The 144179-nt window shown below is 33.4% G+C and overlaps 1 protein-coding gene across 1 annotated transcript; it reads left to right on the forward strand.

The window, feature by feature from the left end:
• Positions 1-9511: 9511 nt before the first annotated feature.
• On the forward strand, positions 9512-10309 carry LOC130445291 (craniofacial development protein 2-like). Its single transcript, XM_056780854.1, has one exon. The coding sequence runs from the start codon at positions 9512-9514 to the stop codon at positions 10307-10309; it is 798 nt and encodes a 265-aa protein (XP_056636832.1).
• The last annotated feature ends 133870 nt before the right edge of the window (positions 10310-144179 follow it).

A 144179-nucleotide genomic window follows, 5' to 3' on the forward strand; every position in this document is an offset into this window, starting at 1 on the left:
TGAAATAATAAGAAAATTCTTGAAATCTCTGGTATTCTGTTTTTTCTTATCTTTTTTATTCATTTTTTTTTCTATGTACTATAAGGATTACTAAAATTATAGTTACAAATACTATAATGTATAATAAAATTTTGTAGGAACTAATTTTTGTGAAATGAACTAGAGCCAAGTTTAATTTTGATAATTTTGATTTGTCTTTCTGAAGAACTCGTTGAATATTAGTTAGTTCGTCTGATTTTACTGAGTCTATCTGCAATTTTCAATCTCCAAAAGATTAAAAATTATGATTCTTCTTTTCGTTTTTTATCTTTGAATCCGTTTGCTTAAGCTGTGAACACGCTTTTCCAATTTCAGAATGGTCGTTGCACGGCTATCCACTTAGGAACGCGAAAGGGCTCAATATTTTACAACGCAAAAAGATGCACAATCACTTGCCTGTAGTCTTATGTAGTCTAGAAGACGTGGTACACCAGGTGTACTGCTCTGGAGTTTCGTAGTCTTCGCAGGAGAGGTTGAGTTTCGTTATCCACGTAACATAATCTACACGTTGCATTTTCTGCTAAATTGTTCTTATAAAGAGAATATTTTCTTTTGGCTTATCTCAAATCCTGTAGATTTTTCCTATCTATTTTTCTTTTCTTGTGTTTTCTCCATAGTTCTATATCTGATTCCATACAAAGTTTCAGGTCCTACGAAGATCATTCAACTTATCCATATATTCCTAAATATTATATTCAATTTTATCAATAAATCTATAAAATTAATTAATTTCCATACTTATATCTAATAACATGGTTTTCAAGATAAAATAACATTCAAATTTTGAGTGAAATATAACGATCCCTGTTTTATTTTCCCTATTTCTGATATTTACCTTCCATCAAATCGCGAATCAGACCTATAATTTTCCAAATATGCCTCTAGTTGTTTACACACCGTTTCAAAAACCATCCCAGTGCAAATAGCAATTTTAACCCTTTGATCAGCAGCGCGTTGTAGGGTACTAACTCAATCTATCGCATTTCTTAATAATATAACATATTTCACAGTTCTTGTATTTGAAGGTTTTACAAAAATCATAGTTTCCTAACACGATACCGAGCAGTATCATGATTACTAAGATTTATGTTGTCACGCGAGAGTTGCTACTTAAATTTTTAGATAAACCAATGAAAAGAAATATTTATGATTGAATTTTAACAGAAAAATGTACAAGAAAACTCTAATATTCCCAAAAACGATCAACAGTAAGCAACTCACCTTTACTAAAATCAGATATGACATGGGTTCATTTAAACTTAGAAAAAACTACAGTTTTTGCAGAAGACCTTGGATATGTACCCTCAGATCCAAATAGTGATAACGAAGAAATTATTCAGTATGCAGCATGACCCTCATTATTAGAATAAAACTCGTTTACAGAGTAGAAGGCACTACCAGTAAATATACCCTCAAATAATAATAATGTTTTCATTTGATTTGATTTCAATTAGCAAATGTTTGTGCATTTTTTCCATTGTAAAGTTTTGAGCCCTTAACTAATTCTGAACGTGGAGTAGGTAGGAGGTGCAAGGACCTTTCTGAAATTGAAGAAGCGTGCTTTTGAAAATTTTTAATCTTTAAAAGAAGTCCTCGCAGTAAGCCCTGCTATAGTTTAAAGATTAGCTCAAATTGCACCACACGTGGGAAAATCATATCGAAGATGCGACTCAATAAGGGCATAATAAATTCTGAAAATTTCATTGTGAAATGGATGAGAAAGCTATCAACTCTAAAATTTCAAATGGAGACTGATGATTTAGGACAGAAGGATATTTCATTGGATTAGCTTTCTGATTTTTTGAAGGAAAACATACACAGGAGTTTCCAAAAGTGATTCTAGCTCCTTCAAAGAGGTCCATATCAAATTATAATCTATTACATTGAACTTATAATTTTAGTAGTATAATTATATCTTTATTAATAGTAAGGTTTTAGCTCTAATAAATCTACTTGATCATTTTGAATGATTACCAAAATATCTTGAAATATAAATAATACCACTCAGGATTCGTGAATGACAGTTTTAGAATCAACAATTATACCACAAACTAATTGATTCTTCAGGTAAGTTAGTATTTAATAACGGAGCCTAATAAATAATTAGATTGATGCCTTTAAAAAAAGCGAGTTTTTAGGGTGCAAGTTTCTATACAAATTTCATCATTCATTCAAAATTCAAGTCAAAAATACAGGAAAATTTGACTAAAATTATTCCTTCATCTCAAGAAATTTAATTTATTGCATTACATCTCTCTTCCTACTGACATTGTAGTCATAAATTTTGAAATTGTTAATGTATGTACTCAGAACGTGTTGTCATACTTTAATTGAAGCATTTTTCTTGGTCAAAAAGCGGAATTGAATCGCGATGAGTTTCTATGAGCTTCGACGAGGACTAAGCCATCAGCAATGTGCGGATCAAGTTGCTTCGACCGATGAAGCCTGAAATTTGACTGTCAAAAAGATCTATTCGCTTTGGATACCGTGTTAAAAAAACAGGGAAACCAATCACAAAAGAGGAATCATTCTCAACCATATTAGTTTAAATAAAAATGTTTTTGAACAGTGGAAACATCAAAATGAAGGGTCATCTGCCGTACAGTCCTTCTTCAGCACCAAATCTTCGTTTTATATGTTTGAAGGTCAAAAGTTTTTCTTCATCTGAAGAAACTGTTGGTGCAGATTGAACTAAAGTTTCGATAATTGGTTCAAAAGCATGGAAAATGGAAAAACATAGATTGACCGTAACGGAAAAACTTGAGTAGCAGCTCTCGTAGGTAATACATAAATTATATCATCACTTGTCTCGTGAATTTGTCACTATATGTTGGAATGAGTTGGAATTTTTGGTACGTATAAAAAAAGTGAATATTCAATAATTGGAGAAGTTCACCAGCTCAGAACAATTCGTCAGAAGTACAACCTACACGACATGTCACAAACATTCCGTAAGAATCCCTTTGAAACTTTGGACAATACACCAAGTATATTCCAAGTAGAAATAAATGGAAATGCGTTCCGTTCAATTTGTGAAGGAATTACCAATCCGCTTAGCTCCAAAGTACTAAGATTTAAGTTGAACCTAAACAAAAAGAATAATACCTAATATATAGAGAGAATAATTCCTAAATAATAAGAATAAAATCTAATGAATACTGTTAAATAGCGGGATGAACTGATGTGTATAATATAGAAATAAACGTTGTCAACAAAATTACGATTACGATACAATACAAAATTAAAAAGTTATATGATCATGATTCAGACAAATATGATGAAAATTACACCTTCAATATGAATATTTCTACTTTGATCGATAAAACCAGATGAAATTTGTAGTTTTTATCGTTATGCAAACCCTCTTTCACGCTACGCCGCTGCTCTATGAGTTTTTCTGGCTGCTCTGCGAATCATATATAAATATTTTCATTAGATTTCCATGTGGTATCTCTAGTGCCTCTTTAGAAGAGTTATTTTTGTCACCAACCCTTCTGTTTTCATACTTTAGTTATAAAATCGTTGACTGGGTAAGCGGAGAAGTGTTTTTATTGTACGTATACATTTGCTCTCGAATTTAAATCTTCTGTCGTGGTTATAGGTAAATAAAATGAAAATCGTTTAAATAGAAATCACGAAAATGAAATGGATCAAGAGAACACAAGAGAGAATCTCCTCATCGGTATTAACAACATTGTTTTGTGAAATAAGTCTAAATACTCTTAATATTTACATTCGGTCGGCGTCCAATGCAGGTATCGTGTCAATCACTTCCAGCGTTGGTCATAGTTTCCTACCCTCGTCAAAGGATTACCCGATATTGGAACGAACCAATACTGGTAGTACAACTACACATACTTCTTGTGAATGCTACGTGTATTGTATGAAAAACTACAGTTGCCCGTATCATCTAATTTATATCTATTGTATGCCATTCATCACTTTTTACCACGTTTTCATTTCTTTGAGTGAGTAAAGGTAAGACTCCAGCCTTTGTCCAATCTTCAGCAAACGTTGGACGCATCGTGTAGTATCGGCTTTAGTCGTTTGACGGCTGAACGAGCGAAGATCGCATACCATTATTTCCATTGTGATAATGGATAATGAACAATTGAGCACAATTTTCTTAGAGTTCAAACTGCAGATAGCTTGTGGTATTTTTATTCAGAAGCGTATTGTAGAAAGTTGGAAAGAGGAAGGTCTTATTTCAAGCAAGTAATATAGGAAATAACGAAACTAATAATGAGACAGGAACAAGTTATGGAAATAATGCAATCAAATAAGATCTGAAATTTTGAAAGCTATGAGGAGAGATTTTGATTTAGAATCATTAAGAACATATGTTATATAGCTTAAAATAGGGCAAAGATATCAAAAGGCAGTTAAAAATCTTTGTTACCACCCATTTTGAAGTAACAATTACAGAGAAATAACTTTTCTGTGTAAATCCAAGGAAATGTATGACAAAAACTTGGATAACAAAAGTAGGAAATACACTAAATGTGCATGAAACGGAATCTGCAGAAGTAGTGGATTTACCATCAAATAACTTACAGATAAAGATGCCTGCCGAGATACATAAGCATTATATTGATTTATTGATATAGAGGAAACTTTTGAGAGAGTTATGATGACAAATTATGGGAAAATTTAGAAATAAGATAGATATTTGTTAACGAAATGCAATTATGAGTCTATATAAATGAAACGTCAATTATGTAATTAGTAAAAATCTAATTTCAGTGGCTTTTCTAGCTACAGATGAAATATCCCAGAGTTCATTTCTCTTTAGCATACTTAAACATGATATAATAACAAATATCTACTGAACCAAATCAAGTGTACGTTGTAGTTAAAATCTGTAGTAGTAGAAATATCTGAGAGACGATATGCTGATGATATTGAACATCCTAGATATACAGAATAACTTTGACATCAGGGACAATATACTGAAGCAGTTAGTAGGACAATAAATGTAGAAAAGACTGAAGTTATGGTATTCAACGATAAACACATTCATATACCTTAAAACATAAATAGAATAGGCACTGAAGCCGCAGAGAATTTATTATAAAGCATAAGAAATTGTTTGAATTGAAATACGAAACTAATTGCTTACAAAGCATTAACTTATGGCTGTGAAACATTACATGAACTTTCAATGATACAAAAAAGCATTGCTAGCGGAGATATTAGATAACTTCGTTATGTGGAAGGTGTTAATTGAAAGAGTACATTAACAAATGACTAAATATGAGATCTGGCTACTCATGAAATTTACTAAGCGAAGACAGTTAAGTTTGAGGGGTCATTTACAAGGATTAGAAGATTTACGACCAGTGTAAACAATGTCAGAAGTAAAATTAGGCAAGAACATGAAGAGAAAGACGTAAATCTACAAGAATCAAAGTGTTAGTAGTGAGAATGTGGCAGAATCGCAGACCAAAGTGTATTCGAATACTGGAAAAAGTATAATAAAAAAATTGTAAAAGATTATAATAATAATTAAGAAAGTACTAACATTAATTGATTGAGGATTGTGGTATGTTGAAATTTATTCTCTTTCAACAAAACTATTAAATACGCTTCAGAAATCAATATTCAAATTGATTCGTGACACAAATATGAAATTACCAAACCTATTAAATTCAACTTCACGCGTTGAACCGCATTATATTTCTGAAAATTCTCGTCAAACCTGTTAACAATTTGCAGCCATTATCAAGAGAGGGGTAGGGGTGAGGTGGTTGATTATTCATTGATCAACAGCATCAACGCAAAACAAAAATATTGTTTTTCAGACGACGCCATCTAAAAGTTGTTCATTCTATATTCATTTACATACCGAAAGTTTCACATTGAGTGTTCCATGTAGTGAAAGTGACTGCAAAACACTGATCTCACCGAAGAAAGCAATGCGGCCGGTCTTAATTCGTTGCCGGATAAATCTCGTGCAAGGTACGAGCACTTTATGAAGTGGTGTCCCCAGAAAAAGGCGAAAAACCCAACGGAAAACGTAGTGCTCGCTTCTTTTTCAGAAAAATCTAAAATCTGGATGATCTCGATGATCAAAAGTGCTTTCGCAATAAAACAAAATGTTCACATCAACAAATGTTTTGTCACAAATTAAATTTCGCAACCATAATATTTGACATTTAATAACCAACTGATATGTCGATCCATCCTCTATGTCGATCTATACTTCAAAAAAAGACTGCATCCTTCTATCTTTTCCTATTTTGTTTTCGTCTATGGACGTGTTCGCGTGTCGGAAAACCATCATCTTTGTGTATTTACTCACCACAAAGTAAAACGAAGAATATAGTTTTGATAGATAATTATCCGTAAGTTCTTGAGATGGTTTGTAAGTATCCCATATTTGTACAGGGTCCTTGAGGACGAGCTTAATCGATAAGCATATGGGAAAGTACTGGGACTAGTGTTCTGAAAATTTGCTTGCATGGGTTTTCCGAAATGCTCATTTCAGCTAAAATAATTTCAGTTTTCTGAAACTTCCGGTTATACCAAATTTCGTTATTTTGAACGGAATGCTATGGTTTTTGTTAAATTTTTAGAATCTACATCAAATTTAAATACAACTTTATATGAGGCATGGTATGCCTAAAGTCTACAATTTTTTCACATTTTCGAAATTTTTTGAAATATGCAGCCCTCCACTAAAAAAGTTATATTAAGTTAGTCAAGTCTAATATTTTTGGGATTTGGACAGATAACACTTACAGCTTTCAAATCCTTGACAAAAATTTATATTGGGTGTTCAGAACATTGTGCCGAATTTCGCTATCTTATAACTTAATTTTGCAAATGGCAACCCCCATTTTTCTCTTTACCATTGGATTCTACGCTTCATAGCTTTTAATTGTCACCTGCCGATGACGAACAACGAATAACGTGTCAAAAATTAAAATACTTTGGTCAATTCAAAAATATTTAAAAACACTACACTAAGAGGGGAAGAACAAAACTAAAAATTAAACTCAAGTAAATGTTCGAAATGGTTGCCGCCAACTTCCAAACATTTATGGATTCTTCTTAAAAACCCGTGCTGAGTGGCGTTTCAAATTTCTTGCGGTGAAAGTGTTCGAAATGCATTCAGAAATCTTTCCTGACAGTATTCTTTTGTAATTAGCGGCGAAGCATACACGATATCTTCTATACGACCCCAAAGAAAAAAATCTAATGGGGTGATATTCGGTGAACAAGGAGGCCATTGATGCGGTCCATCGTGTGCTATTCGTCGGTCCTCAAAATTAGTCTGTAAAAAGTTATTTACAAGCGCACAACCGTGTGGTGGGGCTCCGTCGTGCTGATACCACAGCTGATTCCAATTCAGATTTAGTGGGTGTAAATAATCTTCTGGATATATGTTACCTGAAATAAACAAAAATTTTAAGTAAAATTCACTCTCAAACTTAAATAGTAAGATTACCATTCAAATTTTCGTCATAAAAAGGTCTGACCAGCATACTGTCATTTTTTATCGCAGCAAAATCATTGAAATTCCAGTACCCTTGAAACTGTCTTTCACACAACATTTGAGGATTAGTTTCACTCCAATAATGGGAGTTACGCCAATTAAATATTCCATTCTTCTGAATTTTACACTCTTCTGTCTAAATTGAGTTTTACACAAAATTTTCGTCTTCCTGAGTTTTAATTAATAAAAATTCACAAAAATCAATTCTTTGATCGTCACCTGGCTTTAAATTTTGTACCAACGAGATTGAATACGGATGGTTAGGTTAGGTTAGGTTTTGTTTTTTAAGAATCCTGTGAATACTTATCTGTCATATTCCCAAATCTCTGTGTCTCAAGTATCCCAAGACTGTAATTTCATTGGCTTCATTGTCTACGACAGGCTTCAATTTGCTGCACGGTGCAATAAACTGACCGTGGGTTTTACAAATATGAATGAGCCGCTTAAGTGTATCAGGGGTGGGTCGTGGTCTACAGGTATACGGATATCGTAAACGGAAAGTATCGCAGGCTCCTTTAATAACCCTATCACATTCCTCGTATAATTACCAGCAAATTGGAATAATATTCATCAATAAATTCTAAACGAGACATGATGAAGACTTTTGAAACGCTTAAACGTCAAGCTGCTTCCATTCTTTGTTTGTTTATTGATGTGTTAGCTTTTTTGGTCGCTCTAGACAACCGACAATTAAAAACCATGTAGATTTCAGTTTTTCCAGTTTCTAAAAAAAAACGTTAATTTGAGATATACGTATTTACTAACGAAGTCCCCTTAATTTAAATCACAATCAATGATAAAGACAAAAATGGAGTTGCCATTTGAAAAAATGATGTTTTCGAAGTTTCTAGATAGCGAGATTCGGCACCATTTTCTGATCACCCTATACAAATTTTGGTCAAGGTTTTCACAAATTTTTAAAACTATAAGACCAAATCCCAAAAATATTAAACCTGACTCACTTAATATAATTTTTTTAGTGGAGGGCTGCATGTGCCGAAAAATTTCGAAAATGTGAAATAATTGGAAAATGGTGGACTTTAGGCATACTATGCCTCATATGAAGTTGTATTGAAATTTGACGTATTTTCCAAAAATTTTATGAAAACCATATCATTCTGTTCAAAATAACGAAATTTGGGCTACTTCCTGTATAGGAAAAATTATGATCAATTAGCTGTTAAAAATCATTGTCCAAAATAGAAATGAAAATAGCGAAAGAATATAACATAAGATGCTTCCTATCTCAATGTCGGAAAAATAACATTTTCCTCGCGTTTCCACATAATAATATGAATCATATAGAAAAAATACTTTACGTCAAGAATAGGGCACCAGCAATAGTTATTGTATCGATAATAGGTTGGTACATTAGCTTTTAAATGATGAAATTATTTGTAAAATCTGTCAAAACCTAACCAAATAATTGAATTCACTTCTAATTATTTCTAATAATTTTTTCTATAAAATTGAGAACAAACAGAAGAGTAAACTTGCCGGCTAGTATATGAGCGTTTTCGTAGTGGGATTGTGGCAAAAAATACACCAAAGTGTATTATTTCTAATATATTCCCAATATTTTAAATAACAATTTCATTCATTAACTCGTCCTGCATGATCGCTGGGTGGATTGAGTAGCTAAGCGATTGTGTTGCCGGTCCCAAGCCCGGGAAAAGGAGGAGGGTTGGTGGAACGGGTTAGCAGCCTATCCACCGTAAAACCGAATATAGCTCATAGACCCATAAATTTGCCTCGGAATAGGACTGATTTAAAGACGACGACCCATGCGAGAAAAAGGCTAACGAATTGGAGAAGGAGAGATGTTCTGCGATTTGCTACCTGGAATATAAAAACTTTTAACAACAAAGAGCAAGAAGTTATGATAGAACTAAAAGAGCACCGCATCGATATCTGCGCCCTTCAAGAAGCCAAAAAAAAAACAAGTGAAATGGACAACGAATATACCACGATTACATGGTAATATACAGTGGAGTCGGTAAGGACGAACATGCGAAAGAAGGAGTAGCACTGGCAATACACAAGAAATATACAAACAGCATAGAAGAATGTCAATATACATCATCTCGCATACTAATCGTTAAACTGCGAACAGAAACTCAATTATTAAATATAATATCGATATATGCACCCGAAGATAATAAGCCAAAACAAGAGCGAGAAAGTTCCTATGAACAGCTTCAAAATATTACAGAATCATTACCACAGAATAAATCGATAATAATCCTTCTAGATTTTAACGCACGTATTGGTAACGAAGTGATACCAGGCGTAAAACAACGCTTTAACGAAAATATATTGAACGACAATGGGGAATTGCTGATGAACCTATGTTCGCTATGTGATCTAAGAATCAACAACACCTTCTTTGATCTCAAACCACAGTACAAATCCACCTTCCGTAACTCCCGGGGACAACAATCAACAACAGACTACATCGTAACCAATAGACATATACACCCCGCACAGATACAAGAAGTAAGGACATTAAACTCCGCGATTGCAGGAAGTGACCACAGTTTGCATCTGGGAAAAATCAAAATGAAACTTAACCTGGGAAGGAATAGAGAACCAAGAGCACACACAGAAAAAATAAACATCGAATCCATGTGGGACACAACCATAAAAGAACTATATCAAAACCGTTTAAAAGGGAAAATCGATAAAAACCCGATAGAAGAAAATGATGATATTAACAACAGTTGGATTGAAGAACAAGAGATTAAAAGAAAATATCATAGAAGCAGCAAGTGAATCGCTTGGAACTCGGGCTATAAGACCGCAAAAACAAGGAACGAACAAAACATCGTGGTTCTCCAACAAGGTCAAAGAATAGTGCAAAAAGAAAAAGAGAGCGTACTTAAACTACATGTCGTCACAAACGGCAGAAGCATATGAAGAATACAAGAGAATCCGTAACGATACAAAAACACTAGTGAGACAAATGAAAGACAACTACTGGGAAACCTCCAAAAGAATGTAAAGCGACTTCTATGGGTTACAGAAACAAATCTGGCGATTAATAAGAAATCAGAGAACAGAAGCAAATCAACTCATCAGAACCAGAAACGTAGAAAGAGATACCTTGGCAAAATATTTAGAGGAACTATACAAGGAAGAAGAGACCGAAACCGAGCCAAATACACCAGAGATAGTAATAAGTGATGAGACTAATATAAAAAAGGAAGATATAGAAAGAGCACACCAAAAACTAAAAAACAGAAAGAGACCAGGTCCGGATAACATCGCCAACGAATTACTTGAATATGGAGGAGAGAAGCTAAACCAACAACTAACAACCCTAATCAAAAACATATTTGCCCAACACAGAATACCAGATGAGTGGAGAAATAGCATTACGATTCCACTATTTAAAAAGGGAGATAAAAAAATGCCCGAGAACTATAGAGGAATAAATCTACTATGCACAACGTTGAAATTAACCACAAAGATAATAACAAATAAAATAAATGAATGTATCTCACTAGCAGGTGAACAACAGGGTTTCAGATCGGGAAGATCCTGCACGGACGCAATATTTGTCATAAGAGAAATAACGGAAAAATCGATCGAATATAATCGACCGGCCTTTATGTGTTTCATTGACTTGCAGAAGGCCTTCGATCGAATACAATTAAAAGACATAATACACCTTCTCTATGATAGACAGATACCATATAATGTCATTAAAATAATCGAAAATATATAATCAAAAAATACGATCCAACTACTAACCAAAAATAAATGACCTAACTGAACAGATACCTGCAAATAGGGGCATTAGGCAAGGGGAGTCTCTCAGCCCGCTCCTATTTAATATAGTGATGGATGAAATCATAAAACAAGTACGCAAACTAAGAGGATACAAAATGGGAAATAAAGAAGTCAAAATCCTGTGCTATGCAGACGATGCGGTACTGTTGTCGGAGAACGAGGACGATCTTCAAAGGCTACTGTACCAATTTAACAAAGCAGCAAGAAAAGTTCAATATGATAATATCAGATGCAAAGACAAAATCAATGATTACTTCCAAGACACCGATCAGATGTAAGCTTGTGGTAGATAACAAAATAATACTCCAGGAAATAAAATTCAAATATCTGGGAATCAAAATATCTCGACACGGGGACGTTGAGACAGAAATAAGGAACCAAGCTACAAGAGCCTCAAGAGCATACCTAAATGACACAATCTGGCGAAATAAATACATTCGAACTGAAGCAAAAGCCCGCATATACAAGACCGCAATCAGACCTATATTATCCTATGCAGCAGAGATCCGACCTGAGACCTCTGAAACGAAACGGATATTGGAGACTACAGAAATGAAAATAGTTCGAAGAATAGCGGGAAGAACACTAATGGATAGAGAAAGAAGTGAAAACATAAGACGAACATGCGGGATAGATAACATCAATAACTGGATACTGGATAGAAAGACAAAATGGAATAAGCACATTGACCGCATGACGGAAGAACGAATTGTGAAAATATCAAGGGACAAATCACCAGCAGGACAAAGAAGCCTTGGAAGACCTACGAAAAGATGGAGTGACAACCTCCCAGGTGACTGAGCAGAGACAATGATGTGAAGAAAAACAGGCAATGATGCCTATACACAGCAGGAAGAAGAAGAAGAAGAATTTCATTCATTGGTTAAGAATAACGGCGTTTTAAATTTTGGTGTTTCTTTTAAAAATCATTCACTTCATCGAATTCAGAAATAAATATTCAAATTAACGCTAGATAGATAAATCAAGATTATTGATTCTGGTCGCTATAGAAATCGTTGTTGATTTTCATTTGTTTGATTGTATATAACTTTAATATTATGTTGTTTGAAGCTTCCGGATATTTGGTACTAACTCATTTTGAATAGGTAAGACAGCACTGTCAAAACTAGTATTGTTTCATCGCCTAATGTCAAAGTTAGAAAATTATATAGAATTCATTTTAAAGCATATGAGTTTTCATATGAATTTTCATTAAATACTTTACAAAATATTTATATCAAAATGAATCATTTATTGAGATCTCTCTGTGGTAGAGCGTTGTCGATCGAATAGAGAAACACCTTGAAATAGTGCTAGTTAGTAAGTTTCTGTAAACATGTTTTCTTATTATTTGACTCATGAAATGAGCACATTACTTTATATAAAGTAAGTAATTTGAAAAAATCCTGTATATAATACTATCTTGGTGGAAATTGAATTTACGTAATTAATTTTGATGTAAAATTGTAGCAATTCGCACCTGCTTTGGAGACTTGCTGGATATATATGAAAATAAACATAGCTTAGGAGTTATTAGAAGAAATTTCCGACTTTTACGGTTTTTAGAATAGTGTGAACTAGGCATTAGCCTATATGTTTGGAGTGAATTCAATTTTAGCGTTATTATATACTAAGCGGAGAAACCCTGAAATAGATCGATTTTCATACTCAACTTGACAATTTTCAATATGAAAATATCATCCCCCTCCAGCACCCCCTCTGAATTATAAGCACCCCCTCGAAAATTTTAAACGAGGAAGGGGATCGTGTGAAGTCTTGTTGGAAAGGGATTTCAGTCTTCTGTTCAGCATTATGAAGTTTTTTCAAATTTGGTGCATTCATAACGGAGAAAATTGATTTTTAAGATGTCAAATTCACAAAACTAGTACTTTGCAATTAAATAAAATTAGCAAAATGACCACTATTCACTTTCGACAATAAACGAGGCGATTTCAAAATTCTCGCACAACATTTTGTATTATCTCATGGGCTACTTTGTTATTTTTTTCCGTTATGCTAATTTTTAAATCACCCATATTATCTGGTCTATTTAAAAATCCTCCAGATCTGAATAAACCTATAAAAAGTAATCGATATGTGTCAAATCGGGGATCTACATGGCAATTCAATCGTACCACGTCTTTTAATCACCCTATTGGGAAAAATATCATTCAAGACAGCCTATATGTGCTTAATCGATCTCACCCAAGCATTTGATAGGGTAGATTTGAGGGATGTAACAACTCTACTGAAGAGAAGGAAGGTTCGCCCCATAATGAAAGTAATCTAAGACCTAAACACCGATAATTACACATGTCAGATTGAAAAATAAATACCTGTGATGCCGTTGTCAGACAAGGAGACAGCCACAGCATGATCTTGATCAGCATCATATTGGATCAGATTATAAACGAGGTAAAGCAAGCTCGAAGAGGATATCAAATGAGAAACAGAGAAATAAAAATGGTATTTTATGCTGATGACGCAGTGATCATCTCAGAAGACGAAGATAACTTCCAAAGGCTACTGTATAGGTTTGAATAAATAGAGAAAGCTTTTAGCTGGAATATATCCCTGGAAAAGACCATATCTCTTACAGTATCCAGAGAATCGAGAAGATGTAAACCGAATATATCCCGACCACCAGGATCACCTCCTACAAGATGGTATGAAAGCTGGTCTTCATCACCCCAGCTGCAGCTGGGCAACCATTGATGCAAACATAGGACTAAGTCATAACGTACGATGATGAAGAAGAAGAAAAAGTCTTGTAATAATAATCAAAAAATCTACACAAACTTTACCATTAAATGTGCCTTCAAAAAAATAATATAAGGGCCAATAATGGGCCAATAATTTAGTGTTGCTGTAACGATTTTCTCTGGTCTAATATCTGCAGCGTTGATTATTAACCGTTCTTTTCAAATGAAACAGAAAAACTATTTTGTTTATGAACTGCATCATCAATTCACAGAATGCTTGCCTTCTATCAAAATCATTTTAATTTAATTCCTGAACCAAATTGGTGTTTTTTTTTCTTTACGCAAAACCCTGAAAATAGATGATTTACTTACATCATTGGCGCCGGCAAGTTCTCGAAGGTATATCCAGCTTTTGACTAATATTTTAGTATCTTCAAAGATTTTCTCCTGATATTTAGAAGAACAGACACGAAAATTCTGATTATTTCTAAGCCACATTTCAATAAACAGGACCATATTGGTGATTTGAAACTTAACGCTAACATTGAAGAAATATTATATTGAATAAATTCCATTTCTATATAGATCCAATACAATCCAAAACCCAATATTGTATTTCTATAATTTCACTTAAAAAAAGTTAATATCTCAAGTTGGGACATAAAGAAAATCTGCAAAAATCTGCCTCACTCAAACTTCACTTTCTCGCAGGTAATACCTGAATAGTTTAATTAACAAAATTAGATAATTTCAATCATGATGATCAAGTCAGGCTGTGGCAAAGCGAGAAAAGGGCGTACGAATGCCAAAGGGAAGGATACTAATTACAGATGGCGGCTTTACGAGTTGGGAGGGTAACTCTCTTTTGGCTCCTTTGAAATATTAACGCTGAATATAACGTGACTTGGGAGGTTCCAAAGATTACACACGATTTCGATTTGTACCTTTATCAAAGTTAGATATATTGAATTATTGGGATCTTTCTATTTCCATGTAGATACTTCTTAATAACTCTGATACTTATATTCACATTGTACTCTCGAACAAAATACTAATAAAAACGTTTTGGCTTGATACGGTTGATCCATGTTTTCTATCACAATGTTTTTTCCATCACGATTATAAAAAATGTTTGAAATCAACAATCACAAATCAAAGTACAGTAATACCCCAACTAGGTCATCTAAAAGAACGAAAAATTAGTCATTTGAGTCTAACAAGAAAAGAAAAACACTGTCATTGGAATGTAAACTGTGGAAAGGAAGTTAACTTTGCAAATCTGTAAGACTAATTTGTAACCCATCGCTAATATGAGATTTTTAATAAATGCAACTCAAATTGAGTTGAATTATAAAAAAATATAGTTCACGACGCTGCGTCTGGGCAATATTGTGGCCTCTGGGCAGAGATGTAAGGTTTTACGTTATGAAATTATGGTCATTCTATTTTTGATCAAATCACCCTTTTAATTAATGAAAAAGAAAAGTTGACGCTACATATGGTAGGAGTATGTGACTCACTCTGTATTTTACTAAAGATACCAAATTTCTATGTTACAAAGACTAAAAGTTGTTGAAAATAAGACATCATTCTGACTTGATAGATTTTCTGAATATTAATAAAAAATCGTATGTCTTATGTTCACTTCATAATCTTGTTTTTCAATGTGTCTCAGTGTAAAATATATTTGAATATTTATTTTTTGTAGCTTTTCGATTACAAAGTTCAACGTCCTTGTCGAAAGGTTTCAAGATGACATTCGTGCAATATTTTTTCATGGCGAACGTTGCCTATAAAAATGAACCTATTTTGTTCATCCCCATAACCATAAATATAAAAAAGGGTCTTTTTTTCGACCAAAAGATGTTATAACCTTGATAAAACAACCTCGCTTCATAGACGCAGGCTTTATATTTTCTAGAAATATTGAAGAGATACTTCAAAAAAATTTTAATGTAGATCACAATCAAATGAACGTTTCCTCTAATATGTACGATATAATTTGATTGACTTTCTTCAAGAAGACAAATCTGAGGGACAACAACAAACGCAGTACATCCGTTGGATAGAATTTGGTAGGAAAAGGAAAATTTTTATAAGAGAAGCAAAATGAATGCCCTACCAAGGCGTTCATTATTGTGGTTGCCACGATTTCGATTTTGGTGTTGATAGAAAGGTCCTATGAGATTTGGAGCTTTTCCAGGATAGTTTGGGCAATTTCTTAGCGGACTTTTAGGGTTTCCATCCTTTCCGGACAACGTGGGTGGAAAGCGGGATGAGAACCGCCGCAAGAGAGATAATTAGGTTTGGTCTTGCAAGATCTGCTAGGTGGTCGTATGCAGTATTTGGGAACTGCGGAAATGGCGTTAGACTTTGAGGTTTCGCTGTAGTGCGAAAACTTGTGAAAATTGATGCCCTGTACATACAAAAAACAAACAAAAACATGAGCATAGAATTGACATAGAGAAGCTCTTTATCAATTTTCAACAAGCCTTTGATCCAATAGAAAAACAATTTATTAACAATACTGAAAGAACAAAACTACGAAGATCAATCAAGATGACTATGAACGGAATAACGGTCAGCATACAAACAACTAAAAGAGAGTCTGATGAGTTTGTGATTAAGAAAGACAAGGCGTCTGAGTATCAGCAAAACTATTTAACTCAACATTTAAGATCAAATGGCGGACAAATAATTGGTGACTAGTAACCAAAAGATCTATAGTAGAGGCAATGCTTAACAAGATAGTTACAGAAGAAACACGGATTGGATTAAAAATAAATGCGAACAAAACAAAAATAGAGAGATTTAGAAAGCAATATCAACGGAGAATAGTAAAAGTTAGCGAGTAAGAGAATTTATAGTTGAAAAGTACCTCAGCGTTATGATCAATAAAGATAGGAGTATTGAGATCAAAAAAAAAAAAAATATTAATATGAATAGAACCTTCCTCGCTGATAAGAAATTATTGAAAAGTGAACTACTCATAAAACGATGATAAGATCAATGATGATGTATCTGATGACAATAACAAAAAAAGATGAAGAAATATTGAGATAAACAGAAAGAAAGATAACCAGAGCAATGATGGAACCAGTAAAAGTTTGTGAAAAAAAATCAAAGCTCGGCGAGTTAAGGGGTTAAACCATAATTCAATATAATATAGGGGGATCCAGGAGGTAGAGAAAGACGCGGCAAGCTTAGGACAAAATGGTTAAAAGAGGTGGAAGATGACCTAAGCAGAGTAGGAGTTTAAAACTGACAGGAAAACGGAAATTGTGGCGAAAATAAGTGACAAGATGTAGACATAACTATGGGGATTGATTCGCCCCAATAAGAGAATATAGAGAGCGTGTTTTCGGTGCAACTCCATCAACGGTTTAAGCCATTATCATTATTATTAGTTGTTTCTATGCTTTTCATGGACTCATTTGAATATTTTCACGTTTTGGATTTAGAATAGCTTTTTCTACTACTATATTATGGACATACTTGATCTATCAAATCAAATTCTTAGTAGATTAGCTAGGAGAACATTAACTATGATAAATCTATTATGAAAGTCCTTTATAAGCATCTGGTAGAGCGAATTTAAGGGAGTGATGAGGCACGTGCGGTAGGTTTTGTTTCTCAATTACTATTGGAAACTTGAGACGTATAGTTGAAGGTAATCCAAGATTCATTTATCAAGACAACTCTTCATGTTCGATCGGCAATAGTAAGTTCAATTTTACGAAAAATGTCAACTGTTATACGTTTAATGATTTCCTAAAGGCAGAACAAGGAAAAATCATTGCTGAAAACTTTAGAAGTGTCGAATAATGATGGACATCGTGTTCTATCTTGAATAGTAACAATAATGGACCATCTCCACTATTTTACAATATTCCTTCCCTCCAGGAAACTCGACTAGGGAGCGAGGATGATTCACCATCAATGGGAAGGAATGTTAAGAATATTACTTCTGTATATTTCTGTAGAATTGATGGAAACGAGTCAGTTGGAAGATCAACGTATATTTTCAGCAAACAGGCACCTCATGAAATATCTAGCTGCAGTTTTTGAGTCAGTCAATATTCTGGGTTTAATGTTGCTTCACTCTAATGAACTGTCACACATTATACATCATACAGTTGAATTTTCACGTTAAAATTATGAAACTGTAATTGACATTCACGTTTCTCACAACATACGAATACGATGGCTGTTTTTTTTAACTTTCGATAGGCTATAAATAGAAGAAAAGTTCATATAAAATAATAATTTTATTACCACCGAAGAGATTTAGACCTTTTTCATATCTTTGGACAAGCTTTTCAATATCGCCTTGAAACTTGTGGAAATTCCGTAGACAAAGCAGTAATGGTGAACTCGTTCAATTGGGTCATCTGAAACGACAGATTTGCTCCATCATGTACATTCAACACCATCACTCATGAAGTTTTCCCCATATACACGACTAATTCTTCGATGGATTTCTGCAGCACTATTGTTTTCAGCCTTAAGAAAATGAATCACATTTCGGAATTCACGAGCATCAATAATGGCGGGCATGTTTACGTAGCTGTAGTACAACGCCGACTGACGTCTGAATGTCAACAATGGTGGAGTGTGTAGTACGAGAGCTCCGCTACAGCATATGCTCGCTTCCTTCGGACTGCGTAGCATCTGCACAGAGCGATCTGAGGTTGAAAAAAAAACTCGTATTTTTAGGGTGAATTATATTATATTGCCAAGATATAATTGCATTTGTCTATAAATAATATATAGTTGTTGCAATAAATCTTGTCAGCTCAATTTGTATTTACTATTTTCCTAAGATTCTTTCAACTAAATTAAGTGCTTGGTTGATAATTGTAAATAATTGTTCATTTTACATCAATCAAGTTTCTCCATCACGTTCAATGAATGTTTCTAATTTAAATTTGTAACAAAAAACTTGTTTTGTCGCAAATATGTTTCTAAAAAAATCGAAATACAATGTGATAAAAAACTATCAATTAATTATATTTTTTTGGAGTCCCCATTTGACCGCCTCTGACTTTGCAATATCATCGTTGGCGGATATCAGGTGGCATTGCATAACGCCATCCTAACGTTGGCCGTTGAAAGCATATGTTGAACGTATGCTGGCAACAAAGATGATATGCATTCATACATCAAACTGTATTTTCTGAAAACTCAATTTCCTTTAAAATGACTAACTTGTCCAAGGGAATAAAAACGGAACCGGTTTGTATTGAGATACATAATTTATAGTCGAAATTAAAATATTACAAGCATATTGCTGTTAATTATAAGTATCTGAATGTCACAAAAAATTGATACTTTCGGTATATCTGGTAGATGTAAAATTCTGGAAATTTTTTTATATTAACAATTGCTATGGAACTTGATGCAAAAAATTTTGAGAGGTAAGAAATTCTCATACGACTTCTCGTTTCTGAGTTATAGGCGTTCAAAGTTGCGAAATCGAATCGAAATATTTAAGTATATTTTCTAAATTATACATTCGAACGTTATAATTTTTAATGGATGATTACATATGTCTATATTGTGTGTTTGATGAAATAAATAATTTTACAGTAATTTTTGAAGGCCAGGGACGGCTCATGCTCAATGGTTAACAATTCGTCACTTTTACAAAAACAACCTGTACAATCTAAATATGACAAATATGAATCGAGTACTCTTTGTTTAACTCGATAAAATCAATGGTTTAGTAGATATACAGTTCTTTAGATCGTTGTACATTCCAAGCAAACCGTTCGACATTTAGAAAATTATAATTAAATATAATAATTGATTGAAAATACTTATTGAAACTCAATCAAACATTTCTTGAAGAATTCATTAAGGGATAAATAAATATTTTTACTACATACTATCAAAGATCATATAACTGGCTAGTAGGCTAATGTTAAATGTGATACTACGTGATATTTAATTAAAAATTGCAAGCGACTCAATTTGTTGATGACATTTTGCTGTCAATCTTTTCAAAACCTATCATTAATGATAAGCACTTCGTATTTGAGGTTTGAGAAAAAGAGAGACGGGTATTAGGTGATAACTAGTATATATGTCAAAAAATTAAACCAGTATGCAGCATTTCCGGAATGGAATATCATTATTAGAAGTCGTTTACAGAGTAGAAGGCACTTTCCAGTGAAAATGTCACCAAATTATTGCGGAAGGCGGGAAAATATGAAAAAGATTTGATTTCAATTGGCAAGTGATTGTGCATTTTTTTGCATTGTAAAATATTGAGCTGATAACTAATTCTGAACGTGGAGAAGCGTGTTTACGAATTAGGTAAACGGATTCAAAGATAAATAAGGAAGAAAGATTCAGAATTCTTAATCTTTTGAAGAAGTCCGAGTAAATATCTAACATATTGTGTAGTTTGACGATTCGCTCAAATTGAGTCGCATCACACGTTCTCCAGAAGAAAAGGAGATGCAATTCAATAAGGGCATAATAGACTGTTGAGGAGATGGATAAGTTCAGTTCTTTGGAAACTGATTTCAGTGCAAAACAGGCCGAACTTAATTTTTTAGATGAGGCGGTAATATGTAACTTCCACTTCAAGGATTTGTTCACAACAAGCTATAAGAAATTTATAGATTCAACGACGTCAATGTTGGTGTTATTTGATGAAAGAAGAAACTGTTATAGAGTTATAGACTTTGATTAATTTTTGACTACATTCTAAAAGTTATTGTTGAGGTTATCAGGTGAAGTAGATATTATGCTTGATGAAGAAGATTAAATAATTCACAATGTCTTTTTAGAAACATTGGCGTGTTTGAATATGGCAGATTGTATACTGAACGTTCTCGACTACTGTCGAACGTTCAGTTCAAATAGAAATCTTTGACTGTGTTTTAATACGTTCTATAAGTATTTTCAACAAATAACTATTTATGTTAATTTTCTTTAGAATATATCTTTATGGCGAACGATTTCTTGGGTGTACAACAATCTAAAAAACTACGTAAACTATAAATTTGCTTAAATTCAATTCAATTCAATACTACCAATACCCATTTCTTCAGTCATTACTGGTACATTCTTTTCGTTCACGGCTATAAGTACACTAAAAACCGAAGTTAGGCTTATTTGGCTATTTTCTACGCTTCCTAGTGCAGCTAATATTGAGACACTGAATTTTTCGTACATTTATCCAAAAATTCCTGTTTATATTAGGTGTAGAGATAGTGAATAGTACTCTCAATGGAAATTTGATCAGAAATTTCCAGTACTATGAAAATAACTAACTATATTGAGTTATAACTAAGGTGTCACAAGTTATGAAAAGTGGAATCAGAGGATTGCTGCTTGATTAACAATTGATTTATCAATTCTCCATAATTTCTTTCTCTTTTCGTGTTTTATTTTTTCAAATTTCGTAAGCTTTCTATGATAACTATCAACGCTTATATTTAACGCTTAAGTCCTAGTAGATTCAGGGGTTACAAAATTTAATCCTGGTAAATTGCCCTCAGTCTAACCCACCATTCCCTTTATAAATATCTCTTTTCATTATGCCAAAGGGCAGAGCAGCTTATATTACAGCAATATTTATTCGATATTCTGGCACTAATAATGTGCATACGAAAGGCTATTAAAAAAACGATTTCAACAACATCCGTGCTAAATTTCCTTTTTCTGGTTGCATTAAACCAAAGAATTTGTGCACGGATTAAGACTGGATATTGAGATAAGAATTAATTATTCATAAAAAAGATTTGGTTTAGTTTAAGAGACGATTACATAACAATTTGGAGTGATAAAATTAATTTGTTTCAAGATAAGTAGCAATGAGTTGCAATAATTAGTGAAATTGATGAAAAAAATGAAGATGGATAATGTAGGTTGGATAAGAAATAAACAATTTAGTACGAACATGTTCCCAGAAGTACTTCGAGCAAAAAATGGCTTCATACACTTTTTACAGCGATCTTCAATAAGATCCTTACACTTTTTATAATAATAATCTTCAAGTTCCCCAAAATTTCCAGTCACCGCCGATATCACGTCTTCATTAATGAAAAATCTTTGACATACAAGTCATTTTTTTAACCTGGCAATAGAGAATAATCCGAGAGGGCTAAATCTGGTGCATGAGGTAACTTCAAAAGACATTTTTAAAAGAAAATGAGCTGTATAAAAACTATAGCCAAATAAAATTCATGATCAACGAGTCACTCTGTAAATTAATGAAGAAGAGGAGTTGACACTTTGGAAGCCTCATGATATCCTTCCTGAAGGGCTCTACAATCATTTACCCCGTATATGGTCTGTCAATTAGCTGTTATAATGCGGAATGAATGATTATAGGTAAGTTAATTCTTTTGAAATTTTAATAAATCCTCTCCAAAATAAAAGGAAACTAAAGCAAAAATGATGAATAGCGAAACTTTTTAAACTCGAATAACTTCACTAACTCCCAACAAAGATATATGGTTGTTCTATAGAAAACCTTCTATATTTCGCTATTATTTCTATGATAACCGACTAAACACAAGCATGAATGCGATTATCATTAATCATTCTCTCTTTCATACATAATTCAATACAATTTCCGAGTCTTGCAGACTCGACTGAACTGTAAAATTGGAGAGTTTCCTGAAAAAAAAGGCCCAAGGAAATGCTTGAAAAGAAAAACAGTACGGATTTTTACAGGAACGATTGGACTCTCGGGTCGAAAACATCGACATATTTGAGAACGTTTCAAAAACTTTTATCGAAAGGTATATCGTCATTTTTTTCAATAACAAAAAATCATTAGGTATACGAGGAAAATATGAAAAGTTATCTTAATTTGATTATTATAAAATATCTAAGCGATGAATCATAGTTATGATTTTTTTTATCAAATTCCTTGCAATATTGAACAATTCACGAGAGCACATAAAATGATATAGAACGTTCCACCAACAACATGAGAATCAAAAACAAGAAATTAAAATGATTACTCATACCTTCAATAGATGATTATGGAAATTCGTACAAACTTTTTGTTTTAATTCAATATTCAACGTGTAAATACGTGTCTAAATCAGATAATTCTATTTGGAGGTCAATAAAGAATTTAAAAAAGTCCAAGAAAATATCCCCACCTGTTCAAATAAATGTATCGATTCATTTGGAGACCATCTCACTACAGTCTTCCAGCTACAAAGTCACTAACGACTAAGAAGTTGACCAAAACTTAATTTCAATAAACACAAGACACCCTAATTGAAAAAAAAACTTCGGGAATTTTATTCTTCTTAACTATGAATTCGTTTTTAAAAAATATATTTATTAAAGCAATTCCACGACATGTGCGAATCCTACTGACTGCGCCAATTTTATTTTTCTTAATGGAAAATTCGTTCCATTATTTATTAAAGCAATTACAAGTTTATTGTTAGAGATCTGAACAGAGAATAAATTATATAAAATGAATTTACAAGAAAATAAGATTCATCTACATATGTTGCTAAGTAAGAATTTCTGAGAATGTATAATGTTTCTGTTGCGCTTTGAAATTTATGTAACTCAGGCTATAACGTAATAACCACCAAAATACTGAAAGAATTGTCACAAAAAGTAGTCATACTAACATACATCTACAATGCAATTAGAATTCTCGGATACTTGCCTAAATCATATAAAATTGCACAAATCATATTGATTGGTAAACCAGGCAAAAACCCAACATTCAACAGCGCAACAAGTCCAACGACTCACCCTGAAAATAAATAAGGCCTTGGAAAACAAAGAATATTCCTCTGCTGTTTTCCTTTATTTCCGACAGACTTTTGACAAAGTGTGGCATTAAGGAAGCATACAAAATTAGAATTCTTCTTCTAAACTACCACCCACTTCTGGAATCTTAACCAACAGAACCTTCCAAACAAAAGTTATTGAAGAACATTTTACTATAGCAGCAGGAGTACCACAGGGTAGAGTACTAGGCCCTTTATTTCACAAACCGTATAAATCAAATATCTCAGTCATCTTCTCTGATGATCAAGAACCACAAACAGCAGCATAAAATGTCCAGGCTCATCAATTAAAAGAGTGGCTACCACAAGCTAAATACTTAGGAATCCACCTAGACAAAAAATTGGAAACGTCACATCACAAAAAACAACTTAATATCAAAACAAGGGAATTACATTGTTTGATAGGGAGAGAATTCAAAGTCTTACTTGAAAACAAAGTCCTTATCTACAAATCTGTCAGAAAGTCTCTATGGACATCCCCACTGTACAAGAAGTTATCACGGATCATCAAACACAAAATGTAGTAATCCACCCAAATCCACTACCAGAAGAGTTGTTAACGCCTAGAAACGTAAAGACACTGCAAAAAAGATGGTCAATAGACCTAAGAGGTTACATCTATAGATGTAAGCCTAACTAAGACATGATAGATGTTAAATTATCTAATACTCGAAGGTAAATTAACTCATAGAATGTCTAAAATAATTTGATTATCAATACAAACTTGTTATAAAAAATATTTAACCTCCCACAACGTTCTTTAGATAATGAGCAGTTGCCATATCTGGCCAAAATTTGGTATTTGTCATTTGTAATTCCGAAGGTTGCTGGAGATGATGGAATTTTCACCAGATTAGAAGTGGGTGTAGTTGAGTAAATCTCCACACTCTTTCTTCTAGTAGGATAAGTATGATTGGGTCTCTCAGTTGAGTAGGGAAAGTGTTTGCGAACCAGGCAAAGAGATTCTAAAATGAAAAGAGGGAGAGCTAGAATTCTGTGTTTTTCAAAATAGAATTCGCAATATGTTCTACTACTCGAACCACAAATAAACGAACAGCTCTGTTTTATTATTTGAAGATAGATTCAACGAGGTGTAAACTACAAGACATCTAGAAAGGCAAACCATAGTGAAGATGCGATTCGAACAACGAGTAGTAAGTTGTTAAAGCAGTACGAGAATAGACCTGTTCAGACACAGATTTAATCGCAAAACTAGAAGGGCAAGTACAGACCATCTTCAATATGTAGACCAAGAACCTAAATCGAATTTGTATTACTGTACCATGAATCTTTGAATTTACAAAATAAATATCAAGAAGTGATACTAACAGGGCCCCAATCGTCACTTTGCAAGAAAAAGCTTAAGCCAAGGCGCTTTGGTTTATTATGAAACTGATTATTTTCAAAGCTGCCAAATATCATTGTTATTTCTGCACTAGAAATTCTATTTATCTCTAAATTGTACAGTACTATCAGAAACAATTTTTTGGATTTTTTATTCCACACGTGGAATAAACGATACTAATTTTGTGAAAATAGTCCAAAATTGGCTGTTCCGATGCTGTGCGTAAACTGATATTGCAAGATCGTCATCTGACATAACTACTGTGATATTGGGGCATACTTGGGCATCAGTTCCGTCAAAAAGATTTGTTCGCGATGGATATCGCATAACTTGAAAATCGCTCAAAAAAGGCTCTTGAGGATTGGTACAAAGAAATTTTGAAAAAATTCAATCGTGGTGCTTCGAAAGACGTCTATTAGATCGTTTAAAGGTAAAGAATTATTGATAAACAACAGACTGTATGGGTTTTTCAAGACGTGACAATCCATTGAAGCAACGTAAAACAGTATAAACAGAAACGTTTTTCAATATTCAAAACATTGAAATGTTGGTACCCAGTAATTACTTGTCATCACTTTATTGTCAAAAAATTATTTCAATTTGTAGATAAAAGCTTGTAATAACTGAGAAACAAACATAAAAATAACTAAATGAAGATACGACTACAATAAAACTTCGATATACAGAAGGAAACCACAATAAGTAACAAAATTATAGATAATTAGTATGCAGCATGCCCGGAATTGAATATTATTATTAGAATAAAAGTCGTTTTCAGAGTAGAAGGCACTTTCCAGTAAATATGCCCTCAAATTTTTGCTTTAAAAGATGATATCGATTTGATTTCAATTGGCAAGTGATTATGCATTTTTTTGAATTGTAAAATATAGAGCCCTTACTTACGAATTTTTTGCTACATTTACAGAGTAATTATTGAGGTTATCAAGTGAAGTAGAGATTATGTTCGATGAAGAAGCCTCATACTCTAGATTATTCAGAATGAATCATGTTTCTTTAGAAACATTACGAGAATTGGCGAGTTTCCTATTGTATTAAATATATTTGGCAGCTTTCATTATCTTATGAAATAAAACATAATTTTTGAAGAACACTATCCGAAAATTTTCTTTGGCGAGATAAAGATGTTCCCTGCAAATATACGTAAACTTTTAGTGGGCCAGGGTTTATTTTTCCTATTTTTAATACGCAGATAGTAATTAAATTTGGAATTCAATGATATTCTAGGCCTAAAAACTGGTTAATACGTTCAAATTACATGTTTTCTAGGTACCTTATTCGGTTAATTAGAATGGAATGCAATTATAAATATTTGTTTGTATTTTTCTCTCCAAATTTAAGTAGCAACCCTCTTATAAAAGGAACTCCCTTCAAATCTAACAAGACAATTAGTAACCGTAAGAAAAAAATTTTGAATTTAACGGAAATTTCATATTTTATACGCTTTAATTAAATACAAATTTGCACAATATTTCTTCAGAATGAATAAATATTTTTTTATCTATTTCTTATTTATATTGTTAACCAGTTTTGATGAGATTATAAATTCCATTCAACCCTCGTATCTACATTCTTACAATCCACAACTGACTGTTTATGTCGAAGATATGGTCACGTTGCTGACCGTATACGAGCATAAAACGGTTTAATATTAAGGAAAAACGGCACATCGTGGTATAAAAAAAGCCGCGAAATGAAAGAAGTTCTGACCCTTCAGAAGGGGGATTGCGTATCTCTCACCCTTGGAAGGTTCAATTTGGCGTAGTTAACCTTGCGAAAGCCCTTGATTTCACCTCTCAATAGACTTTTGTCTGAGAATGTAAGAGGAGGAGTGGGGTGAAATGATGTGGATGGAACAGATGTCTCCGGAATTTTGTGTAGTGGAATGAAAAGCGGGATATTAGGATAACATTCATGTTGTTTTAAAGGGACGTGATCAGAATATTGGTTCTCTCTTTTTTAATATTGGTTAGAAATTGTAAACTTTGCAAGAATTCGGATTACAGACTTTTCAATTTTCTCACTAAATAAATTACAAAAGATACTTGCGAATCAAAAGCTCCTTCACCTGAATTATCAAGATTTAGAATTAGAATTACTGATAATGGAATTTGAAATTGGTAGCAATTTCTTTGATTTTTCTAGCATTCATTATAACAAACAATCGCATGCTACGTCATCAGCGCCGATAACCTAACTAGAGAATTAGCTGAAAATACTCGATATAAATATTCTATCGATCCAAATTGTACAAATACGACAATAATCACACCAAATTAATCATTTATTAGTGTGCCAGTGTGTAATGTAATTGAATTTGACCTCTCCACGATACCTTTAATTTTTGTTAACTCAATTGCGGAGCTGGCCCTTCGCTTCATCGATGCATTCAAGATAAGAATGCATTAGCGTGCTTGCAGCATCTAGGACATTTTCGAATTAAACACTGTCTTTCAAATTTAAAACACAAATTACCATCAATAATAGTTGAAAACACCTTCGAAAGAATTGATATATGAACTTATCACCTTGATGTCTTTCCGTCGTGGATTTCAGCATTCATAGAATCGTGATTATTGGGTAGATAACACAAGCTATTTCAAAGTAATCTATTCGTGGCAAGTTGTCTGAATGACCACCCACAAACCTCTACTCCATTTCTAACAACAAATCAACTCTTTGTCGTCAAAATAGCTCTTTAATCAGCAGAATTTTGTCCAACAAACCAATCGCTCTCTTACACAATCGGCGCTGATGACGTAGTACCTATTTGGAATGAATCTTGGGCGGTATAACATATGAGGATGGTGCCAGAAGAACCTGACCCGACAGATACAAGTGTAGGTGAATATTATCCTGTGATCGCTTTGAAACGATTTGAAAGTAGTTTTTTGCCAAAACAGTGCTCTCCCGATTGACAGGTAGTCGTGTCGCCCTACGCCCTTGGCTTAAAGGTGAAACGGTCCCTCTTGTCATCAAACGAAAATTATGATTTTTGAGTATTAACTCATGCCGTTTATTGCAGCATTCTTTACTCTTAGTTTAACGAAATAATTCAATACAAAAAACATTGTGGCCACCCTTCATAATGTGAATTTATATTTGCTGCATGGTGTTCAAACAGGGTCGACTCGTTGACGGAATAGAAGTAAAAATATTTGACCGAATTGACAACTGGACTATAAGCATTCTTGACATTTCCCTCAGAGAACATGTCTTCTGTGAACTTACATAACTTGAAGTAACTAGACCGTTGTCAGATCATCTCCAAATAAAAAACCTTGACTTTGCTCAATCCTGAAAACTAATAGTCAGACTAACAGACCTCCGAGACAGATTCAATGAAACACTAGGAGTACCAAAAACGTTCGTTGCTAAATTTAATGAATAGATTGACGCGTCCTCAAAATTTAAGAATCTGAAATATTTGTTGATTTAACCCAATTTCAAAATCAAGTGGACAATAAAAGAAAGGAAATTGGTGAAAGAATAATGTAACGATGAACGAATTTCTTCATCTTCTACAGATGCTTCTAGAATAAATATCGTTAATCGGATTATAGACACAATAAAGCAAACAATGGAAACCGTTTTACCAAGCATAAACTGTATTTTGACTTGGCTGTCTTTGAACCTAGATGATTTGATTTAATGAAAGCAAAATTACTAGAAAATGACTTGGACGGAGTAAATTCATCATTGCAGCTAGTGACAAAGAAAACTAAAGAGAAGAAATATGATTTCTTATGAATATTTGGCTCAGTATAAATCGATTGAGCAAGGATATTCTAGCGATAAGACTGGAAGATGTGATAGTTCTGAAAAATTCTCCCAATAATTGATTTTTCTTCTATCTACCTTCTTTTCCAGTGCTTTTTCCATTGTTCTGCAGCTATAGTACCACCGAAGGTTTCGAGTCTTGAGTATCGGACAGGATGATCATTTTCTGTTTGCGATAGTTCCTTCTTAGATTAAACTGAACATATTTTTCAAATACATAAATTTCTGCTTGGAGAATGCTTGCTGCGCTGTCCAGAAAATGATGAACAAGCAATAGGCCCCATATCTATCTCATTCCGAGCGAAACGAATGTAGCGCGCAGCTTCACTGTATTGCTGGCACCCCTATCCTTTTGACATATCTACGGACCTGGTCTCTGCTTCTAAAAGTAACAATATGAATACGGATAATACCAAAAGGAAGTTCTCATTCTCAACAATAGATCTACTCTGTATCTTCGTACCTCATAATATCTTTTCCTAATGTTTCAATATTCATATAAAACGTTTACGATCCAAAAAAAAATAATATTTTTTGTCGATATTAAAAAATTTTCAGTTAATATATTTATCATGAATGTTAAGAAATAATGATAATAGCGACTTTATGAAATTACAAATTCATCATGTGTTTGCCAATGCAAATTATCCTCAGATACTAAACCGTCATTATCTGTTTCTACCTACATCGATGTTGACTGTATGTTTGCGTTTGAACGCTAACTTAAGTATCTTCAGCTCGAAGTAATTTGTGTGTTTACTTAACGAATCTGTTTTACCGACATGCAAACCAAAATTGATTATGAATTATGGATACATTCAAGAACATATTGGTAGAGGAATTTAACTGCGCCGATGCTGAAGGATCCAATATTTAGTACATAATTGAAATGTACCTTCTCAGTACATTTCATGAAGGCATTCATATTCCAATTACTAAGTATTTAGAATTCACTTATTGAATATTTAAACAGTATCACCCGAAAATTATCTATTAGATAAATTCTATGGAAAGATACAATGAAATTCGAAGGCATAGTCGCAATATAAACGTAGAACACGCGTTATCTAAACTAGAATTAAATAACTCAATTCACCAACTTGCTTTTTAAAAACAATTCATTTAGCAAACTAAGGATTTAATAATTTAAATTTACAATTAGTTACACCAATCTGACTGGCGTACTAGACGAATATCAAGATGAATGAACGAAGTATTAGTTTTACAGATTTCTTTATATATATATATATATATATATATATATATATATATATATATAAAAATATATATATAAAAGTATCCACCTTTAATAACTTTTGTAATACTGGTATTTAGAAAAAATCCAGAAACACGTCAATTTATGTTGGAAGGGGCAAGCATTATGGCTTATTTAAACTTACTGGAAAAGCCACCCCCTCACCCCTAGCAGCATCCCCTTTATTTTTTTAAATTACTTGTCATATTTTTTATGTAAAATTTGGATACTCCTCTTTGAGCTGATTTCAAAAATGTATAATACTTGTAGGTTAAAGTGGTTAGTTTATGAGATAAACAATTTTTCTTTTAAGAGCACAAATTTTACTTATTATTTACTTTCACCTTATTTGCCTGTTCTAAAATAGGTTGTACAACAGTTCAAACTCTTTAATCTTTTTAACTGTGCTATTTATTGTGAAGTTACAATAAGTGTTCAAAATGAGTACCATTCACTTCCATACAATGGTATAATCTATTTTGAAATGCCTCTCTGACATTGCTTAATACGGCTGGATTTAATTGTCGACATTCATTTTCTATCCTCTCTCGTAAATCATCCAGAGATTCTGGTTGGATAGCATAAACTTTTGTTTTTAAATACCCCCATAGAAAGAAGTCTAGGGGTGTTAAATCCGGTGACCTAGGTGGCCACTCCATCATCTGCCCCCTTCTACCTATCCAACGACAGGCATAGCATAGTGTGGGGGAGCTCCGTCTTGTTGAAATACCAGTAAATCTTCGGAAAGGTTATTATCATTTTCTATTATTGTTGTAATACGTAGGTCAACCCCTTCCCTGAGTAACTCAAGATATGATTCACCATTTAAATTTCCGTTGATGAAGAAAGGTCCGACAATGTGGTCACCTAGGATACCACACCAAACGTTTAACTTTTGGGGATGTTGTGTATGGAATTCACGCATAATATGTGGATCACTTTCAGCCCAATATCTACAATTATGCCTACTTACTAAGCCATTTAATGACCATGAGCATTCATCAGAAAAGCAAATATTGTTTAACAATTGTGGATTGTTATTGATAATTTGCGTCATTGATTCGCAAAACTCTAGACGACGATCAAAATCATCTTCATTCAACTCGTGCACCAACTTAACTTTGTATGGGTGGTACTTGAATTTATGTAGAGCTCGGAAAACTGTAGAAGATGAAACACCGATCGCTCTACTTATTGTTGACAACGATTGGGGTTGTTGAGCCTCTAAGCTGACTTGCCCTAAAATTGCCACTTGGATTGCTTCGTTATTTACGAGACCTTCTCGCTTATGCACTTTATTGCAAACAGACCCTGTTGTGGTAAATTTCTCCATCAGTTGAATTACATACTTATGACTTGCATGTCTTCCGTCATGTAATTCGTTAAATATTCTAGCAGCAGCTCTTGCACAATTATTATTTTGGTAGTATAAACCTACAATTTCAATTCTTTCTTGCAAAGAGTAAACCATTTCAGAGAAACAAAATAAATAATGTATCAAATTACACTATCAATAGTGACTACAAATTCTAGTTGACAATGTCAAACTTTGATAAAAAGTAGAGTTTTTTGTTGTTTGGATTTTTTAAGTAGAATAAATAGCACAGTTATAAAGATTAAAGAGTTTGAACTGTTGTACAACCCATTTTAGTACAGGCAAATAGGTGAAAGTAAATAATAAGCAAAATTTGTGCTTTTAAAAGAAAAATTGTTTATCTCATAAACTAACCACTTTAACCTACAAGTATTATACATTTTTGAAATCAGCTCAAAGAGGAGTATCCAAATTTTACATAAAAAATATGAAAAGTAATTTAAAAAAATAAAGGGGATGCTGCTAGGGGTGAGGGGGTGGCTTTTCCAGTAAGTTTAAATAAGCCATAATGCTTGCCCCTTCCAACATAAATTGACGTGTTTTTGGATTTTTTCTAAATACCAGTATTACAAAAGTTATTAAAGGTGGATACTTTTATCTGAAAAGCACTGTATATATATATATATATATATATTAGTTCTTATCTTATACAATAATAATTATAAAATTACATAAATATATTTATGTTTCATTATAAATATTGAATGATAAATCATTGAAGACGATACTTGATACAATGGGCTTGAAGTGAAATCTATAAAACTGACAGACACACTAAACATAGACAATTTATACTAACGATAAACTTAATGAGTTTAAAGTAGAGTTCATAATAATAAATAAGTAATTGATAATGATGCGCCGTTGTGAGAAGGGGTGGTTTTGGATTACTTAACTCTAGCTTCAAATTGGAATACTCGCTTTGAAATACAGCATAAGTCAGCAAGCAAGCATGTTTGTGATTCAGATAGTTGTGTCTGTGTCATTATAACACTTGCTCGTCGAATAGACTCGTTTTTAGAACGAAAAACCGATACAAGTTCACGCTTCATAGAAGGGTGTACCAGCCCACAAACACGAAACTATGTTTCCAGTATTTAAACAACAATTTCTGAGCTCGCCGCTTTCAAATCCTTCAACAGTATGAAAGACCTATAAGAAATTCTTAAAAAGGGTTCTCAGTTGCCGACGCGCCACGTTGTTGACGATCAGTATTTGACACAACTAAGGAAATATTAAAATAGTGTCGCTAGCGTTATTTGAGCAGCCTAACCAATTTGATGTGCGGCTAACGGGAGAATTTCATACATCAGATAAAATCTAGAAAGCATGCACTACAGAATCCTCAAGTTTCCGATAAAGAAGAATTAAACCTGCGTAGGTTATGTGTGTTGGTAGGTTTGCATGCGGAAGATCTAGTGGATCCGTACTTTTTTGAGAGTCACGTGACGGCCCAAATTTTTATAAAAATGTTCGAAGATTTACGGTGGGGAAATGTACAACGATCCAGCTCTCGTGAACATCTGAACTCGAACTCATCTGTTTTGTATTGAGTAGAGCATCCTCAAGGGATGTTTGCTAGATGAGTTTCAAATATGCGAGTGGTACTTCAAAGATGGACGAATCTGTTGCGGAATCTATAGCTTTTTGGTCTTAAAGAGGGCTATAAGTTTTTATGAAGTTGACTTAGTTAATTTGTGATTATGCCAGTACATATTGCTCCCAATCTCGACACCCAGCAAGCGAATTTTTGAGAATAGTAATATTTCATGTCCAGATAGGATCAAATCTTCAGTTGCAGTTCTATTTTTTCTTGTAAATGCAGCAGCCAGGGTCTTTGTTTTATTGAACTCAATCAAATTGCTGTTCAACATCGGTATTCTATGTGGTGATTTCGGTGTTAGTCGAGTTTATTGGCGCGGCTTATTTGGACGACGACACCTATCTCAGTAAATGTATAGATCGTTAATGTATGGAAGAAAGAGAGTAAGTGACGAGATGCAACCTTGGAGAGCACCAGCTTTGACCTGAATCCTTTCTGAGGTTTATCCATCGATAACGATCTGGATGGATCGGTCTTTGCGAAAACTGCTAAGCCAGTTGATAAGTGAAGACGTCAAATCATACGATTTCAATTTATTCAGAAGTTTGCCAAGACAAACCCTGTAAAAACCTTAGATATGTCTAGTGCGATCTATGTTTATGGAAGATCTTTGGTGAAAATTTCGGCAAACTCAAAATATCTCAATATCTGCTGGTTAAATTTCTCCATGATCTTGGCAATGGCTAAGACTCAAGCAAACAGATGGTAGTTATTAGTAACTGTCATTTTTCCTTTTCTTTTGGTATGGATTGAACCCGAGCAAGCTACCAATTTGTACGGAAGACACCTCTCAACAATTCAACAATTCGCCTAGGAAATCTGTAAAGTAGGCAATTTGATTCAGGTGTATGAGGAACTGTGAGTTGATGTTGTATTCATAATTTATGAAAATTGTATCAAAATCTTGCTAGAAAACTATTTAATTTCATCAACATCTCAGTCTTATTCGAAATAATAATAGCAAACTGAATTTAGGTGATCAATTTCATCATAACTTATTCTTCATCATCATCATACGCTAGGACTTAGTCCTGTGTTTGCATCAATGGTTGCCTAGCAGTAGCTGGGATGATGAAGACCAGCTGTCATACCATCTTGTAGGTTTACATCTTCTCGGTTCTCTGGATACTGTAAAAGATTTGGTTTTTTCCATGAATATTTGCCTGATAAAAGCTTTCATTATTTGTTCAAACCTATACAGGAGTCTTTGTATCATCAACATAACGTAGTATTTTTATTTCTTTGTTTCCCATCTGTCGTCATAAATTTCATTTAGAAATTGAAGTGGCTTGGAAGAGAAAACTGCAATCATTCATTTGTTTGTTCCACTCTGTATATATTTCCAATTTCAACATATATTCTATTATTTTCGTGAATGTCAACTTCAACTTGAAAAATGATGTCTATGTATGAAACCGCTTCTCTTGCTACAGGATTCATCATTGCACAAAATGTATGTTGAAAACCGCATACAAAATCAGTCTAATTTACATAATCGTTTTGATGTATTATTTTGTGATCGGGTTGATCTCCGGTATTATCTTATTATGTAATAAGAGCAAACGTAGCGGTTTTGCAGCAGTTGTTTTTCATCAATAAATATGCAATATCTCCAGGGAGGTAACACCACGTTTTTAACCAGTAAAATGTCATTACTTTTCAAAAGCGTCTTTTATATTTAGCCACCCTGAATATTACAATGAGTTATTTTTTATTTTATTGTTCAATTTTGATACTTGTAACATGATGTTAGTCGTAATAAATTTGATGAATTCATCTGAAAACGTTGGAAGAAAGACATAGAAAGTATTTTTAGTCCTTACATCGTTAGTTGGATTCTCCTCATAAGTCTCGCGGGAATCAATTTATTCGTAACTTCAAATTTGAAGCTTCCTTTAAAAAGAAACCATCCATAAGTACTTAATTGGAGCAACATTATGATCTATTTCATATAAAACATTACTTGGTATGATTAAATCAACAGAAAGTGATTTAAAACTCGAAATAATCATACGTGGAAACGAAATTGATATGTACGCAACAACCATCCATTCGTTCTGTAATAAAGTTTTCCCAAATCGAATACCATCGGTCTTATACCGAAAATCTGATACAGATGGCGCAACAATCGATAAATTAAAGCCATTCAATGGTTACTTTGTGAAAAAAAATATCAAAGTAAAGAACCACTTTGTGACCATTCAACCATGACTTTGAATTTTCGATTCGAAAGCACAACTGCAAAAAATTGGATACGAATTTGCCAGGATGCACTTATACAGTGTAAAAACAAATACATCGACGTTTCTTCGTTGTGAAAGTATAAAAAACTTGGTCATCCCAAGGTATTCGCCAGCTAAGAAAGTTCGTCGATAGACATTTCGGGACTCAAGAACTTTTACTTTCCTTTGGTTTTAAATCGACAATGTGGTGGAACTTTGAATTCTTCGGGACACTAAATAAACTATTATTGAGTTATCTACAACATACCCTAATAATTTGAAGATTCTTTGACGTTGATTAGTACAAACTTTGGTTTAAGAAACTTTGAGATACAGAAGATTAGGTTTAAAGTTGATTAGGTCGCTAAATATTACCGTCGACATCAGGATTACTCCAAGAGAAACTATCATCATCCGCATAAAGGGCCTAACTGCGAGCCTTCAGGCTCAATTCTATTGGTTTGCTAGAAGACATAGTTCTATTAACTATCATAAGCTGACTTATGCAAACAACCATCACTCCACTGCAGTTGTTGGAGTGGGGTGATAGCTAAAATTACTAATCATCGTATCTTCTTCTTCTACTGCCTTGCACCTACAGTGCGTTGGCGATTATCATATGGCTAGACATATATTTAAAGCGGCATGATACAACTCACAGGTGTTTATTTATACAATTCCAGCGTAGCCATGACATTTGCTTTAGGCCTACACCTCTATTTCCTTGTATGATCATTTGGGGTATTCTCCTCCAAGAACTTGACTAAAGTATTAAAACTTTCGCACCTAGATTAATTTGAACAACTCTCTCAGTCCCTGCTTTTCTTAGTACATCCTCATTCCTCACTCTGTCTGTCCACGGTATACGCAACATTCTTCGAAGGGTCCACATTTCGAAGGCTTCTAGTTTACTGATGGACGATATCTTTAATGTCCATGATTCCATGACGTACAGTGAAATTGACCACACATAACATTTGACCATTCTATCAACATTGTTCCAAATTTAATGAAAGCCTGTCTTACGTGTACAATGCGGCATTTAATTTCCTGTTGAGGGTCCCATTTCTCATTTATAGTTATCCCTAGACATTTAAACGTCTTCACTTGCTCGATAGCGATTATTATTCAGCGGGTATCAATCAACTTTAACGCCATAATCAGAGCCCTCAAGAGCCTCAGCAAAGACATAGAGGTTTAACAGCATAGGAGTACGTCCATTGAAGTCCTCTGTGTTGATTGTCTGATTCAGCCTAACCCGTGCTTTCTGTTCCAGTAAAGGCTTTGAATCATTCTTACATCTCTGCTGTCGATGTTGGCACTCTGCAGCGTTTTTATCGTAGTGTCGTGCTTGAGGGTATCAAACGCCTTTTCGTAGTCGATGAATGTGATGTAAACGTCTTTTCGTGGAACGAGGGTATTCAGGCAGAGAACTGCTTAGCTTGTACCCATACCGATTTTGGAACCAAACTGGGTCACTCCACTTAGTTAGTTATAGCAGGAGGTTTATAACAGTTTTTGTTTCAAATAATTTCTAAGAGAGTCTATGACTATGTAGAATTCTATTGTGGTATATGAATAAGTTTATGTAGCGCAGTAAGTAAGTTTTAAATAAATAGTCGTAGTGAAAAAAATAATTGATCAAAGTAATCGCAGAACTTGAATAAGTGACATTTATATGTAAATTATTGTAAGTTAAGTGTATTGTATAGTATGTGAATAAATTAAGAACGTAAGAGACAGTATTTATTAATTCATCCCACGAAAAGAAAAATTGTGAATAAATACGAAAAATGTTTTCGACAAATACATCCAATTTATTGTTAAATCATCAGACATAGGTCCATTATCGTTGTTTTTGCACAGAAAAATCAGAAAATCATATAAAGAATGCTTGATTAAAAAGACATGTTAATACTTTTATACACTTACATAAAATACAGGGTGATTAATTTGATAAAATCGAGAAAATAATTTGTTGGATTCACCTTGTATCAGATTCAATGAATTTTGACGAAATAAATAATTCCACAGAATTGTCACTACTATTCGAGTGCTTTGACCGCAACATATTTTCATTCTTGAATTTCCCTCACATTGTACAGGATGGATAAGTGATTCCAAGTATGCAATAAAATATAGGGTGTTCCATTTGAGAAAATATAACTTTGATAGGGTACTACTTTCTGGAATACCCTGTGATATTGTGAATATTTCAATAATATGAAGAATAAAGGGAGCTTTGAAATTTTTCACATTAATAAATCTTCCTGTATAAGAATCTCTATGAATACGCCTTTTTATATGTTTTTTCTTTTCGATTTCTTCCTAATCCATTGAAATTCATCACTATGCTTTCTATAATGAATAGATGTACAAGACCAGACATCGTTGAAACATCTTAAATGGATTTTCGAAAACAAAATACTACAATTACCGCGATGGTCGCTTATAAACAAATCTTGTGGGAACTACCATTTATGATAATTGATTTGATGGCAACCGTATATTATTGAGTCTGCATTTAAGCATTGTAGAAACTTATAAGCCATTAATAAGTGTTATTTAGTGGAAAATAACCCACAATTCGATTGATTTGATTGTAATATTGTAATCTTGAAGGGTACCGCAATAGCAGAATTTGAATTTGAATATATATATATATATATATATATATATATATATATATATATATATATATATATATATATATATATATATATATAAAGGCGAAGTTGAGTTTGAATTATAAATTCCTCGATGATTCAAAAAACAGTATTACTTAAGATATCACGGATATGATATCATTATTATTTTTTACTTTTTTTGCTATAAGGAAGTGAATTGAGCGCACTTGAAGCAACTTTTACTGATCTGTGATTGGAAGTATCAGAAATTTTAATTTATTTGATCAATACTATCAAAAACGCAAATATGATTATTTAGATTTTGTCGAGGCTATTAGACAAGCTCTGTAAAGCTATACTGAAGTATTGTTGGTAACTTGAACTGTCAGCTTTATACAAATTAGGAACCGTTTTGAAGATGTTAACGGAAACTTTTATTCAAAAGGTTGATTCAATCGAATTAATAGTTTAAAATGATTATCTGCATTATCTACGTCTCAGATCAAAATAAACATTTTTTCTATAAGCTCCATTAATTATACGTGAACATCTTTTTGAAATATAAACCTAGCTTCCTAGTATTCCTTGGGATTCATTAGTCCCACTACCTTCTATTCTTTCAAAATATCATTTCGAGACCATTTCTTGTCATTAGTGATCAAAAGATCAAAAATCTATAATGCATGGTACCGTGAAATCAATAAGGTTATTTTGGTGGATAGATTGACTGTGTACAGACAGATTATAGTAGACCCAAACACCTCCGCTTATTTACCCAATCTGATACAAATCTTGGATGATTCACCAAGGCTGGTTAAGAATGTTTGAGAGGTCCTCGATGGTCAGACATGAATTTATTTCCACATGCCGTTGATATATTATGGTCTTCCTGGTCGATAGGAATTAGTTGGATCAAAACTACGGAGTCTATAAATAGATAACCATCTTAAGAACTTGTACAAATATCACGTGGCATTTAGATAAACATTTTTTCTCTAGTTTCCTTAAAGTCTGATATTTGATTATGTAGAACTGTGCAAAATATATGAAACACCACAACTGATTCGTTATTTCATGTAAAAGTCAATCAAATTCTTGCAAAAGTGAAAGTCGTTTCACCAAGCCCAAAATTGAAACTCCACCTCCATGGTCTACCAATATCTCTTCCTCCGACACTACACTATATAAGTTTAATGAATTAGAAATTCCTAATACTTTGATTGAAAAAGAATTTGCCTCTAGACTTGATAAGATTCCACAATTGCACTTTACATAATATACAGATGCATTTAAAACAACTGACGACGTAGTGCTAGTGAAAACCAACTCATGTCAATTCAATTAGCGTCTAAACCGATATTCTGCACTTACTCTTCCACGTAAAAACAAAAAATAATCGAAAATCCCTCATAATTACAAACTCTCTTAGCTTAATCCATATATCACTCAATAAGTCGTGTGGCTGACACACAGATGACGCTGCCATTGTCAAATCCATATGACGTTTATATAGTACCAACTTTCAAAATACTACGTATAAAATTCCATGACATTTTGATAAGTCAAAAGTGGGAGCCATTTAAGTGAAGCTACGTTTAAGCCATTTAAGTGAAGCTACGTTTAAGCCATTTAAGTGAAGCCAAGTTTATTTTTAAAACAATTTTGTTTGTTATTTGTCATTGTTTCTTGATGAAAAAAAATATTGTACAAGCTCAGAAATGGCTTCAAAAGTAAAAAATAAGAAGAAGAAAAGGAAGAGAAAGGCAAAACCAATTTGTTATCAGTTTGCTGAATTTAAACGTGATGATAGAGAACGTTCTTGTCGTCCAGTTGAGGTGGTTACTCCACAAAACCTCAAAAAAGTCCACAAATTGGTTATATCTAATCGTAAATCGAAATTGCGTGAGATAGCTGAGGCCGTGAAGATAACAAAAGGTAGTGCTTTCATAATTAAGCATGAACTTTTGATCATAAAAAAGCTGGGGTGCCGCGTCGATCAAAAACAACAACGTGTTGATGATTCAGAGCAGAGTTTGGTCATTTTTACAGGTAATAAATGAGATTTTTTGCATCGATATGTGACAATGGATGAAACATGGATATATCACTTCACTCCGGAATCAAATTGATCAACATCTGAGTGGACTATAGCCGGTGAACAACGTCCAAAGGCACAACAGTCAGCTGGGAAAGTTATGGCTTCAGTGTTTTGGGATCCGCATATAATATTGTTCATTGACTATCTCCAAAAAGGATAGACAATCATTAGTGATTATTACATACAGTTGTTGGATCTTTTGAATATAAAAATCGAGTAAAAAAAACTCTTACACCAAGACAATGAACTGGTTCACAAGTCGATGGAAACGATGGTAGAAATGGAACGAATTAGACTTCGAATTTCTTCTTCATCTATCATCTATATCTTCATCTATAGTCCAGATTTGGCCTCCAATGACTATTGGCTATTCGCTGCTCTCGAATACTCATCGGTAAGAAATTCGGCTCAAATGAAGAAGAAATAGCTGCAGTTAAAGTCTTCTATAAGCATAGCATCGAGAAGTTAGAGAAGAGTTGAAATGATTGTATTGTTTTTGAAGGAGACCATACTGATGAATAAAATCGATTTTTGACAAAAAAATTCAGTTAGTCACACGATTTGAGTGGCGTTAATTAGTCAATTTTATCCCATACACCCAATAGTAGCCCAAATTAAATTCGAATTATCACAATTACAACAAAAACATAATTGTGTTTTGGGTTTCTTCTCATACTGGCCTTCGAGGAATCGAAGAAGCGGACCTCAATGGTCTACAAGCAGTGATTAGTGAAACCGTGACTGAAATGCAACGATATAAAATTACTAATTGAATCAAAAGTGAAAAAACTGTGGCAAAACTAGTGACAAACATCGAAATCAAAAATTAACAAAATCACCAATAGGCCAGACTGAGCTCACCCACAGTTATTTAGTTACCAACATTGAATACCCACAAGACGCAACTCTCATAATATAATTCAGAGAAGTCAGAGAAAATGTTTGCGATTCAATTACATTTTTTGATCAATTAGGATGTTTCAAGTATCTGTAAACTATGACAACAGTTTCTAAGTACGTTCACCATTAAAGATGTCAAACTTCATGATGGCAATGTCAGATTTGATTTATTTCCATTAAGGTCACTATATCTTATAACTCAAGTAGCAAATTTCGTAAATTGAATGGAGATTCCCATGCTCAGTCATCATGGCACGCATTGCAGAAATCTCAAACGTCTTGCCGTGGTCGACCTTGGTCGAAAGTACTCAACTTTTGCACATATTTTGAAGCAAAAAGTTGAAGATTAGTGCATTGGTAAAGCTACACATAAAAGGTCTCAACTGCACCTCAATATGCCTGATCTCTGAACAGTTTTTCCAATGCAGGAACCTCAACGTTTAATTGTTTCTTTTAGAATTCTTTACATTCCAATTTAAAGCACTGATAGAATAATATAGATCAATCCACACTCGAAATGATGTTCATCATATTTCCAAGATCCATAAAACGTTTCTTCGAAGAACAGGTATGTTCGACCAAATTGTCATATCATCCCTAATTTTATTTGAAAAAGGTAGAATAAGCTATATAAAGAACTAATTTCGAGTAATACAAATCAACTACGTCTCCTAAATCGATACCATATTTATGAATTTTTCAGGAAAGAATTAGTAACATACGTGAAAAATAAGAAGAAAAAGAAAATTTTGAGTTTCTTATAACAAATTTGACAAGTTGAGAACCGTTAACATATTGAACTAAATTAGAAGAAAAAACGATTATCATAAATTAATTAGTATCAGCACATGTTTCGGATTAAAAAGTTTCAAATCCACCCTAAGTGCGAGCGAACACGTGCGTTCATTATTCTAAACTCTCTAATCCACTTGCTAAATGATGTTCTCAGGCTGTGGAAGATCTCCCTGATTATGGGGATTATTAAAGTTTGTTTGAAGTGTGGTTTATTTTTGTCAGGTCTTTTTTATGGAAGAGAAACGCTTTATTATCAAAAAATTGTTAGAATTTGTAGGCAAAAGCTTATAAAAACTTGAATTCTTTCTATAATTCGTAAGCATTCTACAATAATTTGAGGGGAAAATTTACTGGAAAGTTTCATGTTTGTTTTGTAATTTTCACAAGTTTTTGTCTAAATTTTGTAGCAATTTCTCGACAATTAAGCACAATTATGGCACAATAATAAGCAGTAGTTCTTCAATGATATAAAAATTAATCCTCGTTTTCTAGTTATGGACCGTTATTTATTTAATCTATGCAAGAAAAATCTACACAACCTCCGGAAAATTAGATTTAAATCCGGCTCGTGTCTAGCGATGATTTTACTGGATTTAAAAGTTTCTAATAAGCTTAAACATATGTTGGTTTTTATGATTTATATTATAATATAGTCACGTTGGACGGATTGTAGTTTATTTATCTAAAAATAAATTTTATACAGGTTGTTTCAAATCTAGTCTCTAGGATAGAGATATTAAAAAATATTTGAGGTTTGTTCAGTACACATTCTTCACGATTTTGACGCAAGTACAGACAACATTGTATTGAAATTTTTGACAAATATTTCTTGGAAGCTGATACATCTGATAAATTTGTTTTTATATCTGACTCTCATGGAGTCAAATATTTTCTACTAAACTGCATACTGTCAAACATCGTGTTACTCACAAGTGAAAATTTAGTTAGTTAGCCAACTTATCAAATGAAAAAAAATTACACAAGAGCCAAAATAAAATTCACGATTGTGAATGAAATGTTTGCTGGATCAGTTAATTCGGGACTTAAGCGTACCAAATTTGGTCCACATTCAATCTTTACCAACTAGTTATGTGAAATATAATGTAAAATCCACAGAGGGCTTTAAAAAAAAATTTTTTGCTTGATATAGCACTATTGTTGATGATAATTTTATATAGATTGACATTGACAAACGCAAACGCGGTATCCATCTTGCGTCCAGCTTCCTCATGACCAAATTTTCAGTTAATATGCGATATATCGCAATTTTCTGAATACCTAGTATGTCTGCTCAGCTAGCTCGCGCACTTCCAGTCGACGATCATCCAGTACCGCTTTGAAGATTTTCTTTGACATTTCTACATTTCTGGACGTCACTTCATTTGGTCGACCACTGCGATGCTAGTCTTCGCAGGTCCATAACGAAGGAGCAGTTTCACCCAGAATAGAATCTGGTTCAGGTTTCATATTGGTTGGGCTGATGCCCTTCAAATAAAAGTATTGTATCACATAACAATCACCAATTATTCCCATGTTTACAAATGGAAACTTTCAATATTGATGGCTGCCAAACAAATACCAAACAACAAGGCGTCTACAAACTATAGATTGTGTACTTTCTAAAACAGTAGTATTTCTCAAACAACTATCGCAGAAATATCTCTACGTCAGGCCAGGTACTTCTGAGACTATCGTCATACGCGAGGTATCATTAAATACGAAGAGCTGAAACTTGGATGAACTTTCAAAACAGAAATAATTGAATCGATTGAACAAAACTTCAATCAATCAGAAACAGCGTTATTTTGAAAAACGACCTTGCAAGATCGCACTATCCAAAACGAACTTTGAACAAATTTATTTAATTTATCCATGCGAAATTTACCATCATACTTGACCAATATGATAACATCGAATTTTCCTTTCTTCGATCGCTACATGATTTTTTTGGTGACAGAAAAATTGGTAAAGTCTAAAATGCGGTTTTGAGATATATTACCCAAAAAACATTCACATCAACTCGACACTAAATACTCGCAAACTAGATGGAAGTTTTTATTACGAACGTGATTACATTTATTCAGAATAAAACATTCTAATTGATTGAAAAAGTTACATCACATTTCGATCCCCCTTTGTACTTCTTGGGGTTGTAGAACGAAGTGTCTATCGGCACCCCCCACGGAAAAATCTGTAACTCTAATTTCAGCCGCGAATGTTACAATAATAAGCTGAAACTCACGGATGAATACTGGATACGAATGATTAGGTTAGGTTAGGTTAGGTTAGGTTAGGTTAGGTTAGGTTAGGTTAGTTTTAAAATTTCCGTGTTGCTAAGATTAAAATTAGATCACGTTTTTCTCCATGGAGGGTGACGATTTTGGATCACGCGGTAAGACTTAGAGATACGGAAAAGACTTCATTATGATCCGTTTCTATATAAATTTTCGTGGAGGGTGCCGATACCAGCACTGGTTGTAGATAATGAAGTATTGGTTCCATAACCATCGAGAGTGATGTATGATAAAAACGAAATGTATCACATATTTTTGTCTGATGTATAATTTGACTTTGAATTTAGATTTTCAGAATCAGATCCTGTTAAACATCTATGAAAATTTATCGAAATTTGAAATCCAGAATCATTCAGATCATCATCTATTTATAAAATAGAATTACTTCCATAATTTTAATACCTTGTGTAATGAAAATCAATATCCTATAATCCATTTTTTTTTTTCGAATTTTGATAACGAACATAAATATAATACTCATATAAATCCGAAAGTATAAACGCATCTGATTGAATTACGCGAACAATGAAAATTCGTTGACTGCATGGAATGTTTCAAATTGTTCGATATCTGGCACAGACGTGTAATTTTGTGGATTTGGAATGAAACCAGAATGTTGCATTGTCACAAGATATTCCCAGTTCGGAACTTTGTTGCAGTTTTAGTTATGGTTAGTTCGTTCGTTCGATTTTATGACTTGAGCAAAAGTTTTCCGTTGCTGGCAATAGTAGGATTCTCCGTATATATAGATTATCATTATAACAGATATAAAATGGGTTAATTCAAACAAACATAATCACTGCACATAACAATGGGTAAATGTATCACTTCCATGCGAATAAAAGTAGAATTTTATTTCAATATCTGCTCAGTGACATGAGAATACAAGAAAATTTGGAAAATATTTGATTGAAACATATCATAATAATCAAGTAGAAATGACTATTAATATCTCATTTATAGAAGTTAACCTAAAAATACCGATATACCAAAAAAATAAGAGAAAGAGACAATAACGATTACACTGGTTCACATAGAAATGGGCCTTGACACAATTCTTGACGATTCCTACGTAAAATCAGCCCCTTAATTCAAATATGACTCCAGTTTTCTCTGATCACCCTCCGTTTGTGAGAAACGGTCCCTTCTTATTTTTTACATATTTCTTAACTTCTTTTTCACTTATTTTTTAACTTATTTTTCACTTATTTCAAGGTTCTAGCTGTTAAACAGCCGAAAGCAGGTTATAAAATTTATAGCATTCCCTTCAAGCTCCCTTTCGGAAATTTCAAATAAGAAGTGGGGTCGTGTGGCACCTTGTTGGAAGGGTATCTTTACCCTCTATCCAGCAGAAAGCTTTTCAAATTTGGTGCTATCATAACCAACTGAGAATTAATTTTTAAGATGTAAAATGTTGATAATATCATCATACGTATCATAAAACTTCGTCGCATAATATTTTGCTGGCTTTAGTCTACTTTTGACCGTCTAGCCGCTCCTCGCGTTTCTCTGAGCTCTTGTTACTACCAGTGAAGTCACGAATTCTCAACGATGTGCTGACTGAATCGGTCATCTCTCGGATGTGCACCAATTCCTTCCGGAAACACGTTTTCATGTCCTAGTCTCTTGGAAACGACGGAAAACTCTGGAAACAGCAGAGTATATAGGCCACTCCTGCTCTGTCACGATAGAGTGACCGCTTGAGCAGCTTTATCACTTGTTGTGTTCTTGTTACAAGGATGTATATCCATTGACGTTTTATTGCTCACTGATAGTGGTCAAATAAATGACCTTTTATGAAGGTCAGATACCGCTTATTAACATTTTTAACTGTTTACGGATTCTATTTACTAAATTTGTAACACATTCTATGAAAAATGGAACAAAATATACTGAAATAAATTCATATTCTTCTGGCAAGGTTATTTTTTAACTCAAGCCAAGTGATGACAGTTCGCATTCTTATGAATCGAATAATATTGACCATTCGATGGAACGATGTATCATTAATTAATTTCGTCCGTCATCGACAACGATTGGTGAAATAACTGAGCCATACAAACAATATTACAAAAACTATTAATAAAGGAAGCACTATTTATCATATAATTACGAACTCGGCTACAGATATAAACCGTGAAGCCGGTACGGTTACAATATATTGTTTAATATTAAGTTTGTTGAATGTACCAGTCATTTGGCGGCTATATCCTATTCCATTTAGGCTGCTACTTTTTAAGAGGGGGAATAAGAAATTTGAGATTCTGGAACGTGATTTTAGTGTATATAAACGAGACTCTAGCAGCTGGTAGTTAGTGAATATTTTGATGACATAGTGAACACATCAGGATAGTAATAATAATCCAAACGGTTTAGATAAATTTCAAATATGACATCAACGGAAATTGATACCAATGACTGATACCAATTTATTTGTCTTGAAACTAGACTAGACTGTCTCTCTCTCTTTCTTAAGCTTCCAAATTTTTCGTGAAGTTCTCATGCACGCACTACCTGCTTCAGATGAAGCTATTCATCATGTCATTTTTCTTATCTCCAATTCAAATCTGCTGTAACTTTCAAACTAATTTGAAATTTGGAAAAGTTGATAGTTTTTTCATCATTACTCCAGTTTTAATTTGAAATCTATTAGTAAACTAGAAGCTTTGTGAAAACTGAGCACATGGTTTCCAGAAACAATATTTTTTGACAGAGAGACTGGTTCACGAAAAATATCTTAACCCAGCCACGACACTTTTTTTGGTGATTCTGTTCAATCACCCACCTTTTTTGGGGGAGTTCACCACTTTTCGATAGTATTTATAAACTTATTGATATTGATTGAATTTATTGTATATGTACCATCATATTCCACTTTCCTAAAAATCTCTTCTCCATCTGTATGATGTCTTGATGGAACCGTTCTCCGTGTTCATCTACGTCAACTCTAGCCTAAATAGCCATCAACTGCAACAACTATTTGTAGACGACACTAGTTTTCCTTGGAGCAACTCTGATCCAAAGGCACTTCATAGGACCATATCTAGTGACCTAATCAACCTCAAACCATAGTGATATTCTAATCTTTTCTGTCTCAATGTACCTAGTTTTTTATTAAATAACACGTCGTTGAATCTGCAAAATTCTTAGAGCTTGTTGTCGACAATTTCTTGAAATACTAGTTACTCACTGGACTGATCCATCTCCTTGACAGTCTATTATGCCCTTATTGAGACTCATTGCCGATATGCCCTTCTCTTCTGGAATACGTGTAGTGCGACTCATTTTGAGCGAATCTTCAAACGCCAATTTTCGTAATGAATGATCTAAGAAGAAAAAGCTTCTTCATTGAGCATAATCTCTACTTCACCTGATAACCTCAATAATTACTTTGTAATGTAGCCAAAAATTTATCCCTCTCATGATCTACAAAAGAGAGCTGATATATATTCACCCATACTAAATAGCAGGGCTCACTTCGTTAAGAGATGGAAAATTCTTACTATTTCTTCTATATTCCTCTTTGAATCGGTTTGCCTATTCGTAAACACGCTTCTCAAATTTCAGGAAGGTTGTTGCACTTAGAAACGCGAAACACTACCTTTACCTACATACTCCACGTTCAGAATTAGTTAATGGCTCAATATTTTACAATGCAAAAAAATTCAGAATCACTTGCTAATTGAAATTGAATCGATATAATCTTTTCCCGCTTTCCGCAATAATTTTAGGGCATATTTACTGGAAAGTGCCTTATACTCTGTAAACGACTTCTAATAATAATATTCAACTCCGGGCATGCTGCATACTAGCTTAATTTTTGCTATGGACTTATATACTTAACATTACGTAAACTGTTCCATAATTTGCAGAAAGAAGCCCTAATGCGAGTAAAGTAAATGTACTTTGAATGTACTTTAATGATCACATCACCCAAAAAGTTATTACACATGTTTTGGAATGCAAACAAGCACGTTTTTCTTTTTGATTCAGTTGATCAATGAACGTCAAATAGTTCGCCAATTGGTGGACCCTTAAACACTCCTTTAATTTTGACTTCGCCAAAACGAGGAAATTCGGTTTTCAAAAATTGAAATATCTTGTCCATTGCTTTCACAAATTACTTCAATCCAAATTTGATGTAAAAACGTGGCAAGTGAATAATTTCGGCATCATGTTTCGTTTGAAAGATACAACGTTGTACTACACTGGCAAGCAAAAAATTGAGGTCACTTCAGAAATTGCGAATAATTTAAACGTCTACATTGATAAGGATTAGTAGGCGTTAAAGCATTTTTTTCCGAGACTTGACAGCTGTCATTAGCTATGCCTTTGCGCTGATTGAATATTCACATTTCCCTTGCCGGTTTTCCGGTTGATTCTTTGTGTAAAACCTAACGATTGCAAATTGTAGTGATTTAACAGGCATAATGCCTTTAGATCCGATTGTTGTGGCAAGAATTGTTGCGCTGTTGAAAGATGGTAGTGGGCAACGTGAAACTGCAAGCGAAATCAGCTGGAAGAAGTGAGAAATGTCAACGTTAGTGAATAGACCGTTAGAAGAAGACTTCATGCTGCTGGACTGTCATGCAGAAGAATGGCTACAGGTCCCCCGTTGCAACGTCAGTATAGGACTATAAGATTGACATTTGCCATAGATCACGTTCGTTGGAATGATGATGACTGGAGCTGGGTATTGTTCTCAGATGAGTCGCGCTTTTGCCTAACTGGGTCAGATGGACATTGTCGAGTGTGGAGAAGACCTGGGGAAAGATATGCTGAAGTTTGCTTCGATGTTCGTCTTCCATTTGGCGGTGGGTCAGTTATGGTTTGGGCGAGAATCACTGCACAAGCTCGTACAGAGTTGGTCTTCACACAAAATGGCTCCCTAACCTCTCACAGGTACATGGTGCTAGAAGACCATGTTATCCTTTTCGTGGTGACTACGGGATAACGTGGCATTTTTATGCAAGATAATGCGAGACCACATACAGTCAAAATTGTCAAGGAGTATCGGGATGAGGTAGAAATTAGGCAGTTTGACTGGACAGCACTCAGCCCAAACATGAATCCCATAGAACATGTCTGGGACAAGTTGAGACGACTGATCGGCAGACACACATCGGCACCAAGAACTGCCCAGAAGCTGAGAAGATTGCTGTTGCAGAAATGGGATAATATCGACCAGAATGTGATCCGCAACTTAATACAAAGTATGCCTGGTCGACTTCAAACAGTCAAAGAGGAGGGAATACACGTTATTAAAGTCAAGTTTTTTTTATTTTGCTCATTCCATATCTTCCCTAACAACAAAATGTTGAATTACGCCTAAAATGTTAATTTGCTTCTTTTTCACAATAAATCCAAGACAAAAATGCATTTTTCTTCAGGAAAGAGTATCACATTTAGCTCACACACAGTAGTTGACTGGATTTAAGATCAGCTTCAGTCTGGGTATTTTGGCACTTTCTATCAAAAAATAGAACACAAATTGTATGATACACTTCGTTTGTCAATCCAGCAATATGGAAAGCTACATCCGACCAGTTTTGAGATTACCAAATTAAGTCAGGTTTTATTAGTACAGAACTCATTTTGAATTATCAGCACACAAACGGTCAAAGTTTTGTCACCAAATTATCAAATTCAAGACGTTTAAGCTGGAGAAGTCAGTGAGTGGAATCTATCCAAAAAATATATTATACATACTTCGTCGTTGGATTGACTTTTATTTTATGTTTCATCATCAAGTGCAGATTGATATATGGATTGGTTTGAAATTGAGACTGGAGATATCGCGAATTGGTGTCTGCTAGTGGATACTATCTTCAGATAGAATAATAGATTCTGATAAAGGTGCTATCGCTCTAAATAGATCCTAATCAGTCCACAAATACTGTTTTCCTTTTCATAATTCACATCACGTTATTTGTAGAAAATGATTTTAGCATCTACAAATTGATGTATGTCACAATCTATATCTCTGGGAAAATATGCTTTCATAAAATTTGTCTTAAGCGCCTCGGCGCTTCATTATAATCTACTGAATTATATTCATCCTCCTTAATTTTTTGGTGGATGTCAAAAGATATTTTTAGTCAGATTCGAAGAATTCACTGATAGCTATGATACACAAGCATTCGATGAATGTGAACTGGACATTCCAAGGAGCTTGGAATACAGTCAGATATTCCAGATATGCCATGAGTATATATAATACGAGGGGGTACCCAAAAATAACGGAAATTATTTTTTAAATGCTATATATTTACAAATATTTACAAAACAACCTTATTCCCTTCAAAATACTCTCCATTACAAGTAATATATTTGACCAAGCGGTGCTTCCAGTGTTCGAAACATTGTTTCAACTCATATTTAGAGATGGCTGCAAGCTCCTGTCTCGTTCTTTTCTTGATATCTTTAATGTTTCAAAATCGCCGTCCTGTCGTGCCCCTTTTCATGCGTGAAAACAAGAAAAAGTCGCACGGAGCCAGGTCAGACAAGTAAGGTGCGTGGGACAGCAAAACCATGTTATCTCTAACCAAAAACTGGCTAACAATGAAGGCTGAGTGTGCAGGTGCGTTGTCATGGTGGAAGAACCAATTGATGGACATCCAGAGCGAGGTTTGCCATCAATCGACATTTTTAAATCAAGAAAACCACTTAAGTTTTTCCCATAGCATAATCTTTGTAAGCAGTTTTCAACAACATTAAAACAGTTTCAGCAGCGTTTTTACCGAGTAGAAAACAAAATTTCACAGCAGCACATCAGTGAAACAGCACTAGCAAAAACGGTCCCTAGTGACGAACAGAACATGGCAGGTCAACGGCGCGCGCGGCATTGAACTGGCGACGAGTTGCGCTAGGCAGGCTCTAGAGGCCGAAATCAATACTGCAAAAGCTCCACCCATGGCAATGCTATTCCGGTTAATTTTGGGTACCCCCTCGTATACTACTCAAAATCTTTTTCTAATACAATCAAATTACTATTGATTAATTTATCCTGAGAATAAATGAGTGAAAAACAGATCTTTTCCATAATTATGACGAGCTTTTTTCAGTTTAAAATATGAAGAACTAAAAGATGATTGATTATTTGTATGACTTACCTTGTAATGATGCTTGTTTTGAAATTCCATTCATCGCAATAAAGAAGCTAAATAAAATACATCAATTGGCCTTTAAAAACCCAGATTACGTTCGGAAATCAAGTTCATCTGGATGTAGTTAATCACTTTCCACACTGGTAGATCTGTGGGCGAACGCTGACGGGTTGCTTCATTTGTCTATGGTTTTTTAAACTATTTGTTTCCTTTAAATAACTGTCTACTATCAATTCTCATGACTATCGTCACTAATAGGTTATTGAAGTTTGCTGTTTTTTATAGTTACCTTCATTTCAGCTTAAACATAACTTTTTGGAATAAACTTTGGAACAAAGTCCGCGTGACTGCGTGATTCATTGATAACTTAATAACAATTATCAATCATGCAGAATCTATTATACAACTTCCCTGTTGCTCATCTGTTAACGTGATAAGACTGTTTATTTTGTTTGTGATGACTTTTGTTCCAAATTTCAGAGTACTGATTCCTCTATAATTGGATGGTATTTTTCAATCTTCTTCTATAAACAAGAGAATCGTAGTACTTGTTCTCCAATCGTCTTGGATTTTTTGATGTGACACGATCACGATCTGTTTAATAGCCGCTCGCACCTCTGTCAATTCAAACTGTAATCTTCGTCTGTAGTTATTTCAGTCGTGTTTGGTTCATTTCTATTTTCGTCTTCATTCCAGTACAGTTTTTGGAGGTATTTGATCCATGTTTCCTTTTGTATTTGGTTTTTCTCGAAGAGCTCATTGACTTCTTTTCTTTGTCCCTTTATCATTCGCTATATTTGTTTCTACAGGCCGTAAAAATCATTCTCCATCTATTTGGAAAATTGTTCCCAATATTTGTTCTTGATTTCTCTTAGTAATATTGTTGTCTCATTACGTACTCTTTTGTAATGTCCCGTCTAATTATATTGTTCCTTATTTCGTCAAGTATCTTGACCCTCGCTATTTTTTCAATTACCTCCATTTCACAGGTTGTTATTTTCTGCTTCTATTGTTTGGTTAGCATTGATGGTATTACCGATCCGTAGATATTCGTTTTTGTATGTTTTTTATCTCTTTTCTGTTGAAGCATACTCTGTACAGGGCTACATATGTAGATATTGTCTTATTTACTTTGCATACCTCTTCGTTAACTCTTTCATTTGGTCTTAAAATTTTTCCTAGCTGATGTTCTAGTTCTTGTATTTGCACAGTTATTTCCTTGTTTGGTTTGTTCCATTTCCATTATTTCTATCTTTTGTATGTTTATTTCAACTAATTTCGTTACCCCATTATTGTAATCTATTTTGTAGCTTTCATTCTGTGCTAGCGAATATCAGCAGATCGTCTCCAATCACCTATGGATTTAGTTGAATAATTTTGGAAATCAAATTCATAGTTATAGTTCTCCCAATATCAATTGAACATTATAGAAACTGATTCGAAATCCTTGCCGACAATTACAGGTATCTATACCATAAGTGACATAAACTGTAAATTGTCCTACGTAGCTTTGTCAACTGATTTCAGTTTTTCTTCACATGTTTTTGGGTTCTGTGAATGATCCACAGCAACCACTTTCAAGACTACTCGATTAATTTATTTACTCTAGTCAATTTAGCAGTTCTTATGATTGCATTATCAAATCGCTGAATATTTCCGTTTCTTAAACATTCGAATATATTTAAAATAACTTACTGTGTTTGTATAACTAAATTTTTATTATTGAATTTATACCTGTCTTTATTGTCACTACACTGAACAATTTTATTGTCTTCATTCACCCATAGTCCAAAGAACGTCATATTTCTATTCATTTAAAGAATTTATTGAGTTAAATGAATCTCACTTAGTGACGCCACTGTTTATCGCAAGCTGTCTGGCAGGAATATTCCGTGGAAATTGTGTACATACGCCTTCCCACAGCTTCGGCCAATAGAAATGTTTACGATTCAATGTTTTCATCGGTAAAAAGAGGATATGATGAGTCCAAGTGGACTGACGGTTTTTAAGATCTTTACCGAATTTTATATAGGGAGTAAACATTATTTTTCATATCTTAATTTGGTATGAGTGCCTTGCGTATTTATGAAATATTGATTGATCCTCGCATAAATTGATATTGGAAGAGCTATACACTGTTTCATATGGATCGACAGTTTGATATAATTTATGGCAAGATAAAAGCATGAGAAATGAATTCTACAAAATTTAATTATTTCAAGAACGTCTACCATGGAAATATGGTATAAATGTAACGTAGACTTGAATATTTTAGGTTCAAGATCGATAATACTAACGCTTAGTATGTGAAAATTTTTCAATTAAATCTTAAGCTATAAAATAAAACCTGTTCTCTGCATCCAGGACATATATATTATTCCAGCCAGCCGGTCGTATAACCAAGCTGACGTTCTGTCACTTAATCAATATTAAATCCATATTTACAATACACATAAAACGACTTTCCTCATACCAAAAATTTAAGTATTATTTTTTCATAAATAAGGATTACTCTTATATAAAAGGTATGAAACTAGAAGCTGTTTATTTATTGTCTGGTAGGTGTTAGAATAAACTATTGAGATGGGTGAAGATTACAATGTTTAGGAAGCAACTTAAAGGAACAAGAAGATTGCGTAATTTTGATTTTATAAGGTTACAGAGAAAATATTGGTCCGTTCACAGAAATAGAAAAGAACCAATTCAGAAGATAAAATAGTAACTCAGGCTGTCAATATCAATGAAAAAACTAATATAGCGAATAAAAATGAAACTAGAAATTACTTTCCACAATAATTTATACAATTTACTCCGTCAGATTGTCTATATGTATGAAAACAAATATTATATGGAATTTAGAACTTTAGAAACTTCAAAATTTCACTAATAGTCTCTTACTTCTTTTGGATTTATCACACTATGTAATAAGAAAAGAAAATGCGTTGGAACAATAGTAAATAACACAACTGGAATGGGGTGGAAGCAATCTGATTGAGGTTAATGCAACAAATAACCAGGCTGTTATTTTCACAAAGAAAGCTGGAACTGCAGCTCAGGATTTGGTAATCTCTGGATATAAAATATCATCGTCCCTGTAAATTCGCTTGTTAGGTGTTGAGGTGGAAAGCAATATGTTCTGATGTTCTGGGATAGTTACATGGCCGAGGCAGCTTCACAAAAACTTGGAGCTTGATACCTGGCAACAGTTTCTTATCATTTTTAAGGCTCATATTCGTCCATCTTTAGAATATTGCTCGCACATTTGGAGCTCGTAAGCATATCTTGAAGATGCTCTACTGAATACAGAATAAATAAGTTCGATTTATAGGCAATCTAGAGAAACTTGGATGTATAAAAGAAAAGTCCGACCTGACTACTAGAGCAAATGCTTTCCCGAGCTGTCCAACAGGAAGCCTGGGAAATGATCTATCTTTTCCGGGCACTACAATCTATTGAAGTTCAAGATAATAGGTTTTTACACGAGAAAATAAGGGATTTGAAAAGTATCAAAACCAGTTTTGAGCAGGAAATTGTTCCCTCAGTTCTACTGACATCGAAAGATCAGTTAGATCATGAATTGTGAGAAAAAATAATCAAACAGCTTTAAAAAACCCTCCCGCGAATACGTACAAGATAAAAGGAGGTATTCACTCAGACAAACAACTTAAATATGAAATGGAAGGCACTTATGATAATAGTATAGATTATCCCACACCAATAGGGGAAAGATGGAGATGGAGGCACGAGTTAATTTGTAAGAAGCAAATAGATTTCAGTTAAAAACGGAAAAATTCCAGACCAACGAAGATGAAGAAGGAACAGAAGACTAGAATGAATCAGAACAGGATTAAGTTGTTAGATCTAATTGTTTAACAAAAATTTTACACCAAAATTATGTCAATCATAAATCTTCAAAGAACTTCTAGATCACTGGGAAAGGGCAAACTAAATTCAAATCGTTCAACTTTAGTAATACGCCATTGAAATTTAGAGACATAGCTAAGCGATGAAAAGTTTTTTTGGAACTGGTTTGAGTAGATTCTCAAATATTGACAAATATTTCTAATTTCCAACGTCAGTCTTCGAGGTTTGGTGATTACCAAGCCACGTATGAACTTGTTGAGGTGTTAGAGGAAGTCAAGATGGTTGTATTTGTTTCTTGTTTTCTATATTGCTTACGAAAAATGAATATCTGTACTTTTCTACACATAAAATTTTCTTTGAAGCTAGAAATTAACGAGTGAATAACTACAGAATAAACTAAATCTTATTTTCAAAGTCTAGAGACTGAGTAATTTATTGTTTGGACACTATGCAGTGAGTAGTACTGTAGTTTATACTTCCAGAATTATTTACTTTGACTACACAGGACGTTTCTAAATTTATGCGACAAAGTTCAGGAGTTTATCACTCGTATGAAATTAAAATAGATTTTTCATATAACGGAAATTTCTTATCCCACGCACTTCAGTATATCTTCGCTCGATGAACTTTAACTGAGTTTTATATCTCTTTGTACAATTACGAATAATGTTAATTATGGCAACATTGATGGAATTAGAAAAATGGTTAAGTCAAATTTCGCTAGCTAGACATTTCCTAGCCGGAGCTTTCAAATATATTGGTTTAAGGTTTAATTTTATCCAATTATTGTTTTAAAAATTATTCTTTGGATATTTACAAGCGATGTTCTCTCCAACCATTTTCATAATAGAATTTTGTCAACCCACCACTCTCCGAGATATCACAATTAGAAGGTGGTAACTATAATTGAGTCTTTTTTTAAAATTTGAATAATGCTAGAAACTTGAAATTAATTTTTGTGGACTCGCAAATGACTAACTTCTGAAATTTTTTTAATATTCCTGTTACAGTTTCATATCAAAACTTTTTTATAAGTTGAAGATGTCATACGTGGTCTGGCTATGAAATAACGAGACTGTGCACCTAGAAGGATAGGGTGAAAAACAAGTTGTGCGTTGGTTGAAATGTGAGTGCTTTAGTGAGGGCCGAAGAGCAAATCAATACTTAAAGCTATGTTTATCGTTTTTTTAACCGTATCGTGATGACTGAATGGGTAAGACTTGCTATTTGTCAGTTTTGGTAACAGAACGAGTTCGTAAAAACGGCCCGATTTTGCACCAGGACAACGCACCTGTCTATAACACGCTATCTGTGAAGCAATATTTGGCCTGTAAGCGCACTTCAATGCTTGAACAACCGCCGTACTCACGAGATTTGGCACCGTGCGACTTTTTTTGATTCCGAAGATAAAATCTGCTTTGAAAGGGACCCTAGTTAAGTCGATGGAAGCGGTAAAGCAATAAACGGCAGAGTTCCTGAAGGCGCTCACCAAATAAGACTTCCAGCACTGCTTTCATTAATGAAAAAAAAACGGATTGAAAGGTGTGTGGCGATGGAAGGGGAACCAGTCTCGTTATTCAATCGCCCTCTGAATTTTGTCCCATGAAACACCCTGTATAAGGTAAATGAGAAATCATATTAAGAATCTAGGTCCATGTAGAAATCAACCATGTATCTTCTTCAACGTTTATAGTAGAGATATCTAAGGAATGGTAATTATCACAGAAAATTAATGTGAAGAATTTTTTAGATCACTTTAGGATCCACAATTTTGATTGTAAAACAATTTTTAATAAATTTTGTAGCGTATATCCATGGGATTCACATAATCTTTTTCTGTCAATGACAAACGCTGCAATCGAATCAAAATACTCACTCTTCCCGGTGCAAAAAGAAAGAAAAAATTCATTAATCGTATCTTGATAATTATTAATATCATTAATTCACGAAGCGTGTATTTTCTATGTCCATTGTTTAAACTTTTACGAAATTTCTACTATACATGACTATTAAGAGATGTAAATTCTTGTTATTTTCTCATTCGTTCCTTACATAGCTGATTGTCAACACACATTTAAGCATTTAACATGGTTGGAACAATGGATAATTCCAAAACTAACTGTACTTTCCTGTATAACGAGAATTTTTTTTCATTTCAGACACAATGAAACGAAACGATTTTTCCATAGTAAGTGATACTATCTAAGTCGTTCGATGTTTTATTTGTTAGATTCTAATTTCGTTATTAGCAACGGTAATTAGAGTAGAGGCGATAGTATACAGGGTGCTCCGGGACTAATGTCTAATAGTTATCAATCCGTAACTTTTAAAAGGACAATCTGTATAGTCCAAAGATAGCAAAAATGGGTTTTTAAATCGATTTTTTAACGAAAAAGTTATCTTTGCTTAACTCGATAAAATTTATGGTTCAGAAAATATGGAGATTTATAGATCGTTGTACATGCTAAAGACACTGTAGAACATAAGGAAAAACTTGGAATGTAGAAAAATTCAGTTGGTAAGCCCATAACTTATTGAAAAAGAACAAAAAAATACTGTAATGAATGTTCGTAGAGAGCACCATGCACTTCTAAACACCTCCGTATTCTACTGAGTATATTTCTTTGAACTTGGAAAAACATTCCAAAATTTTGTTCCTTGTGTTTACTGGTGTTGCATATGCCGAGCTTTCAAGATATCCTCAAAAAAAATGAATCCATTGTTATTTATTCAAGGGAACGTGGTGGCCATGCAAATGAATCTCCTCTACCAATCCATCTATTGGGAAAAATGTAATTAACATGATTTTTTACATCATTTAGGAAGTGGAGAGGGGCTACATCATGTATGAACCACATGTATCTGCTAATGTTTACAGGAATATCACATAACATGGGCGAGGAATCATTTTGGAGCCATTGAGGTTATCAAAGTTATATAGATAGTAGTATAGAATTTTTTATTCCCTCAAAAATACTACATAGACATTCGTAATCATCCATTGAAAATTCATAATGTAGGAATTTATAGTTTAGAAAATATATTGAATATAAGTTCTGATTTAGTAATTTACTTAGAAACGAATGAATTTTTTGGGCTCAAGACATGGAACACCTGTATATTATATTATTTTTATTCTTATTATCATTTGACTTATTTTGATGTACTTAGATGTATTTAAGTACTTAGATTAATCTTGCAAATCAATCAAAGTACCTTAAAAACATTTTTTTCACATATTAAAAATCACTAGTCCAGTCGATATTAGAGCTTTAATTTTTCTTTTAAATGAAATTTAGGTTTGGTATAGTACCACTACACTCGATATCAACTTGATTATATTTTTTAGTGGTTTTTCACGGACAATAAAATATTTTGTGCAGTGTTAGCTCTTGGACTATTATTATTCCGATACTCAAACTATTTTTATCTCCCCGAACACATGAATAACATACATAAGCTTATCTAACACACACAGAAAATTTGTCATAGTGTAGTCAAAATAAAAACACCCTAAATCCAGCAATATTACCAGATATAACTGTCCCTCCAATTCTAAAAGCAATTTGTCAATATCTTAAAACTAAGACTTCAGGGATAAACTATTGTAGGGAAGTTTAGAAGATGAAAGTTTTGTGTAAGCTAGAAAATGCTTTACACGTGCCGGTCACGTGTATCTCGACGTTAATCTTTCTTTCAGATCTGCCAATAACGGTTATCTAACGGTATAGAAAATTATATGGAGGATGTTATATGAAAATTGACGAATGATATTTCATTTTATTTGGATTGAAGGGTTAAATTAACTAGCTGATTGTTGAAAATCCGCGGATTCAAAACAACAAAATATAATAATTGAAATTGAATCGCAATTTGTTATAGTTCTTCCAAAATCAATTGCAGATTATAAAAACCTTCCCAGCAATTTCGTTTGATCTTACTACCATAGGCGTAGATACCTCAATTCATATACTGCATACAGATGCACTTAATTGTAGTCTTACTTGAGAAAAATCATTATTGCACCCAGCTAAATTGCTACAACTGGAATTTGGATTATAAAACGTAAATAGACGAGTAAATTACACCTATCTGTAAAGGCGTTTGTTTTAAACAGGATACCAGACGCCAACTGAGTCCCAAACTTTTGGCGGTCTGCCGCTAGAACTTTCTTTGCGAGTTCTACAACCTCTTTACTCAGTTTTGGAGACTGATTACATTTTTTAATTGTGATTTTACATTTGTCAATGATAACTATATAGGGATGAATATGCAATAATAAGGAGATAGCCTGAGAAGGCTTGTCAATATAATAAATTTTCTCTAACTTTAGACCTTTAATAACAGTAAGCAACTCTTTGTTTGTTGGAACTTTTTTACGATAAATGACAAGTATAGGAATATTTTTTTCATATATAATTGCTAGAATTTGAGCTTTGTTCATTAAGTCACGACGCCACTGCTTATTGAAGACTGTCTGGCAGGAATATTTTGAAGAGATTATGTACATACACCTTCCGACAGCTTCGGCCAATAGAAATGCATTTATGTTGACAATTCGACGTTTTCAGTGGAGATGATGAGTCTACGTAGTTTGTTAGATGTTAGATGTTCCCCGTATAAATCTCTTCTGCAATTGATACTTGTATAACTATACTCACAAATGAATGATAGTGCAGTACTGATTCATCAAGTATTTCTGGCTACTCTACTTTCTAAAATCATTTTTATTATACCTTTATTTTAGTATAGAGCTCTTGAAAATATTTGATAGTAGTGTGCGAGGTTGGATGGAGATAGATGCTGTAGTTTTCTTAACTTCCATCGTTTTCTTTTTGTTTTATTTCGGTTGGTGGGTTTACATATCTCCATAATCATTCGATATATTCAAGTATATTTTCTAAATTATACATTCGACGTTATGAATGTTTAATCGATGATTATGTGTTTTGTTTTTCATATAGTGGGTTTGGCGAAATAAATAATTCTACTATCTAAAGGCCAAGGAGGGTTCATGGTTATCCACCAAAGGTTATCAATCCGTAACTTTTACTGTATATTCTAAACATTTCTTTGTTTCGCTTTTTTTTCAGAAGCTTATCACTAATTGTTTGTTCATAATGTACGTACAACAAAACTGTCATCTGTCAACTCTTGGTTGTCTAATGGATTTCAATACCACCTTAGTTAAGATATTCGCGTTCATTAACAATATTTTCAATAGTTTCATGACTGCCCGAAGACACGACTTAGCATTGTTAAGGCTTTTGTTTACAAATAATGCGGGGTTTCTTAGACTTTGCAATAAAATTGCGCAGAGAACTGATTTATTACAAGGTTAATGATGCTTGGAATGTTCAGTAATTCGTTAGTATAAAAGGTTAGGAGGGATTCTTGTTGTTATATGGAATACAGGATGTACACTTAGAAAGATATCATCATAATTAAGACGAATCAAATTGTTTCTTTTAAAAGTATTAAAAAATATAATGGAAGTTCACTACAAAGCTCAAATAGTTGATATAATTTTCAACGTAATATCGTAATAAAAGTCAATTTCGTAATATTTACAAACAATTCTTGTGGAATTTGAAACCATTATATCCTATATTTTATGAACATTATCAATTTTGGTATATGATCTAGTCGAGTGAATAAAAGAATATTATCTCTTTTCCAACTAATGAAATGAGTTTTTTCGTGATAAAATTCTTCACGTGGAACTAATAAAATTCCAAATTAAGCAGGTAACTGACTTTACGTGCCAATTTATTCAATTACATTCTCTGCCTTTCGTGTTAAATTGACTGTGATACTATTTTTTACAGTACATTTGTATTTTACTGTAGTAACTCGTTGAAATTTTGATGAGCTTCTGACAAAAATCAGACCTCATCACACAATTCAGAATCATTAGTCGGATCTAAATTTTATGGAGTTTGAGATTAATTTAGCATAAGTGGCAATAAAAAATAGTTTTGTGTACAAACGTAGAATCAATATCTCTTTGTCATCGTCACTAGTAATTAGATTCTGTGACTGCTTAGTTTAAGTTCGGTCTCTGAAGACTAAGTTGGAATTTTTGGAACCGTTGGCGATATTCATTCTGACAGGCGTTTTGAGTTATTATCTTCATAGACTGAAGGTGAACAGTTTTTCTATGGTACAACTGACGCTAATAGAGTGAGAGTAAAGAGAGTTATTTGCTAAAACACCCAACAATTGTCTAGGAAAACTGAGAAATTAGCTAAAAAAATCCAGAAATTAGTCAGAAAAACCCAGAATTAGCTAGAAAACTTCAGAAATATTCAAAATCAGCTAAAAATCATAAAAAAGCCGGAAATTAGGTAAAAACCCAGGAATTAGCGGAAAAATTCAGAATTTAGATGAAAAAATCCAGGAATTAGATAGAAAAACCCAGACATTAGCTGAAAACTCAAAAATTAGTTATAAAAGCTTTTAAATTAGTTATAAATTCCAGAAAATCTCTGAAAATTGGTAGAAAAACCCAGACATCAACTTTAAAATCCAAGAAATACTCAGGATTTATGTGGAAAATCCTGAATTGAGGTAGGAAAACATAGAAATCGTGCTGAAGATTTTAGAAATTAATGGGGAAAATCCAGAATTAAGGTAGAAAATCTGATGCAAATTGGGATTAATTGATTACTTGACCCACGATTTCATAAGGGTCGTTTTAAATTTACTGTAAAACCAAGTTGAAATATATCACACGTACCTAACCTAACCTAACCTAACCCAACTTAAGTACAATTGGCAGGTAACTAAGACAAGAGAAAATAAAAATTTTGTGCTTGCAAATGGTAGTGAAATAAATATGTGCCAGAAAAATGAGGTACCAGATGATAGTAGGTTCGTAACGTAGGAATCCGGCTGCATCTTTTGAAAAACCCAAGTCTCTGAATAAATCATTGAGCTCAAACTGAGAATAACGTTTAGGTACCTCCTCAATTGAAATATCTGAGCTAGATCCATTCTGGGAAACAAACGTCCTCTCCATCACTTAAGATGCCATCTAAATTAGTGGGTGGGTGCGGAGCTGGTATTTCAGAGCTATGGGACACTGAACAAATAGTTGAATCAAGGCTAGGTTGAGATGTTTTCTTCTTATTTTTCGTATCAAATCTTGGTGAAACATAATTAATCCAACAGCAACAGCAACAGCAACACGCTGAAACATATTCAATCGTGCTGTTCAATCATATCCAACATGTTAAGACATGGCAGTAAATGTAACCGTCTACCTAACATCAAAAATTCTTCATTCCCTCTTTTACTTGCAGACCTGTGTTATGATTAAGAGCCTTCTTCAATTTATTATAATGTGATGCATAGATAAGAATAAAATCATAAGATTGCAACTGATTAATTGGTATATCTATTTACATTCAGCTTTTTGAGTTTGATGTTTGTTTTGAATGGATATCATGCGATAATGCTATTAATATGAAAATATATTTTCTAATGGTCTACCGAACATAATAATTTCGCATACGAATGCAATTATTTCATGTATTCTATCTAAATTTGTTATTAAATATCGCTTAAAACCAGTTAATGAGATTATTAGTCTAGATGCGGCATTTCAAATACATATTTAGCTGACACAACCTTGAATTAACTGAAAGCAATTAGATATGGAATTTCCAATTGTTGAGTGGTTAAATAAATTAGTATATTCATAGTATATACGCTCATAGTAGCATTGTGGGCTGTCAAGGGGCCGTTAAGCACATAGGACTTCAGATTGGCCCATCGCTTCTCACTTGACGGTACCATAGACTGATGTACTTTGAGAAGTCAATCAGACGCTTTGGTAAAAACATTTTGATGTCTCAGATGATCATCTACAGTCGAAATTCCTGTCGCTAGACCATAACTTGGTTATTGAAACACGCGTCAGACAATGTAATTGTAAGTGTTGGTATAGTGGTGATGTAAATAGTTCCAGAAATTACAACTTACGGTTGTTGATAATTTAAGACGTAACACTTGATTGTCTTAATAATATTTCTCATACAATTTAACATCGTCAAGTTAGTTATTGTTTCTTATATTGCAACAATAAGCTCTAAGATCGAATTTGAGGTAGGAAGTTCAGCTCAAATTCTTCTATTCAGCTCATCCCGCGAATGTTCTATTGGATTTAGGCCAGGTCTGTATGCTGGTCACTCCACATCATTCATAATGTAGTAGAAGTGAAGTACCAAATGAATTGCTAAAATCTTCTCGATCTATTTATCAGCAGTTAAACCTCTTCTTCTATCAACACGGTTACCCCGATGAATGAACACAGGATCTGTTCGTTATCCTATGGAAATTGCACCTCAGATCATGCACGAACCATCTCCAATGAGAAATATTCTGGTCTCATCTGAGAACAGATCCTCATTGTTCCAGCATCGAATTCAGATGCTCCTGTGCAAAGCGCAGGCGTGCGTGCCGATGAACTTTAGTGAGTTTTGGACCAATCGCAGATGTTTTAGGGGACAGGTTATTTTCCTGCAGTTTTTCCTTTTTGTGGATCAGCTTGGATGGTTAGATTTGTTTTTAGTCCTTCTGTATTTGCTTCGTGCTTTAAACTTTGTGAGTAGTTTTATAATGCCTTCTCTTTCGGCAATGATGATCCTTAACATTCTTGTTATTTGCACCATGTCGATTTGACTTGACGATTCTACGATTATTTTTCCATTGTAAGAAGTTGATAAGGTCCGTAATTGTTGAATCATATCAAAGTTCATGAAATATTCACACTAATCTGTTTCAGATTCTAATTTTAAATTGAATAATTTATTTCGAGCTACTAGTTATTTTGCTACAATTTTTCGATCAAAGATATTGTCTTTTACAGCAAAAACTTGTTGTGTGAACTATTCCGGTTTTACATAACTTGTTATCAATAAATACTTCATCAATTGAATTATTATTTAAAATTACTATTAGAGTTTCGGAGCTATGTCTTTACAATGTTGAGGATCGGAGAGAACTAACTACTTACTACCTAAACTTAATACATTTGAGTTGTGTTTTATCGATTCTATATTCAAACTTCTACCTGGTTCTCTGACCTATTACTCGAAAACGTTTTTTTCCTTCATTTTAGGAAATACCAAAATATATTCTTTGAAAGTTTTAAAACGTATTTTTGCCTAAAATATATTCACAATATGTTGTGAAAACATTACAATCGATATGGATCTCGAGTTTGAGGATCATATTTTTTACGTATAAATACGTAAATAAATTACTTTTCAGGGTAAAATATATGTAGTCGTTGAAACGAGCAGCTATTTTTAATTAAATCGATATAAAATTAATTCCGCTTTTTGTCATTAACCACGTTCCGTTGTATGCATTTAATACAACCCATGTAATAATAAGTCCTCAAAAATATTTGAAACGGGTTGGTTAAACAAAAACAGTGATACAAACTGATATTTATACATCACATATTAAAATCGGCATCAACGACAAATGATGGATACTTTTAAATTGGAAAAGTTTTGTTGACTATATTGTAGCAAATTTGCACCATCAACAAATCAAATGATCTTTTATGTCGAATAATGTAAATTAAAAATGTATGTTTCTTATCTAGGTAATTCATCTAGTTGGAAACAAAGACAACTTAATAGGGACTTGATGCAAAAAATTCAGGAGTGAGTGAATGAAGTGGAAATTATTTTCTCATCCGACCTCTAGTTTTTGAGTTATAGACCTCTAAAGTTGCGAAACCCTTCGCTAAAAAGAGACATTCTGAAGAAAATTATCATAAATTATGATTATTTTTTGAAAATACTTACAGGAGGTATTGAAACACAATTAAACATTCCTTCAAGGACTAATAAGTTAATCAATAGGAATCTGTACTACATAATATCGAAGATCATCGACAGAACTATACCCATCAGTAGAACTTTTTTAGCAGCTTACGGGAAAATTTTGGTCTACATAAATGGAGTGAAGTATCTTACCAAAAAAAAAGTTGACTAAGGTTAACAATGAATTTTACAAACACCAGCTTTAGAGCAAAATGCATTAGATGCAGTTGATGCTGATTCTACAAAAAAATATCTCTACAATTTGCTAGAAAAGTTTAGTGATAAAGCTGGTTTCACACAAGACGTTTTTATTAATTCCTATAATTTAGATTTATGGGCAGATGAAAATCCTCAAGGTACAAATCAAACAAAGAATCAACATCGATCTTTTGTTAATGCGTGGACAGGAATGGTGGTTAATCATTTAGTAGATTCATATTTTTTTGATAATAACCTGAAAGGTCAGAGATACTTAGAATTTCTCCAAAATGATCTCTCACCTATGTTAAACATTCGCAGATACATGTAGTTCGTGTACGATGGTGCCCCTTTTCACTTCCTGACTGATGTAGAAAATAATGTTGATAACATTTTTCCTAGTAGGTGGATTCGTTGGGGAGGTCCATTTACATGACCACCAATTTCCCTCGAATTAAACCCAATGGATTAATGTTTTGGGGGATATCTTGAAATCTTGGTGTTTGCCACACTAGTAAACAGAAGAGTACAGGAAAATTAGGCGATTTTGAGCTAAAATAGGGTGGGTTTTGGGATACTAAAGTATCCTAGGTATTTTTTTTTCTAATCTACATATAATCTACATATTATCTCCGAAACCAAAAATTTCGTATAAAATATACAGGTTATTAGAAATAACCGAAACAAACTCACATTTAAATACAATATTGTCCAGCCCTACTAAATTCACTACAGTTAATGAGATATGGAAATTTCAGTTAAGAAATTTAACAACTTGGTGCACTCTTTACGTAACTACCGATTGCATTTGATTCAGTCTTCTTTTTTTGTTCACACACATGTTGGATTTATCCTCACAACTTGAAGAATTATCGTAGATAATTGCGGTTTCTTCTTCTTTATCGTCTGAAGATTCAAGGGTGCAAGAGTGGTATGACTCCTCCTAACCACGTTATTGCAAAGGTACCAATACCTAACCAAAAGTAATAGGGTTTTTTTCTAGACCAAAATTGTTCCTTGAGCAATTTGAAGAAGATTTCTTAATTAACTCATACAGATTTTTTTATTATGTGGACTGTAGACCCCGATGGCATTTTTTATCTTCGTACGTAACATTTCTTGAGCCTTTCATGACCACAATATATTCAGGGTGGTTGTTTAATTGGAAGCCAGTTCCATCGATAGGAGCTGAGCAAATAAATGCAATTATAATGATGTTCACATAAAATCTTGATTTATATCAATAAAATGATCAAATACCCTCAATGTTTTATTTGCTATGAAGTAACAAGCAGTGATACTATGAGGCCCAATCTTCTTGAAAGATATTTGTCAACAAAACTTACTTCTCTAAAAGAGAAACCAAACTTTTTTTAGCTGTAAAAACTGAAAATTTAGAACGCATGAAGCTGGACAATACTGAATCTACTTCTAGAAACATCTAAAGAAGTGCTTTAAACTTCATATGAGCTATCTCTGATTGCTGAAGGGAAAAGGCCATATTGTTGTGTGAGGTGAAGCTTGTTAAACCGTGCCTATTGAAGGCATCTTATATTCTTGGACTAGACAGAAGGAAGACATGAAAAACTATGTAATTCATGCAATAAAATATTAACTACCGTATTTTGCTATACAGCTAGACGATAGTACAGACATAGTACAATGATTTTAGATAATTGTATATGTTGGATATATGAAAAACAAAATATTGGGAAGAAAGCTAGTGTTTCCTAAGTTGGTGACTACTACAGCTGTAGACCTGATGGAAACAGTGTCAGACTTTTTGAAAAATATAAACTGGCAAAAATTAATGGGCGTATGTAGAGATTGCGCCCCTGCAATTAGTGAGAGAAAAAATGCTCATGTGACTGGGATTTGTTGTTTTATGCATCGCCAAGCCTTGGTACCCAAAACGCCTCCAAAGCAAGTAATAAATTACATAAAAACAATGCTGTAAATACTCTACTGGTTAAAACTTTTGGTGAACATTCATGGAGCGATCACAAAACACTGGCATAAGTACGCTGGCTCTCCAAAGAAAACATGTTGGCTTCCTAGGAAAAACACAGAAAAATGACGTTCAAAAAACCAATTACTCAAGTAATGTTGACTGCAACTCATTGAACAGCCTTAACTCATATGTAATTGCTCATCGTGATGCCGTCAAGATGTATATTTAGAAATTGCAGCTTTGGAGAATTCCTTCAGTTATTCAAATTGTGTCGCTGGCAGAAGTAACACGCTGCAAGGAGGTAGTAGCAAAACCAATTATTAGGACAATCTACAGGGGCTGAGACTGACAAAGACTCTTCTGGGAAACTATAACCACAGTAGATCTGCTGAATATGTGAACCTAAGTGAGAGAAATCGACGAATACTAACAGGAGTTCTATCAGGGCACTGTCGCCTCAACAATCACCTGAAGACGCTAGACCTAGCAGAGGACGAAACCTCTATCCACATTCTCTCAAAGTGTGAAACACTAAGAAAAGAGTACTACATCTGGTTGTATATGAAATAGAATAAGATCTCCAGCAATTGATTCTAGACTTTTTAAAATAAGTGAGATTGATCAGCTGTGAACACTTGTTTCCAAATATCGCATCAAGAAAGGCGAACACAATAGATATCCTTTGGATAGCAAAGCTGATCCAAGATAGTTTTTCATTCTGATTTATACTTCCACCAAAATTTGCGCCTCCCTTCAAAATTCGTATCTGTAAACACACGAAAATTCCTGCCTCGATTGTTTCTGAGGTAATGCGAGATAATGTTTCTAGAAGATACTCACAGCAGATGACTTCTTCTGATAAAGCATTCACAAATTGCTTCATTACTCCGAGTTTTGTGTGCAGTGGTGGTAGCAGAATCTACTTGAGGTCAATCAACGTTTCATGCAGGATGTTTCTCATACCAGGTACAAAATTTTGTCGTTTAGGCCACAACTTTTGTGTGTGTTTGATTATTTTTGGACGCAAATGTGTTCTCACGAGAGAAATTATCCATTTGAGGGTTGAGCTGACATGGTATAAAAAAAAAACAAAATGCATTTCTGAAGCCAGCGTGAAAAAGAAAATTTATTACCATTTCGTCATAGATTTTAATACAGGGTGTTGTTATCGCTTCTATTTGTTCTTCTACTTGTCCAACAGCCACAATTTTTTTTTTCTACTTATGATTTATTTTGTTGTCCCTACTTGTTATCTCTGTTTTTCTAAATATGTTTGAACTGACACCCTTGAATTATCTCATGTGCCTTCTACTTGATGTACATCACTTCTTTTTCCTATTTTAGTTTCATGTTCTAATGTGAATGTTGCGATTACCAAAGCTCTGCCTATTTGTGCATAAGATTGCTAGAATATTCAATAGAAGTTGAAATAGAAACAATGATTGTCTGAATAGAGTGGAATTGAAGTAAAAAAACTCGTATTGGTAAACTCTCAATCAGTATCCGCTTTATTTGATGGAGAGTGCTACTTTTTATCATGAAGTAGTTATAAACATATGCGCCAAAATCGATTATCTGCGTATATACAGCTCAGGACCGAATTAAATATACAGATACTTTTCGAAAAAATATAGTATTGTTAAAATTTCACCTGACATTAGTACTTATAGTGATCATTTTTGGCATGCAAGTAGTGTTTGAAGAGTACTACAAGAAAAAAATTGTTCTGCGCGTGAGCGACTATGGAAAATGAGAAAAACCACCGGAAAAACTCTGAGAATTCTCAACAAAAAGTATCTCAATCCCTAATGTCGCCTCACATATTTTGCAAATTAGTGAATGAAAACAGTAATTCCGAAAGCAGTTTGATTCTCATTCAAATTTTTTGGAAAAAAAATTTTCCGGAAATGACGATAACGGAGACAGTTTCTAGTAAATATGTAGTTGAAGACGTTTTTAGGCTAGTTACATTGAAAGTTCCTATTGTGTGAAATGTGGCAACGTGAAGTTGATGTTGAAATGCAAACTAGCGCAACTGGTGAGGTTTTTGACGTCGACAACTGTGACAGTCCTGGTCGGTAGTTTTCCAAGGAATTATTATGAGCTGAAAAAATCAATTGCGAATGGTTCCTCCAACTCTTAGGCTATCTTTAAATTTTTTTTTAGGAAAATATGACATTTTTCCACAAATTTAGAGTAAATAGAGAGAGAATACTATAAATTTTCTCGAAGAATTTTCCAAGAAATGCTTATGAGCTGAGAAAATGAATTGCGAATGGTTCCAGAATTTCATCGTAACCTTTTACGACTCTTAGGCTATATTTAAATCTTTTTTTTAGGAAAATCTGACAATTTTCCACAAATTTAGAGTAAATAGAGAAAGAATACTACAAATTTTCTCGAAGAATTTTCCAAGAAATGATTATGAGCTGAGAAAATCACTTGAGAATGGTTCAAGAATCTCATCGTAACCTTTTACAACTCTTAGGCTATGTTTAAGTCTTTTTTTTAGGAAAATATCACAATTTTCCACAAATTTAGAGTGAATAGAGAGAGAATACTACAAATTGTCTCGAAGAATTTCCCAAGAAATGATTATGAGCTGAGAAAATCAATTGCGAATGGTTCCAGAATACCTTCGTAACCTTCTACAATTCTTAGGCTATCTTTCAGCCTATTTACAGGAAAATATGACAATTTTCCTTAAAAGTTAACTATGAATTTCTCATCTTGCGTCAGGTTCAGATTCTCTTAAGACTATTTATAGGAAAAGGTCATAGATTTTTCTGGAATGTGAAGTTTGGAATGAAACTTGCTTGGATAAATAAATACTTATTTGGTAAATTTGGAAAAAGCTAGTTGATAAGTTACAAAACTTGAACTTCAGTTAAACTTTTCTAGTATAGTTCTTCCAATATCAATTACAGAAGAAAGTTATGCGAGGATCAATCAATATTTCATAAATAAGCACTCATATCAAATAAGGTGAACATCTAACAAACTGTCGATCCACGTGGACTCATCATCCCATCTTTGGGGTACTTAATAAACTGTTTCCACCACTACACCAACATTCACAATTACACTGTATGCCGCGCGTTTCAATAACCAAGTTATCGTCTTCAGAGACTCAGTCACTGAAGTTTGTCGGAAAGGGTTTTTATATATGTTTTCATAATCTGTCATATATTGGGAGAACTTTTTCGAAATGCATAGTTAATCCAAATTTGTCCAAAGATTCTAGCAACAAATTTGTATCGACAAATCTATAATTTCCCTTTTATTTATCCGAATTGCCGAAATTTATTTATGACAGAATATATTAAAAAACTCTGATCCTCTTTACGTTTTACGTAATAAATACCAATTTTTGCAAAATCTAGTCCGTCCCTGAGAATAAGCAATTGTGCGATAGACAGCACCTGTGGCTCTAAACAGCTCTAACTGAATTCATTAAATCGGATGCAACTAATTGATGGCCATATAAAAGAAGAGTTTATCACAGAGAATTCACATATACGAGGATGCTCTCAGAAGTACCATTTTCATAATAAAATATCCCATTCTTCAGTCTGATTCCGTGGCTGGTGCAAGGTTTTTATCCCTAACTACTCTCATAAGCTCATCCCATGGATGCTCGATAGGATTTAAGTTAGCGTAGGAACGAGGTAATCCCCAAAATTTCTCTTTGTATCATTTGGCCGTTAATGCCTCTTCACCGTCATTTACAATCAAAACCATTTATCTAGGAACCTCCTTTAAAAACCACGTTTTCTTTTATGTGGAACAGTACACGAATCTTTGTACAGGTCTTATGTAGGCTCGTCCTCTTTTGTCGCTAAAATGCCGTCTGAGTACTTGTTGGACTTGAACGCCAGTGAGGTTGCGATTTCTCAGACTTATGATGAACGAATCGGATCTTACCAGTCTCTTGGCAACGAAGGTAAATTCTGGACACAACAGACTGACTCATGTTCAACGCACTGATAGACAACATTAACAAGGGTGAAGGACTCTTAGTTAGGACAAACATATTATTGGACTGAGAGAGCAAGGAAACTTTTGATATTTCATATCATTTTAGTAAGAAAAGATTTTAGTAAGAAAAATACCATTTCGTGATTGTTTTTTACCGAGTCGATTTTTTTGCCCACGATTGTACTTTCTTTTTTTTTGTTATTTAGATACCATAATTGATGCTGCAGATTTAATTCAAAAACCATTCAATACTTTAAAGAAAATAAATGATTAAATTGTTTCTTTGATTTTTAGAGTCTAGTAAATTTTCAATCGATGATCAACCGTAAGTAGAAAAGAAATTAAATGAAATTATACCACGCAACCATCTATTAACCGGGCACAGATTACAGATAATCATTGACCATTGTTTTTTTTTCTACCCTAACGATTCAAACTTAATAATACGAAAGGTTATAAGCAATTTAAAATTTGCCGAAATAAATAAAACTCTCATAATCGTTTAATTTAGTACCTGCTATTTATTAGGGCCATATTTTCAAGCTATTATCTATTATAATTTGAACTTTTGATGTTCTGATCGCATGATTAGTAGCCATTCGTGAGAAACATTTAAAAATATTAAATAATTGTTCAAATTGATGAGAAATAATTGGCTGTCTGTGGGCATCCTACCAAATGCGTGAATAGTTTTCCAATTTGATTGATTTGAAAATGAATATCACGTTTTTCAATTGAAAAATATGACAAAAGAAACAAAAAATACTCTACATAACAATTGAAATTTATAATTACAGCCCAAAGCAACAAGTATTGTAAAAATTTGATGCTTCTCCAATTATGTTAATTCAATATAATCTTCATTATTTTCTAGGTATACACTGATGTGAATTAGATTATATGAAAGGTAAGGAAAAGCAACTACGTTCTCTGGAAAAGTTTAACCGGAAGATCTATGGCGCAGCTGCGCAATGTTATCTATGTTATTAGCAAAGTCTACGGCGAATCGAGGATGTGTAAACCTGACATCATTATGTCATTTAATATAATAAAAAGTAGACATCTGCTACTTCTGCAGTTAACAACTGAGATATCAGTATTCGCGAGGCAGGTACCCATTTTGGTATTCCAGAAGGCACAACTCGGAAACCTTCACAGTAAAAGCTGTTCTTCTACATTAGGAGCTTAGAGCTTAATATAATGGTTTACCTAGAAAAGTGGAAAAAGGCTAGTTATCCATGGTTATATTATTTTTTGATAAGGAATAGATAACTTACCATACGAAAATCTGTAGAAGGACAGAATGCTTTAACTTATTTCTCACTTTTGGAACGTACTTTTATTGAAAACTAATCAATGAACAAGGCTGGGAACGTTTTCAAAATCGACGGAACGGGCTTGAAATTAAACAACCACCCTCAACATGTTGTGGCCGTCAAAAGCCCGAAACATTTTGCGTTAGCTATTTTATCACAAAAACGAGAAACGAAACGCAAATCAATTTATTTTATTCTATTTCGCGACACATACCATTCAATTATTCATATTTTAAAGTTACATTTATGAAATCAAGCAACATTTTTAGAATTTAACAGCTTTTTTATAGTTAAAATAAAATTGGAAAAATAGGTCTAATGAACCAAGACCGACTCCATACCTATCCCGAGGTATTTAATGAACGAAGATGTTGGTAGTGCTCGGTGCAATGCCTAATCACAGTTGTAAAAACTCTGCTGACAGTTTTTGTTATATTTGTGGTGAGTTTGTTATTAAAAAACACCAAAGACACATTACACATTTTGTAAAAAAGGTTTATCAAGCATACTTTGGAACTAAACTTGGAGATCATGATAAATCTTGGGCGCTGCATAAGATTTGTTATGTGCTGAAGACCTTAGAAAATGGTCAAAAATAGAAAGGAAAAACACTTCAAATTTGCTGTGCCTATGATATGGAGGGAACCAAGAAATCATTCCGATGGCTGTTACTTTTGCAGTGTTGGTATTATTGGTCATAACTCTAAAAACAAGAAGGTAATAAGCTACCCTAACCTTCCGTTCTCCATCCGACCAGTAGGGCACGGTGTAGATTTGCCGGTCCCTGAACCACCAGAAGACTTAAATTCTATTGTAAGATTTTTCTGAAGTACAGTCGGAGTTAGACGAACACGATGGAGAATTTTGAAGTGTTACAGAAAATGTAGAGCCTAAATTGTTTACTCAGGTCGAGCTTAACGACTGGGCTAAACGAAAAAAAAAGCTGAACTACTTGGCTCTAGGTTAAAAGAAAAGAACGTGTTGGCGGCTGGAACTAGCGTTCATGTGTATAGAGAGAGATAACAGCAATTTTCAAAGTATATTGAACAAGAGGGTGATTTGGTGAACTGCTCACACATTCCTAGTCTAATGAGTGAGTTTAGAATTGAATACAAAAAAGAAGACTGGAGACTGTTTATTGATTCATCCAAAAATAGTTTGAGGGCTGTTTTACTGCACAATGGTAACGTGTATGCTTCTGTATCTGTCGGTCATTCTGTTTCCTGTGTGAATGGCACAGTACACCTAGGAATCAACATTGATGCAAAAAGAACTGTCCTGCTAGAGAGTCTTTAAAGCATGGCGAAAAGAACATTTTACGCAAAAACCTTGTAGACCCAAAAAACGTGCTCTTACCACCACTACATATTAAGCTAGGCCTCATGAAACAGTTTGTCAAGGCTTTGCCTAAAGACGGGCCTTGTTTCAAATATGTGGAAATTTCCACACCTTTCAGAAGCTAAAGCACAATGACCTCAAATGAAAAAGAAGCATGGATATCCTTCTAGCAAGTTGGCACCAAGTTCTTGAGATGTGAAAAAGACCTAGAATATAAGTCTATTATTGCCAACATGCTGAAAAAATTTGAAGAGTTTGGATGTTTGATAAGCCTGAAAGTTCACTTTTTGGACATCCACCTCGATTACTTTATTTTTTACAATTTACAATTTTACAATTTAGAAAATTTTAGTTACGAGCAAGGTGAGCTTTTCACCAAAATGTTAAAATGATAGAAAAACGTTACCAGGCCCGCCGAAACACCAACATGATGGGGGATTACTGTTGGTCAATTCACTGGGAAGTTAAGCAAGTGAATCATCGCAGAAAGAGTTACACAAAAGGTTTCAGAGAGAAAAGGCAAAGAAAATATAGACAAATTCCAGTTGACAAGTAAACCCTGTATTATCACACTGAATTACCATACTGTGAATACAAACCATTTTTAAGATCTAACATTTCTCAATATACCGTACTGGGGTATTAGATTATGATAAAATACATATTGCTTGGAAACTATGGGTTATACAAATAACGGCAGATTTGGATTCAGCATATAAAAATCTATCGGCTATTAAAATGAAAAAAGTTTTTTGTTGGCCTGTGTAATTTATTTCGAATTACAAACTACAACTCGCACTTTTACTGCATGAGATAAATCTGTTACTCTAAAAAACGCAGTCATATTTCAAAGCAACGTTTGATCCCTCAGTGATTCCTTTCTATACTTATCTAGCAGAAGAAGAACCACAGCCGCTTTTGGGACGTGCAAAAACTGGTACTAACGACAGAACATGTAAAAACATTTTTATTATCCCATGGAAAAAGTGATTTTAGTGTTTGTGATCTTTAACGCATGTCGTAGAGATGATTCAATACGTCTAAGTTTAGACGACATGGAAGATAATTATATGACAAGAAGTTTTACCATTACCAATACGGGAAACTTATATCACACCGCTCTTATTTGAGGTTTAAACCCCACGTTACAAAAGGTTTCACGCGCGCACATTATGAGGTTTTTCAGCCAATTTTTCCGTTCGGGAAACCCGGCTGGCATTTTAATATCAGACCTGTGCTGAACTTAAGAAGTGGCGTTTGGTGATGTACTAAGTTGGTGAGGGCCAGTTTACAAGCCGAAATGGCGCGCACCTTATAGACCCTGTTTTTTAGTCTAATTTTTGTTAATATAATTAATTTCAATTGGAGAAAAAATTCGTTCTGAAAATGGCGCCTTCAAGACAAATTAAAACAACGTGTGGTATAGAAGAAATTTCATATGAAAAAGGATAAGATGATTACTGGTTAACGCAAAACTTAGTAATCACGTGTTACAGCAATTAAACGCCCCAAAGAACCCAACTACATCGTCGAAGTGACATTTAGATAACAGCTGGTGGTTCACAGTAATATGTTCATAATAGTGTAGATATTTCAAACAAAGAGACCTGATCTGTGATCAATAAAGGCAACAGTTATAGGTAATTATGAAGTACAAAGCACGTGCCGCTCACATAATACACAATAATCGTAAACAATATGCAGTGTAGGAAGCAATCACCTAAGTCCTAATTAGTTTGCATATTAAGTACATCGAATATTCTGATAATCTTTTGGATTATACAACAACCAATAGATTGAACAGAAATAGAAACAATTTATAATACAACACTTTATATATAACAATGATATTCCACAATTATTTTGATATTTTCACCTTATTTTAGAAACAATTTTTCATATTCACATATCAATTGACAATATTCGATTACTGGTATCCCGCACCACAACCAGATAAGTAAAGACAATACACACCCTCAATACAAGAGTAGGGAATACAAGTTATTAGTGACAAGTTTTTTTATTTTGTTTATTCCATATCTTCCCTAACAACAAAATGTTGAATTACGCCCAAAATGTTAATGTGTTGCTTTTTCGGAATAAATCATTAAATCCAAGAGAAAAATTCATTTTTCTTTAGTATAGAAAATCACATTCAGCTTACAAAAGCACATGCAATGATGTACAGCTTACGAATACTAGCAGAAAATTAGGAGCCAACATCTCCAATAGTACCTTTTTTTGAGCCACCTCTCCATCCTGCAATGAAATTTCGAAAATTTTTTCGATGCAAAAAAATTATAACTTTGGCATAAGTTTTAGATTCTAAAACTCATTTGGTTATTAATTTTTACATTTTCATATTATGGTCAACATCGGAAAAAGAAACACTTTACTAATACATTTTATAGATTCTGAACTTGATTGCATTGCATGATTCAGTAATTCAACAGTAGAATTACCTATGAATATAATAGGAGGATTGCTTTCGATTCATTTTTCAATTTCGTGGAGCGTCAATTTCTTTATTTTATGAAAAAACCGAGTAAGCGTCGCGGAGCCGTTGAATGGAGCCCTGGGGGTCCGCGGAGCACAATTTAAAAAACACTGATCTAGAATGTAGTATTTCCTCTATATACCAGATAAATATATTCAACCAAGCTCGAATGATCAACTTATAATTAACTCAATAGTACAAGATATACAATTGATGTTTTAAATGTTACTTTATTTTAAATTGATGAAATCTCCGGTGAATAATTAGATACATTATACATGTAAGTGGATATACTGAATGTATTACGAGGTGTACAAAGTTGTTGATTCTCACAATACTATTGATTTAAATAAGCACCATTGATATAAGATTCTGGATTAGTTTCACTGGAAATTCAAGGAATCATTATAATTATGAAATTGAAAAGAAAACTAGGAAGTGTAAAGATGAAACCAAAAAATCTTTTTTTTATCATTATGCAGCAATTTCACAATCTAATAGCAGAGTAATGAGTAAATAGTGATGGTACTCTGAGAGTATTTATTGTGGGAGATCTTCTGGTCATATTTTCTTCAATCTTCTCTTAGGTTGAATAGATTATCTATTAATTAATTGTTGTGGTCATTGGATGGAGCTTTCTATCTTGTGGAATAGTTCTTAATCACATCTTTGTCAGTAACGTACCAAAGGGCTCTGCTTAACATACAGAGTGTTTTGGATTGAAATCTTTGGAGTATCTTCGTATTTAAAGGTTTACTGCAGCACCATAGTTCTATTCCATACGACCAAATTGGTACGAATATAATTTTATATTTCCAAGTCTTAGTTGACATCTTTTGTTAAAAAACCAGTGCATATTTTTTAGATTAAAATCTAATTGTTTGTCTTGTTTTTTGATATGTTTTTTCCATGTAAGTTTAACTTCTAAATATAGCCATAAGTACTTGTCAAGCGGTTTTATCGGATTTGGAATATTATTGATGAACATTTGCAGACGAATTTTCTTGTTTTTAATGTTATTCACACTGAACTGGTATTGACGCTAATTCTCAACTGGTGGAACAAGTTTCGCAATTTGAATGATTTTGTACTTTTTCTGCAGCTACAGCTGGATCTATAACTGTAACGTTGATTATCTTGTCATCTGCAAAGGTTGCTATGAAGGTATCGTTTCTTCTTGGAACGTTTACTGTGAATATCAGTTACAGAAAAGGGCCTAGAACGCTGTCCTGAGGTAATCTTATGGTAATTTAAGTAGGTTTCTTCAATTTTGATTTGAAAGTAGTATTCGGTGATATAAGATTTCAAAATAGCAAAGTCAGTCGAACGCCTGTTGGCTTTTGGCGCCTGAAACCGAATGGGTACTGTGGTATGAATTCGTTTATGGGAACAACTGTTTAGATTTTACATGAAAGTATTTTTTTTAATACTTTTGACATTATTAGAAGAAGACTAATAGAGCGACATAAACTAGTTTCTTTTGTAGGTTTGCTAGGTTTTTGAATCATAATAACAGCATCATTTCTTATCTTGGTAGTATCTTTAATAGTTTCACTGTTATTATATCATGACCAGGAAACTAAGAACTGAAGCCGTAAGGCACTCAAACAAAATATAAAATATGGATGACAAATTCTGATGAAAGGAAATATCATTGTTAGATATTTGATCAGTACTAATGAGAAATATTGGGTCTATTTGACTAAAATACTATAAATTATTAATTTTTAACACTTTTTACTAATATTACGTCGTCACTGAAGCTTCAATTAATCATTGGAATCAACTGTGTTAAGATTGCATTTCGAGTCTGTAATCCACGTAAAAGCGAGCTCGTGAAAACTTCTGGAAATAATTCAAGAATTTGTTCCATCTGATGAATCATTGAGCTGAGGTTCAGCTTTAGAATTTATATCTACAAGAATCATTCTAATGTTCAATGAAAAGTTTGAGCATTTGAACCATCAATATACTGAAATTTTTAACTTTAATTTGGAGAAGCATTATTGAACGCAGAAAATAGATAATTTTCTCTCAGCATTTGACACAAATTCCGTTCCATTGAATATGAAACGGATATAAATCTGGGACAAATAGAACTCAATACTCTAAGAATTTCCACTTTTCATCTCCACTAGCTAGCTTCTCGTCTGTAGTACAATTAATTTCATTGTTAAAAAAAACAGCAATCTTGAAATCAAAATTATTGGAAAATCACGTTTTATTTAAATGTCTTATCCACAGACTCAATCAGGTAAACGTCTAAGTTTTTATACAATTTGCTACTTAAATTTTGGGATAGAAAAATAGAAACAAAGAATGTTACAATTTTCAATGTGTTTGACCCAAATGTCGAAGAATTTCTTCCATTCCAATTGAGGTCTCTCTAAAATATGGGTTTTCAACGCATCAACCTCTTCTTCAGGTGTAGAGAAACCTGGCAATTTGTTTTTGATTATTGGATGCCAAACAAGGACTGTACGGTGGATGACCCATCAATTCGATGTTCTGACAAACAAATGCTGTTGAAGTATTCAGAATTGATTATATTACGTTGCTTAAATGGAAATGTGGCAATATGTCTAGTTATTTCGAAAAAACCATTTGCTTTGAAGTGCTTCGTGTGAAACAGCTTTTGTTGGATTTGATTCGTCTTAAAAGACCCATAAGATTGTTAGTTTTGGGTTCATATGCATAAATCCTGTTTTGTTGTTGCCTGTTGATTCCATAGACATGTTTTGAAGCATTGTCATTGAGTTTTTTCAGCATATTTCTGCTTTTTTTAAGCGATTGTAAAGTTATGCGGTACACAACGAGAACAAAACTTTTTTGTAGCCAAATATGCACTGTTGATAGTCCGGTCAATTTAGACATTCGAAGTTGGGTTTTATCATGAAAATACCTCAAACAAAAATTCTAGATCATAACAGTATCTACAAAAAATATAGTCATACTTTTTTCTTACGACCTACTGTTTCTGACATATAATGATTTAAAAAGTTGTAATTGTCATAATATGCATACGTTTCCTCGCCACCTACGTGGTTTTCCTAGTAGAATTATTCCACGGGGCTTTTCACTTAGTTGTGATCTTTTTAATCTGGAACTATTGCAAAATAATGAAAATTGGCAGAGATTGAAAAGATAAAAGCGATTTAAGTTAAAAAAGAATTTCTGAAATTTAATCGTTTGAGTCGTAGCTTTCAAATTCTTCTTCTTCACCTTCATCCTCATTTTGAGTTGCTGTTAATTGCATCAATAGCGATGTATCGCATGTCACCTCGTTGGATTCAAACGGATGCGCCACTGTTGGTGATTTAATATTAGAGCACGACCGGCCTTGACAAGTTGCAACCACATTCAGTCTTCTTCTTCTTATAGTGCCGAGTCCGTTATCAGTCGTTAGAGATCATGTTATAATATTGTTCACTGCAGCTCGAAAGAGTGAACTAGTTGTCTAACCGAATCGCTGAAGCAAATTTCTCAATCAAGATGTTCTTCTTCTTCCAGGACTCCGTTTTCCAGTGTCCATGCTTGCACACCATATGAAAGAATAGATAACATCTCAATACCCCGACGCGAAGCTGTAAACTTAGATCGTGACTACACGAGATGATTTTTAGTCTAATGAATGCTGCTCTAGCTTTCTCATTGCGACATTTTATGTCTGTTGAGAATGAGTGATCCCATTTGTTATTAATCTTTCCCATACGTTTTAATGGTTCATTGTCAAAAATAAGGTCACCATCGTTTACTGGATTTTTGCTGATGATTATGGATTTAGTCTTTTTGGTATTAAGTTACATTCCATACTCCTAACATTTCTCTACCATTTGATCTAATAATTTTTGTTAACCTTCCATTGAGTCAGCTACGAGGACGTACCGGAACTTGTTTACGGTCACCCCATTTATTTATTCAGTACTGCATCCCTTTTTGCAGCTACATAACATTGTGTTCGGCAGTTTTTTCGGCGCAGATGTTTGAACGGGTTCTAGTATATTGTTGACCAGCTTCCAACTCCAGTCTGTAGGGTCTAGTTGATACACAGCTTATACCCGAAAAAGATGTTGATGAGCAGCCACCGATGTTGGAGGAAGACAAGTCAATTGAAATTGTTTCTTATCTATATATCTAATACTTATCCAAGCAGGTTGTTCAACAGTGACAACCTCACTCTCAGTTGAAATTTTAACACAAATTTAACAATATTCTGAGATTTTTATATAAAACTCTAAATAGCACTATATAGGTTAGGATAAACGCGTGTTTTCACTATCAATTGGCGCTCAAGACTAAAATTATTTCATTAATTACAGCAGGTATATGACCCTAGCCACGCACACAATTGAACAGAAGACAGATGTTGTCTCAAGGTTATCTTCTTCTTTTTTAACATATTGTAGGCCTTACGCCTCAAGTTTACAACTTGTCATCCTTGAGATGTCGATGTCCATGAATCCATCCATCTTTTTGGATGTCTTCCTAAAGGTCGTCGTGTCCCTCAAGGTTATAAATTAAGGGACTGGGTTTCATATTACCTGTTATTCTCAAACTTATAACTTGTGTATGTTTTATATTTCAAGTGTAAGTTACAATGACCCATAAAAAATATTTACGTGGCGTGCTCATGCATATTATGACGATTACAACTTTTACAACTTTATGAATCGTTATATCTCAGAAACGGTGACTCGTAGTAAAAAAATATGTAAAGATTTTCTGTAGAAAATTATATGTTGTACAATTTTTGTCTGATGTATTTTTATCATAAAACTCACCGTTTCGCTGAAAATCGCGAAAAACTTTTTCTTTTGATCTTTTTCAAATTTCATTTTGAATGATATTATGAACAACTTCACTCATTTTCAGCTTCTAATTTGACCGGACTATGAATTTATGCGAGTGAAACTAATGCCTCAGTATCACGGTATATCAGATGACGATTTCGCAATATCAGTTCACGCACAGCATCAAAGTTTCGTGATACAACAGCCGTTTTCGAACGACCTACATGAAATTCATCCTGTGACGACAAACTACCACGATTATGTTCGGAAAATCAGCAAAACAGATGATGCCCCATCACCAAAAGTCAAAGCAAGATCGGCATACTCGTTCACCATTAAAAATGTCAAAATTCATGTCAGATTTGACATATTCACATCGGTGTTGCAATATATCAAAACTTAAGCAGTAACCCTGGTACAGTAGCAATCAGTGAGTTTTTTCTTATTGAACACTTACATTTTCATCAAGACGAGTTCCAATGGATAAAGTTTTTCATTCTTTCTAAAATACCCTTCCAGAACCGTCGACTATACGTTTTATTTCACAGCATCGCGAACGTATTCAAATTGATTCCTCAACCACAAACCTTCTGACCCCAAGACCCTATCCCTAGAGATGTTCACTACTGTTAGAGCCGAGAACTGGGAATAACTTGAGTCAGTTTTAAGTCGGAAACGGTTATTTGTCGATTTAATCAGGATATTATGTAGATCGTTAGGTCTGGACCTCTTAATAATTCAGTTAACTTATCTCCCGTTTCCCTTTCTTACATTAATTTTGATGAAGAGACTTCTTTGATCTTTAGCTTTCGTATTTATACGAAATTATTGGATGGGATCTAGAAGGAGTTTGTATTATTCATGCGAAAACAATTTCTTTGGAGCCCTTAATGAGTTCCTATGTTAAATTAGTTTCATCCGAGAAATAAACAAGGCGTTTGGGCAAAATTTATTTATGAGGGATTCATTTATTCTCAGAAAGTTGTGCTCACAATCTGGCTTTTCAATAACATGCTTTTATTACGGTTTACATAATACTTGTAGAGTTAATTTCATAGAGCGTTGATTAACAAAAAAAATTAATGAATTAATTTTATAGGGGCCAGTGCAAATTAAAAATGTACATGTTTAATGTTATGTCTAGAACGTAAAGCTTGATTTTATGTGATATAAACCAAAAATTTCTTCATAAAATTAGCAAAAAACATTTGCCGATTTTTTGGGAATATTTAGTCCTTAGTTTTTTTAGTTTAAAGTATATGAGCATAGCTTATTTCATTAAAAATATATATTTGATATGAGATGTATTGTTCGATAAATTAACAAGGCAAGTTGGTTAACATAAACTCACGTTCAGATCGCGACCACCCTATTACCACTATCGAGCTAGATTTTCATTGCTTCTCATTAAAAATTTAAATAAGGTCGAATTGTTCCTCACGTCTTACCTGACCCAAGTCATGCTTTCGATCAACATCATACACCATAAGCAGTGCCGTTCGTTTTCTTGAAAAATTAGCAATTTTGTGGTTTATTGTTTAATTGTGAGTACCTTGACGTGAGAAACTCCAAATCATAACGTAGTATTCGACCAAAACTCAGCTTTAGAATTGTAGATGGCAGTCAGTGCTTGAAAATCCTACAGTGTCTTTAGAAACAGTCGCCATGTTTAACCCAAACTGGGATAATTAAACATTCAGTCTTCTCTTAATAACGTTTATAAAAAAACGTGATTAATATTCTCAAATACCGAGTCAAAAACACTTCAAAGACTCAATAACTAAAAAGAAATTTGAGAATAACTTTTTTGTGTTGTAGTTATGTTAAAAATGACCGCTACTCACATGTGGTCACACTGTCTTTATCAAGCCACTTTAGAAAATGCTTGAAACATATTGCATTCGAATTTTAAATTTGAACACAGTTTTTCGTTATCAGTAACCTACCCGTCATTGTTCGTTCGAATCACAACGCAGCTTTTGGCATATTTCGTTAGTTTAAAAATCTTCTGTTTGAAAAAAAAAATTGATGTTAGAGGTTTGTTTCAGTTCAAGTTTATATGCATAAAAATTTAATATTGTAACAAAGCGTGCGTCTAAATACCTTTAACTATAGCTAAAGAGACCTTTAGCACTAGTGTTGAAAGTATTGAATTTTTAAGAAAATAGATTCAGTCATATTAACATAACAATTAGAACAGTTGCTTATGCAGACTCCTTGCGAAGATAACGTATTTCTCAAAGCTCTTTGGCATGTCCTGATGGTACTAGTTGAAAGTGCCGTTCATCTTCATTTGAATACCAGCTGACCCGTACTGTCTCAATCGATGAATAAAATACATAAAATTTTATATAAAATGAACTTAAAACAAACAAAATGAATCTGGCTCTCTATAACGTATAGTTGTCCATACGCCAAGCAGAGAAACTTGTTGATTCCTGAAACTTCCAGCGACTGGCCTTGCGATTTATTTATGATCATCGCAAAGGCTACACATATCGGAAATTTTAAACGCTTAAAATCGAGTTTTTAGGTATTTCCAATGTCCAAGAACAAGATAGAAGGATGCAGTCTTTATCTAAGGTATCGATTGACATGGAGGATAGATCGTCGTATTAGTTGGTTGTCAAATGTCAAATATTATGTTTGCGTTCAGAAATTTAATTTGTGACAGAACATTTTGATATTTATTAACCTTTTAAACATCCTCTGGATTTCCACAAATAATTCAAGACCAAAATTAGTCAAATCGGTTCTTTTTTATACATACAGATGTTGCAGCTACTGATACAACAGGAAACTAATCACACAAAATGGGAACAGGAAGAATGCCACCAGAAATTTTATTTTTATTTCCAATAGACTTCAGAATGTACCCATTAGCAATCTCCTTGTCGAGTTATCGTCCTCAGATCCGCTCCCGAATTCGCAAGTAAAGACGCTGACGATCTTCAAAAGGTATGACCAATGGAGATCTTACCAAACATGTTGAAGAGTGCTTTTATTGTTAAAAACTACTATGGGCGTTGGTTTTCGTTTCCGGAATATGTACCAGTAAAGAAATTTCTAATTCTTCTATTCCATCTAACTCCACAATGATGAATGCAGGAATTTATATAAACAGGAAAGGTTGGATGAAGAGGAAGTGAAAAGATCACATAATAAAAATAAAGGACAAGAAATTAAAAGTCCTTGATAGATGAAACATCAACAGTAGAGAGGAAGGAATAGAAACGCTAGCTAGAAATGAGTTCGAATATTGTTTCATCATATAGTTTCCTTATTTAGATCAAATAGAATCCCAATGAAACCGTAGAATCAATATTTTATGTAAGACTTTAGATATTTGTGTGAAAAAAATATGAAATATCGTTAATTTATTTTAATTTTCGACATATTCTCACTATTGAATTTGGGTTTACAGCTTGTTTATTATAATTAACATTAGAGGTAAATTGATCATGCAAAAATAAAATTACAGATAAAGCTTTTCATGTACGTGTAATATTATATAATATAGTTATTATTTCCAATTTTTTTAACTTGTTTCAAATTTCTATTTATGTCGTCGTCGTCCAGCAACTACAATTGATATATATTCATGGTATACAAGAGGCACTTTGCTATCAATGCTACTATAAATGTGATAAACACTTAGAGAGAAATTTTCCTGGTCTCATTATAATGGCGAAAATGTCTATCAGAGACATTTGATCTGAATTTCTATATTAATCAAACTACACTTTCAAAAATTCATCAATGCACACGTAGAAGCGTACAGCCGTCCCAAATTCTGGATTTTCTAAAAGAAGTAGGATTGATAAATCAGCCTTGAGGCACTCCACATTCTATTGGTTTGCAAGATGACATTTGAATCAACCCTTACAAACTAACTTTTGTAGATAAGGTATGACTTAAGCAATCCAGGAAACTTGATATTTTGCAAACATCCATAATTAAAATTTTACGTAATAATAAATTCCATCCATACAAAATAAAGTTAATTCAAGAAATATCAGATGAAGATTTTGATAAACGTGAAAAGTTTGCAGACCTAGTGATAGAAAAATGTTGAAATCAAAACGATCCAAATTTTCTAAGTAATGTTTTGCGATGAAGCCAATTTTTGTATTAATGGAAACGTAAATCGGCATAATTGTAGATATTGTTCACGTAACAATCCAAGTTGAATGCATGAATCTCATACCCAATATCCCGAAAAAATGAATGTATGGACAAGTATTTTCAATTACATTTAAAAAAATTTCATAATTAGAAATTTTCAGACAATAACAATATCTCAAACGACAATATTCGGTTACAACAAGATGGTACCCCACCTCACTATGTTTGTGTGGTGAGGCAATACCTAAATAACGTGTTTCCAAGAAGATTTATTGAAAGACATGGTTTTATTGAAAGTCCTCCAGAGATAAGCAGAATTGAGCAGTCAGGGATGTTGCAAAGTTTTAAAAATTGCATGGCTTGTTGTATTGAAGTGAATGAACATTTTAAGCAACTCCTGTAATCGTTTTGTTTTCTAAAATTCGAAATTTTTCTACTTCACAAATGTGAATCTACTTCTAACATGAAACAAACATATAAATATTTATCTTCAGTTGTTGTAGGTTTTCTGCGCCATGATTTGGATAAATCTTTTACTGCACCAGTTTCGTTAGACTTTTTACTGACTTACTGACACTAGACCTTGTTACGAGATTTGTCTTAGCACTTAAATTACACTGGTCGACACAAAATATTTTGTTTGTAGTAACACAAGAATGAATAGCATATTGTGATAAAATGGACCTATACAAATACTACAATATCAAAAAAATGATTATAACACGTAAGGTTTTATGTTACAGTTATAGAACCATATTCATTGGTTGAATATATATAAAAAAAAATGATTTCAAGTTTTTTAAATCGTATATATTGACAATGTTCATAGTTTACGTGTAATAAACATGCCTCACATCTATTAAAAATATTAAAAACAAAAAATTAAAAAATAAATGACTTTAAATATCAATTAGCCCTAATTTTTCCTTTTATGAGGGGTTGCACTTTCTCTTTTTATAAACCAACAGTAATAACCCATCATGGCCGAGTTCCATCGTCCTTGATTCCGAATTTCCATTGTTTTAATAACTTGGTGGAAACTGTTCATCACTGACAGTTCCCAAATTTTCAACCACAGTATTGGGATCATGCAATGCTAACGCAGAAACGAGAAACTATAACAGATTTCTGCGAATCTTTGCAACATGGAATTGTTCATCTACAACGATTGAAAAGACCCGTCATCGAAGAAATATATCTCTACCTCAGAGCAACAGTGGGACATCTACAAAACATGCAGCTTTACGTAATCAGCAATTGAAGCTTTTCACTTCAAATAATCACAAATTGCTTCTTAAGTATACTCTAATTAAAAATGGAAAAAATACCACTATGCTGTGTGATAGTTCCTAAAACAGTATTTTGACATACTTTCCGACTTAGTATCAATTATAGCTATAAAAAAATAATAATAAGGCTTGACAGGGATGTATCACTGTAACACTGAAAAATCTAACTTTTCTAAGATCATGTCTCAGCAAATAAAATACATTATTAGCCTATTTGGGACTAACTGTGTACTGGTAACAAATAAATAAAATAATGTAGTCATTGGTACAAGAATTATATTATTTTTATTACTATTTACAACACATATTTTCTCAAATTGAATATAAAATAGTATTATTATAATTATGACTTGCTCTTTATCTTTTTCATTGTTTCTTCATCACTGTTGGCAACTGGTAAGACCTTCTTTGAGCTTTTTAAATTAAAAAAGAATTGCTGATACAATGAAATTAGATCTTTTCTGTGATAGAAGGTGCTTCGGTGTAAGCTTTCTTCAAAACTAACTCCTTTGTGCTTTTCCTTGTTTTTCTTCTAATGTCAATTTCTTTGAAACATTCATCTTTATAAGATGTCTTATAAAAAATCCTCATATAACTTCTTCCAATCATAAAAAAGTCCTATGTTTCCATTTCTTTGACATTATAGGGCTCCCCTGTCTTCTTGAAGGTCTTAACAAGCATGGATATTTCACTAGGAACGAAAATGGGCTCACTTTTCAAAACTCTCTTTCAATACAAGAATGAATATTGTCTGCTTCATTTTCTGTGTGGCCGACTATTAGGTATTTATGGTAGTTCCAATTTGCATGATTTAAATACAAAATACGGGTAGGTACATAGCAAAAACATTTATATTCTTATTTTGTGACACAGTATTATCACTATAAAATATCAAATCAAATGAAGATATCTCACTGTTGCTCTGAGGTAGCAATATACAGTGCTTTTCAGATAAAAGTATCCACCTTTAATAACTTTTGTAATGGGTTGTACAACAGTTCAAACTCTTTAATCTTTTTAACTGTGCTATTTATTCTACTTAAAAAATCCAAACAACAAAAAACTCTACTTTTTATTAAAGTTTGACATTGTCAACTAGAATTTGTAGTCACTATTGATAGTGTAATTTGATACATTATTTATTTTGTTTTTCTGAAATGGTTTACTCTTTGCAAGAAAGAATTGAAATTGTAGGTTTATACTACCAAAATAATAATTGTGCAAGAGCTGCTGCTAGAATATTTAACGAATTACATGACGGAAGACATGCAACTCATAAGTATGTAATTCAACTGATGGAGAAATTTACCACAACAGGGTCTGTTTGCAATAAAGTGCATAAGCATTCAAGTACCACCCATACAAAGTTAAGTTGGTGCACGAGTTGAATGAAGATGATTTTGATCGTCGTCTAGAGTTTTGCGAATCAATGACGCAAATTATCAATAACAATCCACAATTGTTAAACAATATTTGCTTTTCTGATGAATGCTCATGGTCATTAAATGGCTTAGTAAGTAGACATAATTGTAGATATTGGGCTGAAAGTGATCCACATATTATGCGTGAATTCCATACACGCATACATCCCCAAAAGTTAAACGTTTGGTGTGGTATCCTAGGTGACCATATTGTCGGACCTTTCTTCATCAACGGAAATTTAAATGGTGAATCATATCTTGAGTTACTCAGGGAAGGGGTTGACCCACGTATAACAACAATAATAGAAAATGATGATAACCTTTCCGAAGATTTACTGGTATTTCAACAAGACGGAGCTCCCCCACACTATGCTATGCCTGTCCGACAATTTTTAAACGAAACATTCCCCGCTCGTTGGATAGGTAGAAGGGGGCAGATGATGGAGTGGCCACCTAGGTCACCGGATTTAACACCCCTAGACTTCTTTTTATGGGGGTATTTAAAAACAAAAGTTTATGCTACCCAATCAGAATCTCTGGATGATTTACGGAAGAGGATAGAAAATGAATGTTGACAATTAAATCCAGCCGTATTAAGCAATGTCAGATAGGCATTTCAAAATAGATTATACCATTGTATGGAAGTGAATGGTACTCATTTTGAACACTTATTGTAACTTCATAATAAATAGCACAGTTAAAAAGATTAAAGAGTTTGAACTGTTGTACAACCCATTTTAGTACAGGCAAATAAGGTGAAAGTAAATAATAAGTAAAATTTGTGCTCTTAAAAGAAAAATTGTTTATCTCATAAACTAACCACTTTAACCTACAAGTATTATACATTTTTGAAATCAGCTCAAAGGGAGTATCCAAATTTTACATAAAAAAAATATGAAAAGTAATTTAAAAAAATAAAGGGGATGCTGCTAGGGGCGAGGGGGTGGCTTTTCCAGTAAGTTTAAATAAGCCATAATGCTTGCCAATTCCAACATAAATTGACGTGTTTTTGGATTTTTTCTAAATACCAGTATTACAAAAGTTATTAAAGGTGGATACTTTTATCTGAAAAGCACTGTATAAGAAATAAACCGGTTCATTTTCATCCATAGTTCGATTTAGAATTTCCAATTCCAAATCTGTTTTATAACTGTAAAGAAAAAAATCTGCTTTTAGTTAGCAAAAATATCTAACCATGATTTGAACTACAGCTGTCTGTTAAAAAATACTAACAGTAAACACTGAGATAGATAATTTCAGACAATTGGTAGGGAGCCAAAAAAATTTTCAAGATTGAGCTGCTTAGATGCAATTCTAATTCTTTAGAGAGTTCTTAAGATGTTAAAGTTAAAAGTGTTAAGAAATGTAGATGAGAATGCAGAAATCCTTGGATTCAAACTCTCATTCTGTGTGTGTTGGACTCTTTGTGATTAGTCCAATCAACTGTGAATGAGAAACGAAATTTTGCAAAAAATGCGGTTTCATTGTAAAGATCGAAGTGAGCTATGGTCTATTATCTCATTCATAAAATGAGAAAAATATTTCCATAGCCTTTACTAAGTTTTTCATCAATCCAAGTTTAATGTGAAGAGGGACAGAAGGAGATTTTTGTGATCTACTCACTTCTTGCTTGCCAATTTTCTTTACATAGTGTTGACCTACTGCCCGACTGTCCTATAGATAAAGCAACGTTTCGTGCAATCACCTTCAGGTCCCCATACATCTGCTACTTTTACTTGTAGTTAATTTTGTCTGAAAGCAAGCGACTATTTTCATAAGTTTCTTTCATCTTCACAGAATGAGCAGATGGTTTGCAATTTCCATTATGTAATAACACTGCTTTTAAACTGTATTCAGACGAGTCAATAAAAAGGCACTACTCACTGGGATTATGCTCAATATCACGTTTCATCATTAGACCATCAATATCCGTATACACAACGAATTTTCCATACTGTAGAATGCAGAAAATGTAGCATTTATTTTTCTAGAGGTCGTAATTTTTGACTCTTTGGCTGAAAAGTTCCATTCCTCAAGACATGAAGCAAAAAGTTCTGACTATTGCTTTAATTACCCCAAATCAAGTGTTAAATCATTCAACTCACTTTGAACAATCAAATGTAACTCGCCGGAATTGGTACTTGGAGTCAGTGCACTGTTCTTCGGAGCTTCCTGATGATACGTTGTCTCCGTTATCTTCTAAAACAATATTTTGCGGATCTAAAGGCGCAATCGGTACTCGTAAATTTTCATTATGGGAAACAAATCGTATAGCAGACGGCAAATTTGGATACTTGATATTGTGCTCTCCTTTCTTAGAATAACCTTCATTCTTTGCTAGAGAAAAATAGCAGTCGTCAAAATGGTTATTGAAGTTCCCGCCATACCATTGAAATTGCACGTACAACTAACACAGCACGCGTGGGGGGCCCACTGCTTGTCTTGGTAATTTTCGGAAAATGTTATGGCTTGCGATTTCACCATAAATTCTCCACAAATATAGCAAAATTTTTGAGGAGAAGTTTTGCAACGACGGGGCGTTCGAATCGACATTTTCGTCTTTATAATAATTTTTTGCACTATGAACTCACTATGAAACTCAGCAGAATAGTTATTTTAATGTTATTCTGAATAATACAGTTCAGGTATTTTTCGACCACGAAATTTATCCATATCAACCGCCCCTTTATAAAATTACTTACCTGCTAATGTAAATAGGAATAATTGAACTATTGAAAAGTGGTCGTGTTAGGGCTTAACAAATATTTTTTTATCATCATAAACGAGTTTATTCAATCGTAGCCATGTTAAATGTGAAAAATTATTAATGATAAACTTTTCTGTTGTGCTTAAGTCTGCCCTGTATTAAAATTTTCGAAGGGTCATTCCCTTCGATCATTCGATACATACTTTGGATGTGTACCACCGCTGGAATTAATTGCAAAGAAATTAACCCTCTCCGATCGTTAGCACTATTTAATTTGCAGCAACCCGAGTCCTGCCATCCTGTGCTGTGAGCTATGCCAAAAAGGGTGCAAATGACCTTAATAACGTTCTGTGACAAATTTATTTCTAATTGGACCGGATTAATTCGTTAAATTTGGATTTTAATTGTTGAAATAAAAGCGATTATTGTTAAAATATTATGGATTATGGAGTTTGAAGCAGATGGTGTCTGCAAAATGTTGATTGATTTGCAACACCATTTCATTGAGTTGATTCTTTCAAAATAAATCAAATTATTTAATTCGTAAACTGAAAAAATATTTTTCCCATTCTAGGAATTAATATATTTATTTGTATTTTAAAGACCATAGCCCTTCTTTCCGAAATTCCGTTTCTTATTTACAGTTGATTGGACCAATCACAAAGAGTTCAGCACACACAAAATGAGAGTTTCAATCAAAGAATTTCTACATTCTCATCTTCATTTAACACTCCTAAGATCTTAAGAACTCTCTAAAGAATCAAAATTACATCTAAGCAATATTTACTGTTAGTCTTTTTTAACAGAGAGCTGTAGTACAAATCATGGTTAGATATTTATGCTAATTAAAAGCAGATTTTCTTCTTAATAGTTATAAAAAAGATTTGGAATTTCCAATTCCAAATCGTACGTTGGATGAAAATGAACCGGTTGATTTCTTATATATATATTTCTTCGATAACGAGTCTTTTTAATCGTTGTAGATGAAGAATCTCGTGTTGCAAAGATTCGCAGAAATCTTTTACCATTCCTGCGTTAGTATTGCATGATCCCGATACTGTGGATGAACTTACAGAGCTTTGTGAGATAATTGAAGAATCCAGAGTTTGGTCTGATCGTTAGCGACTAGCGTCTTCGAATAATTGTCGTTTACTTGTACCTGGTCTAATAGGACAAAATCCCTTGATGTTTCCGTTTCATGCTCCCGGAGTAAAGTCAGGAAATCATACAAACCGCCAACAAGTGAAAATTAACTTCAAACTTTTCTCCTTGGGTTGTCGAATGGCCACGAATATTTTTATCACAAAATTAGTTGAACTTTTGAGAAAAAATATTAATAGAGATGACATATAATAATATTTTAATAGGCCACATAATTTTAGTACTAAAAATTGAATATTAAGTGGATAAGATCTTTTTAAACACGTGTTTTTGTTCATTAAAAAAATATTTTACTAATACCAGGATCATCCAATGAGGAAATAAGTGACAAAAAATTTACGTCTGGGGAATTTGATAAAGAACATTTCCCAGGTTTGTGGTTCGATGCACCACAAAAGATTTGGTTATGCTGGCTAAAGAGCATCGAATGCAGTATTTGGAAATATCGGGAATGGTGTTGGAACTTGAAGATCCGCAGTTGTGCAAAAGCACGTGAAAATTGATGCCCTTGGTGAGGGCGTGGTGGTAAGATGTTTCGAGGTTGGTTATTATCTGAATCATTTAGATGGATCTGTTAGTCGACCTAGCTATGATCCTCCAGGATTTGAAAACGGGAAATTTAAAGAAGGTGAGGATTTTAGAAAAGTTCTCGCCGATGTAGAAGTGGTCTATATTCTTGCAGGTGGTTTTTCTGGGTTTTGGGGAAGAGAGTTGGGTGCGTTTTCAAGAGGGCTTGAGTGTTGAGGAGATGTCCATAAATGTTGAAGAAAATCAAAAATCAAAAATGATCGTCGACTTTAAGTACGCGAGCTAGCAGGAAAAGTAGGCATTCAAAAATTTGCTATACATTGTATAATAACTAAAAATTTAGACAGATGTGCGTAAGATGGAGTTTACAATGGAACAAAACAACATCGTGAAGATGTTTCCATCGAGTGTTTGTGCATTGTTTCATAGAAATTGAGCCAAATTTTTGTGCTCATATCCATGGATGAAACGTGGATCCATCACTTCACACATGAAATAAAAGAACAATGAAAACAATGGACCGAAAAGGGAGAGAACCGGCTCCAAAGAAGACAAAGATCGTTTCATCCGCAAGGTTATGGCGTCGTTTTTTTTTTGGAATACAGTGTTATAATTTCGATTGCCTCTATTAAAAAAGGAAAAACTATCATAGGCGAGTATTATGCGAACTTATTGAATGAAGAAATCAAGCAAAAACGGCTAAATTTGGCTAAGAAGAAAGTGTTTCATCAAGACAATGCGCCAGCTCACACATTCGTTATTGCAATGGGCAAAGTTAATGAATTAATCTCATGCACCTTATTCACCACTTTTAGCCCCCTTGGATTATTTTCTGTTCCCCAGACTTGAAAAAATGTTTCGATTGGTCAAGGATTTACCAACAATGAAGAGGTGATGTCAGCAGTAATTGGCTATTTTGGGGGCTTGACGATTCTTATTATGAAAAGGGTATCGAACTTATTGAACAAATATATTTTTTTCAAAATTTCTTTTGTTGGGCCAGGTACTTCTGGGATCATCTTCGTATCACTTTAAAAAGTATAAAAGTATATTTAAAATCCCGAAAGTAACCCCCCCTTTTCGCAAATCAAAACAAATATATTTCAGGCTTGTAATCGGGTTTTTTTTTAAGATTTATACCAAAAAATACTAAAGTGCTAATATTGCTTACAGAAGATAAATAAAATGATTCAAATAATTGATATATACTTACTTTATACATTAAACAAGAATTTGCATGATATCTTTCAACGAAAAAATAATTTAAATAATATTTCGGGATTTAACAGTAATACAATCAAAATCTAGCATGTTCTGTCGTCTCACCGTTGATTCATATATTTATGCTCCACTCCATACAGTACAATGATTCTGTGACGCACAATTTTGTGTTATTTATTATTCTGAATTTTAACATGTCATATTTCGAGAAGAAACCTGGAACCATCCCTGCAATAATTCAAATATAGTAGTGTCAATTTTCCGGAGGCCCTTGTTCTAGATGAAGGAAATTAAATCACATAATGGTAGTGAGGAATTGGGGGTTGAAGGGGTAGTATAACGCTGTTGGCGATGAAGTGTTAATTTCGACTGATTTAATTATTACTCTGCTTAGGAAATTGTTATTTAATGTATTGCAACAGATGATGCTTTCACTTTTTGGAAGTGTGATATTTATGAATTATTTCGCAATTTACTGTCCATTTATTTTGCGTTAAAATATGTTGCTTGAGAATTTATTTCTTGAAAATAATATTGCGTATAGTGCGTGGAGTTCAACGTATATACTGGGTATCAAAAATTATCGAAATCGTGGTAGAGACACACGTATGTGAAGGTCCTGCTGGAATAATGTTCTTTGGTAATAACCATTCAAGATCTGCAATTTAGGCTGTAACTTTCCGTTTTCTTTCAATACGTCATTTTAGGCGAATGTTCAGGTTTCTTATGTTTGATGGGTTGCACCTATTGCTTGTTAACGTATCCATTGAGATGACAATGAAATTTATTCGATAACCATATGTTACTATTGGAAAGGTGTAGCTTCAAATCTTTTTGTAAAAGACAGAATATTGATGCTCTATGCACGTTGCAAGCTTCCGAATAGACATGTCAGGCTCGTTACGAACAAACCGAGTATCAGTGTCTAGGTACGCTATCGACCTTGACATCTCGGATTTTGTTTTATCCACAGTTCATTAGATTCCTTCAAACTATTTGATACATTTTCTAATCACTCTAATGCCTGGCGCAACAGTTAACTGAGGAACGTTGCGAGCATTGCATAGAACTCACTCATGAACTCATACACGCTCGTGCCATAGCGACTAAATTTCCTATTTCCCGATACACCCTAATTTGGTCTAGGTATAAAGGATAATATTTGCCAAAACGAGCGCTAGCGACGAAGGGCTTGTATAGCCCAGTCATTTCCTAGGAATGAATCTTCTGAAGTACAATGATGCTTGTTTCAGGTACCTTATGATCGCACGTAACGTCTCAATCAAGTCAACATCGATTTGCTATATGTTGACTAAATTGACCTCGTAGTATTTCTTGAAGGTTATGCGATAGCCTGAAGGGTTGGTTCTAAGGTTGGTTCTAAGTCTGTTCTAAATCAATTCTCTATGAATATTTATTATAATCAATGTGATGATGTCGAGAAATCATACATGACAAAATCGGGCGAGTGGGGTGGATATTTAATGACTATTTCATATTTTAAGGTGAGATTCCGACTGTCAAATTCACAGTCGAACTGAATTAAGGAAGTTTTTGATGGAATTACCGAAAATGGAATCTCACTATTGTAGAGTTTCATCAAGTTGGAAATAATTGGAACTTGGAATATTAACAATGCAAAGCTGCATTTAAAGGAATTATATTAAGTACTCCGCAGATAAGAACATCAAGTCTCTTTCCTTGAATACTTTTCTTGAAAACTTTACTTCAAATAATCTAAGCGTATATTTACCAAAAAACGATCAATGTGACCTTTGCGTCTCACATAAGACTGGAAACGTCGATGAGCAGTTGTACTATCAACACATTACTAAAAAAAATAGAGCACGCGATGAAAAATCTTTAGATAAAAGTCCCAGCTTGGTTTTACAATGGATTTCAAATCAATACTTTGTCCAATGCTTGAGGCATTAAAAATTTATTACAAAAAAAATAGGGGTCCACAACTTTACCTTGTTTAATTCTTTTCATAACAAATGATGCATATTGCTTTTTATGGCACGAAGCTGAAGAAAACGTGACTTCAAATGAATTTGCACTGTATTCGATGAATTTGTATGGAATTGTTATAAAATTTCATCGAATCCAATGTATCAGAAGGGGAAAAAATTATTTTGTATAGTGATGGATGTGTCGCAACTTTGTCAAACGCATTACTTAATGTATCGATTAATTTATATCTCTATTCCAATAATAATTATTTTCTTTTCATTTCTCTAATTTTCTTCGTTACTAATTGTGATTAGAATGTAGTCAGAATTGAAAAGTCTCTAGAATGTCTTGTTATTTTGGTTCAACACCCTGTGTGTCTGGCTATAAAATTTAAAATTATATGTTTCAGTAGAAATTCTTATAAACAAGTCATAACCAACTGTAATTATTTGTTAATCAAAAATCATTTTACATAATTGATGTATGGCACATCATACAGTGTCCATATGTCAAATTTGACATTCACATCATGAATTTTGACATTTTTAATAGTGAACGTACTCAGACCGTGTTGTCATACGAGTGTGATCCAAGTTGTTTACAGGTACTTGGTCTTAAAATGGAAAGCATTTCTGTACGATGATTTTCTTTCTAAGTGTGCCTGTTAATTCGTTTCGCTTTCGGATCTCGACTATTTTTGTATCCCTTTATATTCATACTCCACCAAAAATCAAATGATCAATTTATATTACTTGCAAATTTCATTCACGTTTTATAGATATTTCACGAGATATAAAATATCAAACTTGATAGTTATTTTAAGTGATCTTCATATTTGATTCTAATAATAAAAATTGTAACATCTTCTTTATTAACCCCTGTAGATAATTATTGATTTTTTTTATTGTTTATACATTCTTTGAAAATGTTAACATTTAATTTGAGTGCCGTATCTCAAATATTACCGCCTATATAATTTTTTAAGACAAACAGTTCATTTTCATCGCATTTTTGAATAGATCCCACTATTTTATCTATATCTTGCTAATCGTTGATAGTATCCTTCAATGTTCATACTCCATCAAAAACCAGATAATCACTTGATATTTTTCACAAATTTCATTCACTTTTTATCAATATTTCACGAGATATCGGACATCAAAGTTGATCTTTATTTCAGTTGTCCCATATTCGATTCCACTATTTAAAATTGTAACATCTTATTTATTAACCCCTGTAAGTAATTATTGACTTTTTTATTGTTCATACATTCTTTGAAAACGTTAACCTCCAATTTGAGCACCGTATCCCAAATATTACGGCCTATATGATTTTAAAAAAAAAAACAGTTCGTTTTCATTTCATCGATGTTTCATTATTTTTTTACGAGATATAGGATAGTTGATAGTTATTCTACTTGTCTTCATATTTGATTTTACTTATTAAAATTTTGAATAACCCTCGTAGGTGACCCTGGTTTTTTTTTGCATTCACACATTCTTCGAAAACGCCCCTTCAAAATTGATGTGTCAAATTTCGGTCTCTTAATTTGATTTTATTTCTCTTTTCAACAATAAATGATCTATATCAAAATAATTATTTATTTATAAATTACTACGTAAGAAAATTATAAACAAAATAGGTTATCGGAAACAAATAACAAAATATTCACGTTTAGTGTATCCAACGACGCGAATCTATCAAGGTTAGTTGTGTAATTGCTATATTATTATTATTATTATTATTATTATTATTATATATTTATATATATATATATATATATATATATATATATATATATATATATATATATATATTGAAAAAGTAAACATATCATCATAAATTTACCAAAAATAATGAATTTTTTGTTTTTTAAAACAAGAAGTGATTATTCAGACATGAAAACGGAAGACTACTACAAAAAAGTGAAAATCTAGCTTGAAAATTTGTTTAAACCATCAAACGTCAAGTAAAAATCATTTTTGGGTGTATTCGATCAGTTAGTACATCATTATGAATAGGGCTCCACGAGAAATCGATTGATGTTGTCCATTTAACTATTCAGTCAAAGTACATCAAATATTAATCAAAAAATTTCTATACAAACTTATTTTTTAAATAAGTGAGTAAATTTTATGAAAAATTGATGTGTAATGTTTTTGTTCAGATGTTACGAGGTCGGTTCGATGAAAAATTAACTTCAGCCCATCTAAAAAATGTCCGACTCTTAAATTAACTTAAATCGCTTCTAGTTTGAGTACAGAAAATTAATTTTAAATACATTTCTGAATAGCTTCCACTATTTTATCAATATACAAACTGATATTTTATCAAATTGAATCCACTGATAGAACATGAAAACAAAAAACTTCCTGGACGAATTTAACCTCGTTTCAATTAATCGGATTATTTTGGTATCAAAATAATTTCTTGTGGAGTGTGTAGATATTTCAGTGTTGAATTTTTTCTTTGTAACGTCATTTCATCTAACTATTGTGATACAGAATCATTATTCAATCTTTATATTGCCTTCTGTTCTGTAATAAACATTCCTCCTACTCTATCATTTCGCAATAAATTACGTGATTTAGAGACTATCTGAAAATACCAAGAAGACGAAGATGATAGGCCGATCTCAGAGGCGGTACTTTGAAAATAATTTGAAATAGAAGTATTTATAATTACCTAAAATTTTTGATTGCTTCAAAATTTTATTTCGAAATCAATTAAAATTTTCTCAAAATTTTAATAAGGAAAAGGATGAGATGAATGATATTACTTTTTATTTACGCAGATCTTTTTAATATTAGGTTTTATGGATGAGAGCTGTATTCTTATGTCAGGTTTGGCATCAAATCGATGAAATATTTATTTTTAGTGGATACATAAGCAGAAAACCCCGCTTCACACACACACACATATATATATATATATATATATATATATATATATATATATATATATATATATATATATATATATATATATATATATATATATATAGTCGCAAATTATAAAAGGGTTGATAAATTGGGGTAATCATTCTTCAAACTACATCAGAACTCGTCTAACGGTTTTAATTTGAAAAAACGATGCATCTGTTGTCATTTCTATGGGATTCTTAAATTCCGTTGAAAAGGTAGACGGTTTTGTGTGGACAGTAAAACGATTTTGATACTTGATATCTTGTTCCTTAGCAAAATAGTAAATGCTTCACTCAATCCTTCTGAATGTTGAATAATTTCTTTTATATTTTCTTCTTCTATTTCAACTCCAAATTCTTTTAAAAAGTTTTTTACAGATGGAAAACAATCCAAGTCGTTGGAGATCGCACAAGTATTCCAGAATCCAATTTTTTTTCTTAAAAGCAAAAACCTTTTCTTGTGCAGAAAATACATTTATCACTTTATCAGACTCAGATAGGCAATTTTGAACAACCAGTTTCGATTTTTAAATTCAAAATTTTGTTCCAGAAGATCTCGTCCCTAAGTTCAAAAATACGTGATAGCATCTTTCCGCGGGATAACCATTGAACTTCCGTATGTAAAAGAAGAGTTGTATGTACACTTCTCATGTCTTCACATAATATTTATGAAATTTACAATTTTTACAGCATCATTAAGAGGATGGCAACTTTTTTGTGGCAAGTGTTTGTCTATGAATCATACACTGGCTATTAGTACAGTTTCTGGTGACATTTTTAATAAGTTGTACAGCCGTTTTAATATGCCTTCCCTTCATCGATACATATAACAACACGGTTGTCTCATGGTGTTCTAGAAAAGAATTGATATTGATAGATTGAATATTTCCACTTCAGTAGTACGTGTGAGTGAAAATTTGCAAAAAAGAAGATCCTCTTGTATTCCGCTTTATATTTATATCTAACAATTACAATTAATATCGCCAGCCCAGCTATATCAGTAGATTCATCCATTTGTAATGAAAATTCGTATGATTTCAAGCGAAAAGTTCGTTCTTTATATCGGCAGCTAAATCTCTGATACGCTTAGTAACAAACAGTGTCATTCGAAAGTGGAACCTTAACAATTTCTTTTGCTAATATGTCACCCAGCATACACTTTACTATATTTATAGCGAAAGGTTTAACAAAATGTTAATGTGTTGCTTTTTCGGAATAAATCATTAAAACCAAGAGAAAAATTCATTTTTCTTTAGTAACGTAACAAAGGGCTCTGCTTAACATACAGATTGTTTTGGATTGAAATCTTTGGAGTATCTTCGTATTTAAAGGTTTACTGCAGCACCATAGTTCTATACCATACGAACAAAATGGGACGAATATAATTTTGTATTTCCAAGTCTTAGTTGACATCTTATGTTAAAAAACCAGTGCATATTTTTTAGTTTAAAATGTAATTGTTTGTCTTGTTTTTTGATATGTTTTTTCCATGTAAGTTTTCCATCTAAATGTAGCCATAAGTACTTGTCAAGCGGTTTTATTGGATTTGGAATATTAATGATGAACATTTGCAGACGAATTTTCATGTTTTTAATGTTATTCACACTGAACTGGTATTGATGTTAATTTTCAACTGGTGGAACAAGTTTCGCAATTTGAATGATTTTGTACTTTTTCTGCAGCTACAGCTGGATTTATATCTGTAACGTTGATTACCTTGTCATCTGCAAAGGTTGCTATGAAGGTATCGTTTCTTCTTGGAACGTTTACTGTGAGTATCAGTTACAGAAAAGGGCCTAGAACGCTGTCCTGAGGTGATCCAGATCCTATTTTATGGTAATTTGAGTAGGTTTCTTCAATTTTGATTTGAAGGTAGCATTCGGTGATATAAGATTTCAAAATAGCAAAGTCAGTCGAACGCCTGTTGGCTTTTGGCGCCTGAAAAAGAAATGGGTACTGTGGTATGAATTCGTTTATGGGAACAACTGTTTAGATTTTACATGAAAGTAGTTTTTTTAATACTTTTGACATTATTCGTAGCATCTTTAATAGTTCCACTGTTATTATATCATGACTAGGAAACTAAGAACTGAAGCCGAAGGCACTCAAACAAAATATAAAATATGGATGACAAATTCTGATGAAAGGAAATATCATTGTTAGAAATTTGATCAGTACTAATGAAAAATATTGGGTCTATTTGACTAAAATACTATAAATTATTAATTTTTAACACTTTTTACTAATATTACGTCGTCACTGAAGCTTCAATTAATCATTGGAATCAACTGTGTTAAGATTGCATTTCCAGGCTGTAATCCACGTAAAAGCGAGCTAGTGAAAACTTCTGGAAATAATTCAAGAATTTGTTCCATCTGATGAATCATTGAGCTGAGGTTCAGTTTTAGAATTCATATCTACAAGAATCATTCTAATGTTCAATGAAAAGTTTGAGCATATGAACCATCAATATACTGAAATTTTAAACTTTAATTTGGAGAAGCATTATTGAACGCAGCAAATAGATAATTTTCTCTCAGCATTTGACACAAATTCCGTTCCATTGAATATGAAGCGGATATAAATCTGGGACAAATAGAAATCAATACTCTAAGAATTTCCAATTTTCATCTTCACTAGCTAGCTTCTCGTCTGTAGTACAATTAACTTCATTGGTAAAAGAAAACAGCAATCTTGAAATCAAAATTATTGGAAAATCACGTTTTATTTAAATGTCTCATCCACAGACTCAATCAGGTAAGCGTCTAAGAAGTTTTTATACAATTTGCTACTTAAATTTTGGGATAGAAAAATAGAAACAAAGAATATTACAATTTTTAATGTGTTTGACCCAAGTGTAGAAGAATTTCTTCCATTCCAATTGAGGTCTCTCTAAAATATGGGTTTTCAACGCATCAACCCCTTCTTCAGGTGTAGAGAAACGTTGACCTCGCAATTTGTTTTTGATCATTGTGTGCCAAAAAAGGAGTGTACGGTGGATGATATATCAATTCGATGTTTTAACAAACAAATACTAATGAATCATTCAGAATTGACTATAGTACGCTGCTCTAATGGAACAGCTATTACGTTAAAACCATTTGCTTCGAAGTGCTTCGTGCCAACAATTTTGTTCGATATGACTCGCCTTGAAAGAACCATATAGTAGATTACTGTTTGTTTCAGTATACCTTACGTCGACCCATAGCATTTTCTTACCGATTTTGGACGACCTTCATGAAATTCATCCAGTAGCGATTGAATTCGGAAAACCATGAAATACGATAACTCTAGATAGTGCTTCATCAGGAAAAATTAAGAGAAGTTGGTCAATGATAGGAAATCATCGCATGGAAATGTCATTTTTATAATCAAGATAACTTGTTACCATATATCAAAACTTAAGAAGCATCCCTTGTATAAAATTCCTCACATAGATTCCTATTTTGTACAAATGTATAACAAATTGAATCAAAGGACAAGAAGCTGAATAAATTAGAGGAATTCTTAGAATTTGATGCTATTTGAACTATTATGTGGTGAAACCAATTTTTTAGATCTGCTCTTAGGAGAAACATAATATGAGGTTAATCAGCGAGTTATTATAATTTAATGTTACTAACAAGTTCGTGAAATGGGTCCTTAGGCCGGCCCTGTTTACCTACGATGGAATTTTCAAATTCGGAAAATTCGCGCGGTGCCTTTCATCTACTTTCTATAAATGATGATCGCGCCTTTGATAATTTCTGTCAGCATTTTTTGTTATAGCATTTGGTTTATCAACTGTATTTCTTTTGAATAATTTCTAGTCTATTCATTTATTAGTTTGTTTCATTTTTTTTCTATAACTTTGTAGAATTTTATATAGGTATATAAATGATTTGTGTAAACGCAGTTAGTTCAGTTTTATATAAATAGCTGTAATGAAAAGATTGGATTAGGAAAAGTAATCGCTAGTGATATTTATAAGTAAATTATTATAAGTTAAGTGTATGGTATAGTTTGTAAATAAATTGAGAGCGTAATTCTCCCCACGAATAGAAAAATGTGAATAAATACAAAAAATGTTAATTTAAGATGCATTGAGTACAAAATGAAAATTTAAATTGGGATGATTTGATAACAGTCAATCGATCAATAGACTTGGATACGCCCTTTCTTTTCGGTTGTAAAGGTTCAAAAGTATAAGCAATTATTTCGAAAAAATGAGGGAAAATAAGCGAAGAAAACCTCGAAATGAAGAAATTTAGCTAATAAGTGAGTAGATTCCAATACTTTAATTTGATGCATGATAGACTACAATTATTTTAGTTGATAATATACAAGGTAATCAAAGACTTACCAATCTTCCCATTCTCTTTTAATGTTATTAAAATAACAGCATATTAATCTAATGTATGGAATGCCTCAATTATCTCAGAAACGCTTGTAGAGAATATTTCGTAATTAGTTGTGTAACCATTTTGGATTGGTAGAGAAGCAGAAGCTTCGATTCATTGCCCTCCTCGATCATGCGATTTTAATCCCTTAGATTACACAGTTTGGTGGTATCTTGAAGAAAAACTTTATGCTACAGAGGTAAATTCATCTCAAGAATTCAACTTTGGAGCAAACTCCAAATATTTTTCAGTTTTCTATCTTTCCTAGAAACCTTTGTTTCAAACACCCTGTATATTTTTAAATCTCAAATTACTAGAAACTTTTTTGAAATATTCAACAACAATTACATCTTGTTTTCATTGGCCTAAAAAATGATAAATCAACCAACAAAAGCGAAATTTTACCGTGAAACAAGTCGTCTTAGATCAGGCCACGATGTTCAATCACGAAGTTAGATGCATGTCCTAGGAAAGTTAAAAGTGATCTTTACTATGGTAAGTGCTCCTGTAGCTCGGTTTATGCAGATGTAACATGAGAATCGGGAGTTATTTTTGTCCGATATTGGGTTAATAAACATCGAATGTCAGTTTGTAACCAAGATCGCTTATTTTCTTCTTTGCTGCAATAGCGAGTCGTGCGTTTACTTTGTACAATGAGTTCTTAAACATTGATATCGTAATTTTCTCATTTGACATTACATATACCATGTTGTCGGACTACTAGCAAAGGATATTACAATACCATTAAATTCAGGAGCCTCAGAATATTGAGCTACATTTTTTTGTAATAGTTCGAGATAAAATCAAAAAGTATTGAACAGATTTCCATGCGATCTCCACTAATTATTAGATTAATTCATGAAAAATATTCTAGTTGATAATTTTCTGAGATGATTTCTTCGGAACGTGGTAGAAATATTATTATGATCTATCTAAAACGCTGTGATACAACAAAAGAATTTATCGAGAGGAATTCACACACTGAAGCCAAGACAGAAATATTGCAGCTAAGTCTAGAATGTCATTTGCTAAACACAAATCTATAAATGCCTTTTTTATAACTAATATATATATATATATATATATATATATATATATATTATATATATATATATATATATATATATATATATATATATATATGTATATATATATATATATATATATATATATATATATATATATATATATATATATTAATATTAATATTATTCAGCTGAAGAGTTTGTTTGTTTGAATGCGCTCATCTCAGCAACTACTGGTTTGAATTGAAAATAAGAAGAAGAGAGAGATATTCGTTGAAACATTTTTATGTGGGATAAGGAGTTGGCCCTGATATAGGAGCTGCTCCTCTGCAAGGCTGGGGCTGTGAGGATTACGTGGAGTTGTGCTTGCTCTCCTAGCTGGAGAGGAGGAAAAGCGACCATTGGCCAGAAGAAAACAGTTCTTATTCTCTTTGGGTATTTTCTTGTAGGCTTTTAGTTTGTTGCATCTGTAGCTGCATTATTCCTCACCGTCAGTTATTAGGCTGGTGAACCGGTTCACCAGGTCTTCACCAGAAAACTTGCAGCACTGATGATCAAGGAAATGATGAGAAAGGATTTTATCTTATGGATATGGTAGAGTTGTCAAGGAAGTTGAAGTAGACTTCAGACTTGTATGCTGTTGCTAGCAACCAAAGGGGCGGGTGTTTTCTCTAGTGCCTTAAGCTGAAGGGACATATATTGGGGAACCAATGTGTAAGAAGGGATTCTTTGGCAGCATAGACATTTGATTAGATGGTACGAATCACATAGTGGTCATTTAGACGGTTTGGAATGGGGGTTATGTTTATATTGATACAAACGGTGCTACTGGGGCTAAATCTACACTTCTATTGGCAGTACCTGCTTGCAGAGTTTTTTAAGCAGATAGTTCGATAAAGTGTTGGAGACATTCAAAAGGAAGTTTTGTGATTGAAGATGTTTGCGCAGGAAATTTGGTTGAGTTTTTTGGGAGTTTCTTGCACCAATCCAAATATTGGTTCAGAAGATTTTGATCGCAAACATTGGACCTTTGCTGATGTGTCATAAGGTACTGGGTTATCATATGGATGAGCGGTTAGAGAGATATGAAAATATCAATGTCTGTTGGATGTGGCAGTCAGTTAAGCAAAAGCTTTCTAGCTAGTCCAGCATGCCAGATCTGATCGAAAGCCTTCTGGACATCCACGAAGAGGACAGAGACACACTGATGTCGGTTCATTGTTTTAGTTATGATAGTTTGAAGATTGGTGATGACGTTATGCATGAGCTTGAATGCGAATTGAAGTTTTGGAATTATATATACAAAATTGCGAGATTCTGTCGTTGATTAAACGTTCAAAGACTCCACTAAAGACGCTGATGAGCAAAATAGGGCGGGCGGTGGAATTCAGGTTTGGTAGGGTCTTTGCCAGGTTAGGGAATAAGAACTTCGTTGGCGGATTTCCAATACCTAGGAAAGTAATAAAATGCCAATCAGGTGCTAAATAGGCCACAGAGCCTGGCGATTTTTCATTGCCTGCATTGAGATTCCGTCTCGCCCGGGAGCTAAGTTCTTCGCAGCTCTGCAAGCCAACATAACGACTTCGACTCTGGAAGGTACCAGAAGTGGAATATTCTAATTTAGTTAGGTAACATTCCACTTCTCACACCTTTCCACCACGAAATCAACAGAGACAATTATAACGAAAAGAAACGCGCAGATTCATAGTCAACAGACGTAGAGGAATTGACCAACAACGTCAACAAGTTTTTCGAGCATCTACATCAGATTAATTTCTTCGACTAGCATTCCAGTATGACCCGGATGTTGAATATTACTCAATAGGTACTAAGAACTTTAACTTAATTTTAATTTGTACTTTATTTCTCACTTATTTAGATTTTAAGTACAGTAATTTCTATTGAGTTATATTTATACGACAAAACGTTTGCTGGGTCAACTAGTATAATACAGGGTCATTCATGGGAACCGGATTTTTTTAAAATAATCATAAAGAATGTAATATTTATTTTAAAAAAGTCATATCTCCATTATGGACTATGCATTGTTGTAGTCTTTGACGGAAACTGGCCTCAATTCTTTGCAGCATGTCTTCATCAATCTGGGTGACGTGTCGACGAATTGTGATCTTCCAAAGACGCGATTTATTGTTGTACACACGTGATATTAGAAACCTCCACAGAAAAAAATTACAACTACTCAAGTCGGGGGACCAAGGGGGCCAAGGATTGTCGCCGAATCTGGGAGCGAACCGTCCCGGGAACATATCACGGAGAACAGCAATTGTTGCCCTCACTGTGTGCGCTGTGGCCCCATCCTGCTGGAATAGAGGAAGATCAATTCCTCGGTTTCTTAACTCGGGGATTAAAAACGTGTTCAATATTGGAATGTATGGGCTTCGTCACTTAATAACAATATCAAATTTTCATTTCCTCAAAAATGAAAAGCATTTGTCGACAAAATTGTAATCGCTGCTGGGAATTATGCTCTCTCAACTGCTGCACGACGGCTATCTTGTTAAGATGGAAGTTTAGATCTGGTTGCAGAAATCGGCTTACCTTACTTATGCTCATTTGAAGTGCTGCTGAATGCCTCTGAATGGAGCGGCATGGGCTTCTGCCAAAGGCTTTCCTTACTCGTTCAATGTTCTCCGGAGTGCTAGCAGTTCGTTGGGGACCCGGTGGTTTTTTCTTCAATATTGATCCACTTGTTCGGAGGCTGTTTACCCATCGCAGTATTGTGTTACAAGAAGGGACACTTGCATTACGATGGTTATTAAACTGATGGCGGTAATCTCGTTGAACAGCAGTTACGGATTCGTCATTTCGCACGAAAGTGTTATACGCGTACAAGCGTTGATCTAGCGTCCACGGCTACTTCTCAATGACTAAAAATATAAATGCTATGAACAAAGGAAATGTTAGATACTAGTCACGTGCCCGTCTACAACCCACTTCAAAAACCTCCGATTTCCGTGAATTACTTATAATTAATATTATTATTGGAAAACCTGCTTTCTTTATATGTAAATATAATATATTCTTCAAAATCACTGCCTATTTTCGAGTTTAGTTAAACAGACTATTTAGAAATTTTGTTCAAGCTACAATACTATTTATTTCGCTAGAGCAATCAACTTAATTTGTTACCAGACGAATCTATCATTATTCAACATAGCCTATGATGAAATGAACAAAGAAATTGAAATGACTCTACATGCAGTTAATATAACTAGAAATTTGTGGTCATTGTTTTGGTCTTTAAAAGTAATAGTTTCAATATACATATAAAGCTCTTCCATTAAGCACACCGACGCAAATTGGTACAACTATAATTTTCTCTCCACATATTACCATGCAGCATACAAATTACGTAAAATACGACCAAATACTCGACAATCTACTGAAATTGAATCCAACAAATTATCCAACTATACATTTTCCAGTAGGCATTCTAAAATTTCTGTTGTCACATACTATACTTATACACAGTATACACTGGTAAAGCTGTTGGTGTCAAAAACAAAACTTGTGAAAAAACCGCAAGTCTCGTAAGTAAGTTCTATGTAAAAAGTTGTGAGATTCATGTCCCACAAAGTCGGTTGATTTATTCAATCCCTACTTAACGGACCTTCTGTTTAAAGTTATCACTTGATTAACTAATCTAACAACATCTTATAGTGACCACACCAACTCATCAATGCCCATTTTTTGAGTTCAAATTTTTGATTTTGAGAGTGAGTCGCTAGTGACCCCTTTTCGAACTTTGGAGCACGAATAACTCGAAAACTAGAAGGAATTCGGAAATAACTGCTGAGACAAATATATAGAGCATAACATTTTCTACAAAAAAGGTCTCAAGTCATTTTTTCGTTGGAGCCACTAATTCAGAGTAAATCTCCCTCAACGCCGAAAGCCAGAGCATCCGCTCGCGAATTCTGGTCAGTGTGGATTCCAGTCAATTTACGTTCCAGCAAATCCAACGAGAGATTTGTCGTTCGTGTTATCAATATTTTTATGAACTACTTCTTGGTTTCAAATGAACCAACTTTTAAAAACGGCGATCCTGAACACTTCTTATTCTCTTCTTCGTTCTCGGTTGATTATTTCAATATTCACAGACTTATTACTAGTTTCTTCTCCTCAAAAATGTGGTTACTTATTTTGTGCTCTATAGTTTTGGCCTCGGATTTTTTTTAATTCTACGCAATTTTCGAGTTATTCGAGATTGAAAATAATTTTGAGCGTTTGTTTTTGTTAAGAGCTACTAGACTTATTCAGTATCCCAAAACTTCTCAGAATCTGGGAAATAAAAATCGCCCAATTCAGTCCAAAGTTTTAGCTTGAAATTGCCTAATTTTCTATACTAAAAACACTTGTCAGGTAGAGGAACAGCTTTCACATGCTTTAGTGATTTTATTTTCACAAAGAGAGCATCTTGTCTGTGTGTTGACAGACTATCAGATGTAGTCCTTCTGAAGAGGTACATTACACAGAAGCTCTCTTGGATTCAGGTATTTTCGACTTAGTTCCTTATTTGTTTAAAAGATACTGCGCCATCTCTATCCTAAAATAGAGATCCTTAAGCGGACAAGTCGATCGTCCAATTCAAAATTGGTGTATAACCATTTTTTACCTTCCTTGGCAATCCTGTAATTGGAGATGTAGTTACCCATTTCATCCACACTCACATGTACGTGCTGCACATTTTGATTGCATGAGGCTGCTACACACACTACACACACTTTCATTTTGTCTTTCATTCAAAATATTCGGCATTTTTCCATGAGATCTACACCTCTACTCATGTACTAGTTTTGCTGGAGTAAAGAAATTATCAAAATAAAATGAAAAACGCTAACCAGAGTATTATTTTTGTAAAACATTAGCGCTACTGATTCACCTAGACCTAAACTAGTTGTATTGGAAACTTCTGTATTTTTTTGTCCAAACCCAAGATTTATAGCCAAATCGTATGGTTGGGAAAAACTAATTGATACATTTAAAAGCACGTATAAATGTGAGCAGCTTTTGCTAATTGTGAAAATTTGTTTGAACTAAATCATTGCTTGAATTTTCGTTTCGAATATCTACTCATTGTTTGTCTACGCTCCTCGATCTAATTAAGTCTCGAAATTGTACCCTTAGCTTAACAAAGATTCTCTTTACCTAATCAAAATATTTCTAGGCGACGTCTTTCGATATTTTTATAATTATGTAGTACAAAATGATTAACGAATTCATCCATTTCTCCACTCTAGAAAGACGATGGCATTGTTTCCTGGTAAAACTCGAGGTCCTGATATCTCTAAAACTAGAATTTCTTGAAGATACCAACTTTTGTATGAAGATTATTATTAAATTTATCAAATAATATTTCAAAATGTAGTACTTTATGTTTAACAAATTTCCGAAAAAGGAATTCTTCAATAATTGATAGAAAAAACTTTTTTTGAGTGTAGATGCGGTAGCTTCTAATTCCACAGCACCTATTTATAGATGTAAATAAAGCCATTCAGTCGACGAAAAATGTTGAGATACAATCTGCAATCGCAACACTCTGCTGCGTTGTTCAATTACAGTACTATACTGTAACTATTGGAAATTGTTCGCTATAAGTTTCATTGAAATGCTTTGCAAGATATAAAATAGTTCAACCATTTTGTTAGTTATAATTCTACAGCACGCGATAATTTCAAACTAAACAATAGGTGAATGGATGGAAGTAGACACAAATAATTTTTCATTCTGTAATTAGCAGATAATACAAAGTGAGTTTTATGTATGGAACGACTCAATTCTGTCGGAAACGGATTGTACGATTTTGGTAAATTTTTGTGTTGTTTCATGGAGATCATCCTGTATATTTCTCGTTTTCCGGAATACTTGAAATACATGACAACTACAATAACAAATTTGAGGTTTCAATAAATTATTGAGTTCATTGAAACTCATAATGAATCGTTTATCTGAAAATGAGCGAATTGATATTTGAATGATATTAGGATATGGTGATAGGCGTAGAAGTCAACAAGAAACGTGTAATAATGTATATCCTAACCGAAATTTCATAACAAGATCTATGTCAGTAAATTACTAAAAAATTTCAACGAAACTAGTAAAAGATTTATCCAAATCGGGGCGCATAAAAATTGCATTAACTGAAAATAAATCTTTAGATGTTTGTTAGAAGACGATCCATACTTGAGTACTAGACAAGAGAGGGAGAGAAATTCTTCATTGTCAAAAAATTGTTACAATTTGTAGACAAATGAGAATTTTACGTGATAATAAATTGATTCAAGAGTTTGCAGTCCTAATGATCAAAATAAAATCAATTTTTTTAAGTAATGTTATGTTTTGCGATCCCCAAAAGTGAATGTATGGGCTGGAATGATTGCACAAGCCGTTTCTAAGATAATTGAGGCGTTCTATGTATAAAACTCACTCTGTATACTCAAAAGAATATATATGAAACACTATATAGGCAGGAGGCTATAAAAATTTGAAATTATCCCAACTAAATGGGAGGCTATCATTTCCGCAGTTCCAGCTTTGGCGCCCTCTATAAAATGATGTTGAAGAAATGAAATTTTTATTATCAAAAAAAATAAACAAAAAGTTTTATATCAAATTATAATAATGAAATCGAGAGGATTAAATATACAGTGCTTTTCAGATAAAAGTATCCACCTTTAATAACTTTTGTAATACTGGTATTTAGAAAAAATCCAAAAACACGTCAATTTATGTTGGAAGGGGCAAGCATTATGGCTTATTTAAACTTACTGGAAAAGCCACCCCCTCACCCCTAGCAGCATCCCCTTTATTTTTTTAAATTACTTTTCATATTTTTTATGTAAAATTTGGATACTCCTCTTTGAGCTGATTTCAAAAATGTATACTTGTAGGTTAAAGTGGTTAGTTTATGAGATAAACAATTTTTCTTTTAAGAGCACAAATTTTACTTATTATTTACTTTCACCTTATTTGCCTGTACTAAAATGGGTTGTACAACAGTTCAAACTCTTTAATCTTTTTAACTGTGCTATTCATTATGAAGTTACAATAAGTGTTCAAAATGAGTACCATTCACTTCCATACAATGGTATAATCTATTTTGAAATGCCTCTCTGACATTGCTTAATACGGCTGGATTTAATTGTCGACATTCATTTTCTATCCTCTCTCGTAAATCATCCAGAGATTCTGGTTGGGTAGCATAAACTTTTGTTTTTAAATACCCCCATAAAAAGAAGTCTAGGGGTGTTAAATCCGCTGACCTAGGTGGCCACTCCATCATCTGCCCCCTTCTACCTATCCAACGAGCGGGGAATGTTTCATTTAAAAATTGTCGGACAGGCATAGCATAGTGTGGGGGAGCTCCGTCTTGTTGAAATACCAGTAAATCTTCGGAAAGGTTATCATCATTTTCTATTATTGTTGTAATACGTGGGTCAACCCCTTCCCTGAGTAACTCAAGATATGATTCACCATTTAAATTTCGTTGATGAAGAAAGGTCCGACAATGTGGTCACCTAGGATACCACACCAAACGTTTAACTTTTGGGGATGTTGTGTATGGAATTCACGCATAATATGTGGATCACTTTCAGCCCAATATCTACAATTATGCCTACTTACTAAGCCATTTAATGACCATGAGCATTCATCAGAAAAGCAAATATTGTTTAACAATTGTGGATTGTTATTGATAATTTGCGTCATTGATTCGCAAAACTCTAGACGACGATCAAAATCATCTTCATTCAACTCGTGCACCAACTTAACTTTGTATGGGTGGTACTTGAATTTATGTAGAGCTCGGAAAACTGTAGAAGATGAAACACCGATCGCTCTACTTATTGTTGACAACGATTGGGGTTGTTGAGCCTCTAAGCTGACTTGCCCTAAAATTGCCACTTGGATTGCTTCGTTATTTACGAGACCTTCTCGCTTATGCACTTTATTGCAAACAGACCCTGTTGTGGTAAATTTCTCCATCAGTTGAATTACATACTTATGACTTGCATGTCTTCCGTCATGTAATTCGTTAAATATTCTAGCAGCAGCTCTTGCACAATTATTATTTTGGTAGTATAAACCTACAATTTCAATTCTTTCTTGCAAAGAGTAAACCATTTCAGAGAAACAAAATAAATAATGTATCAAATTACACTATCAATAGTGACTACAAATTCTAGTTGACAATGTCAAACTTTAATAAAAAGTAGAGTTTTTTGTTGTTTGGATTTTTTAAGTAGAATAAATAGCACAGTTAAAAAGATTAAAGAGTTTGAACTGTTGTACAACCCATTTTAGTACAGGCAAATAAGGTGAAAGTAAATAATAAGTAAAATTTGTGCTCTTAAAAGAAAAATTGTTTATCTCATAAACTAACCACTTTAACCTACAAGTATTATACATTTTTGAAATCAGCTCAAAGAGGAGTATCCAAATTTTACATAAAAAAAATATGAAAAGTAATTTAGGGAATAAAGGGGATGCTGCTAGGGGTGAGGGGGTGGCTTTTCCAGTAAGTTTAAATAAGCCATAATGCTTGCCCCTTCCAACATAAATTGACGTGTTTTTGGATTTTTTCTAAATACCAGTATTACAAAAGTTATTAAAGGTGGTTACTTTTATCTGAAAAGCACTGTACATATAATTACGCGTCATTTTTTACCCCTATAAGTAGTCATCCCTTAAGAATAAAGTTTGAAATACCTCCAGTAATAAGGGATGACATGATGGAGATAATTATACAATTGACAGGTATCTACAGAATTGCGAACTCAAATTCAAATCTGTCTTTCTGGTTTAAAAACAAGATATAATTTGAAATTGGAACATGATATTGATTGATATTGACTAATTGATTCAATATCTTGCTTGAATTTTGAATAATATTGAAGATTATCCTTTGAAACCCGATATTCTGTACAGCACTGATGCGTTAAATAATTGCAGTGATAACAGGAGAGAAAATGCCTTGACCATGTACGTTGTTATTTTAAATCACCTGAACGTGATATTATCGGGTGCTGGGCGTTGTAGGAGAACGCACTCTCAGCCCATTACTGGTTAATGTTTGGCAATTAATTCGGGCATTTCACAACTAAATCTGAAATATGGTTCATTGTGCAGCATCTGCTCATGGGCAGAGAAACTTTTAGGGGTTACTTAATCCACATTAATGGTATGGACTCTATTATATACCAACCGCCGTATTTATAAACAAAAAACGTGCAGCGCGTTATTCATACAGAGTGGGAAATTGGTTTTTTGCTTATGAATGGCGTTACTGACGCCATACAAGTTCAAAACAATGAAAAAACGTAAAATTTCCTCCTAATATCCCTCGTTCCTGAGATATAGGCTGAAATTGACTTTGACTAATTCTACACTACTATCTAGAGGCGGCTCGTGCCTAATGGTTAACAATCCGTAACTTTTATAGGGACAACCTCTACAATCTAAAGATATCAAATTTTTAACAAGTTTTTCTTTGTTCAACTAAAAGGTGGTGTCGATTGGTAGGGCTGGACGTCAATCCAAATAAGAAAAAACTCAACCTCAAGCCCATCAATCTAGAAGGGCAAGTGAACGAGTGGAAAACAGAGGAGTAATATAATGGACTCACACCAGATAATAAACTTCCCTGGAACAAAAGAGATAATCACTAAAGCCACAAAATCACAAATAGTGTGCAGAAACTTCGCCGGGAGAAATTGGGGTTGTAGCTCAAAGATCCCACCGAGGATGTTCACGGCGATTGTGAAACCAATTATCACATATAGCAATGGTTAGAGGTGCTAGTACTAGTCTGAATATCATGAGAAACAATACCAAGCTGTAGAAGTAAGTTGAATTATAGCACCATACAAGAAATGAACAAAAATGCCATTAAATGGTATTCGGATGGATCTAAAACAACAGACAGAACAGGAATAGGAGTATACTGGATCAGGAGATCATCACCTTGTCCGATAGCCAAGCAGCCATCAGAGCTTCAAGCACCAATATCATAAAATCCAAGCTCGTTGATGATTGCCTAGAAAAATTCAAGTGAAGGGAAATGGAATAGCTGATAAGCTCACAAAAGCTCGGGCAGACAATCCCATAATGGTACCTGAACCTTTCTGTGGTATCAGCTACAGAAAAATGGAAAAAGCACAAGAAAAAAGGTCGTTAGTAGCGAAACTGATCATTGGGATAACCTACAGGAGCTGAGATAGGCAAAGACTTCTCTGGAAAATTAAAACCAGATAAGATCTGTTGATTGTGTCATATTTGCAGACAATGCAGCGTATAGATTTTGTTCCACTGAGGAGAAACTTCTATCCAGGCTCTCTTTGATGTGTGGGAGATTTAGGAACTTCAGAGCACTACACCTGAGAGCGTATTGAATAGAAGACGAAGATCTCTGGGTTGCAGTAGATATGATACCTGAAACCATTTATTATTTTATTTCAAAAAAAGCTGGTTAACGACATTCTCCATGACCTTTGTAATGGCTAGGACAAATGCAATCGGACGGTAATTGTTGGGAACCGTCTTTCTTCTTGTTTTGGTATGGATTGAACTCTAGAAAGTTCCCAATCTACAGAGAAGGGACATATTTCATCTGATAGTTAGTTAATTCAGCTGCGATTGGTGATATTCCATCGGGGGTAGTGGCTTCGAGAGATTTCTAGTTAATTTGCTGTAATTAGTTTGTGAACTAATGTTGCGATGTACAGATCACCGTCTAATGTTAGGAACAGGTCTAAGAGGCTCCATCTCGATCGGGTACTCTGGTTAGTTCATTAAATCCGTGACTGTTGGCAAAATCTTCAGCTTCTCGTCCCTTATCATCTGATGTAAAAATTCATCCAGCTGACATGTTGAACATTAAAGAAACCATCGGTAACAATAGCTACGTTTGGATGGTATGATTACAGGTAATCGATTTCATCGGCAAGGTTTGAAAATAACTACCTGATGCAAAAATCTCTAGGAGGTCTGTATAGGAAGCAAATAATGTTCTTTGAATCGTTGTTTTATGTTTCATAACATCGAATTCTAAAGTTTTAGGATTCTCTTCCCGTTAGCAGGATATGTCGTCTCTAATGAAGACGGATGAGTGAGTCGTATCCAGGATATAAAAGGTGAACATTGGATATTGTTGATTTTACCCACGTTTCTGCTAGAACCAGAATTTGAGGTTTCCTCAACCTTCGTGTTGAGATTTCGTATATTGTGAAACATACCTTGATGATATTTTTGTCTAATAGACCCTCCAGACCACCCTTCAACTGGTGATTCGAACGGGAGGCTATTTCAACTCCTGGAAATTGTCATCATATTTTTTTACCACCATGGAAACCGGAGGTATCGTCAAAGCGTTGAAACTTGGAGTTCTTAGGGGAAATTCACTTCGCTTGGATCCGATCCACATCTACCACATGGTAGATGCTAGATGTCAGAATAGAATTTATCATTGTTAAGATTGGAAAGTAATTTTCAAAGAAACACGCATCAAACGAACTCAATCACAACAAGAACATTCTCTGAAGCAATTTTCGTTTTTTTAATAACATTGCATCTGAATTCAGGATCTTATAGCTTTATAAACACAACTGTAAGTGGGTTTTCTATACCATCTCGCTTTTATGCTATTATTGATTTCATATAGTGATATAAAATGAAAATTTCATGATGGATCATAGAGAAAACGAGAGATGCCGTCATAGACAACACAGAACTCATAACAGGTAGTGGACATAATCATAGATATCATAGAACAGTTGACAGATGGTGGAAATGACAGATGACACATGATGATTGTGATCATAGACAGCACACTCGAGAAATGGCGAACATGTTCATAGGTATCACAGAACAGTTGACAGATGATATGCAAGATGACAGACACGCCCAATTCTTTTGACATACCTTCGTTCTAGAACTCAAATTGCTTTTATACATACTTTTAATATAGATGCTTCCATTTCATAACCACCATTTTGTGTAAAAATATCCTAAAATTTGAAGTATTATGTTTTATTCTAAAATTGTTTTATTACTGAATAAGCGATACTATTTCACAGAAAAGATGTTATAAAAATTTCAATATTATCGATAATTTGATGCATGTGTGAAGCATCATTCATCTTTTATCCAAATTACATATCAATACAACGTTATCGTCCTCAAAATATTCATCAATGTCGACTTTCTCATAAATTTTTTCCGATCGAATCCAATTTTTACTTTCTATAATCGGCAATTATCTTCTCTTGTATAGCCAAGAATTTATATACTAGTCGATTATTAACCTGAACAGAAAGTAGAGAAGGCCAAATATTTTCCGAACAATTTTTCTTTTTTATTTTCCGAGTGTCGCTCTGGGCCGAGATAAGGTTGAAAGATCGAATTCTCCCAAATACCCGAAAAGTCTTATCTAAAGTAGGTCGAAGTTTGCCCGAGTTTTGGGTACTTAACATTTTAACATGAATAGGAACGTGAAATATATAATAGGTATTTTCATGATTTTACAGGGTGTTCCGGGACTTGATGCCAGAAATTCAAGAATGATTACATGACGTGAAAATTATAAATATTTAAAATTGCGGAATCAGAACTTCTACAGAGACAAACCGTACAATATAAAGATTACAAAAATGTATTTTTCGATGTTTCTACAAAAACAGAATTCCTTGTTAAATTCGACAAAATTTATGGCTTAGAAGGTACGTAGATTTTTAAATCGTTGTATATGCCAAGAAAACCGTTCGCCATAAAGAGACATTCTGAAAAAAATTACCACAAATTGTAATTATTTATTAAAAATGTCCAATTTATTTGTTTATTTAAGCTAAAATTTCAGGTCTTTTTACCCGACCATGGTATGAAAAAGGCCTCTAGATCAAGTTCTTAAAAATGTCTATTTTGTTTCCGTTTACATCAAAAGTTGCCATCTTGTTTTTAATTTAAATATAATAGAGCTAAAGATTTAATTATTATCCAAATAAAAAATAGAAAAACCCTCCCTCATAATCCTTGCTACTGAACTAAAAAAAAGGTTAAGTACTCACAATTTTTTTCCAATTCAACTTCACCTCTTACCATATTGTTACGAACTCATCTCCGCCCTGGAGCCGGCCCTGCTTGGATATTGTATAATTCTAAACTTCGGCGAAGGCATTGTCTTGGATAAAATACGCGGAATTCGTTTTATCTTTGTTTTTATAGCTAGTGGTTTATTTACATTGTTTCTCTTGATTAATTTCTAGAATGGTCTATTTATCTATTTGCTTTGTTTCTTTATATTTCTAGAACCGCCTCTGGATTTCTGTGTGTTGAGTACATTCATATAAATCGCACATGGATGTACATAAGTAATCAATTTTATGGTATTCTAATTTATAGGTCGTACATAATGCTTTGTGTCGAAAATCTAGATGAGAATAATCTATTTAAACTAAAATTATTGACTTTTCTTACTTGCTACCTGTTTTTAAGTTCGTTGACACTCTGTATGATAACGCAAGCATCGCTTTCGTTAGGTAGAAACACTTTTTTCTCAGTTCGATAAAGTCGATTTGTCTGACAGACGCACATTAATCAGAGTTAAAATTGAATTAAATATTTACATATATATATATATATATATATATATATATATATATATATATATATATATATATATATATATATATATATATATATATATATATATTTGTATAGCGCAGTTTGGTCAGTTTATAATAAATAGTCGTAGTGAATAGTGCGAATTAGCGAAGTAGTTAAAGAATTTAAATAAATTATTCAAGTGTCTCAAGTAATAGTGATAAGTGACTTATTATAAGTTAGTGTAGTGCATAGTATTTGAATAAATTGAGAACTTAAGAGACAGTGTGTACTAATTCACCGCGAAATCGTTAGAATAAATAAAAGAAACATTATAATAGATTATTATTTTTGACGGTAGAAACTTGATTTGACAAAAATCGCATTGTTTCCATATGTTTATTCAGCTAGTGATACTTCCTGCTTCACTTTATACTTCACTTCACTTCACTGTTTATATATCATTTCATAATTTGTCTGAAAAAATATGATGAAGTACGATCATAAAATTACGGATTGTTTCTATTTGACAAAAAAATCATCATAAGTTATTAGGCTCTTTCAATGTTCATGCATTTTTTTGTGAACATTATCAATACATTTGAAAATGAGAATGTCATTACTAAATCCACACTAAAATCACATAAATATGTTTGTTAACATAATTTTTATTGTGTGGACTCCCATATCATTCACGACAATCGATTACCGCAAGTGATATGAAGTGAAATGGTTATTCACGTTCCAGAATATCAAAACAGAATGACGATATTTTAAAACAATATGTCTACATTATTGTATACATCTCGTTCTATCATCCACAATATATACTCTAGCATTGTTCAGTGCACACATTGCCACTTAACAAGTATGTGTGCTTACAAATGCTGACAAGCATTCTTTTGCCACGTGCCCCTATTATAGTTTATTTCTACTTACCAACACGATTAGATGTGGAAATTTTTTTTGGAATATAGTAGCGTGAAAAAATCGGTATTGGAACAGTTAATTGTTCAATGAGTGGGTAATAGTGGCTATTACTATAAGGATGATTGGTGGTGGTGTAGTTCATTCAAGTGATTCAAGTTTATAGCCTTTATTCGTGAATGGAATGCTAGGAATGTTAGCAAAAATATTTATTACTAGCTGATCCACTTTGTACTGCTTGAATCGATAAAACGAAGACCTAAACTTTTCTATTAAATGAAATTAAAACAAACAGAATTGTTAATTTTTGTAATAAAACAAATAAAAAAAATATTTGAGATTTTATTATTATTTTCGAATCACACTTGATGTTGCTTACTTACAAAACATAGTTTTCCTCAAATACTGGCTATTTATAAGGTTTCAATTTGATATTTTCAGACACACACAGTTATGAGACAGTCTGTTAATCATTTTGAAGCTTTCTGATACAATAAATTTTTTGTTTTGTTCTGTGGTCCATAAATAAATAGAGATGACGGTTTTCCGACGTATAATTGTCCATTCGCGACACAGGGAAACTCCAAGTTGAATCGACAAGCTTCCAACGATTTATTTATGGTTATTGCAAAGGTCAGACGTACCGGAAATTGTAAACATTCAAAATCGAATGGTGAATCCTTTAGCATCATCTGTATACATTTCCCTTTATAATTGTTGCCTCAATGACGTTATTCATCACCTTTCTCACAGCCAGTCTTGTTCCATTGCACAGTCGAGGTTGATGATGACAACTGATTCTACTTTTAACTGCAAATTGTAAGGTGGTAATCCAGGCAATTCCAGTTAATTAATAAACTAGGATAGTTGACTACGTCATTCTGGATCATAACGGTGTCGAATGATTTGAAGAAAATCAATTGTCCCGGAAGAAAATTTTTGAATGGTCGTATTGAGATCCTCGATGTCTTTATTTCCGCCGTCAATATTGTTCGTTCACCCAGCCAATTATGATTATTGAACTGTTGCACTGTATCTAGGAAAACACGCTGATGAAGTTCCTCTTTTGAGTCTGTGATGTGACTGAAGTCTGTGGGTAATATGATGAATCCGGTTGAGGACCACCAATGGAAAGAAAGTTGTCACGCACGTAAAGGTAATCATCACTCCCAAAAATAAAAGGATGCACTTTTGTCTGAGGTATCGATCGATATAGAGAATGATTCGACATATTAGTTGGTTGTCAAATGTCAAATATTATGCCAAATATTATTGCGTTCAGAAATTCAATTTATAACAAGACATCAATAAAAAACTGTTGTTTTCCTCTAATTTCAAATATTTCCATATTTATTCACTTTTCAAACCTCCTCTGGACTTCCACAAATAATTCAATACCAAAATGAGCCAAATCGGGCCAGCCGCTCTCAAGTTTTAGCGAGACTAACGAACTGCAATTTATTTTAATATATATAGATTGATTTTTGTCAACATATTATAAATAATAGTGATACCACATTTATGAAAATTTCCAAGTGGGTTTTCTCTATTCTTCATAATATTAACAATTTGTATGCTACAAATTTTTATTATGTGAGCATCCCTCAGGGAAGTTATCATGTAGCTACTAAAAATTGTCAACTACTCTTCTCTATTAATTAAATTAAATTAAAATTAATTTATTATTTTAATTGGTTATCCTGATTACACAACTCATTTGTTCTTCTTTCTTCTTCTTCTTCTTTCAATAAGACCAGGTCCTGTTCAATCCTGTACGTTTGTCCCTCTTCTTAAATCTTCCTGAGAAGCTGAACTCCAGCTCCCGTACCACCTCTTTGGTGGTCTGCCTACAGGTATGCGTGTGTTCGGTCTCTGAGTTTTAGTCCATTTGTCTTCTGGCATTCTTTCTACGTGATGCCTCCAGAATCTTTTTCATGCCCTGACCCATCTCACCACATCCTCTACGCCCAATTCTTCAACAACTCATTTCATTCTCCAAATTTTCTGAAGATGCAGTACACTATTATCAATAATTTGACTGGTATCGGCTAAACTCAAAAAAATCCAAGAACAGCTTTAGAAAAATCAATTTAGGGAATCAGAAGGGCTGATTGTGTACTCTAGTAAAGCGCTGTTGAAGGCTAAGAAGAATCACTGTGTGCTCGTATGTACCTGATCACGCTTACTTGAACATCAAGAGCCCAAAGCAAGACTGATTACAATCAATCAAGGTAGAGCAAAAAGACATGTTGGAAATAAATCAAATTATGGTTCAGCCAGCGAAAGAGTGAAGTCCGGAAGCCATCAAGAATGCATAATTGGCTGATGAGAGCATCGGAAAACTCGGAGGTTTAAAAAAAATGGTTAAGACACAAGTAGCAGGACATTTCACCCAGAAGTTTTGCTTTGAAGTGTTACCAGACATAATGGGATTCCTCGACCGTGCAGGACGAGGTATTGAAGAGAATATGGGAAGGCAAAGATTGTGGGAAAAAAGATCTCAAACAATCGTGCCTATATCAAAACGACGAGAAAAGCTTACGGAGATACATTAGGGCAGTAATTGAGCGCACGTCGTAGTGACGAAAAAAATCAAGAAAATACCATAAATAATATAATGTAGGGGCACCATTTGAACGGATAGCGATTTGTGTGCTTGACTTTCCTCATGAATGAATAAGTTAATCGATATATCTCGTTTTCGGGGGCGATTAGAAAATTTTCATTCAAGTGGTAAATGAAAATGAGTTCATTTTCTATAAAAGTGTATATATTATCACAACGCTTCTCAATATATATCACTAAAAAACTTAAACTGTCTTTCCATTGATAATACCATTCCATTTGTTTGCTCTTGGATCTTGTTTTCTACATTTTAATACACTATTCAACATAAAGATGACACTATCAACTTTTCATTCAAGTATATAAGTCATTTGTTCCAATTTCTTCTATTTATTTCCCTCCAGTCTATGTTCAACTTATATGGTAAAAGTATAATGAAAGAAGACGAAGAAAGAAGTAGAAAAATAAGAAGAAATAGGGAGAGGGAACAGTAGAATGAGGAGAAGGAAGATAGGATGAAATGGGGTGAATAGAATGTGATTTGGTATAGTGATTGACTAATGTGAAATTGTACACATTTTCTTCAAGAAATATGATGTCACATATTTTGAAGCTATGGTTTCAAGAACTTTTGAAAAAATTTTTTGCAGCAATTTGGTAATAACGAAAATTTTGCATCAATTTTCTATCTGCACTCCCACGTTATATGTGCCTAACCAAACCTCTAAATACTCAGGCCTAGGAAAAAAATCAAGTGTTCAACCTCAATAACTGTTCTATGCAGTATATTTCGCAACGTGGCAGCGCCATTTACAAAACATAAAAAAACAGTTCAGAGTGCATTTTCAACCTAAACTTTCAGATTACATAAGAACTACAATATTTTCTGTTCGCCAAGAAGTATTTATGGTACGAAAATAATTAGTCTTACAACTTTGGTTGATAATGAACAGATCCTCATTTTTAACAAAAATAGAAATCTTCTGAATGCTATATTTTTAGAAATAATGGTGAAAAAATAGTTTTTGAAACATATTTCAGAAGCCTCAACGCCCTCTTTCCTCTCTACCATTAACGAACAATCAAGTACCACTCTAAATCTAACAAATGAACACTTCAGGATTTTCCCATTTTGGTCAGTTTTTCGACCGATAAATTCTCCAAATTTTCTCAAGAATCAAACAATTTTTCGACAAACTAACTTATTTGATGTCAGTTCAACCAAGAAAAGAATACAATCGGATTAATTATTAACTAGTATCTTCATATTACATATTTCAGTATCAACATTTTTTGAATATAATTAGGTTCTTGTCAATATCAAAAAAATTTATAAGGTCAAGACATGAAATACTCCAGTGATATATTCAAGTCTCCATTTCGATGTTTCGATTTACGTTCGTCAGTATGGACAATAATAACCGATGAAATCAGACGTTAACGATAACTTTACGTACAAACCTGACTATTGTGAATATACCGGATGGATGAATGAATATGATGTACAAATCCAATATAATATGCGATAATTGTATATAAGAGAAGTTTGAGTAAAACAAGTTAACAATTCATATACGTGTTTGTCATTTATTATTCATTTATTAATAATTATTGTAATCATCGACCTATTAAAGACTATGGACTGTATCTTTTCACGAGTAGTTCCGAGGTGCCATCATTAAAAAGGGATAGAGATAGAGCTGCAAAGGATAAAAAGCCGTTTTATTATGTTAAATATAAATAGGATAATCAGATATTTTATTAAAATTAAACTTTTTTGAAAATTTTAGATTGAATTTTTATGTAGACAAACCTGTTTTTAAGAAATGTTTGATTATATTTTAAAACCTCCTATAAGTATTTTTAATGAATAATTACAATTTATGATATTCTTCTTAGGAATATTTCTTTATGGCTAACGGTTTCCTTGACATGGATCTATAACTCAATTTGTGCGGTTTGATAAGAGATGGCGTAATTTGCATAATATTACATCGTTGCAATATTCCGAACCTGCGTTGGAAAACTTCTGTCATTGTACGTCTTTTCAGTATATGTCATTCATTTCAAGCGTTGACAACAATAATTTTTTTCACTTAAATATGTCGAACTTTGTTCCGGAAAAAATGCTACCGAAAGTCATCGTATTTTGGTGGAAGTTTATGGTGAACATGCTCTAGCTGAGCGAACGTGCCAAAAGTGGTTTGCACGATTTAAAAGATTTGTAGATTTTGGCTTGGAAGACGATGAACGTTCTGGTCAGCCAAAAAAATTTGAACATGAAGCATTGAACTGGAAGCATTACTCGATGAAGATTGTTGCCATTGCTAATACAAGAAGAGCTCATAGAATCTTTAGGTGTCACTTAAGCAGTCATTTAAAACGTTTAAAAGCAGCTGGATATATTTAAAAGCAAGGAAATTGGATTCCATATGAACTCAAGCCGAGAGACATCGAAAGGCGCTTTTGCATGTCCGAAATGCTACTGGAACGCCACAGAAGAAAGTCATTTTTGCATCGGATTGTTATTGGTGAATTCAACGGCAAAGCCGAATATCCAAGACGCGAAGGTAATACTCTCTATTTGGTGGGATCAGAAAGGTGTGTTGTATTATGAGCTGTTGAATCCGGGTGAAACCATCAATGGAGAACGCTACCGAACACAATTAACCCGTTTGAAGAGAGCAGTAGCCGAAAATCGCCCGAAATATACGACCAGACATAAGGCAATAATTTTCGATCATGACAACGCTCGACCCCATGTTAATATTCCGGTTAAGATCTATTTGAAAAACAGTGGATAGGAAGTTTTACCCCACCCACCTTATAGCCCAGACCTTGTCCCTTCTGACTAACATTTTTTCCGGTCGATGCAGAACGCCGCTCTTACTGATAAACGGTTAAAATCAGAGCAAGATATCAAAAATTGGTTTGATTCATTCTTGGCTGCGAAGCCGGCGCAGTTCTTTCGGGATGGGATCCACAAACAGCCAGAAAGATGGGAAACGGTCATAGCTTCAGATTGGAAATACTTTGAATAATATTATTGTACATGTTTTTCTTAAATAAACGTTCAAATTTTGAAAAAAAAACCGCACGAATTAAGTTATAGACCACAATATATATTTCCCTACGAATAGGCGTTTCTTCAATACCGAGGGAGTTTGGATCGATACGAAGATTTGTTTTCATATTGTTGCTGCGAACATCTCTTCACTCGGCACGCAGAAAGCAAAGTTTTAACCAGTTGAGCCCCATTCGAGAATTTTAATATTTTTGCTCAAGACTTTGGAAGTTTTCCAATTTTCATTGAGAAAACTTAGAGTTTAAGATAACAAAACAGAATTTTCTAGTTTCCATATTGTTTATTTATTATCAAATTGGGATAAGTGGTATTTTTTATTTCATGGGATTGTAAATGAACAAATTTACTAATAGTATTTTATGACAAAATTTTTATTAAACACTAGATGAAGAACATAAAAATAAATAGTACTTTACAAATCAAAGCTTTTCGATAACAATTTTAAACATAATTTTCGATTAAGACGACCAAAAGGTGTTTCATATTTTAAATAAAAAAAAATTCATAGTACGCTAAGTGCCCGAGAACGATTTTTATACTACAAAAAAGAAAACAGTGTCAAGTTATTAATCAGACCTGTTATTTGTGAAAGTTGTTCGATTTTTTCCATTCAAAAAACAAAATACATGTAATTTCATAGCGTTCAATAAAATAGCATTAAGAAGCTGAAAAAAATTGTTATTTGATGTATCAACAATGAAATTCAGGTAGAAAGACTGACCCGAAGAGGTCGGCAGTTGACCGCCCCCTGGAGCGAGAAGGATCTGGCCGGTTTTCTCAGAAACATACTGTATAAGTTCTAGTTTCGCCCTTAACTCAAAAACGGATTTTTTGAGTTAAGATGTCATAGCATTATTTTCATGTTACTCATATTACTCACTGCCGAATTTTTTGCATCATGTGTCAGAACACCCGTAGATTGAATTATTCTGTGTGCATACAACGGAACAAACTAGTCATTATACCTATATATACAAACATTCCATGTATTTATAATAGCAAGTAACTGTTATTTCATTCTGAGCTAACTCTACAGAATTATGATGAAAACTGATTGTTATTCGTAATCGAACTGGCCTTGTTTGTAATTCGATTCTCTCTGTTTTGTCCAATCATGCTAATCACCCGTTTAATGGGCAACTGTCCGGATGGATTTATAGGCAACATTGCTCAGTACAAGTTCGGTCTTTGCCGACTCTTCCCCAACATCCATTGTTCTTACTCGAAAATAAATTAGTTGTATTCTCCTTCATCAATTTTATTTCAAATATTAAGGGTGTGCATTCTGTATGGGTTGATGTGAAGACACAGACGTAGGTGTTCGCGAGAATAAATTAATAATTTACATCAAGAATTCATGATCACAATTAAACTTTCACGAATAAAAAAATTTTATACGAGGTATCAATTTGAAGTCTGAAGAGCAAATAAATTTGGGTGAATGCCCAAGTGCTCCAATCTCCTGGGAGGAGTTGATGTTACTATTAAATGGTGGGTCAAGAGTCATATACTTCTCACGGATGTTAAATTCTTTTTCCAATAGTAATTTCTCTCATTTTTTTTCCTCTTCTTTTTCCTAATATTAGTAGATTATTGGCTGTTCATTGCCAGCAAGTCTTCCACAGAAGATGACGTCCAGCTTTATCACCGTTGTTTAGATGCTCTTCTTTTTTCTGGGCTATTAATTTTTTTATTTTCAACAAATGAACTAACTGTCCTTCATTATGTCTTGTATTATATATTGTTGTTCAATATTTTTATTTCATATTCTTTTATGTAGGGTTAAGCTTGTATACAGGGTCGGTCACGACGAGCTGAATCGATATGTATATAGGAAAGTAATGCGACTAGTGTTCTGAAAATTTGCTTACATGGGTTTTCCGAAATGCTCGTTTCAGCTAAAAATTTCAGTTTTCTGAAACTTCCAGTTATACCAAAGAAAAATACATAGTATCTTCATGTTGACTATTCATATCGTCTGTAGTATTCTATCTGTCTTCTATCTGGTCTTGTTTCTATTGCATATGTAAGGATAAGTCTTACAGTCGTTTTTCATATTTTGATTCTATCTTCGGTATTCAAAAATCTTTCAAACTTTCGTTAAAAAGGTTCCTGCTCCAAGCCTTTAACGAGCTCCGAACTGTAGTAGATGGATAAAGATTTGTTCCGCATTCCTAATAGTTGTGTAATGATCTTTCTAAGAGAATTTCGTTAATCTTATGATTAATTTTTGATACAACTATTTCTGATGGATCCAGTTTGAACACACAATGGGAGGCTATGATCCATTAAGCCCCTCCCCATGGATCTGATTCTGTTTGGAAGTGTTTGTGATTGTGATGAGCTCATGAAAAGCGGCATTACTTCTAATGGTAGGAGTCAAAATGCAATAAAAGTCACAGGTATCTGTTTAATTCGGTAATTAAGTTTTACGCAGCTGTCCCAGTGTTAAATGAAAATAAAAAGACCTCTAAAGTGTTGAAGGAATAAGCTCAAATAGAAGTTTTGAGAACATTATGATTAGTATTAAACCATGCTCTCTATTCCATTGTATAGAGTTTTGCTTTATATACTTAGTATTTTCATTTTCACTAGTCACTTTGTCTGTAGTATCCTACTTTAATTTTTCATTCTCTCATTAAAGAGGTTACCTTGATTCTTTATTTTTGTACCCAAGTGTTTAAAATGATATTATTATTTTACTTTCGATTGTAAAATGTATTTTTCCTCGCATTGTACAGCAAATAGAGTAATAACGAGCTCCAATAGTGTAGTTGGTGAATAAAAATCATGCTAGGTGAGTATTTTGGAAAAACGACATACCCAGTATATTACCACGCAAAATCTTGTATCTTGACATATCAAAACTATTCTCAAAATTCACATATAATTGAATTATTGCAAGTCAGGAGTCAAAGGTTCCAAAAATCTATTTTTTTTTACATCTTTTGCAAATATCTCGTTTTCTATGGGTTTTAAGCTAATGGTATTTTTTATCAATACTGTAGAGATTTCAATTCTCTACAGTTTTTCTATTTTATATTTTTGTATACCTTACACTGCTTTCGAGATAGAGGGCGTAAAGCACGCGGTGAGAGAATTATCTGAAGTCAACTGGTAGTATCGATCAAAAACTCGCAAAATTAATAAAAATTTCGAAAGCAAATTCTAATTTGAATTTTCTTCTTCTTCTTCTTCTTCTTCATCGTCGTCATCGTTCCTCAGCTGCAGAATTTCAAATTCCTCTTCATTACCGTCTTCAACGACGTTTGTCTCAAAGTCATTCATGATTTGTAGGTCGAAGGTTCTATTATCATTAATATGATACAGCATTGAGACAAGCTTGTCCAATACACTGGTCCCGAGCTAAAGAGCACTGGAACCTCTCTTCCCTGCATCTACATCTTGAGCCACAGCTACTTTTGCAGTTACAGTTACAGTTTCAGATCATGCCCTAAACAAGTTTGAATTTGATAATTAACGCGATTGAGCTGGAATATTTGATAATTGTACAGGTTTATTGGACTTTGTTGACTTAGTGTATTTAAATGGGGGTCTGATTCCCAGGTATAATTGTTAAAGTTTGAAAGAGTTTAAGCGTATACGGATTCTGAATAAGATGTTATTAATTATTTTCCACTTCAAGTGCTATTAGTGTGAATTAGAATATAATTACAATGTAATTAAAGTATGTCCCTTAGTAATTTTTCAATTACCGAACTATTGTGATTGTTATTGAATCGATAAATTCCAGAATTATCCAAAAGAAAGATTGAATTTGATTAAAAGTCAATAAAAAATTATAATTATATAATTAGCAATAAATTGTAACCTTAATATTCCGAGTTATGGATCGGAACTACCAAATGACCTCAAATAATTCTCTGACCGCGCGCTCTACGCCCTCTATCTCGAAATACAATATTGATGGTGAATACTTTCGGCGTAAAATCCATAGAAAACGAGATATTTGCGAAAAATATAGAAAAATGGGAGGCTATGATCCCTTCAGCCCCTTCCCAGAGATCTGCCACTGAGTGGAAGTGTTTATGATTGTGATATGCGCATGAAGAGCGGCATTACTTCTAACATTTGAAGTTAAAATTTAATAAAAGTTACTGGTATGTAGTCGATTTGGTAAGAAAAATTTACGTAGCTAAAATATTTCTAGAGTGTTGAAGAAAAATCTCGAATAGGAGTTTTGAGAGCATTTTCTCTTTACGATTAGTAGTAGAACAGACGGAAATTATACAGAAAACTATAAAAAAGCATTGAAAATTTATAGATTCCGTCCATATGGAATGCAAATTTTCCAAGAATTATATGAAGATGAGTAAGGTATTTTTTTAATAGTAAATTTCCATTTTTCTGAATAACAGTGTTAATTGCAACCAATTAGATTTATCAAAAATGACACTTTTTTCGTAACGAACATTCACAAAACCAACTTAAATGTCATTTTCGGTAATTTAAGGAACTATCAATCCTGGCTAGCAACTCAAATTTGTGCAAATATGTATAAGTCAGTTATTCAAGCATTTCCTATCCGAATTCTTTATTGCAGCACCAATTTATTTGAAATTTTGACAGATGATAGGTGTGTATCCAAAAAGCGAGATCTACATGGTGCCGAAGTGGGCAACCCCTTCCTTTTCGGTGGCGGAACGTTTTTCACCCAAAATAACCCTAGAAATCGTAAGATCAGCAAATTTAAAGTAATATTGTCATGTAAAGTTTTTTCGCAAGATCAATAGTTTTTGAGTTATTCGCAATGGAAAAGTACGTCAAAAAACCTCATTTTTCAATAGTTTTTTTCGTATAACTCTGTAATGATGCATTATATCGAAAAAAGTATGATGAATAAAAATGAAGCTTATAAAAAAACAAAGAAATTAAGTTAAATATTAAGATCTTAATGTTCTACCTAAAGCAAGTTACTAGATACTTGAATAGCTTTTGTTTTATGTAAGTGAGCATACGACCTGAAATAACGAGAAAAGGGTACATTTTTCAACAGAAAGTCGCTGAATACTTTTTAAAGAACTTAAAAATACCTTCCGAATAACTACTGATGAAAGTCGTTTCGACTGAAATTTCATTGAGATATGATGTAGAATAGTTAAAGCTAAAAAAAATTGCACTAAAACTAATGCCATTTCATTGAGAATCAAAATTAAATTTATCCCTTGTACCAAATACTTCATTTGGATGTTATTCACGGCATCTGACAGTTTGGCTGATTAGAAATTCATAATTTTGAAAAAAATGAGCATTAAATAATACTTTCTTTTTGATTTTTGAAAAAAAATTTTTTGCTCATTTTCCCTCCAAAACTATATGTGATACAAAAACAAATGAACAGTTATATTAAAACATTTTTTATGTCGATTCTTTTGCTTCTTTTTTTTTTGTAGCGTAAAAATTGACGGAATTATAACCAAATTAATCTCTCACTATAGTGCGAGGATTGTTTATCCACAGCCCTTTGACACTTTATTAATATAATATGGAGACTCTCAATCCCTTCTAACATATATAGGCTTATAGCCTCGAAAATTACCTTTGAAATGGTTTTTGTAGGATGTGATACCTTTAAAATTGATGGAGTTACATAAAAAATAAGAATTTAAAATTTTTTTGGCGCACAGATTTTTTCTGTTGATGCTAAGTTGCCTTCAGGTACATTTATTCATGAAAAATGTATAATCAAAACATTGAATGTCATTTAACACTACTTTTTATTGTATTTTTGGTAAAGGGGTGGTTCTTACGGGGTGTCAGGGTATAGAGAATGAAAAATCACTTTGTGTTTGGAAAATACACTTGAATACCGAAAGAATACAAAATCAACACATCAATAGTCAATAAATTATTTTTTTATTCTATTTTGCATCAAACGGGTGGTTCTTCAGGGTTGACAGGGTATAGACAATTAAACATCACTTAAAGTAGAGACAAGAAACTTTAATACCAAAAAGAAAGCAAAATCTAAAATCTAAAAGTTTGCAGTCATTAGATTTATTTTTATTTCATCATCTGCAAAAGGGTAGTTTTTAAGGGTTGAATAATAAAAATCAATAACTAATTAAATTTTATTAAAATGATATGAATTTTTCACATTAAAAATGAAATTGTGACATTTTAAATCGTTAAAAGATTTTTTCCTATATTATTTTCATCGGAAGGGTAGTTTTTAAAGATTTTTAAGGGTTGATATTTCAAAATATATAAACTTTCTATTATACAATATGTTAAGATATTCATGCTGCATAAGCGAAAAACATTTGAACTGAAAAAAGTAGGAAAAACTGTTATATTGGTATTTTTCGAAAAGGGATGGTTTTCATCCCTTAACAACAATTTGCTCATCTCGCGATCATTTAGATCTTGATATAGCGGGTAAGATAAGCTTCATTCTAAAGAAAGTCGGAGCTGCATCAAGGAATTCAGAGGTCTGACACTATTTTGAGCTGGAATGCCTGCACTAGTAACAAATCCGAATAATTAGTTTACAGTCATGTTAAGTATATTTTTTTGGTAACCATGTGGATTAGATATTGACATCTATATTAAAATAATTGTAGCACATGTCTTCATAATATTTAATCTTTCATAGAACAAAATTAGGAACATTCTAATCCTTACATTCTAATTCCTACTTATATTGATATTTATATTATAACATGTACAATTGTTGATTATTAGGGCAGATTATTTGAAATCACTCGTATATTTAAATGCTTGTTGATGTAAAAGCATAAAAGAAATTTTTATTACTGCGTTTCCAAACAGATCCACAGATGATACTCCTTTTTGTTATTTCAAAACAATTGATTCCAAACAATTTCGTATGTTAATTTATCATTGCTTCTTGAGGAAAAACATACTGTACAAGCTCAGCAATGGCTTCAAAAGTGTTACCCGGACTCTGCTGCATCGAAAAGAATCATTTGTAATTGGTTTGCTAAATTCAAACGTGGTCGAACAGACACCGATGATGGTGAACGTTCTGGTCGTCCAATTGAGGTAATTACTCCATAAAACATCAAAAAAGTCCACGAATTGGTTATATCTAAACGTAAATTGAAATTGGCAATCTATGAAACATGGATCACTGCACTGCGGAAATAAAATGATCATCATCTTAGTAGACTGCAACTGTTGAACCACGTCCAAAACGTCCAAAGGCACAACAGGCAGCGGGGAAGGTTATGGATTCAGTATTTTGGGATACGCATGAGATATTGTTCACTTACAAACTCCAAAAGGGAGACACAATCAATAACTTCTTCTTCAAGTACCATACACTTTGCAGCGTGTAGGTGTTCTCTAGTCGAAAACTTCTAATCTACTATCTGAAGACAAAAATAAAAATAATTTTCTTTGTTTAATTACCGCGATCAGTTATTTCTCCCCGCTCCCGCTCTCCTCTGTACTTCTTCATTCGTCATGTGCTTGATCCATGGGATCCGCAGAAGTCTGCGCAATAGCCACATTCCTATTGCTTCTATTCTGTTTAAGGACCTCACTTTCAGGGAACACTTCTCCACACCATACAGAAGGATTTATCACCCTCAATCTAAGGCTTAGGAGGACTTCTCGGCGAATTATGGTATTGGTAGAGCTAATGCCAGAATATTTTCTGAAAGAATGATGATGATAATGTTGATGGAGCTCAGGAAGACGACGATATTAACGCTATTGACTAAGCACTAGACAAGTGAATCGAGAACTTAATGTTACTTAAATAAAAGTAACTAGAGTCTCTCTAAAAGAATTATCTCTACCTACATCATCTTCAAATGGTTTAACGACCAACAACCAAAGATAATTTCCATAATTCATATGTGTGGACAGAAAAATATCCCCATGCTATTCGAGAACGTCGTTTTCAGTTGAAGTTTTCGATTAACGTGTGGATTTGTGTCATAAATGACCAAATAGTAGGTCCTCAGTGTTTGTTTTTCCTCCATTCACAGGACAGATCTACTTAGAATAGAATGTTAAGATCTCATTTCATGGCTTCCCAGATCTCCTGATATCAATTTAATCCCGTTGAAGCGGTTAAGCGACTAGTTTACACAGACAGTTTGTTTCTCTCTCTTTTAGGTCTTTCATCATCTCTGCGCACCATCTTCTCCTTGATCCTTCTTTTTTTCTTGTTCCTCAGGTATGTCCATCATATTTTTGTTGCTCTAAAATCCGAGTTTCTCCATATGTGACTTAGACAATATTTTCTTTTAAATCTTATTTTGCTTAGTTCTGCCTCTCCAAATAGATTCCTTGTTTCATTATTTGTTCTCCCCAGCCATAATTCTCCCCCCTTTTTACATCTCAGTATCTTTCTGAGTATTTTTCTGTCCCAAATATATACAGGGATTAGTAGTAGCTAGATTTTCAAACGACCATTATTTCTAGCCATTTTTTGGGAATAAAAGTGCAGTGCAGCGTGCAGCGAGCACTGGACGAACCGCATCGAATGTAGATGTACATGTAGAATAGATTGACATTTTTTTTACATCCAAGGGTTTATACCTTAGGTTTCTGTAGATTTTTGAACTTATTGTATTAAATTCTTGTCTGTAATATGTATAAATTTAAGCGACCACAGTTAACAGGCATTCTCCCTGATAATGTGTGAATTAAGGGAGTGCACGGAAAACCGTATTGATCTTGAAATGTCCTTGAGATAGAGCTGTATATTTGAAAATCTATTCAGAACCGTGTTATTTGCAGTTTTGTTTTTTTCCACGATGAAGTTTCCATAAGTAGATGAGGAAAGACCCATTTTGATTTCATACGAGCCATCATCAATTTCGTCGTATTAATTCAGAAACACACTGTATGGTAATTTATTCTCGGTGTCTGTAAACTGTGGAAGTGGTATCTTGATCGGGTTACTTGTGACAATTCAATTAAGTACTTGAAAGCTGTCGAAAGTTTTAGGACCTTATCCAATGAAACTAGATGGTTTTTGTCCACAAAAAAACACATACTCCTTTTTTTGGAGAACTATATGTATGCTCCAAACAATTATTCCTATGGAACAATCAAAAGAATACCAAGATAATGCATCAGCTGAACCTCATTCTATTACTCTGTAGTACTATAAATTTTACAAATTCCAGAAACAAAAAAAACTTCCTATTGATCAGTTTTTCATTACATATTTCACTGTAGTTGATATTAAACTTGAAATAATATAATAAACAATGTGCGCTTAGAATGATGTTATTATCATCTTATCCAGAACATGAAGGCGTCATAGTCTTCATCCCTCCAGAAGAGATTAAACCAAAATTACAACGTAACTAGCTAAATCTTGTGCAAAAACGGTCTTATCTTATATTCCTTATCAAAACCAATTAACAATAGATTTACGACATCTGGGAGAAACCTTGCGAATTGATTTATTCCAGTAATACTACGAGTTGACGCTTCTTATATCACGTTTCTGTACAACCAACAATGTTTTGCGAACCTTATACGCAGTGGCGTAGATAAGATGTAAGTTTTTACTATAAAAATAGTTTATTTCATCTAATAAAGGTTGAGCTCAAATCAGATACCAGCTTTTTATCAAACAAGTGACTGGAAAAGGTTTGAAAGCTACAAATACCTTGTAAATTAAATTGATATCTATCTCCGGACACAATTATCCAAATTAATATTAAATGCTGTGGACAAAAAAAATTCAGCAACAAATTTATTGAAAAAATGATAAATTCGGACTTATGTATGGATGCAGCCCTCAACTGGATTCCCAATTAATGGAGTTGAGTTGAATATTTTTGTTTGTATTGTACCTGTTGAATCCTATTTTGAACTTCTAACCTGGCAGCTGTAGAAATGCGAGAAAAAACTAAAATTAGGAAGTCGATGAAAAACAACAACGTGCTGATGATTCCGAGCAGTATTTGGCCATGTTCACACGTAATAAATCAGATAATTTACGTTGATAGGTGTCAATAGATGGAACAAGGATCCATCACTTCCATCCAGAATCAAAACCATCATCATCTGGGTGGACTACAGCCAGTGAACCACATTCGAAGCGTTCAAAGGCTTAACAGTCACCTGGGAAGGTTATGGCTTCTGTCTTATGGGATGCGCATGGAATATTCTCAATCGACTATATCCAAAAGGGAGAGGTAATCAATAGCGAATACTGCATAAAGTTGTTTGAAGGCAAAAACGGCCTCAGTTTTCGAAGAAAGAGCCATTCCTATGCGAAGATAATGCACCTATTCACAATTCGATGGTTACATTGAACTAATTACACTTCGAACTGCTTCCTCATCCTACGTATAGTCCAGATATAGCCTCCAGTGAGTACTGACTATTCGCCGGTAACAAACTTTACTTAAATGAAGAAGTAATTGCTGTAACTGAAGTCTATTTTGATGCGAAAGACAAATACTTCTACAAGCATGCTATGCCATGGCATTGAGAAGTTAGAGAAGCGTTGGAACGATTTTATTGCTCTTGAGGTAGATCAAATTGATGAATAGAACTGATTTATGGCAAAAAATGTGATTTTCTCAGCTAGTCACATAATTTATTCATAATCTCAGAGGGTGAAAGCTATAAATAATTATAAAGTAAACAGAAAAAGGAAAAAATTGAAAAAATTATCAAGGTAAGACTTTATGAGTGTGGATTCCCTGCCTAATATATATTAAATTCAACTATGAGTTATCACTGTAACGATGTATTCGTGATTCCATCAAATCGTTGACTGCCTTATGGTTGCTAAACTTCCGCTTTATATACTAAAATCAAATTCTGGCACTTCCACTCCCCAAATCTCTAATTTGTCGTAAGCCAACAAAAATGTCTGCTTATAAATTGTTTATATGAAAAAACAGCGTGTTCGCTGAACTTCAACTTCGAAAATATATTAGAGCAGGACGGGGTTAACTATAGCAGTCAGCGAGTTCGTAAGATCTCCCTCTTCTTAGTAGGAAGTTTATCCTGACAGCTCTGTATAACCGTGACTGGATGTTCAAGTTGGCAACTGAATCCATTTCTAAACTTTCTGGTCTTATGAAACTAACAGGGCACTGTCATTTCCATAGTTTATGATGGCGGGGAGGAAGCTAGAGATGTAAATTTGTGGTATCTTGGAAGGTCACCTCTATCATGTACCTCATGACTCGATTATCCTAGTAGTTGCTCACTGTCTTAGTCATGGATTCTAAGCGTTTTCCTCACATCGCATTAGGTGGCTCCATCTTAAAATTTCCAGTTTTTACTTATCTTGTAGAGACGTAGCACGAATTGTGTTTGAGTCTCCAAATTTTACAAATGTTATCGTTAGTTTGTGAGGATTCCATACCTCCTTTCCTGTACCTCCATACGCGCTCATAAATTCTTCGAAAGTAGAGTCAGGCGTTTCTCGAATACGGTGATTTGTTGCTTGATTAATAATGGATTACAAAGTGCGGATCTTTTCAGAGTTTTTATGACATTGTATAATATTTTTTAATAATTCAAGTTTAAGTAATTATGGTACTGTCTCTTCCGTGTCGTGTCCTTTTGTTCTCTCAATATCAATCTTCTTTTTTCGCAGCCATAATAGTTTCAAACGATTTTTTTCAGCAGCATATGTCCAATATATCTCGAGTACAGTTAAAAATCTTGATACTTCTTAAGAAGTAGGTTGCTGATTCTATTTCTTCCTAGAAATTGCCTCCATAAAAACAGTCACGGAAAGATTAAGTGAAAACGTTGTATAAGACACGGCGCATCCGCCAAACTTCGATACATTTCAGGACAGGACCGATCTAAAATATTTGTTCAAGTAGGTCGCTGATTTTGTTTCTTCCTGGAAATCGTCTGCATAAAAACAGTCACGAAAATGTTAAGTAGGTCGCAAAAAACATGAGGCATCCGCCAAACTTCTATACATTTCAGGACGCTTGAGAAGGTCGCTTTTAAATATTTGTTTCTGTTCATTGTGGGGTCGTTGTTTTTTGAATCTATCCTTGTTAGGGGACAACTATAAGAGTTTTTCAAAGTTTATCTTAGGCTCGAGAACAATCAGATTATGTTCCTAAATGGAAGAGAGTTTACTAATTCATAGCGAGCAACACCCGTCCATTTTAACCCGGCCGGAGCCTAAAATTGCTAAAAAACAACCAAAAAAAGTAGGGTGTTTATGTCTATAATACTTTAATTGTAACACAGTGTATTCAATATGAATATATGTTAATTACATGTGTCATATAAACAGCCTGATAATTTTAGGAAGAATTAGTTCAATAATAAAGCAAATTATACTCAGAAAGAAGCTTCTACATCGAGTATAATTAAGAATAAACTGTTCATCAACATATAGTATGAAGACATCCTATGAATTCATAAAAAATTAACACCTATAGTATTTAAAAGACATCCATTAGCACGGAAGTACGCAAAGGAGCAAGCACATTTTGTATATAATTTACATAACACAAGACGCTTCATAATAATTATGAAGTATTAACAGAACCCTAAGTCTCGACCCTACTCCCGGAATCTTGATTAATGTACTTAAGGAATCCAGTTTTGTCGTTATATAAGCTTCATATACTTCAAGAAATTACTTTGTTAAGGCAAAGTTCATTATACGTGACACTTATTTGGAACGTGAAAAATTTATCGAAACTTCCATGAAAAGAGAAAGCCAAGATGTCATTAGTTCAAATATCCATTTTTTCTAGATTTTCATCTATTTACACCACGTGAAAATCTCATCTGGTTTGCACATTTCAATATTATCAGTTTTATCAAAATCTAAAGTAAAATTCGTTTCAAATTAAAGAATCTTCATTTTGACCAATATAGGAGTTAATCGTGTATGTGAATATCAAACGTGAACAGAAGATTTTCAGTTCGTCTCAAAATGTAAAAGTAGCTTGTTAAATGATAGATTTATTATATAAAAATTATTGTAATACTGAAAAATAAGAAGTTTTTTACATTATTTTTGCTGATTTGGTGATGATTTGGCATTTGACATAGTCTACTGTCTGTCTACCAAAATATCTTACATTACAAAGAAAGAATGGTTTGTTAAAGACTGCAACCAGGCATTCGAAGGAAGAAGACAAGCAAGACAGAATGTTTAGAAGCCCGAAGAACAAATTAAGACAGGATTACGCACAGGAAAGGAAGAAAGAAGAGAAAATGTGCAGGGAGAGGAAACGAAAACATGTGGAGGACAAACTGAAAAAATTTGAAGAACATTACGTCAGCAAAGACATTAGAAATTTTTATCAAGAGGCAAAAAGAAGTGAGATACCAATCAAGACGGGACAGAAATAGCTTCAAAGACGGTTAAGGAGATATTTCAATGAACTGCTAAGCAATGAAACAAGAGAGAACAGGGAAGACGAGTTTAAAGAAGAGGATTTATCGAATGAACAAGTTTGGGTAGAGGAAACACCATCAAAAGTAGAGGAAATAATAAATAATATGAATAATGGCGAAAATACCGGTTGGAATGAGATTCCAATAGAAGTTATAAAGTATGGTAGTCAACCCTTAAGGAAGCGAATATATAAATTGGTAATCATTTACCCAGTAGATTAAAAGGAGCGCGACAGATGACGTGAATTATAAGGATGGATGGATCATAAGAAATAGATTAAGCATATACTTGGCCAACAATTGGGCGAATATCAGGGGAGCTTTTAAAAGGAAAGGTCAAGTAGTGATCCAATTTTTATACTGAAAGCTATCTAAAATAATAGCTATGACTAAGGATTGAAGCCGAAGCTCCTCTTTGTGAATTTCAAGCAGGCGTATGATTCAATAAGTAGAAAACATTTGATCCAGGTACTAACAGCACTTTAAATACCTAAGAAAATATTAGATTTGATAAAAATGACACTGAATAACACCGAGAATGAAGTAGCTGTCGAAGGAAACCTATCGGAAAAGTTTGAAACAAAAAAAGGTTTAGAAATGATCCTGAGATGGTACTTATAAGTAGAACGGAGAAGGATCTAGAAAAAAAAGTTCCTTTTCTTTGAAAAGAAAGCAAAAGAATATGGACTGTGTATAAATAAACAGAAGATCAAATATATTAAAATGGGAATGGATCTGAATAGCTGTAACCAATTGAAAGTGACGACAGAGCAAAACAAGAATTATAGATTTGATGAAGTCCAGGAGTTCGAATACCTGAGAGTAACAGTGATAAACGAAGGAGGTGAAACTAGGGAAATCGACCGGAAAGTGGCTAGAGGGAACAAAACGTTTGGAGCTCTAGGTGGACTATTATGATCAAAAGATATTTCAAGTTATACAGACAGTTATACAACCAGCGGTACTGTGTGGCAGTGAGTGTTAAATCATTAAAAAAAAAAGAAGAAAACATAATAAACATATGGGAGAGAAAGGTACTAAGAGAGATTTTCGCAGAGATCAGAGTACTGTTTGGTGAAGCTGAGTTGAGGTATGTGGTCAGAGTAAAAAGACTCCGTTGGATGGGCCAGAGTGGACAAAAACAGAGAGAGGAAAAGAAGACGTCCACGGAAAAAATGAATAGAAGCATATAAAGAAAATTTAGAAGGAATAGGAATAGAGAACTGGCGTGAACCACGAACAAAAATAGATGGAGAAAAGCAGTAGAGCTACTCTAAACCTATAAAACCTCTTGAGCTGTTTTTATTATAAATTATATGTAGTTCTAAATAGAGTCCAGCAGAATCATTTGATTGAAATGTGGATCTTTCGTAGACTACTAAAAATATCAACATATACCTAACGATTAAGTGCTTAGACACATGGGAAAGGAAGAGAGTTGCTAACAACAATAAAGAGAAGAAAGAACTCAAATCTGGGCTGCATATACTGTAATAACAAGTATAATATACTGTAATAAATAATAGAAGAAAAAATCGAAGTAAAACGTAGACCTTGTCATAGACAACATGCATGGTTAAAAACCATACTTAATTGGACTAGTATGAACACATCAACCTTCATTAAAAGGAGATGGCATCTGAAGAAAAAAAAAACCGTTGGGTATGAGCTACTTCTAGTCTTCTAATGTTAATTTAGAATCATTTATTATGTCAAACACACTCCATACGTAAGGGAGACTGTTGTACCTTGGACATAATGTACTCGCAGCTTGAAACGATTTAAATTTAAAACCAATTCCTCCATCTATCAATCAATGAATGATCTTAATTGGCAAGTATATCCATTCTTTATAGCTGTCTTCAAGTCTACAGTGAATCAGCTGGGCTTTGTTGCAGTAATACGAAAATATCATTAACATTAAAGTAAATATTCGAGTGAGATTTTTTGCTAACGGCAAATGCTATTAAAATCCTTAAATATAAATGCAGAAACCCTCGAGAAAGGATTTATTTCCCCAGAAGAAGTACAGTTATTTCCAAAAGCACTGGCCAGGAAAAACAGAAAGAAAGGGATAAAGAAAGCATTGAAAGCAACTGACACCTCAGAGAAGGATGAACTCATAAGAAATAAGAGCAAAAAATAAAATCAATACCCAAAGACCTAAATTTGGGGAAAAATTTAAGTCCAATAGTTCGCTGTTCAAAGAAATTCTGAAAGTAAAAATAGCGTTTCCTATGTGTCAACAGATGACGAAGATGGTGCAGATGAAGAGTGCTACTTTTGCGGAAATTCAATGAAAGCAGATAAATGTATTGAACAATGGAATCGGTGCATTAAGTGTGGTCGTTGGGCTCACAATTTATGCGCAGATATTTATGACAAAAAGTGGAAGACCTATGAGCGTGAATTTTGTTACAATGTGTAATTAAGTTCTTAATTAACTCGTCTGTTATTTTGTTATTTTTTTACTGTCCTTTTCAAGTTACAAGAGAGTTATACCAAGGTACATAACTACATGTGTCAAAACTGAACAACAAAGTTATAAATCATCTACTCTCTCCAAAATTTTTTACATCGAGTCCCGGAACACCCTGTAGTAAATTCAAAATATACGGCTCACATACTATGGATAACATCAAAATAATTCATGAGGATCCTTATTTCCTTCCCATTGAAATAAACTAGTTCTTATGAATAAAAAGTAGGTTCATACTACTTGTATTTTGAGACAAAATGTTAATATGTTTTTAGATTTAATTTCAGCTGTGGAGTTTCAAAAGAGAAGCGGTTACATCTCTCATTTATATAGATCGATTTGGTAGTCTCCTAGGCACGACAGAGTGTGAAGTAACTACGAAACGAAAACTGAAACAAAAAAGTTAATTCACAAACCATCAAGAAAGACTATTACACGAAACGCTAATTCTAATTACGCATTTCAAGTTCATAGTTAATGCCGCAAAAAGCTCCAACACTGAAAAATTTCGAATAGAAACACTAATTATACAGTCATTGCACGTATGTCTTTTATTAAAGCGGACAGAGCTTGTCCCGAGGCACGGCCGTCATCTCAGACTATGAAATTATTCTCTCGCCTCGTCAGACAGTGAAAAGAACCCCTAGAATTACAGCACAATGAGCAAAACGATGCAAAAACTCATTTAGTTCTTAGTGCTGGTTTATTCTTCCGTATAAAATTTGAATTCCTGTAACGGGAGAAGCAGTTACCGCAGATTCCACAGATTTTGCATGGTTATTGTTCAGTAAAAATTGGGGATTCTAGGACGTTTCATTTATTTTGTCCGAGTGTGAAAAGTTGAGACTATAACCGAAGTTTCCCCAATGAAATCTCTATAATTATATTTTCAAATATAGCGTCTTTAACTAGCATTGAAAAAAAAAATTATATTCGATTTTCAAAAATAAACAAAAAGATCTACTGCCAACAATATCAAAAATACGAAATCAGATACGAGAGATGTGAAAAAAAATTCAAAAATGGTACGAAAATGCAATAATATGAGGCATTGTACAACTTTGTACATTGTACTATAATGTTGTTACAAACTCGTCCGAGACATGGACAGTGAAGCCGGTCCACTATTTAAATTTTGAAATTTTGCAAAACTAATGTGAATATTTCAAATGCGACACTTCCATCATAAATTTCTCAGAATTTGTAAGCGTACGAGTGCTATTAAAGTTGTTTACAGATATGTGAAACATTCGTCGTCGACAAAATGGAATTGAATCGCAAACATCTCCGTACGATGATTTTCCTTGAACTTTTGGTAATGAGGCACCATGTTTGGCTGGTTTTGGCTCTCAAAAAGATTTGTTCACGTTGCATACCGCATAATTTGACCAAGCAGAAGAAACAGAAGCATGGATCTATGTATAAGAACCCTAAACTAAACAACTGCATGGGTCTTCTAAGGTAACTAAAATCCAACAGAAATATTAGGAAAAATAGGAAAACGCCAATCATTCTTCACCACAGCAAAACAGACTCACACATCAGTTCAAACAAAAGCGTTTTTGAATAGTTAAAACATCAAAATTGATAGGTCATTCAAAAGATTAAGTCCTGTCTGTTTCACATTAAAAACAGTTTGCAAGAAACGGAACTTAACAGCATCTATAATATTTTATTATGTCTTTTTTGAGCTGCATCTCCGATATGCTCTCTCCTTCTAATCCATAGGCATAGTTTTTCTTTTAGAGTTTTTGGCACAGCTATCCACTTAGGAACGCGGAGCACGACCTTCACCTACTTACTCCACGTTCAGAATTAGTTATTAGTAATGGGCTCTATACTATACAATACGACAAAAATGCACAATCATGCACCAATTAACATCTTTTCGCGCATTGCGCAATAATTTGAAGGAATATTTACTGGAAAAGTATTTCACGCCGTATGTACACCAATACTCCAATTAAAAGCATTTTATTACTATTAATATTGATTTTCAATGAAAATTTTTGCATATCCTTGGATTACATGTACTTTTTATTTCATTTTTGAATCTATTCAGTTATTTTTGTCTTTGATTTATAATTATTTACAAGGTTTTGTCTACAAATTTTGAAAATATTTTGATAATAAAGTTTTTGATCCTTATTATTTATATATATTATGTAAACCTTGAGTATTTACTATGACTACAATCGTAATGAATCGTATTTTTATCTTCCATTTAGGGATGATCTTCAACTAAAACTTATTGGATCTAAGAACTTTTATAACCCTCAAGGTATTTTCAGTGTAAGCGTAAAACTATAGGTAGAAAATGCTTGTCGATTATTTCGGCCGCATTTTTATTTAAACAAAAAAAACATAATTTGTTAATTATAGTTTCACAAAGTGGCTACGTTGCTGGAATGTTTTCCAAACGTTGCACCGTTTCGCTTTAAGAAAGGAACTTTCAGCATTCTGTCGAAGTTTTACAGCTTAAAAAGTTTAATTTGGGATTAAATTAGCATCCATCGAGCAATTTGTAGATATAAGGGCGGGCGTGGCCGAGTGCGATAATATTAATTTCTGTTTGTGATTATTAAAATATTTGGAAACTAGCTGACCCAGCAGCCTCAATCGATCAATAAGAGGTATAAACTTTTATATAAAATAAACTTAAGAACAAATAAAAAAATGCTTGGTATTATTGAAGTTTTATTATTGTTTTAGATTGGGACTGACCTTGCGATTTATTTTATGGTTATCGCAAAGGCCAGACGTACTGAAAATTGTAAACGTTCAAAATCGAATGGTTAATCCTTTAGCATCATCTGTATACGTTTCCCTTTATGATTGTTGCCTCAATGACGTTATTGGTTGTTTAATGTTACGCAGCATGATAATTGATACTCCTTTTAACGGCAAATTGTGAGGTGGTAATCCAAGTAATTGTAATTAATGAATCAAAGTGAGAAAATTTCTCGCACACTAAGCAATAAAATGTCAATATCACAACAAAAAACATAACTTGAAATGTCAGTATCACAAAGGATCACCGAAGTTAAGAAAGTTTTCGTGCACGTAGCGATAATTGTCACTTACACAGATAGAAGGATGCACTCTTCGTCTGAAGTATCGATCAACATAGAGGATAAATCGAAATATTAGTTGGTTGTCAAATGTCAAATATTATAGTTGCGTTAAAGAATTTAGTTTGTGACAGAACCAAAACTAGCCAAATCGGCCCAGCCGTTCTCGAGCTTTAGCAAGATTACGCAAAGCAATTTATTTTTATATATCTATAGATAATTATGGAGCTGGTTCTCAAATTCAGTGATTGTTCTGATTAAATAACAAAAGAAACCAAGCTTATTCAAATATTCATTCTAATTCTATGATGTATCCTTCTATTTTGATATCTACTATCAGTAGGTATAATTCATTTGATGTATCAGCTTCTAAAACCTATCCATCTAAAATTTCAATACAATTTTGCAAGTAATTGCTGCAAAATCGTGAAAAAATATGTAATTTTTCATCAACGTCCTTTTTCTTGAATACGGATGGTGATACGAAACTTTTTTACTGAGCAAACCCCAAATATTTTCCTAAATTTTCTATTTATTCCAGAGACGGGATCACCTTTTTTTGAAACACCGTGTACAATTACTATTTGTATTATCTAACCATCTGCAAGTGATATTAATCCAATAAAATCGCAATACAAGATTCAGATACCGAAATGTGTCTGTGATAAATTAAATTCCCGACAGCTACCTATTGTTTTAATTCGAATGGATTATATCCTCATCTGATATTCCGTATAATATTTTTGCGCAACGAATTAATTGTTGATAATTATAGCAGTTGAAAACATGCAAAAGGTGTAACTTGAAATCAGTGAAATGCAAATATTTTATATGGGAAGGTCAGTTTTTATCTACATAAAAGCCCTGAGTCGTATGAAAAACAATAGCTTTTAATATTTTTCATACTTAAATTATTATGTCGTAAATCATAACACAAAATTTAACAGCAGACTTATTCTGCAATTGACGTTTAGAAATAAAAGAAATCTTTTGTTTCATTTAATCGAGTAAGAACAGATTTTTCCCCATAGAAAAAACCCGCTGTTATATAAGTGTGTTAATATGAATCTGACTGAGATTTTCTCAAATTTATTTAGATTTGATACCTAACTCATTTGATTTGGAACAGTTTATTTTTTACGAGGGGGTAAAGATAGTTTTCCTGTAGATGATTTTTGCACCACGAGCGAAGCTAGAACTGTAATTCATCCGAATGAGTAATATCCATTAATTAGACTTCTTCATCTAGAGGGTGTTTCTATATTCGACCGACAACGCTTTACAACAGAGAGATATCAATAAATTATTCATTTTGATATAGAAATACGAACCCTTACTGGACCTTGTT

This window comes from Diorhabda sublineata, chromosome 6, assembly GCF_026230105.1.
Source record: "Diorhabda sublineata isolate icDioSubl1.1 chromosome 6, icDioSubl1.1, whole genome shotgun sequence".
Taxonomy (NCBI): domain Eukaryota; kingdom Metazoa; phylum Arthropoda; class Insecta; order Coleoptera; family Chrysomelidae; genus Diorhabda; species Diorhabda sublineata.

What these genes read in the sequence shown, in the direction of transcription:
- LOC130445291 (XM_056780854.1), top strand. Translation starts at nt 9,512, where the DNA reads ATGGTAATATACAGTGGAGTCGGTAAGGACGAACATGCGAAAGAAGGA.